The following is a 144,179-nucleotide window of genomic DNA, read 5'->3' as shown; positions in this document are numbered from 1 at the left end:
AAGACATTAGATTCCAGGGTCTGAAGCCCTCTCTCTAGATCTTGTGGTAGCCACAGAGCCTATTTAGGGAGTCTGGCATTAAAGGAAACCACCCCATCACAAAAGACTTAAAGGGAAAGTGAGGGTTAGGTTTGGGTAGGCTTAAGGGTAAGGAATGCAGGGTTTGTCTAGGACTAGAGAATTAACATGAGATTATTAGAGATTGAGTTACTGTTGGTGCCAGAGAGGGTAAAGCTCTATGTGTGGACAGTGGCAGTGTTAGAATTAGGGCTTGGGCTAAGGTATATGTTTGGGGAAAGTTTGGGGTAGATGATTCTATACACCACTAAACCACTGAGTGTTAACTTTACCCATAAGGTCCTTGGAGAGGAGCAGAACTTTTTCTGGGCCCCTGTCTCTGTAGAAGCTGCTGTAGCTCAGAACTGAGGTCAGCCTGAAACAAAGGAAGAAAGATGGAGAAAACAGCTGTGCAATCTGCCTGTGGGCAGAGAAGGAAGCTGGCAGTGTTTTAGACTGCCTTAGGTTATATTTTTGAAGGGCTTATTATTGAATCCCTAAGGTTCATTATCAGAGTATTTTGTTGTTGTTGATTGTGTGTTTCCAGAGAGAAATCCAGGAAATAGAAAGGGAAAACTCTGAGACACACTCTCAGAATGGTACAGAGAATGCCCCAGGGTTCCCAGGCCCTGAGCCACACTGGGTCATTAGGGGGAGGTCTAATGCCACCTTATCACTTGCGTTTATTCATGCTTCAGTTGCTTATTTTCTAAGTGTTAATATATTTAAACAGTATTGAGAACTGTATGTAGTAAACTCTTACATGACTCAGATGCAAATACGACATTTCTATAGAAGAGGAAACACAGGTGAGTACAGTGCAGTTTAAAATGTTTTATTCACCTCAACTGTTTTTCGTGTGCTGGTATTTATCTTATCTTAAAACCCATGGTCTTGAGACCATTCCCTGGATGTCACTCTACCTTAAAGATAATATTTACAGGAGGCTTTTGGTGGCTTCTGTTTTGACCTTTTGGCCCAAGGGCACATGTATGACCAGTCAAGTTCTCTGTGCAGGTGTAAATGGCCATCCAGGACCTGGTATTTTATGACTTTGCTGTTGTCTGTCCCTGGGCCACAGCAGTGCTTGGCCTGCTCAAGTATTAGCATCTTAAGAAGGACCCCAAACTCAAATTTTCTCCTGTCTTTAATTTACTCTCTTCTTTTTTTTCTGAATTTCCACTTTCAGTGATGTCAAAGATAAATAGCCAGACAAAAGATTATGGAGTGGGAAGAGATTTTGTTCAGTAACTATTTACACTAGAAGAAGGAGGTGAGCTTTCTTTTCACCTGTGAAGAGGTGATTTGGGATTTTTCAAAGGGAGAATTAGGAAGATCAAGCATATGACTTTGGAAGTCAGTGATGTGCAAAAAGATAAAATGATCATTGGTGTGGGTGTGTCCAGAACAGTGGTGCTGGTAGTAGGGTCTATGGCTCTGCCTGCATAGACTGCAGATGGTTTTTTCTTCTGTATGGTCGTATTTGAGAGGAGTTACTCTCAGCTCTGAGCAGGGCCTTCCTGAAGCACATATATTCCAGTCTGAGTCTTAAAAAGGGAGGTCAGAGGGTCATGGACAGGGGTGGGTTAGGGCATAGTTGGTTCTCTGTCAGCCCTTAGTTTTCCTCAGGCAGACTATAAGAGAAAGTGTGGAGGTAGTATCCTTCTGGGGTCACCCCAAGGATACAGCATCAAAGCTATGTTAGATTAGCTTGGTTGGGTTTATGGAGATGTGGAAGTGGGTAGATGGGATGCTGTTGGCATCAACCTAAGGACAGCTTCAAAGCTTGGCAAGATAAGATTGGTGGCCCCTCTTAGTGGAAAGGTTTAGATGAAAATATTATGACCAGAGTTCTGCATTTCTCAGTGAGTTTCTTTCTGACTGTGTGTTCATGTATTCAAGTGCATGTTCTTATTAATTTGTTTGTGTGACTGTGCATATTTCATATGAATGTATCCGTGTGTGTATGAATTTATATGATTGTGTTCAAATGTTCATATATCTGTGTTCATAAGTGTGTTTGTGAGTGTGCATGTTCATGACTGTGTGCATGGGTTGTGCATAAGTTCAAGAGTGTGTATGGTGGTGTGTGCATGTGTTCATGTGCCTGTGTTTATGAATGTGTGTGCTGCTTACTCAATACAAATTTTAGAAAGGACGCTAAATGTGCCTGAGTAGTATGGCACAGCTTTCTTTAATCATCTAAAACAATAAAATAATAATAATATTAAAAGACAGAAGTATAGTTCTTTGTTTTCAAATTTAAATGACACCTTTATAAAAAATGGAAAAAACTTAAATGCAAGTTATACTTATGATATCATACCATTAAAGAGTATAAACTTAAGTAAAAACTTGGGAAAAAATAATTTCCTCACATATGACAAAATGTATGCCTCACATATGAAAAAGGAGGAAAAGAAGCTAAGGCAAGAAGATTCCAAGTTTAAAGCTAGTCTTAGCAACTCATCCAGATGATAAGCAAATTAGAGACCCTGTCCCCCAAAAAAATAAAATATAAAGAGCAGGGAATGTTGCAGAGTAGTTAAGCATCCCTGATTTTAAAACTGGTCACCAAAAAAGTAGAAAAAATAAAAAGAATGTCAAAAACAGAAACTCCTAATAAAAAGAAGGTAAGGGCTATATATGGTGGCACAATCTTATATTCCAAGCAGCTCGGGATATTTGGGAAAGAGAATTGTGAGTCCGTACACAGTCACAGAAATTTAATGAGGCCATAAGCAATTAAGTGAAACCATGTATCAAAAGAAAATGTTAAAAAAAGAAGATGTAGTATGTTGTTCAGTAATTAAATGCCTCTGATTTTATTCTGCATACCAATAAAAGGGAGAAGACTTCAATAGCCACCTTTTAAAGGGAAACATAAGTCTTCAATAATTATAAAATATATCAAAAGCTTTAGAAATTGGAAAATGGTAAATAAAATTATATCTGTGAGACAGAATTAAAAAGTATCAGTAAACACATGAAGCAAATAAATTATCATGAACAAAACAGAGAGTAAAATTTGTTAATTCTATAAAGAAACTGGCTATCGAAAACATGCCTTCATTTCCCAGAAGAAGCATTTGCTTATGAAAATTACTGCATATCTGAAACATAATAACATAAAAGGATATGGCAGTATTTGTTCAAACAGATAAAATTCAGGACATGCAGAAAAGGCAAATTACATTGAGAAAGATATAAGGAGGATAGGTTGAGAAAGAAAAAAAGATTAGGGTGAGAAAAATAATTTCCAGATGCATTTTTATCATAATACATCCAGTTTGACAAATACGTAAGTCATCACATAAGTTTATGTAGATGTAACAAACATGTGATATTTTGTGTGCATGCATATTTAAGAATAGGTATTTTGATAAAATAAAAATTAAAAAAAGAACCTAAAAGACTTGACCAAACACATCATTGTTTAGATGATAACAGTCATCATTAACAAGATGCAAAATTTCCTCTAAATCTACAATATCACCTCATTTAAAGGGTAATATATTTTACTTTTAATGGAAGAAGTGGCCAGAGCAAAAATTTTAAAATTCATCTGGAATGTTATACATGAAATCATCCCCAAAATTTTAAAGTAAAAGAAAAACTTATTTTACAATAATAAAACCCAAGGAATCATAATACAAACCAAAGTCCATAGATTAATGTATAAGTATGTAAAACTTTATGTATATTTAATAGAAATTGAAAGGCCAAAATAAATTTAAACACCTCAAGAAAATATCACATGTGAATGGTTGACCGGGTCAAATCTAAAGAATGATCAACTAGGGGACAGAATTCACTGGAATATATTGTGTATACAACCTGCAAAGCACTGGGTTAAAATTTCAACCCAACTATAGAACGCATATCTTAAGTGAGGTCAATGTTTGGAATATAAATGAATAAGAGTTTCTGACTCTCCATTCATGGATACATTAAAAGCAAATATTGTTTTAAGTTCCTCAAAAGTAAAAAACAAATAGTTGAGAGATTTATATAAACTGCAAAGCTACGAAAATATCTGCCAATTGATGATTTTAAAAAGCTATGGTAGACTTGGGTCTCAGTCCAGCCTTAGGCAATGTGCTATGTAATTGGAAAATAATTACCAACAGCCAGTGTCACCCTGAGAAGGGGAAGATTGAGACTCACTCTCTCTCTCTCTCTCTCTCTCTCTCTCTCTCTCTCTATATATATATATATATATATATATATATATATATATATATATATATATATTACCCTACCTTTAAATAGTTTTCTCAGCTTTAGATCTTAATTTTGCTCATGCTGAAAAAGGATCTTCACATTCATAAATCCTAACAATACAAAAAATTTGATAGTTATCCATGAGCCTGCAAGGTCATCCTTGGTCTTAAAAACCTTGGGATAAGGACAGAGAAGTTAAATCACAAATAATTTGGTTTATGCATTTATGGGTGTTAAGCACACAAAGAGCTCCAGTCTCCCACTTGCCCTTCTAAAAATTCCATGACAGCCAATTTTGTCCCAGCAGGAAATTTTTTCTTTATTTACTGCTTTAATCACTTAACATCTTCTATTCAATGGAAGAAACTAATTACCTGAAATATATTAAAAAAAAGAAATGAAAAAAAAAACACTCTTTGAAAGAAAGATAGGAGGCTTAGGCAGGAGCACCCCAAAAAGAAAGTCATTACAAATGCTGAAGTTCTGGGAATAAAGATTTCTGATCTTAGAAAAATCTCCGCCAGATCACAAACTATTGGTTTTCAATTAGTTTGCAAATATCTCAATGGGCTGCTAAAATTCCAAGAAGTAGTTCATAGAAAAGGTTAGAAAGAACATATATTTTTTAATTCCCCAAAATAATTTCCACACATTCTCTCTGTGGCTACTTGACAGAATGGACTCTTTAAACTTCCATGACAGATTTTATGCACAACTCAAACAGTGGACACTTGTATACTGAGCACAGGTGTTACAGTGGCTTTTGTCACCAGGCATGGTTGCAATATGCCTATAATCCCAGCAGCTTGGAAAGTTGGGGCAGGAGAACCTTGAGAACTTTGAGCCTTAGAAAAAGCGAGGCATTAAGCAACTCTGTGAGACCTTGTCTCTAAATAAAATACAACATAGCACTGGGGATGTGGCTCAATGGTTGAGTGCCCCTGAGTTAAATCCCCAGTGACTACCCCCCAAAAGAGAGATAATAGTTTTGTCAATAATCTAATAAATGCTAACAACTTATTAGAATCAAGAAACCATGGGTATGAGAAAAATGAAACCCTTGCACACTATTAGTGAAAAATGTAAGTTTAGGAAAGTCATCTGGAAATTAATGTAAACTCCTTGAACTATTTGAAACAGAACTAACATATAACATGGTTAAATTAATTCTGGGTATATATTCAAGGAGTTCACATGAGTAAGTAAAAGAAATGACTGCATTCCCATTATCATGTAGCAGTATTGCAAATAGTAAAAAAAAAATAATGACTTAAATTTAGGGTGTCTCAGGAGATTTCTTTCAGCTCAGGGCATCCAACTACTCCCCAGATAATCTTTAATTATATTTTAGACTGCTTCATCTTGGGAAGAGAGGACAAAGAGATTCAAATGGGCTATACACTCCAAAACTATGAAGACATGATAGCTGTAGATACTTAAGAAACCACTGACCCAGGAGAAAGTATGTGACATGAGGACCTAACATCCTGTGAAGTTTCCAATGGGGAATCCCTGCTTAAATATATTCCAGTAAGGGATCTGTTTATATGGAAGAAAAAGAGAGAACAAGAATGAGCATATTAAAACAAAGTATCAAGTCATTCTGTCTCTGTCTCTGTCTCTGTCTCTGTCTCTCTCTCTCTCTCTCTCTCTCTCTCTCTCTCCTCTTCTCATATTAAATTCTCACAAATCAGATGATAAAAATCACATATACCATGCCACCTAAGACTTGGGTTATGGTTCAGAGGTAACATGTTCACCTAGTGTATGTGAGGCACAGGGATTGATCTTCAGCACCACATAAAAGTAAAATAGAGATATTGTGTCCACCTATAACTAAAAATTAAAATGAATATTATATAAACAGTGCCATATAGTGTTACAAAATAATAGTGATGAAATAATGAGTCTATTTGAAATATGAGAAACAGTTTATTATGTTTTGCCGTAATAAAGTTGTCATTGGGAATGTGAACAGAAAAATAAAAATAGAGGATTACATTGTAAGACCTTCAAAAGATATCACTAAAGAAATGTCCAGGGTTCTTAGCCACGTGGCTGCAGCCACCCGGCTTTACAAGCGGCCCCCGGCGGCCCCGCTCGGCGAGAAGGGTCCCCGCCCGGCCGGCAGACAGCTCCCGCCATTCCCCTCTGGCTCTGCAAACAGCCACCCCGCCCGCCTGGTTCTTAGCCACGTGGCTGCAGCCACCCGGCTTTACAAGCGGCCCCCGGCGGCCCCGCTTGGCGAGAAGGGTCCCCGCCCGGCCAGCAGACAGCTCCCACCATTCCCCTCTGGCTCTGCTAAGATAACAATGCAAAGATACAGCGCTACGGATTCTGCAGGCTCCCGCCAGCTGTGCAAATACTGAATTCAGAGCTGAATTCTGGGCTTGAGACGGGGAAGGAAGCCATCCAATTCGGTTCTCCACATCGGTCAGACCACAGAGGAAGCCAGCGGCCACCATCTTGGAGAGCTGACGTCATCATCTCTGTTTTTTTTTTTTGACTGATCACAGCTCTTTCAGCTATAGATCAGCGGGGAAAACTTAAGGGCCCCTCCCAGCTCTCCTGTGAGCGCAATAGCCAGACCGAGGGCGGCACGGGAGCCGGCGGCAGCCGCGGCTGCGGCAAGGGAGCTGGCGGCAGCCGGGGCAGCGGCACGGGAGCCGGCCGGAACCGGCGGGAGCCGGTGGGAGCCGCGGCGGCACTGGCACAGGAGCCGGCAGGAACCGCGCGGCGCGGGACTCCCAGCTACCGCTCCCACCAGTGCTGACAACTGAGGTCTCTTGCACCGACTCGCCTTGGCGTGGGACTCACGGCTACAGCTCCCACCAGTGCTGACAACTGAGGTCTCTTGCATCACATACGGGGGCGTGGCTACCAGAAGGTAAGCAAATTTGCTGGGGGTTCTCAGCCCCAAGCTCTACAAACTTAGGGCCTGAGGGAGGCAAACAAGGAGAGTGTGCCCAGGCACTAATGAAACAGCTGCTCCACGCGTGTGCAAGGTAGGCGGAACTGTGACCACCGACAAAACAGGCCCAGTGGACTGCCAGACACATCGCTCAGATTGGGGGAGGGGCAGAGCCGCCGGGCGCCTGCAAGTTACGCAGACCTGCGAATCACCAGCAGATCAGGACCAGCAACCGCGGAGGCCTGCAAGGTAGTCGCACTTGCCACACACCAGCAGGTCAGGCCCAACAAACTGCGGAGGGGCACAGCTGCCCCATGATCCTGCTAGGTAGGCAGTACCCTGACCACCAACAGAACAGGCCCAGAGGACGGCCAGACACATCGCCTGCCACGGTTGGGGGAGGGGCAGAGCCGCCAGGCGCCTGCAAGGTAGGCAAACCTGCGTCTCACCAGCATATCAGGCCCAGCAACCCGTGGAGCAGCAGAGCCACCCCCGGGCCTGCAAGGCAGGCGCACTTGCCACTCACCGGCAGGTTAGGCCCAGCAACTCTCGGAGGGACACAGGTGCTCCACGCACGTGCAAGGTAGGCGGAACCGTGACCACTGACAAAACAGGCCCAGTGGCCCACCAGATACATCGCCCCGGTTGGGGGAGGGGCAGAGCCGCCACCAGCGCCTTTTAGGTAGACAGACCTGCAACCGACAGACAGAACAGGCCTAGTGGCCAGCGGAGGGACAAAGCCGCTGCTCACGCCTGCAAGATAGGCGGACCTGTGACCACCGAAAGAACAGGCCCATCGAAAGTACAGGCACAGCGGCCTCCCGGCGTGGTAGACACATTGCCTCAATTGGAGGAGGGGCAGAACCACCGCCAAAGCCTGCGAGGGAGACTTTGCAGCTGTACAAGAGCAATATAAATATATAGGGGGAAAAATCAATAACACAACAGTTTCACCAAGCAGAAAGAAACGCGATCAATATGAAAAGACAAGGAAAGAAAGGACCACAAGCAATGCAGGTCAACTCAACTTTAGAAGAGGTAATATCTGCAGCAGATGGAATGTCAGATAAAGAATTCAGGATATACATGCTTCAGATGATCTGGAGTCTCAAGGAAGACATTAGACAGCAAAATTAGACAATGAAAGACCACTTCGACCACTTTGACAATAAATTACATAAACAAATCCAAGAAGCAAAAGATCAATTATACAGGGAGATAGAGGTTATAAAAAACAAACAAACAGAAATCCTGGAAATGCAGGAAACAATAAACCAACTTAAAAACTCAATTGAGAATACTACCAGCAGAGTAGAACACTTAGAAGATAGAACATCAGACAATGAAGACAAAGTATTTCAACTGGAGAAGAACATAGACAGCTCAGCAAAGCTGTTAAGAAACCATGAGCAGAACATTCAAGAAATATGGGATAACATAAAGAGACCAAACTTAAGAGTCATTGGGATACAGGAAGGTACTGAGGTCCAAACCAAAGGAATGAGCAATCTATTCAACGAAATAATACGAGAAAACTTCCCAGACTTGAAGAATGAGACAGAATCCCAAATCCTAGAAGCCTACAGGACGCCGAATGTGCAAAATCATAAGAGATCCACACCTAGACACATTATAATGAAGATGCCCAACATACAGAATAAGGAGAGAATTTTAAAAGCTACAAGAGAAAGGAAGCAGATTACATTTAGGGGTAAACCAATCAGGATAACAGCTGATCTTTCAACACAGACTCTCAAAGCTAGAAGATCCTGGAATAACATATTTCAAACACTGAAAGAAAATGGGTTCCAACCAAGAATCATGTATCCCGCGAAATTAAGCTTCAGGATGGAAGATGAAATTAAAACCTTCCATGATAAACAAAAGTTAAAAGAATTTGCAGCTAGAAAACCATCTCTTCAAAACATCCTCGGCAAAATATTACAGGAAGAAGAAATGGAAAATATCAATGAAAACCAACAGCGGGAGGTAGTACAGTAAAGGGGGGGGGGAATAATCAAAGAGGAAAACAAACCATGTTTAGTAACATAAATAAACAAATATGGCTGGAAGAACAACCCATATCTCAATAATAACCCTAAATGTTAATGGCTTAAACTCACCAATTAAGAGACACAGGCTAGTAGAATGGATCACAAAACAAGACCCAACAATATGCTGCCTTCAGGAGACGCATTTGATAGGAAAAGACATATATAGACTGAAGGTGAAAGGTTGGGAAAAATCATATCACTCATATGGACTTCGGAAACAAGCAGGAGTGTCCATACTCATATCAAATAAAATAGATTTCAAGCCAAAGTTAATCAAAAGGGATGAAGAGGGACACTACATACTTCTCAAGGGAACCATACACCAACAAGACATAACAATTATAAATATATATGCCCCAAACAATGGTGCAGCTATGTTCATCAAACAAACTCTTCTCAAGTTCAAGAGTCTAATAGACCACCATACAATAATCATGGGAGACTTCAACACACCTCTCTCACCACTGGACAGATCTTCCAAACAAAAGTTGAATAAGGAAACTATAGAGCTCAATAACACAATTAATAACCTAGACTTAATTGACATATATAGAATATACCACCCAACATCAAGCAGTTACACTTTTTTCTCAGCAGCACATGGATCCTTCTCAAAAATAGATCATATATTATGTCACAGGGCAACTCTTAGACAATACAAAGGAGTAGAGATAATACCATGTATCTTATCTGACCATAATGGAATGCAATTGAAAATTAACGATAAAAGAAGTAAGGAAAAATCATGCATCACTTGGAGAATGAAAAATAGGTTACTAAATGATCAATGGGTTATAGAAGACATCAAGGAGGAAATTAAAAAATTCTTAGAGATAAATGAAAACACAGACACAACATATCGGAATCTATGGGACACATTGAAAGCAGTTCTAAGAGGAAAATTTATTGCTTGGAGTTCATTCCTTAGAAAAAGAAAAAACCAACAAATAAATGATCTAATACTTCAACTCAAAATCCTAGAAAAAGAAGAGCAAAACAACAGCAAAAGAAGTAGAAGACAAGAAATAATTAAAATCAGAGCTGAAATTAATGAAATCAAAACGAAAGAAACAATTGAAAAAATTGACAAAACTAAAAGTTGGTTCTTTGAAAAAATAAATAAAATTGACAGACCCTTAGCCACGCTAACGAAGAGAAGAAGAGAGAGAACTCAAATTACCAGCATACGGGATGAAAAAGGCAATATCACAACAGACACTTCAGAAATACAGAAGATTATCAGAAACTATTTTGAATCCTTATACTCCAATAAAATAGAAGATAGTGAAGGCATCGATAAATTTCTTAAGTCATATGATTTGCCCAGATTGAGTCAGGAGGATATTGACAACCTAAACAGACCAATATCAATTGAGGAAATAGAAGATACCATCAAAAGATTACCAACTAAGAAAAGCCCAGGACCGGATGGGTATACAGCAGAGTTTTACAAAACCTTTAAAGAGGAACTAATACCAATACTTTTCAAGCTATTTCAGGAAATAGAAAAAGAGGGAGAACTTCCAAATTCATTCTATGAGGCCAACATCACCCTGATTCCTAAACCAGACAAAGACACTTCAAAGAAAGAAAACTACAGACCAATATCTCTAATGAACCTAGATGCAAAAATCCTCAATAAACTTCTGGCGAACCGGATACAAAAACATATCAAAAAAATTGTGCACCATGATCAGGTAGGATTTATCCCTGGGATGCAAGGCTGGTTCAATATACGGAAATCAATAAATGTTATTCACCACATCAATAGGCTTAAAAATAAGAACCATATGATCATCTCGATAGATGCGGAAAAAGCATTCGACAAAGTACAGCATCCCTTTATGTTCAAAACTCTAGAAAAAAATAGGGATAACAGGAACATACCTCAATATTGTAAAAGCAATCTATGCCAAGCCTCAGGCTAGCATCATTCTGAATGGAGAAAAACTGAAGGCATTCCCTCTAAAATCTGGAACAAGACAGGGATGCCCTCTCTCACCACTTCTGTTCAACATAGTTCTCGAATCACTGGCCAGAGCAATTAGACAGACGAAAGAAATTAAAGGCATAAAAATAGGAAAAGAAGAACTCAAATTATCACTATTTGCAGATGACATGATTCTATACCTAGCAGACCCAATAGGGTCTACAAAGAAACTATTAGAGCTAATAAATGAATTCAGCAAAGTGGCAGGCTATAAAATCAACACGCATAAATCAAAGGCATTCCTGTATATCAGCGACAAATCCTCTGAAATGGAAATGAGGACAACCACCCCATTCACAATATCCTCAAAAAAAAATAAAATACTTGGTAATCAACCTAACAAAAGAGGTGAAAGACTTATACAATGAAAACTACAGAACCCTAAAGAGAGAAATAGAAGAAGATCTTAGAATATGGAAAAATATACCCTGTTCATAGATAGGTAGAAGTAACATCATCAAAATGGCGATATTACCAAAAGTTCTCTATAGGTTTAATGCAATGCCAATCAAAATCCCAACGGCATTTCTTGTAGAAATAGAGAAAGCAATCATGAAATTCATATGGAAAAATAAAAGACCCAGAATAGCAAAAACAATGCTAAGCAGGAAGTGTGAATCAGGCGGTATAGCTATACCAGACTTCAAACTATACTACAGAGCAATAGTAACAAAAACAGCATGGTACTGGTACCAAAACAGGCGGGTGGACCAATGGTACAGAATAGAGGACACAGAAACCAATCCACAAAACTACAACTATCTTATATTTGATAAAGGGGCTAAAAGCATGCAATGGAAGAAGGATAGCATCTTCAACAAATGGTGTTGGGAAAACTGGAAATCCATTTGCAACAAAATGAAACTGAATCCCTTTCTCTCACTATGCACAAAAGTTAACTCAAAGTGGATCAAGGAACTTGATATCAAATCAGAGACATGGCGTCTGATAGAAGAAAAAGTTGGCTATGATCTACATACTGTGGGGTCGGGCTCCAAATTCCTCAATAGGACACCCATAGCACAACAGTTAATAACTAGAATCAACAAATGGGACTTACTCAAACTAAAAAGTTTTTTCTCAGCAAAAGAAACAATAAGAGAGGTAAATAGGGAGCCTACGTCCTGGGAACAAATCTTTACTCCTCACACTTCAGACAGAGCCCTAATATCCAGAATATACAAAGAACTAAAAAAATTAGACAATGAGATAATGAATAACCCAATCAACAAATGGGCCAAGGACCTGAACAGAAATTTCTCAGAGGAGGACATACAATCAATCAACAAGTATATGAAAAAATGCTCACCATCTCTAGCAGTCAGAGAAATGCAAATCAAAACCACCCTAAGATCCCATCTCACTCCTGTAAGATTGGCAGCCATTAGGAAGTCAAACAGCAACAAGTGCTGGCGAGGTTGTGGGGAAAAGGGTACTCTTGTACATTGCTGGTGGGAATGCAAATTGGTGCGGCCAATTTGGAAAGCAGTATGGAGATTTCTTGGAAAGCTCGGAATGGAACCACCATTTGATCCAGCTATTCCCCTACTCGGTCTATTCCCTAAAGACCTAAAAAGAGCACACTATAGGGACACTGCTACATCCATGTTCATAGCAGCACAATTCACAATAGCAAGACTGTGGAACCAACCTAGATGCCCTTCAATAGACGAATGGATAAAAAAAATGTGGCATTTATACACAATGGAGTATTACTCTGCATTAAGAAATGACAAAATCATAGAATTTGGAGGGAAATGGATGGTATTAGAGCAGATTATGCTAAGTGAAGCTAGCCAATCCCTTAAAAACAAATGCCAAATGTCTCCTTTGATATAAGGAGAGAAGCTAAGAACAGAGTAGGGACAAAGAGCATGAGAAGAAGATTAACATTAAACAGGGATGAGAGGTGGGAGGAAAAGGGAGAGAGAAGGGAAATTGCATGTAAATGGAAGGAGACCCTCAGGGGTATACAAAATTACATACAAGAGGAAGTGAGGGGAAAGGAGGAAAAATATAAGGGGGAGAAATGAATTACAGTAGAGGGGGTAGAGAGAGAAGAGGGGAGGGGAGGGGGGAGGGGGGATAGTAGAGGATAGGAAAGGCAGAAGAATACAACAGACACCAGAATGGCAATATGTAAATCAATGGTTGTGCAACTGATGTGATTCTGAAATCTGTATGTGGGGTAAAAATGGGAGCGCATATCCCACTTGAATCAAAGTGTGAAATATGATATATCAAGAACTATGTAATGTTTTGAATAACCTACAATAAAAATTAATAAAAAAAAAAGAAATGTCCAGCATTCTGAATTTAAGGTCCTGCTTCCCAGAAATGTAGAAAGCTCAAAAGAAAAAAGACATTCAGTCACCTATATGTCAGCAACACTTTAATGCAGAGAAAAAAAACATTACATCTGGATTTTGAATTCTCTCCTGAAGATCATGCCAATTAATACCACAAAGTCTGAGATGTCAGGCTTCCAGATCAAAGCTGTACACATATGCTTCAGGCCACACCTGAAGATGCCAGGATTGGATAGGACAGAATGTCTGGATTTACAGCTGCTGCTGTATTTCCCACTAAATTGGCCAGGGGAGACTTGAGAATGAACTTTTTCATAGAAGGATTTATTTTTGCATCTACAGGAGACTTTGCTCAGCTGTTCACATCTACCAAAACCACTCCCAGCCATAGAAATTGCTGTTTGAAATTATTTCAAATGGTCTTCCTTTCTAGTGTACAGATACAGTCTCAAAACCATGCACAGTCACTATTGTCTGGCTTTCAGGGTGCTTTGCATTCTCCCTATAGATTTTTAATTATCTGGGTGAAAGCAGAACCTGAGTTAACTGAGCATTGATTAGGAAGCCTAGAAATAGATCTGAAAGAACAGCAAGCTCTAGAAAACTCGATCAGATAGTTTAAGCCATACCTTTTATACTGATCATAGGTTATACTGAACAATTATCACCCATGAGCACCTGATTGGAAACCGCTGCCTTCATAGTCTGTATCCACTTAGCCTTCTATCCAAATGATAGTAGATGGTATCAACTTCAGGAATGAATGAGGCCATAATTAGTAAAGATAGGCAGGTTCTTGGGTGCATTTACTCTACATTTTTTTTTAGGTGATGACAATTGAATACAGAAGCAGCTTTTTTTAAAGTCAAGTTTTTCCTAAAGTGTTGGAGTCTAACCTGGCAGTAGGATCTTTAAATTTAGCCTTTTATATAGGATATTAACACTGTATGCATTACATGCATACATATTGTTCATTATTGGAAACCTTACAATGGGCATTTTTTGTTTTTATTTTAACTTTTCTGATCTATTTTCTAAAAAGGAAGTTTGAGCTCTCAACTAGGAAGCATTCACTTAATGTCCAATAAAAATAATATGTTAGCCACAGGGGTAGTTTTAACTATTTTAGTATATACAATAAAAAGGTAAAAGACATAGTTGAAATTTATTATAATCACAAAATTGAATATATCAAAAGTACTATTATTATGTGACAAATATAAAATTTCTGATGAAGAATATATAAGTATTTAGAAGTAGATCCTCACAACTCCTTCTATTTTAAGCCACCAGTACATCTTGGTTAATAGTGGTCACATTTCATTTTGAGAGCTATGGCTCCTCTAGCCTTTGGGAGTCAAAGCGCCTGGACACGTGCATCCCATATAAGAGGTGTGCAATAAACTTTTTAATCAATGCTTTTCAACAAAACAAAACAGCAAGAGTGGCACTTCCCTGAGAAAGAGAAGGAAGATCAAACAAGACAGGGTCCAAAATATAATGATTTTTTTCTATTAGGTGCTAGAAAGAGATTTATTCTGATTTCAGATGTAAGACAGCAGAAAAGGGAAGAAAGAATCTCAAAAGTTTGAGATCTCATTTCAGTATATCTTTCCATAGCCTTGATTCTAAAACTTAAATATATGAAAGACAAACATATTATTTTGAAACTTAGCCTTTGACCTAATGCCTTGGCTGTGATATTGTTTCATCACTTGATATGAGGTACTGTGACAGTTTTAGTTAATCTAATATATACATATCTCCATAAGTTAATAGCATCTCAATAAAAGTCCAAATTTAACTTAGGGGAAAATAGAAAAGAAAAAACAGTACCATAAGGCAACTGCTGTTTTCCACAGAATTTGATAAAAATATATGACAGAATCCTGATTTCCAATTATAATTGGTGGATGAGTCATTCTACATCTTATTAGATCATGATTGGGCAGGTTTAGTAATTCATGCTGGGCATATCTGGGTTTTCCTGCTATAAATAGTTTTAGGTGATGACTACTGAACTTTAGAGGGTTAGCTATCATCCTCACCAGGAACACCTTGATTCTCTGCTTTGATGACTTGTTCTCTAATGTGGGCTTGTTATTTCGTACATAGAAGGGTTTGAAAAGCAAAATCAAAATAAATCAAGACCTTTTTTGATTGTAGATACCATAGCATTCACTTTCATTTTTACAGGTTCATATGAGCCACAATAAATTTTAAAAAAATGCCAGGCACAGTGGTGCATGACTGTAATCCAAGTGGCTCAGGATTCTTAGGCAGAAGGATTGTTAAATATGAACCTCACCAATGTTGAGGAATTAAGAAACTCAGTGAGACCTTGTCTATAATGAAAGACAAAATAGGGCTGGGGATGTTGCTCAGTAGCCAAGTGCTACTGACTTCAATCCCTGGTACTCGAATGCCCCAAAGAAGGAAAGAAAGAAATATTAGATATAAGGACTTGGAAACTGATTCTGCATTTTAATAGGTAAAGATAAAAAATAAAATTTCTTGTTTATAAATACAGAAAAGAAGGAGGAATTGATGATATCATGCACTCTATATCATTCTATCTTATTTTATACAAGAAACATAAATAATGGTTTGAAAAAACAAAGTATGTTCAAATATCCACAGCTATTAACCAGACAAGGTAGAATTCAGAATCAATTATACATGATTCCAAATTCCAAATATTTCCACCAGACCACATACTACATGTAAATTTTCTTACTCTTTGAGGTTTTGAATAAAAACATACCAAAAAAGCAGGATCTGTGTCCATATTGTGTATATCACCAGTGGAAATATAATACTCAAGAGTGTACTTCTGAAGTTTTTAGAAAGGACTTGGGATAATTTTGAATAATGGCGGATGTCTCAATTTAGAAAACACTTAATCAACAATACAATTTTAATTTTTTGCCATGTGAGAATATGAAAATACTACAATGCATTCCAGAGGCATGGTGATAAAATATTCTATGAAAATGTTAGAAAGAAAACACTTCATCTGCATCCTAAAAGTCCTAAAAATGAAAACTCAAAAACCCATAATAGACAGTGTACTCTCACTTCTGTACAAACCACTTTTAAACAACATACCAAAAAATACATTAGAACTCTCTTATGAGGTTGTTATCTGGGCTTTTCTATATAAGAACATGAAGCTACATGGAATTTGTGTCAATACAAAATGATTTCTAATAGACATAAATGGAAAATATGTTCATGATTATGATATATATGCATTGATAAAGCACCATGTTACATTTAATTTTAAGAATTATTCTAAATATCTAATAGAGAGAAATCCAAATATGAGTTATAGTGAAAAAAACATGAATATAAAAGAATGGAAAACAAATAATAATTTAAATAAAAGTCAATTCTAAGAGCAACCTGATGTAATCCTAATGTATCCTGATTACTAACACTTATGTTAATAAGTGAGAATAATTACTAATAATGCAGGAGAACAATATTTCATCTTTATAAAATATTTAAACTAACCAAGCATGGTTACACAAACTTTAAATTATAGTGGCTCAAGAGGATAAGGAGAAAAATAATAAGTTCAAAAAAAGCATCAGCAACTAAGTGAGGTTGTAAACAATGTTGAGAAATTTTGTCTCTATATAATATAAAAAGATATGGGGATGTGGATCAGTAATGCCGTGCTCCTTGGTTCAATCTCAGGTACAAGAAAAAAAAAGGGGGGTTTGTTTCGTTTTGTTTTCTTTTTTGTTTTGTTTTATCTTATTTTCCTTAAAAATTTGTGCTTCAATTTTTCTCATTAGTTGTTCTTGTTCATGTCTCATAAAATTAAGTAAAAGTTTTCTGTTGGTACATAGTGTACCTTACTGAAATTGACAATCCTTGCAAACTAAGCATATTAATTATTTAAATATTTAGATAGTATGCATACACATAAAATCAGACAACATAATAATGAAAAAAATGGAAGTCTATAAGTAAACTCCACACCTCTGATAAATTTAATTTTGACAATATTTTCAGAAAAATTGAATAGAGAATAAGTAGTCTCTTCCTTAAGCAAGATTGATATAAATGCATATTTATATTTCAAGTAATGTTATTAGATTTTACATGAGATTATGTACAATATTTAACATAAAATGTATCCTTACACTAGAATATAAGAGTTAAAACTATAATAAATTAAGAAAAATTCAATTACATATTTATAAATCAAATTTAGCTGTGGAGTTTTAGTTATGCTTCCAAAAAAAAAAAAAAAAAGAAAAAAGAAATTGGACTTGAAAAAAACTTCTGTACAAAAAACAACCTCACCATGAAAGTGAAGATATAAAGTTTTCCCCCCAAAAAACTATCTGTCCCAGTTTTTACCTTGGCTAGAGCGCAGTTAATTCTCCTTATTGAGAAGCTGATTGAGACCACACCCCAAACAAGTTTCTTGTTTGGCTCTCTCACTCCAGTGCCAAAATGCACCATTCATAATTACTCTACAAAAGGAACTAAACCATTAAAAAATGTTTTACATCCAAGAGACCCCCAAATTTTTCAAGCTGTCAATGATAAGCTCTAAAATGTAAATGATTTCATAGTACTTGACATTTAAAAATTCCTGCCTCAGTTCTAAATTGTTTTTGTTATGCCTTTGAATAAACCATTATGTCTTTATTTTTGTCAGTATTCTTTTGTTCCATTTGCCTATCCAAATGCATCTCTCCTATATTATGTAAACATTTGCAAAAAATACCCTAAAATGAATGAACACAGAAAATAAAAAATATATCAAATATGAATAAAATTGAAAAATTCATGCCTCTTTGATACAAAAGTAAAGTTACCTTTGTGTTGTTTTTTTCTTTTGGTAAAAAAAAGAATTTCTAGATAAACAGTCACCTCTAAAATTTACGTAAAGTACCTGAAAATATGTTGAGACTGTAATTCATATAGGAATATTTACTACAGAACTATTCATAAAAACCAAAAAGTAAAATCAATGCAAGGTAAGTAGATAAATAAAAACCTGTAAAGCCCAAAAGTAGAATATTACTCAGCTTGGCTGGGGATGTTGCTCAAGAGGTAGCGCACTCGCCTGGCAAGTGTGCAGCCCGAGTTCGATCCTCAGCACCACATACAAAAAAAGATGTTGTGTCTGCCAAAAAATAATAAATAAATAAATATCAAAAGTTCTCTCTCTCTCTCTCTCACCTCTCTCTTTTTTTTAAAAAAAGAATATTACTCAGCAATATTATCTTTGTGTCTCACACATGCTAGGAGAGCACTCTACCTCTGAGTTATAATCCTAGCCATATTGAGAAAGTAATTTTATGAGAGCACTAAATGTTACAAACCATCAACTAAGTGAGAGTAAGAAGAAAAAATATAATATGTTTTAAAATTAATATTATATGAAATTTTCTGAACAAGTAGATTCATGAAGTGAAAAAACAGATTAATCATTACCAAAAGCTTTGTGAAAAAGAAACAAAGGAAAAACTGCTAGTGAGCACTAATTTCTTTCCTTATCAAATAGTTTCTGGAACTAAATTTTGGGGATTTAGTATATTCAAATAATAAATAATTACACCCTGAAAATATTTTTAAAGTTAATTTTAAGTTCACATGTGCTTTGCAGGAATGAATAGATAAGTAATTTAAACAATGCATAAAGCATCCAAAATCCCAGCCAGTAAAATAGGAAAATAAAAATGTCACTGCTTACTCTTCAAAAAAAATCACTGAGTTTTTGCTATGAGATCCACTTACATTTATGTGAATTTACTGTGGCTTTTTTGTTTTTTGTTTTTCCTTTTTGCTTTATAATTCCTGGAAAATATAAAAGAAAACTATGTCTATACATCAATGATTATTGTAAAGTTGTCAAGTTTTTAATATACTTATGTAAATAAATATGCCTTTTGTGTGTGTGTGTGTGTGTGTGTGTGTGTTCATTGATTGAGATCAAACCCAAGATTTTCACAAGCATGGCAATTATTTCACTGTTTTGCCAAAACCTATGTACAAAAGTGTATTTTTAATCTTGGTTCTCTCTCTCTCTCTCTCTCTCTCTCTCTCTCTCTCTCTCTCTCTCTCTCCCTCTCTCTCTCATTTCTTCTCTCTCTCCCTGTCTCTCTTTCTCTCTCTGTTTCTCTCTCTCTTTGTCCCTAACTCACTCTTTATCTTTCTCTCACTCTCTCTCTCTCTGTTTTGTAGTTTTGAAACACAGGTGAAACCCAGTTTTTTTTTTTGCCACTGAAGTACATCCCTAGTTCTTTTGATTTTTTTAATAGTTAAAGAGGGTTTTTTTAGTTGATTAGACTGCTCTCAAATTTAAGATCCTCCTGTCTCAGGCCCCTGTCCTGGTATTATAAGCATGACTTATCATATCTGTCTATTTATCTCTTTTTGGAAAGATATCTAATGCCAATTTTTAACTTTTTATTGTATATATTTTTATTGTTAAAATGAACTTTTATTATGTTCTAATTAACATTCTCTTACTAGTCTACTGCTTGCTGTTTCTGTTTTATGAGAGAACAAAAATTCCACATCATTAACCACTATCATCTATGACCTCACCATGTGATTTTTTGTATTACACATTTATTTTAGAGGGAGAGTCTGATCTATACCTTCTCCTACCTTCTGGTGGCTTGCTGCCAATCTTTGTTATTTCTTGACTTGTGGAATCACTATTCTTATTTCTGCCTCTGTCTTCAGATGGTATTTATCTTGTTGGAGTCTCTGTGTCCAAATTTTCCTTTTGTAAAAGAAAACAGTCATATTGGATAAATAGTCCACTCTAGTGTGTCCTTATCTCAACTGATGACATCTGCATCTACCCACTTCCCAGATAAATTTATATCTAGGTATGGACTTTAACACGTGAATTTTAAGGAAACAATATCTTGATGCATAACATCAAGAATGACATCTACCGCTTCTTATGAACAACCTGAAACAGGGCCTGGCACACAGTGCTTGGTACTTAATACAAATAAAGAAATAGATAAATGAATAACTCTTTGTGAGTTCCAACAAAGAAGTACATGGTTTGGGGTATTTTGGTTTTGATGGTCACTACTGAACATGAAACACTACTGAAAAGAAAAGTTGATGTTTTGAAAAGCTTTCTGAAGCTGTTTCCTGAAAGATCACGCCCCCCTTGCTTTCTGATCACAGCAGAAAGCTATGAATTTGAAGTTGAAATACTATAAATTGCATTTTGTTTCATCTTTCAAAATGTCACATGTACTTAAAAAAAAGATCTTAGTGTCATATAAGAGTCCCTGAGTAATTTGATTTATAGGAAAGGGAGACCAGAGAGAACCAACTATATTATAATTAATTACATATGCAATGGTAGAATAAATTTAGGTACACAATTACATGTCTAATCACACTCTGCAAAGGTTGTAAACTGTATGCCTGGACTGAGGAATGAGCCCTCTGCTCAGCTCAGGTGCTCAGATACTGTCAGTGGACTCCTCAAGACATCCAAGCCTTGCATGCAAAGAGAAAACCTCAGAACACTGTCCTAGAAGCATGCAGTATTCCTTCCCAGGAGCTAGGTTATGCCACTCAGCCTCTCCAGGACTCAGCCACCCTGCAGGGAGCATGAACATGACACCATAGGACAGCTGTGTGGAAAAGATGGGCAGCATGTGCAGAACCAGCAAGCACTTGCATCATGAAGCAGGGGACATAAAAACAACTTTGTTGTCACTTCAACAAGCCAAATGTAACTGTGTTGGGTTGTCATTGCTACTTAAATGTAAGTGAGGTCTGGAAATTAGTGGATTTTGGGAGCTTTCTATGTACTTGAGTCAAATAACAGATGCCGGGTTCTTTTGGCAGTTCTGAGACAATTAGCTCAATGAACATATGATGGATAGCCACTGCCCATTTTCTGTAGGACAATAAGGGAACTAGCTGAAGATAGGGATTGATATATAAATGATGATGGTAAAGATATAAAGATATTTAGATGAGCTATAGAGAGATATAGATATATATGATAAATATTTCACATATGCATATGTGTTTGCATATGTATATGGGTGTGTGTACGTGTCTCTATATAAATAGAATAACAGAAGCCACATTGCTTATATCTCCAATTCCCACTGGAATGCAACTTCCAAGTGTATGAAGCAGATTGCTGGGGTTGTTATGAAGTGTATATAGCAAAGTTCATCAACAGACACACACACACACACACACACACACACACACACACACATTGTATCATTTCCATTTTCAAAATGTATGCATGTGCCTGTGTGTGTGCACATGCACATACTACCTACAAAGCTATAGAGCAGTGCAAAGAATAATGGCTGGGGGGTTCATCAGAAGTCCTTGGTTTGAGATCTAGTCATGCCATTAATGAAAAATGGATGGAATAATTTCTACTACCCAAAGTTTGAGCACAAAATGAATGGGTTCATGGGGAAGCACCATATAAAACTATTAAAAAAATAGAATAAAACTCATGAACCTCACAGGTCAGCAAAGGTAATAAACAACTGAGGGGAAATGTTGCAGGCCACCTGTGTTCATCCAGGTGGAGATGTGACTGAGGCCCAGATCCTGCAGACACTCTGCACAGATCCTCAGTATACATTCAGCTGCTGCTGCTCTGCAGCTGTATTGAAATTGTGTTATTGGCTGTGATCTACAGCATTTTCCTACAGAAAATGTGACCAGATTAAGTTCCTCTTCAGTGCCTCACACTAAGTCTTTCTATACCATTTCCTCTTTATAGGACACTCATTCTCTCACACAATCTTCAAGGAAAGAAACTTGGTTTATTTATTCACAATTAGAGGTTGGAGAAAGACCAGAAAGTGCCTTTGTCAGGCACAATGATCTTCAAAATTAAATCTGCAAGTAAGAGTGCAAGGACTCTCTCACCAGCATCTTTTAAACACCCACTTGCCCCATGCTCATATAATCACATCTTTTCCCCTGAAATGGGACTAACAATGGTTCCTGTTGTATGGAAATCTGGAAAGCAGCAATTCACAATATGAAAAAAGGAACTTGGTGACTGCTCATCTTGAGACCTTTAAGGTGCAAGGCCTCCTCTCCTGTTCCCTTTGTCCACCCCTCCCCCACACACACAGTCACCTTTAGCACTAAATTCTTCACCAACACTACATGAAGTAGACTCCCCATGGAACCATTATGGCTACCTTGTAAAAAGTCTTTATAGAGCAGGGGCTCAATTTGTAATCTGGGTAGTTATAGAGAAACTGTAAGTCATTCAAAAATGTTAGCATTTCTGATTTCTGCTCCACACACTGTACACCTAGGGCCACATATTTTCCAACTTAGGAGATAAAACCACAGTCTCTCCTTGAGTGCCAAACAGCTCCATGGCTGTGGAAAAAACTCTTATTGGTGTGGATCACAGTTTCTTTTTTTTTCTTAGAGAGAGAGAGAGAGAGAGAGAGAGAGAGAGAGAGAGAGAGAGTTTTATATTTATTTCTTAGTTTTCGGTGGACACAACAGCTTTATTTGTATGTGGTGCTGAGGATTGAACCCAGGCTGCACGCATGCCAGGCAAGCACTTGAACCACATCTCCAGCCCCTCACAGTTTTTATCAATAAGTGACTGATTTGAAATATGTGTAGATATGTACATACATAAACATATATGAGAGGGAAAGAATATGGAATTTTGAGTTTTATATACAATGTTAATTCCATAGTATCAGATATATAAGGTGTATAGTTTTATGGCTAACACAGAATTACCATAGAACTACACATATTGTGCTACATATAATTATCTATTTTACAAGAATCATGTAAGAAAACCCAGATATTTAAAAATGCAAATACACAGAATGACATTTTAATGAATTTAAAATGCAATACCCCTCAAGGTCATTATAAACTAATTTTTAAAATTTATTAATGAATCTTAAAGTACCAGTAAGTGGAAATCTGAAACATTTTTGTTATTAGGCTTTTTGATACTTTTTAAAAAGTGTATGCATGCATGTGAGATTACAAATTCAGGCAGTTGAACATCTGAACATTGCCCAATTATGTTTACATTTCACTGATTTTGATTGGACCTTAACATGTCTTCTAAACTTTGGTAGGGCATATAAATGCCACAAAATTAAAGTCCACATCTGTTTCACAACTAGTAGCATTAAGTTTATAAGTATTCTTTAAATCTCCAGTGAATAGTCATTATAAAACTAATATAGAATTATGGTTCATCTGATTAATGGGTTCAGATTCATTACAGCCCCCCAATAACAACCTTATATTTTAATTGTTTTCAAACTCAAAATTTAAAAGTGACCTTTACATTTTTTCAGCCAAGACTTCTCAAGAAATAGGCCACATTTCCTATGGCAACCTAGGTAAGACTGGTCAAACCCAAACAGGTGTAAGGAGGACAGGACCACAGAGGTGCTCTCAAACATTAGAACACAACAGGATGGAAGCACCCTTCCATTAGCACACACTGGACTGAAGACCTCATGGGTTTGAGATGTGACTTATGGGAGAACTAAAAAGTACTTTATGAACACAGATATCCATTTCTCTGTAAAGGCCATGCCAAGATGTTCAGAGCATTGCCACAAACTCCTGGAGCAATTATTTCAGCAGCTTAATGCCTGCAACTTAGTGATGTTAATATTTCAATGTATTAAAAAATACTAAAAATTTTTGTTCCACATCAGTTTGAGACCATTTTAATTTCATTAGTCACAGATTTTCCTAAAAATACCTGGAAATCTGAGTCAAATTAAACCAAGATATTATATAGCTAAGAATTATAAGAACATATTTCCATATCCACTAACCCTTTTCTTTTGCTATCATGTTTTTGCTGTTGATGAATCAAGTAATTGGTATCCCAGGCCTGGGAATATAGGGTAAGCACCCCTAGGTTTGATCCCCAGCAAAAAATTGCTGCAATTTCAATTTGTAAATTTTTGTTAAAATTGCATGAAGGGGTTGGGATATAGCTCAATTGGTAGAGTGGTTTTTCACAGGCACAAGGCTCTGGGTTCAATCCTCAGCACCACAAAAAAATCTAATAAAACTTGCATTAACATTTGACATATTTCAAAATAATAAGAAATACTAAAAAAATGTTCCACATCAGTTTGAGACCATTTTAATTGCATTAGTCACAGATTTTCCTAAGAATACCTGGAAATTGGAGTCAAATTAAACCAAGATATTATGTAGCTAAGAAGTTTAAGAACATATTTCCATGTTCAATAACGCTTTTCTTTTGCTATCATGTTTTTTCTGTTGATAAATCAAGTAATTGTTATTACCAAAATCCTTTTTATTCATTTTGTTGTTATCCAACAAATAAATACATCAAAAGCTGGTTTCACCATGCAAAAGTCATTGACATGATATTATTAAGGTAATAAAAAAAGAGAGTCTAGATGAAATCATATCACTAATATATTAGTCAGATAAAATTTTCCAGGAGTCTTTTTTTTAAACCCTTTATTGACTTCTTTGTAAATAAAAACGATAATGTCTAAAAGGTTTTACTCTATTCTTTTTAACTTTTGAGCATCTAAAAAGATACATAATTTACAATTACAAATATTCTATCAATCAGGAAAAAAAATAAGCTCCTATGAGTAATAAGTTGCCATACCCTAGAGGGATTTGAACACTTGTTCTGAGATTAACTGGCTTTCCTCTCACTTGTTAGATAAACTAATGGAACTATATTTAGCTCAGATCACAAATTATTTCACTAAGCCTCAAACTGCTGCTTAATAGGATCCAAAGAAAGATAAAAATCAGATGCATCTTCTTAAGATCCCAGTGTGCAGCATGTATGTATGTATATGTGTGTCAATGTGCATTTGATATGAACTGGAGCATACACATATGCTTTATTTTTTGCTGTGTGTTCCCTTTTCTGATGTTGTGGGGAAAGATGAGACATGACAATGTTTTTCCAACCAGGGACAATAATAACAACATGAGACTTAAGTGTCCCTTCACTGTCAGACAAAAGTATAGAGAAAGAGCTATGAAAATGAGGAATGGAGGCAGGAGACCCTCTCTCTAGAACCTCCCCCACAACAGAGATAGCAGTCTTCCAGTGTGGAGATTAAGAGCCTTAGGGTAAGATTGTCTGGGTTCAATTCTACTCCACCATTTATTGGACACATCCCCTTGGGTCATTTATATATCTCACCAAGCCTGCATTTCTTCATCTGAAAAATGGGCATTTAAATCCACTCATTAAACAAATGTGCACTCAGTACCTAACACATTCTCAGCACTACACTCCATGCTAGCTTATGACTGTAAACCAAACTGAGATTCATTTCCCTGTAGGTGTTCAAGCAAGTGGTCCTTTTGAGGATCAGATCAGATGACGCTGGGTTTATGCCTCTGGCACAGAGGCTGGGACAGAACCAGCCCTCAAGCAATGTCAGACCATTGCTATTTCTGGATCTGGCACCATGAATAATGAATATTCACAGGACCTCCAATCCTCTGGACAACTGCATACACTAGCTGTCCACCCTGTGTTACCAGTGAGAAAGCTGAGGCTAACCTGGTATAAGCATCTCGCCCACTCATTCTCTATTAAAGACACATATTGCATTTTAATGTAAAGAACTATGTGTTCTAAGCACTGGACAAACATCAACACATTAAAATAATAACTCATTAAAACTCGTCCTCTTTTCATTTTATCATACCACTTGCCTAACCACTAACTGATATTTTTCACTTCTGTTGGTAACTACAGAAATGTTAAAGATGAATTTTTTTTGAAACTTTACTGTGATTCTCAATCTAGTATAGTAAACACAGAAACACAGAATAGCACAGTCATAAGACTAAAAAGTTATAAAAGGAAAACATTTTTGAAACTTCTTTGTATATCAAGGAGAAAATGCTCAAAGAAAATGAAAGAAATTTGAAAGTAGAAAATAGGGTCAGACCTCCACAAACAGCTACCAATCACTGCACAGGAGCAAGCAAAAAAGGACCCCAAGGAAAAATTAAAAATATTATACTGATTATAACCAACTCTGGAGGTACCTATATATATTCTTCTCTAATACACTCCTGTATTTTAGTTTTGTCTGTTTCCCCTTGTCTACCCAGATTGAATACTAACTCAATAAAGGTGTAGATTGTTTTGGTATTATTAATCTATTCATTGATGTAACCTGAGATATCAAGAATAGACTCATTGCTCTCTCTCTCTCTCTCTCTCTCTCTCTCTCTCACACACACACACACACACACACACACACACACACACACACACATACTTTAAAAACAACAGGTAGCATAAAGGGAATTGAAAAGATAAACCAAATTACTTAGAACAAATACTTGAATGTGATCTGACACTCTGTAGACCAAGGGGAGCTCCTCTTCACTACTGTGAAAAAAATGAAGAAAGAGAACTAAATTTTTTGAGTCTCTACTTTAATATGTTTAATAGGAGAAAAAGTGTTCTCCTATCCTCTGTTCTTACTTCTGGAATCAAAAGTAGTGAAGTTCAATTGTTCTTTTTTGTACTTAAATTTTAACATGAATAAAAATGTCTGCAATATAATCAATCCAGTTAATAATCTTGAAGATATAAGTATTTTATAGATGAATTTATTATTTGTTCATCCATCTATTTATTAATCAATTTTTAGGATATATTATGTATAAACTGTGTGCTAAGTGGCATATAACTTCCCAGAAATCCAATTCTTCACAGCTGACTGTAAAATTCTGTTAATTTTTTGGCTAAAATGTGCAAATTTTGTCCCCTTGATAGAATATTCTATCTACCATGTTGGAAGAAAACTAACCCCAGCTCCTCTATTCTTCTCCCTTACCCCCATCCCCAAAACCCCCAGGTCCTCAGTACTGTCTGTGAATAGACCATTCTTACTGCCTTAAAACCCATCACTGACCTGCCATTTATTGCAATTATAGTACCAATCACAGGCTTCTATTTTCCTTATAGGTATTTGTTGGTATGTTTCCCTACCCCTCTAGGCAATAAAATCCTTTAAACAAGGACTCTATCCATTTATGCACTCCCTTCTACTCCCTCATTCAAAGCACCAGTGTGCTGCCTGATACATTATTGATGCTCAGATGGTCTGCACAGTGTGATACATAAAGGTACAGCAATAACACACTGGTAAGAGGGGAAATCCCCAGTTCCATAGCTGAGCATTCTCATAAACAAAGGAGATGAGTTTCTAGGTAAAAATATCTTGTATAATTTAAGAAGTGACACTACTCACATTACAGGAGTCAGAAGAGTCTTGCAGATACCTTGGAATTCCTGGAGAAAGAGACACCATCATATGCAGGAAGGAAAATCTGGAAATCTCTATGCTCTTGAAAAAACTCCCACCCTCTTCTGCCCTCAGGACACCCAGCTTTACCACCACTCTCTGCCTGGAAATTTTTGACACTAAGCTTACTTACCATCTTTAAGAAGCCCTAGAGTTCCAATTCATTCCTTCTTTCTCAGATTATCAACCCACAAGTCTCCACACATCCTCTTCTTTGGCCCTGTCTCCATCACAGCCTAACCCTGCTGCTCCTACACTGTTTTCATCAAAGCTCAGGAGCTTCTTTCTCCAAGATTGAGACCTACATGGCTCTCCTTTGAGAACTCAGCCCTTCTTTACCCCAGGAGTGAAGGCTACTGTTTCTCCCTAGACTACACAAACTGCATCTTTCTCCCTGTCCAATGTCCTCCTCATTGCTCTGTACCAGACCATTCTCCCTTCTCCTTCAGGGAAGAACCCCTGCTGTCAGTACTGCCTATGAACCATACTCACAGGAGAAGATCATTCCTGTTCCTTTAAAACCCACCTCCAACTTGCTGCTCATTAAAATCCGCTCCTGATCCCTCCTCTCCCTCATGGAGCTTACTTAATTCACCATCACCCTCCACATGAGCACTCAAAATAATTTTTAATGACTTCCCTTTCCTATAAAAAGTGGCCTTTTAGCTCCAAGGCCCCTTCTTCTTGTCTTCTGTTTCTCCCATGTTCCAGAATACATAGTCCCTGAATTTCCTCATTATCAACCACCACCTTCTGGTTCTCACCTTGCTCTGTTCTTCTTGACTTTCCATGATTTATCATCTACTGATCTTGTCACTCTTTAAATTTTCTTCACCACACCTTTTTATATATGCACTTCCAAACTTCAGATCAAATTTCATAATTATCATCTCTTTATTATAGTCTTTCAGCCAAAGGTCAATTTTCCCCACCTATTTGCACACCCCAAGCTTGACATGAGAAATCAACTACAATAACACCAATAAAAAAAAATAAAAAACTTGAAAACACTGAAGTCTAAACAATTATAGGTAGAGATGACAGAAACAAACTATGGGATTGGACAAAACTTCCTTATTTGAACACATGACCCAAGTAACTGCATTATGTAGAACAACAAAAAGAATCCTAAATACAATGAGTTATACTCCATGTATTTATAATATGAGAAAACATAATTTATCATCATGCATATCTGAAAAACCAAACAAGACATAATGAAAGAAACTATAGAGTTATAGTCACCCACATGTACTCTGAATCACCAAACTAAAGCATGGATTGTAACACTGGATATCAGAAATCAAGAACCTTCTCTGTGTTTGGAAGTATTCTTGATTCATTATTTACTCTGTCCTTATCTTTACACTATCTTGAGTCTTGATTGGAAGATCTCTTATCTAACAGATGAGTACAGTAAGTTTGAGGGATTATTGATTGTTCCAAGGTCACCATCTATTCAGACTAAGGCTCTGAAAATTAATTTGTGTGATTTATAATCTACTGTATTATGTATCACAATACAAAGTCAGTCGGTGTTGTTGTTGTTTTGTTTTGTTTTGGTTTGGTTTGGATTGTTTTTTTCCCCTGGTGGGAGGAGAAAGCAAGATATAGAAATTACAACAGGGCACAAAGAACCATCTGCATAAACTATCAATGTAAATAACTTGATTGTGGTTATTGTTACACTGGTAAAAAGGTATATCCAACATGAAAAATTATGACATACATATGTATAGTTTATTGTATTTTAGTACTACCCTAATAAAATTGTCTTAAATTTGAATGAAAGAAATAAATATGTTGCTTCACACAACAATGTATATATTTGGAAAGCATAGAAAAAGATGCTGAATATTAATGTTATTTAAAAAATTACAAATTAAACTCACCTATAAAAATTTACAAAATTTCAAACATGACAATATGATGAGCTGACAAAGATGGGGAACAAAAAGAACTCTCATACATTGCTGTTGGGATAACAAAATTGGAAAGCCACTCTGGAAGAAAGTTTGGTGTACACTTAATAGGGCCCACTAATTGTATTTCTCAGTGTTAATTCAGTGGAATTGAAAGTTATGTTCACACAAAACCCACATACTTTGTATGTCCACAGCTTCCTCATTCATGATTGCCAAGAACAGGAAGCAGCTAAGAGAGAATTCAGTAGCTATTTACCTGTTATTAATGTAAACACTGTGATACATCTATACACTGGAGGGTTATTAAATTTTTTTAAAATAAAATATGATATCAAACATTAAAAAACATGGAGGCATCATAAATACATACTTCTATAAATGATATATTGTCTGAAATGTCATATTTGTACAATTCCAAATTTATGACATTCTGGAAAAGTCAAAACATTAAAAATGTTAAACATTGCCCAAAAATCAGGGGGAGAAGAAGATGTTAAAGTGGTGAAGAACAGGAATTTCTGGCATGGTGAATCCACTCTGTAAGATTCCATCATGGAGAAAATTGACATTACTCTTTGTCACTGCTTAAAAAACTGTAAAATTAGTGTTTTAATAAATAATTAAACTATTTATTGCTATTAATAATTACTTAATACCATCACTATTGGCAAAACATTTTGATTTTGTGCTTATGTAAAATGTTTCTCAGTAATGCACAAAGCAGAGAAACTAGTTAGACCATGCCCAGAGTCCTGATCCACAGAAATTGCATGATGATAAATGTGCATGCGCTTGCTCAATTTCTGGTAATATTGTTACAAAGCAATAAAGAAAATACAGATTTAATCATTAGGTCCTACTATTTACTAGTCAGAGCACATGTGGATTCTTGTGCCAGTACCAGGTGCTGCACATGAAAAGAGTCTAGTTAATAAGTCAGTGCTCTATGGAAGATACCCAGAAAGACCAGAGGGTTCTGGGCCATGAAGCTGACCAGTAATGTTCATTCTTGTTGAGAAAGAAATGTTTTAGAACAACACTTCAAATAGATGAATTACTGTACTGTCAGCTGGAGACTGACTTAATGCTGTGCGGAGTGACAGGAAAACAAGGACCCATGGGGTAAGATACTAGTATACAAGAAAGAAAGGCGTTCTAATGGCAATGGCTGTTTGAAATGGAATGAATGTGCTTATGAGACTCTGATTAAGCAAAGTCATGGGTTGGGCTGCACCACAGTTTGCTTTGTGATGAGGATTAAATTCTACCTCCAGAAACACAATGATCACATGCACTGATACAATAATTCTGATTATAATTCTGATGTAATACTACAATATATAATTTGAATGATATGATGAGGTCATGTATATAGGTTTACTTTTGTTTTTATTTGATTTCAATTACAACTAATGGCACAGGCATGGAGAAGTGAGTTGATTAGGAAATTAGATGAATTAGATGAGGGAAGGTAGAGAAAGTACACATGAAAACTTTCCTTCCCCATTTTCTATCCAGGGGCAATATTTTTGCAGGTACTAAAGGAAAGAATTGGAGTTTTATGACACTAATTTTTTGACAATGGCTTGAAAGTTTTATGTCGACTTAGAAAAACTGCTTTAAAATGCTACAATTCTGGGGATTCTGGGTTGCTTTGCAGAGAGCCCCAGAACCCACAGTGACATGATACAGCAGCGAGCACTACCTGAGAACGGCCAGCAGAGGGAGCTCCTGGACTGAGAAAGTGAAAGTGATTGGGGCTTCAGAAAAGGGCTTTAATATTGGCTCCTCAGCTGAAGGTACTGGATGGAAGGAGATGCTGTTTCCAAAATATTATGCAGTGTTTTTAACACAGTCAAGGTTTAGAGGAAGAAACCAAAATAAGTAAAGGACACATTTTATTATCTTGTTGAATGTAAGTTCAATTTACCAGCCAGACAGCAAAGGTCTGACTTAGTGGTGTTGGCCAGATATGGGAACTATCTAGGGATCATCAAAAAGTACTCATTAAAAAGAAAAAGGGAAAAAGAGACCCACCCCAAAGATTCTGCTCTAACTAGCCTAAGAAGCAGCCTAAATATGTGGAATTTTTTAAGCCACCCCGATGATTCTAATATCACTCTGGGTTAGACCACTGGCTGGCTCAGTGGTGATCTATCAGAGGCTGTTGTTTAAGAGGCTTTGGGATTTATCATTATTATTATTATTAATATTAATTAGTTTGTTTGTTTATTCATTCATTCATTCATTCATTCATTCATTCATTCCAGTTTCTGGCCTGGATCCAGAGAGCAACAAAAGATTTATAGGTGATGAATAAACAAAAGAAGCAGGTGATTGTTAGGGAAATTAGAAAAAGTAAATTTAAAATAATCCAGTGGGGCATGGTGATGCACACCTGCAATCCTAGGGTTAGGAGGATTAGGCAGGATTGCAAGTTCAAAGCCAGCCTCAGCAATTTAAGGAGACCCTGTCTCAAAATAAAATAAAAAAATATATATAAAGGGCTGGGAATATAGCTCAGTGGCTAAGCACCCTTGGTTCAATCCCTGGTACCAAAAAAAAACAAAACAAAAACAAAAACAAAAAACAAAAAAGGTGCAGAAAATGTTCTTAAAAGCACAGTAAAAGCAACTCATTTCAAATGTTTTTCCTTGACTACATTTTCTTTCTTTTTGCTCTCTCTTTTTCTCTTATTGTCTCTATCCCCTTTCTCCCTAAACTCTGATTCCCTCATCAATTTCACTCTCATCTCAATGACTGTTCTTTTCAGACTGAGTGAAGTTATTGTGACAGGGTCTCAGACTGTCGGTCTCCAGCTGTGCGCTGTAGAAGCTGCAGCCTTGTAATGTACAAACACTCAGCAGCCTGAGGGTGGAGACACAGAGGCTGGAGGGGGCGATGCTGCCAAGCAAGGGCAGAAGAACCAGACCAGCTGCCTGAGCAGCACCTCCCAACAGAAAAATAGGATCAGGGAGAGGGACCTGAGGCAGGAGCCAGAGCCCTGTTACCCAAAGTGTGGTCCCTCGACTAGAAGCATCAGCACCACCTGTGAAGCTGCCAAGCTTCTGGATCTGAAGCTACAGTGCAGCAAGAGCCCCAGGTGATTCAGAGCCCACTGAAGCATGGCTTTGCAAGATTCTGTCTAACTGGACTTTTCAACCTAAAAGCACAAGTGGTGGAGAGGAAGTCGTGAGGTCCACCTTCATTTGAGGACTTATGTAAAATGACTTGTTAAAACAGCATCTGGAAGGAGGGGCTGGGGGTCAGCTCAGTCCAGTGGTGTGGCACCTCAGATCAGGAGCTGCCTCACATGTCGGATGAAGAGAGACGCTCTGTGCTCTGTAGATCAGAGCTCAACATGCCTGTTCCCCTCCACTTACTTGGACAGTCTTGTAGCCTGTGTGTCTTTTATGGCAAATTATTTCTGGAAATGGTAGCAAACAAATAATAATAAAAGAGCATCATCCTCTAATGCTCCTTTCTTCAGCTGCAAGTGGAAGCCAACTGAAATTTTGATACAACATATGTATCATGTATAACATGTAAACATTCCAAATTGCTCATCATCTTATTTTTTTAATGAAAATAGTTGTCCTTAGTAATATCTGTGTACTGAATATCAGGAGACACAAAAGTGTTATATTTTTCCCTCAAAAATGTCACACTTAAGGGGCTGGGGATGTGGCTCAGCACTAGAACGCTGGCCTAGCATGTATGAGGTGCTGAGTTCGATCCTCAACATCATACAAAAAAATAAATAAAATAAAGGTATAAAAATGTCATACTTAAAATAAAGTATGACAAAGCCATCAAACTTTTGATCAAACTATGAAACCTTGATCTCCTCAAGTCTGATTTTTAAAATTATATTCAAAAACACATTTTGTGAATGTATTAGCTTCCTGTGACTGCTGTAACAACACAAACTTGTTAGCTTAAAACAAGAGAAATGCATTCTACTACAGTTCTGGTGTCAGAAGTCCAATATTGCTTTCAATGTGCTGAATCCAAGATGTCAGCAGGGCCTTGCTTCCTCTGAGGCTCTGTAGTGATTCCTGGATTCCTTGGTGTGGGGCCGCAGCACTCCAATCTCTGTCTCCATTTTCACAATACCTTCTCTTTTGTGTTAAATCTCCATCCCGTCCATCTTCTGAGGACACTGATAACTGAATTCATGGCCTTCCTGGACACTCAAAGATAATCTTCCCATCTCAAGATCCTTAATGTCATTTGCAACACCCATTTTCCAAATAAGGTAAAATAAGGTTCTGAGTATGAGAACATAATTTCTCTGGGGATCCAACATTTAGTCTATGAAGTAAATAAACATTTATAAGATGTTATGTAGAAATGATACTCAAAATGGGTAATTTATACATCTAAAACATATGAAGCAAACAGAAAAGGCTATGGAAGCATGTCTCCTTGCAGTGATAACTTCACATAAGCTACTTTACTGTTTGCAATTTTATTCTTACTATATCGTGAGTTGTGCATCATCCCAAAGAAATAGGACAATGATGGTGAGTGCAAAGAGGGGACCCTGCTTAAGTCCCGTAGAAGAGACGAACAGAACCAGAACATTGGGATTTATAATCCCTCATCTTGTGCCCTTCCCACCTCAGCACACAGACAGATCTGTGAGACATTATTAATAGGACTGTAATTCGTCTCAGTAGACTTGTACAACAGCTTATGTATGCAAGACCAGCACTCAGATGAAGCTCACTGGTCAGCCAGGTGACCTCACTAGCTAAGTGACTCTCTTCCTCCCAGCAGATGCTGCTGTGTTTCTGCTGACCTCCTGGACATTCCTTGTTTAGTTTCAAAGTCAAGGAGTGACACTATCATATGGCTATCTCCGATGAAAACCAGAATAATTCATTATTATTTGACCCTGGAAAAGTTAAGAGACTCTTAAAACAAAGAAAAAAAGAATGCATTTCATATTCTTTTCCTTCTTCAGACCTGGTGCACAGGATTCTATTTCAATTAGCACTCACGAGTTCACCATCCCAAACAAGGGCTAGGTCATCTGAGGACTTATATCCAATCTTACCCTCCCTAATTTGAAGTAAGTCCCATCTTGATTTACTTTTATTATTTTTGGCATCTTCTTTTTTATATAACTTTATTTGTCCTTATGAAGATCATCTAATATTTATATTAATTATAAAAAATTTTATGTTAATTATATGTTTCATTTACAACTTGATTATTCTATAAAATATATCACTTTGATGTTTGTGTACAGGATAAAAAATTATTTTAAATTTTATGTATTGGATATAATGATGTCATTAATCTTTTAAGGTTTTTAAAAATTTAACATTATACTGCTAAGATTCATCCAAATTCCTGTGCAACTATTATGTGAATAGAAAAGTTCATCTGCTTTCCTAATAATGGGCATTTGTATTTATAGTTTTATGCCCATGTTACAGGAAGGGGAAAAAAATGGCAATTTGAAAGCTCATCAGTGTTTTTATTAACCTATTACCATGATACAATTCCACAGTGTAAATATAAATTACTGGTGCTGAAAATGGAGTTGTGTTCCAACAGTTTGAGAGTTGTGTAAGACTCACAATATATTTCAAAGAAACAAAAACAATATAATTTTCTACTTCTCTACCAAGTAGTGAGTCTCCTGGTTGATGGACAAGAGACCAATTAATTCATAGTAAGTTGAAAAGAACAACAGAGACAAACCACCCTGGCATTTGTGATAAAATGCACTGACCTTGGAAATTACAACAGTCCCCAGATGGAGGCAGCCCAAAGAGCAGAACAGGGCTCCTGGTCTCTCTTCCCCATGTTGTGGCCTGGGGGAGCAACTCCAGCCAAAGAAGGAAAAACAGGCTGGCCTGAGGCTTCCAGGATGTAAATGCTAGGATGGAAACTTTAAGATCAAGACCAAAATGGGAACTGAGACTTGGGAGAAGGAGCAAGAACTATAGTGGAAGGGTAAAGGGTGGTCAAAAGTGAATAGTTTTTCTGCATTTTTAGCACTGGTTCACTGGGGAGCAACAGCAAGGTGGGACCAGAAAGCTACCGACAGGTGAAAGGCTTGGGTTTTCCTTTTCTTGTTCATCTTTCTTTACTCCTTCTTTTATGGAGGCATCTATTGCACATGGGTTGGGGCATTTGAAAGGCAGAATATGGTGCTCTTTGTAGAGGTGGACAGTATGGCAAGAGGGTGTTCCTCCCCTGTGCTGTTATGTCAGCAGGAGAGGGGAGGAAGGATAACTGAACAGAGCCCCCAGTACTATGCAGGAATAAGTATACAGTGGGACTATGTAGGTCAAGGCATGCCCATGGAAAGAAAATCTATACCTTTATCTGTTCTAAAAAAGATTGGGTTATTTTTTGAGCTTTGAATGGGATATGCAGGAATGTGAGTTACAACCAAATCTCTGATAAGTATACTGGCAGAAAATCTGTTAGGAATTTAGGTCAAAATAGTTTTACAAAAATGGACTGCATTGCAACATTTTGTCATAGCTTTTGCAACTGTATATATGTCATTTAGATATATACAATTTTAATATATGTAGCTATGGTTACATATTTATTCATAAAAAGTTATCAAGAGCCTATTTTTCCCAAGATTGTGCTAAAAGCTAGGATTCAATTATGGAAAATAAGAATTCATGACAAAGGATGATGTCCTTCATAGACTACACCACCCATAAGCTGACTCATGGACAAGAACTGACTCCCACCCCCAACACATGCTCTCTTTGCAACTGACTTGCTGTCCTGCAGCGCTACAAGGGGGATACCTTATTTCTAACAGCCTCAGTGGTCAGGGATTGTTATTCAGAATCCCAACACCAAAAATAGGGGTTTGTAACCTGAAATTAGTAAACTCGGAATTGAAAATAAAGCATTTTACCAAGAAGCAAGGCTGTGTGCCTGGCAACTTTTGAATGCTCCATACAACCACATAGAAAGAGCTGGATTTCCATAGTTCTCTGGGCATCACTGAGGTGTAGCTTCATCTTTAGTGTCACAGTGAATTTGTTGTGACCTTCAGCGCTGTTATACTTAGTTTAAAATTATAAATTATTTTGCATCCTCAGCACCAGTCTCAATTGTTGTGAGTTATCTGATTAACTTCAAATTATATTTTAATGCATTTCTGCATCAATAACATGTTTGGCCAATTGTCTTACAATGACTAGAAATTAGAACAGTTCTGCATTGTGGATTAAAGTAGAATCAGTAAAGAGACTATGTTAAAGCAAACACACATCTAATTCTTCCTTAATTCTTGATCAACTTTTTTAAGCACTGAGACCATAATCCACACAATTCAATGAGAGAGCAGGGGCAGGTAGGCCAATAGATCTTTTGCATATCTAAGTGTACCAAGGAAATGAAAGGGGGACCCTGTCCTGGAGCAGTTCCAGGTGACAAACGCACACAGCTTTATGTTATCCTTCATGGTGATTGTGATTGAAACAATAAACACTAACCCTGATTTACATGGAGATATACAAATGATGTCTGAGACAGAATAAGTCACATAGCTGGTGGTGACTGGGGGTGGGGAAAGGGAGAAGAGATTTTATGAATACTGCTATATTCCCATTAGATTAGACCATAAAAGTAATTTGAACACATGTATTGACTTTTGATAGAATTTCACCCTCATATGAAGGATGAAATGGAGATCAAAGAGTCTCAGATAAATCAAGAGCAGTACTTCTATCATACTTGTATAGGTCCATCCTGTCTGGTTATTTTTGCAAAAGTTGTTTGTTTTCACTCTGGATTATCAACACTCCCCAAAACATTACCAGGACGGTTTATTTTTTTCAGCAAAGGATAAAGTTTCCCCCCAAGTTAGGATCTAGACAGTTGACATGGCATGGCCTGCACACGGCTCAGCTGCTGGCAGCTGCTCTTCCTCTGATCTCTGTGGAAGGCAGGTAGCAGCTCATTGTTGACTCCACTGTGCCAAGTCTCCTGCTGACAGGCTCCAGGGAGAGAGGACTGCCTTACCTGACTACCTGTCAACATAGGGGAGGGAGCAAGCGCCAGTCCCACCAAGGCACAGTCTTCTGATGACTACATTCACTGAAAAGCCAGGAAACTCAGTCCTCTAGAGGTTCTCATCCAGATTTTTAATTTTCAGTCATTTCTGTTTTTCTGTTTCTTATGATTAAACTAATTGGCTCACAGTGCAACAAGCTGAGGAATAGCGACGGGTGGTGGAGAGGGATTTTTGAAAGACAAAACATCAGGATTTTTGACAATCATCCTGTTACCCAAGAGTCCTGGGGACTTGTTCTTTAGCACATACAAACTTAAATTCAAAAAGGGAGAAGACCCTCCCTGCTTCTCCTGTTTTCCACACTGCTTTGGAGACAGAGCACAGACAGCTGGCTCCGAGTATTCTTTTCTAGGGCTGTCTTTGGTAGATGCCTTCTCAGACTACACTGACATTCGCAAGCAGTGCCACTTGTGTCTTTCTTTCTCCTACTAGTCTTGTCACATGTAGGCAGCAACCATATGATCAAGGCCACCCACGGTCCCTTAAAATACCAGACTGGAGTCGAGCACAACCACCACCATTTTCCTCGCAAAGCACAAGCCAAACTTATTGACATGCTCTAGGAAACACTCTGTTCCTAAATTAAAAACGAATGCTCTGAAAATACAGACCCTCCCACTTCTTACCAGAAAAGATCTCACATGTTTTAGTGGGTGCCAGCAGTTCAAAGCAAACACAACACCTACAACATATACTGCTCTTTAGTTTCTACAGGATCAAGTTCAAACTCACTGACCTAATTTAAAATCTGGACCCTGTCTATCTATCTAGCTTCAGGTCTTGCTGTTCCCCCATCCCATCTCTTCATTTGATCTAATATTCAAGTTATTCCATGTACATGGTGCTTATTATATATACACATTCATTTATCTAGTACTTAATAGATGCAGGAATTTTGAGTCATTTAATCCTCATCAATTCTATGAAGTAGATACTATTATGAAGCTCACTTTATACTTAAGGAAACTCAGCTACATACAGGCTCATTGCCTTATTCAAGGTCAAGCAGCCCAGATGGGATTTGAACCTGGACGTTCTGTTCCTGAACCCATAGTATTCCTCACTACAAGACTACTGCCTGTGGATGACCTGTCCCTACAATTTTATCAGAAGAATTTCTCTTCCTCCTTCTAGACCTGGCTCAAATATCACCTCCCCTGGGAAGTTAGGAAAGTGGGTGACTTCTTTCTCTAGGACTGATGGCACTCTGAACATACATACAGTCATCCCTTGGTATTCATAGGGGATTATTTTTATGACACTCCCCTCGCATGGATAGCAAATTTCTTAGATGCTGAAGTCCCTCATATAGAATGGTGTCATGTCTGCATATATCCTACTATCTTCCCATATGCTGTAAATCATCTCTAGATACTTACAAAAGCTAACACAATGTAAATGCTATGCAAATGGTACTGGATGTATTGTTTAAGGAACAATGAGAATATCTTCAATCCACAGATACAGATAGTCACTGTATTTGGCAGGATACTTCATATTGTGGGTGGCAGGCTGCTGAGTCTGGCTCCCTACTAGAGTGTGAGGCCTCTGAACACAAGGCCAGGTCTTATTTATCTTGAAGTTCTTGGGTGCTCACTGCATGTATGATGAATGAGTGGACGGGTGGATAATTAGGTGCATTTCTCTCCATTTTTCATTTTCCTTTAATGAATTACAAAATCTTACCTTCCCTCAGAAGTTCCTTCAGGGTCTTACACAGCCACTGATAATCACTTGCATTTTTCTGTGTATCTCATCAGGCAAAAATTCCTGCTTTTGCTTTCCCAATATTAATTCATAGTATATAATGGGTAGGTATGAATTAAAAATATGATTTTTCATGTTTTCCAACTTGAAATGCCTCCCGGGAAGAATATGATAATCTCTGTCCCTCTTTGAGATTTATTGGCCAGGATAAGGGGGGAAAGTGGATTAAGATTTGCAGAATCAGGATATGTAGAAGCAAGAAAGAATGGGTGAATGGGTGGATGAATGAGAGGATGGAAAAAATGATGGGTGGTTATGTTGATGGATGGCAGATGAGTGGAGGAATTCATACATGGGTGGATGATGGAGAAGAGGATGGTGGAGGGATGCAATTTCATGAAGAAATGTGGAAAAAGATGTATGGAATGATAGATAAGTTGTATGGTGGATGAGTGGAAGAACTAGTGGTTGGATGGATGGTTGGATGTGTGGTTGATCTAGTGGATGTTGGGAAGACGGATGAACATGGGTGGATACTGGATGGGCAGAAGGATGGATGGGAGGATGTAAAGAAAGATGGTAGATTGGTGGATGGGTGGATGAAAAACTACTTGGGAGGATGAATGAGTGTGTAAGTGAGTGGAAGGACTGAGGTATCATCCTGGGACCTGAGGATGAACAACACATGGATTTGGGGAGGCAAATTCCAGCCCTGTGGCTGGCCATCAGTAGCTGCCCCTGACCCATCTGTGCACCACGGACTTCACTACTCTCTTAGGGGAAGAAGGACGAGCGCTCCCATAAGCTCTCCACCCCTCACTCTCCACTATGGCCCTGGAAGCGCCATCTGGGCAGGATTTCGCCATTGCCCCAGCTTCTCTCCCAGGATCTCCAGCCGTTCGCCGGGGAAAACCAGAGAATCCTTCCCAGCCTGACTCAGAGAAATTTAGCGGGAAAGGAGAGGCCAGAGGCAGAACTCAGCCGAGAGGTTTTAGGACTCAGTCATCCTCCGGCGGGGGGCGAACTGGCGGGAGAACCCGGCGGTGCATCTGGCGGGTGGGCGCCTCCAGGCGCTGCCACGGTCCGGCAGCTTGGATTTACAACTTCCATTAAGAACCTGGCGGGGGCGGTGGGCCAGGGCCGAGGAGGGCTGGTACGTCTTTAAACCGCTGCTGGCTGCTTAGTCACAGCCCCTCGCTTGGGTGTGTCCTTCACTCGCTCCCTCCCTCTTAGGTCACTCTCTCAACCCTGGAATAAAAACTACAGCCAACTTCCGAGGCGGCCTCATTGCCCAGCGGCCCCCAGCCTCTGACAGGTTCGGTCCGCCCTTGTCGCTGCGTCCTCGGCCCACACCCCACCCCGCGCCCCGGGACCCCCCAGCTCCACTTGCTTGCTCTCGCGGTTCGCGCACACACACCATGGACAAGCTCTGGTGGCGCAGCCTGGGGACTCTGCCTCGTGCAGCTGAGCCTGGCGCAGTTGCAGATCGGTGAGTGACCGCGGCCATCGGGGCCAGCGGAGTGGGAACCCAGGACGGCTCCGCGGGAGCTCCGCGGGCAGAGTGGCCCTGGGGGACTGTAGTCCAGCGGAAGGCGAGCGACTTGGGTTGGATTCTGGAAAGCAGGGCTGGGATTGGCGCTGAACTGCCGGTAGACTCTGCTGGTGGGAAGCATCCTTGTGTTGAGAAGAACCGGGAAAGAGAGAGGAGGCTTCGCTGGGCCGGCTGCCCACGAGCAGTTTTGGGTGAGGTCCTTAGGGCTGGAGCACATGGCCGCAAGTTAACTGTACTCCTGGATGCTTTGCAGGTGTCTGGACTAGCAGGCTCCTGCGCCCAAGGGCTCTCTGAGCCCCGCAGTCTGTGGTTGACAGGGCAGAGCTAGGCAGGGCACAGGCAAGAGGAGCTGAGGCAGGTACTGGCACTGGGACAGGAGGGGTAGGTGCCTGGGTAAGGTGGCCACGCACTTAGAAGCCTGAGAGCCCTTGGCAATGAGATTTCCAGAAAGACAACTGAGAAAGTAAGGGTGGCTCCCCCACTGAATCTGGTTTCCCAAGCCCTTATCGCCCCTCCAGTCACTGACCACCATAACTCTTGTGTAAACTTGAACCAGCTCTGAGGTCAGGTCTGGATGTCTATGAGGGACCAGCCCGGGCAGCTGGGCAGCAGCAGGGAGACTGTATAGGAGAGGCAATGACTGGGCCAGCTGCGACCTCCTGGTTCTGCCAATCAGTCAGGGAAAATCCAAACACTGATAGGGCTGCCTGGTAGCCTTGGAGCTGGAGGGAGCTTGAACATGACGGATTTGCTTATCACTAGCAAAATTAATTTTTCTTTCAAGTAGTGCCAGCTGGGTCACAGAGACAGCTCAGCCTACAGTTAATTCTACTCAGCAAATACTTATTAAACCCAGTTGTTAGGAATACCAGGAAAGCAAAAGACAACCCAACCTGTGGGAACTAGAATTTTGATTCCTGGAACAGAAGCAATGCAAATAATGATAACAACAATAACAACAATAATAGCGCTGTGATAGCACTAGTCACTGTTGTATACTTTCACTGTGTTAAATCCTTTACATATGTTATCTCATTTTACCCTTGCAATAGGAGGAAAACAGAGGCTCAGAGAGGTTAGGTGACTTGCTGAGGTTACACAGCCACAGGTGGTACTGAATATGAACTCAGGTTCATTGAGTTCTGAAGCCTAGGCTTAGAATATGTTAGAATGTACTCCAGGATGGGCGAAGTTGGATAGGATTTGGGGCAGGACTAGACCAGAGGCCACAGGGAACTGGAGCTCCAAGGGGCCTTTGAAAGGCAGAAATGCTCTTATTGGAGGGGAACTGGCAGGAGCCCTGGGCCCAGCCTTAAAGAACAGAGGCCGGGGAGCTTCCCTGAGGCTTCCAGGGAAGGTTGCTCGAATGTTACCCACCGGTGGTGTCTTCTGCTTTGTCTCTGAGTATCTTGATTCTTCTTAGCCTGTCTCCTTCTAAAGGGCCCCCATCCTCAAATACTCTTGACCCTTGGGGTTCTCCCAGAGACCAGCAGGCTCACTCCTGCCTCGGGTTTCCTGGTCTCTTTGGGTGCATCATTCACAGAAGGCACGAGAAGTGCCAGCTGCAGTGAGCACCTGGGTCCTGACTTCCGTGTGCTTGTGAAGTTGTTTAAAAGGAACTGAGACTTGAAAAGGAGACAGGACTTAACGGCAGACCCAGGGCTGGGTAGGCAGAGGTGGAAGAAGAAGGAAGGGAGAGGAATGGAAAGGCACCACCATGGTCCATTCTTGGGTGTGGAAGACTCTGGAAGACCATGAAAATGGAAAGGGGCAAGGCTTTGAGCAGAGGAAAGAAAGGTCCAAACTCTGTATCAGAAAGCATAGCAATAGTCAAAGCTCCTTTAAGCACCTTTGAACCTAGAAACTCAGAGTTGGAGAACAGGTACCTTGAATGAGGTGTGGGGAGAAGAATGTGGCCTTAGAGGCGGAGGAGTCCTCTGTACACCCAATGCCTTCCTCTGTGGTGAAAGGTCAGTGCTAGGGAACTGTACCCCTGGTTTTGAGAAAGAGGGGCGCCTCTGAGAACCCTTCTGCCTGGGGATGGCCGGTACCTTTCTGCTCCCACTGGGGCTTAGAGATGCCTCCATCTCTGGGAGCCAGGGCTTTGGCTGTGTTCCCATGAAAGGAAACCAGGAAGCAGAGCTGCATCCCCTCGGGGGTTAGCACTGATTAATTCAGTGATTCCCCTGGCACACACGGGGCATCCTGAACACGCTTGGTGTGAGTACGTGTGTTGGAGGCTGCAGCCGCAGGAGAAGGGTCTATTTTTTTCCAAATTTTCCCACGTGGGAGGGGATGCTGCACCACATGAAATTCCTAGTTTATGACACATCCCCTTCCATTCATTCAAGAAATATTCCCTGATTCATTGTCATAAACTCAGAGCGGGGGACTCTAAGCATCATTTAGGGAAACACATACATAACACACACACACACACACACGCACACACACACACACACACACACACACTCACATCAAAAAATCACTTCTTTTTCCCAAGGAGGAAGTAGACCATGAAAGAGAGGGACTAGTGACTTGCCCTCTGAGACTGATTAGGGCAGGATACCTTTCATACATTTGGTCTCTAAAATACCTCTATCTTGGAGGTCTGTAGGAGGCTGCCCCAACCCTGCCGAACGCTTGATTAACACTTTAAATACTGTCTTACCACTCATCCCAAGTCTGTAGTTTGCCCCCACAGTAGTTCTGTTTGAGCTTCATAAAGAATGATAATATGAAGGGAAGCTGGTGGAGGAGGAGGGAAACACTAAGGGAGAATAGTGACCAAATTTTATGGCCACAACATGTACATGTACAAATATGTAACAAAGAATTGAATCCATTATTATGTATGATCATAATGCACCAATAAAATAGGAATGAATATATATGTTCCTATTCCATAATATATGTATATAATATAGTCCATGATACACACACACACACACACACACACACATTATGGTAAAGCAAGTTCATGCTCAAGAACAATTCCACCTTGTCCTGGGGCTTCTGTTGCCTCCTGAGACATCTGTGGATGCCGGTTTTAAAATCTGGCACTTTGCTATTGTACCAGATGGTTCTATGCAAAGCAGGGTCCTAAGTTTCTAGGAAAATAGCACTCACTAAGCACCAATTCTATGCTAAACATTGAGCTGGGGGTTGCCATGAGTCCTTACATAAGCCTCACAGCAGCCCTATGCATGAGTGTGTTCTTCACTCCATTTTCTTGATAAAGAATTTGAGGCTCCAACTTCACCCATCCTGGAGTACATTCTAACATATCCTAATTTGACTTGCCCAAGGATACAGTGGTAGAGTTATGTTTTCCCCGTAGTCTCAAATCCCCCCAGGTTGAACCTCAGGGCCTCTGCTCCGTCCATTCATTACTTTCCTTTGGAGAACTTTGGGAACTGTGTGTGATCCTCCCATCCTCCTGTCTTCCGAGGCCAGCACAGCCTGGCATGAATGGCTTTGCCCTCCACCCTCGGGCTGGTTGTGGATTCTTGAATACCCTGCCCTGCCCTGCCCTGTCCTGACTCGTCATTCTGCAGGCCTGGCCGCAGCTGTCAGAGATGTCAACCTTCTTAGTTGTTGCTAAAATAAGTCAGTCGATTCCCTTATCAGAGTCCAGCTGCCCTTCTAGACATGCTCTCATTTGCAAACTTGGAAAAAATGGAGAGGTTGCTCCCTAAGAGAAAAGTCAGGGCAAAGGCCTCCCCTGAAATTGAGAAAGAGACCCTGAAGATGCTCTCACACTGACCTTGCAGGCGCTTCTTATGCAGCAACCTGCAGGGGCCCTTGGTCACAGGCTCATTAGCAGGTTATACCTGCCCCTGGTAAGGGGAAGTCTTGGTTCCCCCTTGGGCTGACATGGTTCTCTGCAAAAGTCAAGGATTTTGAGCCAAAACTAGTGTGGAATGCCAGGTGACATGGGGCCACCCAAGAGATGGTGAATCAGCTGGAGTCTGCTGATGGTCAGAAGGTTGCAGGAGGCGAGCGAGGCCTCCCCAGCAGCCCAGCCAGGGGCTGAGGGAGAGATTAGCTGTGGTTGTTTCCCCAACACCTCTGTTTTAGTCAACTCCACCCAGACCCTGAAAGGGAAGTGATTCTTGTGAAAGAAGGAGCTGAAGAAGGTGGCGGAGGCTGCCTCCCACAGCGTCGTTTTCAAAGGGGATCTTTTGGACCCCAGAGAGAAATTCTGGGGGTTTGCAAAGTGAGATGCCAATGACTCAATTTCCATTGTGTCTCCACTTAAAAGAGGACACAGGTGTTCTTTAGGGAGAACTGGTTCCTCCCATTTGAAATTTAAACCCTACTCTCCACTCATGGAGCAGATGAAATTTTTTTTTAAAACACTCCCCCAAACTGGGTCTGAGAAGCCAGCCCCATCCGCCAAGAGGAATAGAAGGGGTATTTCTCTTATCTGTCTTCTACAGCTCTGTGGAGCCCCCTGATATCAGGGATCATATTTTCTTCATTTTTTTGGAGTTCCAGACCCTAGAGCTGGTACACCTTTGTGACCAGAAACTATTTGTTGAACTGAGTTGAAGTTCTAGAATATAGACCTACTTCTCCATAGGAATGCTAGCTGGCTGGCTGGTCTGCTTAAGAGGCCAGTGCATTCATGTGCTGAATGTACGTGCCATCGGGGGCGCTGGCTGGCTTGGCTCTGGGCAGGGCTGAGGGGCAACTGCCTGCCACAGGGCTCATGTTTGGTCAGCCCGAGCAGAGAGCTCACTCATCTGCTTGTGGCTTTAGTGGCTGCTTGCTGTGGCCAGGGAGGGCAGGGTTGTATAGATGGTTAGGCCAAGAAGGGAAAGGGAGAGGATGACACCAATCCCAAACTGAAGCCTCAAAATATAACACTCCCCAGCAGTGCCCAGTGTGGAGGTCTGGCCATTTGGGAGCCTCCATGTTGAGGGTGGAATCCACAGGTGAGAGGCCAACCTAACCCCCACGCCTGCTTCTGAAAGGTGGTGGTGGCTGAGAGAGAAGCCGGAGGGCTTCACAGAAGCTTCTGGCTGTCTCCTGTGGGGCTCTCTGGGAGAGAGAGAATTATCAAGCTGCCTTCCAACATGATGGTGCTGCAGGAAAGATGCCCATGTGCAGGGAAGCCTGACCTCTGACAGAGAGCCACACTGACCTCCTCTTCCCAGTTTGCCAAGTGGGAAGTTGTCCACAACTGGGCCAAGTCCTGCCTTCCCGTGGGTCCCCTGCCCCATGAGACTCAGACGGGAATTCGGGCACAAAATGAGTGCATGGGTATTACAGGGGACAGAAACTCATGGAACCAGATCTCCCCGAGTTTGGGGTGCACTGGCAGCCTGGGTGTGTCCTCCTGAAGCAAGTGTCCTTCATAAGGGCAAGTGTGGGCAGATGGGTCTCAGGTGGGTGTGGAGGGACTGAGTCACCAACCGCTTTGCAAAACTCAGATCCCTAAAACCTGCCTTGGGTCTTCACCTTTTTAAAATTTTTCTTTCTTTCTTTCTTTTTTTTTTTTAACTAAAAATATTTTCCATTGGTTCTTTTTAGTTCTGCATGGCAGTAGAGTCCATTTTGACATAATTACACAAACATGGAATATATGTTGTTCTAATTCAGACCTCAGTAGGGTCTCGACCTTTTGAGAGTAAAAGTTAATTGCAAGACTTTGGTATGTGTGTGGGGGTGTGCTCATCACCAGTCATTTTGAGCATTTACTATGGTGTCACAGCAAGTCTTTTCTGGTGGTGGCTGAAATTTCATGTTGTTGTTTTAGAGTTCTTGTATCTTCTGCACTTGCTTTTTTGTGGCTTGTTCTATGTTTCTGAGATACCATCATCACCGTTGGTAATAATAGCAAACACGGGGTGCTGACGATGTGCTAGCACATACCAGTTGCTTCCTGTATGCTAACTCACCACACACCAGCCTCATGAAGGTGATGCTGTTGTTATTCTTCTTATACATATAAGGAAACTGAGCATGGGGAATTTAAGTAACTGGGCCAAGGTCACACAATTGGGATTTGATGGAGATGGGATTCAGACCCAGCAGGTCTGGCTACAGAGTTCATGCTCTCGGTCAAAATGATGGTGATTTTCCTGGTATATTAAGATTTCAGGGCATCCCCCAAACCTAGATGATTTTACCTGGGAGTATTCTGGTTGTTTTCAAAAACTATTTGGGAATCTGGTTGTGTGTGGGATCATAATGCCCACAGAGCTGGTTTTGCTTTTCCTTTTCAAACACAATGTCAGAGGAGAGAATTGGAATTGCAAAAATGAAGGGGGGAGAAGTCATCATGAAAACTCTTCCCATTCATACGATGAGTGGCTCATTCATTCCAATCCCTGCATGGAAGTTCTACACTCCTTTACTGATGGGATGTTGGGGAGGGTGTAGGACTGGAGAAGATGGTGAATTGAGTTCACTGTTACATCAGTATTTCTCACCAGGATGAAAAGTGAAGGCTCTTGATTGGTATTTCTCCATCAGCTAGGACCATGACTCAAGATTGGGCAAAATGGAAATGAACCAACTGAATAGCAGCAAAATGTTGGCCTGTTTAAAAGCCCCAGGTTCGAAGGTCTTCTTTCTATCACTTACAACTGTAGGGAGGGGCCTGTCAGGAGTCAGGCTTCCCACATCCAGGGCACAAAGAACTCAGCCCAAGCCAAGTTTGGCCCAGTAGGTGAACATCAGTCACATCATGGAGCAAGTGAATTTTCTCCGCATACCCCTGGATGAAAAACAAGCCACCCAGGAAGGCAGGAGGCAAAGCCCCTTGGGGACATCTGATTTAGTTTGCAAGACAGAGTCCAGGCAGTTAACCTGGGAACAGGGAAGTGTCCAAGGTTCCCCATCGGTTTTGGTTTGGGTGCACTCAAGCGGGTCTTTGTGCCTTCTGGGAGGACCCATGCACCAGTCAGAGAGTTAAGCAGCACCTTGTTGTACTTCATCTCCTTGAAGACATGGGTGATGACTGTAATGCCTCTTCACAGGTGTTCACACTATGCAAATTAAGGTGCCAGGGACTAATGAACAGTTCCATGCAGACTCTGACCTAGAGTGTTGTTTTCACCCATACCTCTCGCCCCACACTTTGTAAACTATGAAAGCATTAAATGAGTGTCTCCTCATTTAATGTTCTATGTCAGCCACAAATGTTGCCAATGCTGAACGTTCCCAGTTCAAAACCCAGAGTCCAGCAGGCCTGAGCACCCATCTGGCAGCCTTCAGATGACCAGCCCTGTAGCCACTAGGGAGCTGCAGGCTCCACACCTCGGAGGGAGGACAGGAGCCCCGAACATACAGATGCAGACAAGAGTTTGAAGAAGAAATCTCTTGCCCAGGAGACTGCCTTTGCACTGGATCCTCTGTGCTGGTACTAGCTGTTTTCATATGTCAGGTTCATACCTTTAGGCAACTTAAGTAACTTTCACTTTCCTTTATGATCTTCCAGTTGTTCCCCCTGTTAATTTATAAAGACTCTGTGGTATGCCTTCAGTTAAAAAGAGGTTCTAAGGATGTCCCTTAGCCTTGTAATGACTCTAAAGTCCCTTAGGGGAAAGCCCATGCCTCGGGTACATTTTTGTACAACTAGAGCTCCCAGCTGTTGGCATATCCCCCCAATTATAGTAAGGGCTAAATAAATACTTAGATGGTTGAATGAATAACATTTCTAGATTTGACTAGGAAAGCAATCCCCATCATTTACCATTTGTGATTTTTATAGGTTTGGTCTAATTCTTTTTCATGTTCTACAGGGGAAAAATATTTTTTCTAATGCCTCTTGTAATGACTCTTGAACCTTGAAATATCTTTTCTCAGCACTGTCTCAGGTTTTAGTGGATCCTTCTGGAGGTTTGACATATCAGGCAATATAGGAAAAGTTTAGAGCTCATTCTTTTCCTTTAAGTCTGGCTCCTTCTTTGCCTCAGTTTTTATTTTTTAATCTGGTTTCATGTATTATGAACTCTGACTCTCAGAATCATATTCTCAATATGCTCAGAGAGAGTATGTTGGCTTTTTGGTCACTACGTTAAAAGGAAAATATAAAAAGTGTTGGTTCTTTCAATCCATGATTTAAAAATCTTCCAAACCAAGGATCACCTCCATATAACCACATAGCCCAAAGGAGGAGGCCGGGCCTTGTGGGAGGGTGCATGGAGGTGTTAGGGTAATAAAAGAAGACAGACTTCAGTTTATTCCTCTCTCTCCTACGTGGAAGCAGTATGAGCTCAGGCAGTCGCACTGTTAAGCTTCAAGAAAGATATTTTGTTCATCATTTCTAAAGCTATGTGTCTAGTACATAGAAAGTACCCCAAGGGGCTGTGGTTTGGGCTCAATGGTAGAGTGCTTGCCTTGCACATGTGAGGCCCTGGGTTTGATCCTCAGCACCACATAAAAAAAATAAATAAACAAAATAAAGGTATTGTGTTCATTTACAACTAAAAATAAAAGAAATTACCCAAAGAATAGAAATGATTGTGCTATTTTAGTTCTGAGTACTGATTCATTATGTGATGTTCAGAAAATCTTTTTTAACCCAACTTTACCACCATTTTTCCATGTTTAAAATGAGAGGGCTGGATTCTAATGGATCTCTCAAGTTCTTTCCAGGCCTTTTGTTCTATAAATTCACCATTCTGTGGGCCCACTAATACCTCAGTTTCATAAAACTTAATGGAAAGAATAACACTATTATAATGCAGTACCAAAAAAATGTGGTGTCTGGTTTATATTAAGTGTCAGAAGTGAATTATTGGTCCATGCCAGAAACAAGCATATGGACCCAGTTACCCTATAAATGCCAATAAGCCAGAATGACTCCGAGGGAGAAGGCACGTTGCCCAGAGTCCTCCACTCTCATTGCCTGGGGAGTGGACAGCTGAAGAAGCTCAGGTCAGAAAAGTTGACATGTCCCACCCACACAGCTGACACTCCAGGAATCCAGGCCTAGAGTTACCTGTAGGTTCTAAATGCAAGGTCCTTTAAACTGTCCTTGCGAAACATTGCTCCAAGTCAGAACAGCCAGCTCATAAAGGAAAGAAAAGATGGTGTCTTCACTCTTAAAGCTCCAGGAACACCTTTGAATTCTCAGTTTCCCTAAAGGAACCTTGCAACATGAACCACAACACTCAGCCAAAGCTCAACTTAGAGGATGAGCTTTAGTATCTTATGGAAAAACATTATGAGAATCTTAAAGAAAAAACAGAAAAGAAAAACAAAAGTACAAACCCATGTATGTACATATATACTACCTACATATAAAATTTAGTCAAGGCTCTGAGTTAGACAGGTCTGTGTGTTGGTGAGCTGCTGCTTCTACGGAGAGTCTTCCAGACTCCCTCTAAGTTTGTTTGTTTTCCCAGGAAGCCAGAGAAACTCTTGCTCTAAGTGGGCAGAGGAAAAAAAAAGGAGCCTAAAGACTTTATTACTGAGGAGTTTGTCTAAATGGGTCAGAGGCTAAATCCTCTGTCTGGTTCCAGTCTTCTATCAGTCACTGAAAATCCTGGTCAGATTACAGCCTATTCTGATTGTTCCCAATTTACACCCATCACGAATCCTTTGACCATGGGTTTGGGTTGAAATTAAATTCCAGATGGGTTCAGGTCTCATGTCACATACAATGCCCTCAATTAGGGTTGAATGTGGTTCAGCCATCTGGATCTCCAGCTCATCATTCAGACACAAGTATTATTTTAGGAGAATTGAGAACCCACACATACCCAGCCAAGGTCTAGCATTTCTCCCTTAGACACAGGATGACAAGGGCAAGGTCCTTCCCTTATTGGTTGTTTCTCTTTCCCCAGTTTTAAAATGGTGACAAACAGACCCCTTTAGCTTATTAGAGTGTATGGTGTGATTGGTTCTGTGGAAAGAAGTGGGCGAGGTAGAAGAGCTAGTTTCCTCAGAATTTTACAGTTTAGTAGAATAGAAGTTTAGTAGGTGAAAGAGTTGTACCTAAGAGCAAATAACCAAGTGTTGGTAGATCAGAAAACAAACAAACAAACAAACAAAAAAACCAGACATCTTCCTGAGCTGGGACTATATGGGAAGGCTTCAAGAATTTGAGGATGACTTGAATGTGGAAAGAAGATGGATACAGAAGAGGAGAGAAACCCCAGGACAGGATAGAGAATGGACCAAAAGTTTAAAGCAGGAGAAATTAATATGACTGAATCAGGGACAGAAGAGGGGTCAGCCTGCCTGGATAAGAAAGTCCATGTTGGGGCTGGGGCTGGGGCTGGGGCTGGGGCTGAGTGGTAGAGCACTCACTTAGCATGTGTGAGGCATTGGGTTCGATCCTCAGCACTGCATAAAGATAAATACAATAAAGGTATTGTGTCCATCCACAACTAAAAATATTTTTAAAAAAAATAAAGTCCACGTTGAAGAACAGTGAGGGATAGCGTTGGACTGATTCTAGGTAATTGGTTAATAGTGGCACTGCATTACTAACTTCCCTAGCACAGAAGTCTGATGACTCATCTGTCAGTGCTAACAGAGTTTCAAAGCAAGACAGCTTCAGTATCGGTCGAGAGAGAACCCTGACAACTTGACCTGGGTTAGAAAGTGGCAGTTTAAGTGAATCCCAAACAGTCCTCAGCAGCCATAGCAAGTAGAAGTCAGCTCTTGTGACATTTCCTACTGACTCCCAGAGCTTTCTGAAGTGCTGTACTAAGAAGTCAAACCTTGACTCAGCTACAGAGAGTGCTGTGATCCATTAGTGATATCTGCCATGGACAAAAAAAAAAATGGAAGATTTGACCCCCAGGTGATATCACTGGGCTATCACCATAGTAGAGCAACAGCTTTCTCCAGCTTATGCTTCTGATCGTTAGTATAGAAGGTTCTGGGAGTTCAGTCATTCCTGAAGGTAGCCAAGTAGCCACACTGTCAGCTCCACCTCCTTTCAGAGTAGTCTAAAAACAGTCTTACTGAGAGTTGCTTGGGCCTTCTCTTATGATTCACCCCCATTCTGTTTTCCCGTCACCCCAAGTGCAGTTAGTTGCTGGGAGTCAGGAATCTCCTCTGAACAAGGGCCAGGCTTCCTGGCAAAGGGTGCCATCTCTGCATCGCCTTCTCCATCTGCAAACCGAGAATACAAAAAATGACGCCTCACCCATGGGGGTGATAGGAGGAATAACAAGCTAATGGGGAAAAAGCCTTTGAATATGAAAGGGTTGTACGTTGCATGTTAATTACGACTTTTATCAGCCCTAGAGCTTCTGCATTCTCAGCTGCCACGGGAGCTCTGCTGTGCCTCCCAAATGCAAAAAAATAGCAGCTTCCCGTGGACGGGCCCCACTGGGTCCTGCTTGTAGCATCCAAAGTCAAGAAATCTGGATTCTGAACTTAGGCTGGCCAGCCAGCTTTGGGCCACTCAAGTTTCCTACTACTCATCCCCAAGGGGAAAAAAAATAGTCTCCCTACCTGGACAGGTAAGATAAGATAGAACCAAGGTATAAACAAAAGGCTCCATCAAGAGTCTACTAGAAATAGCCCCTGGGTAAGTTTAGGACACTCTGCTCTAGTTCCCATCCTGTGAAAGCCTAATTGTGTGACCTTGGGCTATTGGCTCCAGTCTAATGCTTCAATATACTGTGTGAACCACCAGGGGATAATAATCCCTCTGCCTCCCCCAGACCTCTCCACCTTGGCCTCCTGGTGTGAAAGTGTTTTGTGCTGGTAGGCAGGAGCATGTGATGTAAAATTACAAGGTGCTATTATTACCTGAGGTGAATTTTGCCTTTATCTATGGCTCCTGTTGCTGGATGACCCCAATCATTGAAACTGTATTCTTCGGAATGCTCACCAACCTTCTGGGAGCTGCCTGCCATCCCCTGCTTATCTAGGAGGGCCCAGTCCTGGCTCAGACATCTTGGTTGTGGCCATTTCCTGAGGCATGAAAATTCATTCAGGCTGGCAGGGGACCAGGCACTCTGCCAAGATGAGTCTCAATGCATTTGCGGTGGTAACTCCATAGAAGCACAAGGTGGGATGCTTCTTAGATGCTTTGCTAGGGTTGATGGGTCAGCTCGGAGGCTCAGGTTGAATGGAGCCTACACAGTAGCACTCAGAAGTAGAGAAAGAGAGAAAGGGCTCTCTGTGCAAAGTTAGCCTGGCCTGGTGACCAAAAGTCAAAGATGATGGCATGTCAGAGTGGAAAGGGTGGTAAAAATAGTTTTATTGGACTAGACAAGGAAACAGAGCCTCGAGGACTTCAAGGGACTGGCTTGAGGTCATACAACTATTTAGTAGCAAAACAATCTGACTCCCGGACCTTTCCATTTTGTCCTCTGAAATGATAGAGGAGAAGGCATTGAGCAAGAGGACAATGGGCTGAAATTTCCCCAAGGAGACCTGAAGTTCAAAAACAGAGGAAGACTAAATAAACGGTGTTTTGGTGACACAATGGGAAACGGTGAGGTGATTCCCCTCTTCTGGAGCCCTCGCAGTGCTGGACCTGGTTTCCTGTGACTATCTTGCATGTCCTTATTTGGTATCTGTTTTGATCCTTTTTTGCCTTAATGAACCTTTGGATCCAAAGGGCCCAAGAGCAACCTGGCCTGGGTTCTGCTCAGCCTCTCTGAGCAGTTCTATGAGTTGGATCAACAAGCAGGGGTTTTCAAATGATTCTGTTTTTCACTCAGCATGTGTGCATGGAACACCAGTGTGTGTTCTGCTGTACTAGGCATTGGGGTACAACTTGAAACCAGAGAGGCACGGCCGCTTCCGTGATAAGCTTACAGTCCATCACCGAGACAGATGGTAAACAGCTAATAAGCCCCTATTTAATTATACCGTGTGAGTGTTATGAAGGAGAAGCCCAAGGTCTTGTGAAAGCGTGTAACAGGGAGCTCCCATCCGATCTAGGCCTCTTAGAACCTCCAGGTTGCCGGGTCCCCACAGTTCCTGGAGGACCCCGCTTGTTGGGTTTCTCAGAACCCTTCCTACTCTCAGTTTGAGGATGGGATCAAAGCTTCACACGGCAGCTCTAACTAGACTGTCCCCTCTCCTGACTGCCTCACAATTGGGTCCTCTGAGTAAGAAAGCAAGAAAAACATAGTTTCACTCCTCAAAAATTCTGAGAGCTACTGGTTTGCCCTACCTGCTCTGCCACAGACAACGATGGGTTGAGAACCATGGGACCCTCCAAGCTGACTCCGGATTTTAGAAGCAGATGGTGGAAGAGCATAGGAACCCAAATTCTAGAGAAAGAGAAAAAAAAGGGGGGCACCATGTGGCTTGGAGGTCATTTTAGGCAGGGAAAGGGGAGGGTGTTATAACTGACTTAGGATCTTGAGTGTTAAATTTTGGTTTAGGATTAAACCTCATCCATTTGCTTGACCCTTTCTTGGTCTTATAGCTGAAGCTTGGAACCAAGGTTTACTTAGCATATGTGTGCAGGCGGAGGGTGTTGCAGAATGACTTCTGGCTAAAAGGGCCTCCATGTTTTATCTCCTTTGCTTCTGGTGACTTCTTGGGAGATGACAAGGGCAGATTCTTTCAAAACAGTGATACGAATGTGGCATTATTTAAGATCCTGTCAAATGTATGCACAGTCAATGATAAAGATATGTAACAACTGGTGGAGTGTAGGCAACAACTAATCCAAATGATCAGTGGTCAACAGCTGTGTCTGGTAAATGAGAACAGATTCAAGGTTATCCCCCACTAACGGCACAAATATCTGTCTCACCACATTGAGTCAGATGTACTTTCTTGGATAGGAGAGTGAGGGTTATAACTCCCATGACTAAAGAGAAGCTGCAATCCATCTATGCATCAAACTATGAGATTGTTATCCATTGGGTCTTGGTTTGTAGCTATCAGTGCAGTGTAAGTAACAGAGCAATCAACTCTCCTAAAGTATTATCTTCCACAACAAGAAGTCTGGGATGAGACCATTCCAGGAGTTCAGTGATATTGATATTGATATTGGAGGAATGGTTTTTCCAGGAGTGCTTGATTGACTTCTATTTACTTCTCATTGGACAAGTGGGATCACATCCCTAACCAGTCCCTGATGAGGAGAAACTGGACCTTAATGCTTCACCAAGGTCAATCATAACCTGTCCACTGGAGCTAGGAGTCTGGGCTTCTGCCCCCACCCCAAAGCACAAGTTGAGGGTTTCCAGACAAAAGTTGGGTTAGTCAGAAGAAAACCATGTTGCAGTGATAACAATGTGCATTAGAGTCAGTAAGAGCCACTTGGTGGAGTTGTGGTTTGAAACTCTATCTGGGCCAAAGAAAAAAGGTACAACTAAGTTCTTGCTTTCCTGAGCCACATCCTCCACATTTTTTTTCTGAGAAGACTCACTTAATGGATAGAGTCCACATGGAGACACAATATAATTTGAGGTTTACATGGTCTTTGGCTTATTCTCAGTCATAGTAGTCACAACTTTATCCTTTCTTCTCTCCCATAAAAGGAAATAACTTCAGGGAATAACCTTAAGTTTGATATAATTCCAAAAAATAGTCTATCTTTTGCATACTTGAGAACTTTATTATTAGAAACTCAGTATTTAATAGGCCATTTCAGCACTGTTGGAATAACACCACACCCCAGGACTGCTATCATGATCCATTAACAACCAATCACCATGGCCTTGGATGAGCATCTCATCCTGTAAATTATGAAATGACGACCCCCAAGAGATATGGCTGGCTTCTTTTTTCTATTACACTTTTCTACTGGAGTGTTTTAATGGGTGTGAAGTGTTTTCATCTCCATTATCTAATCTGGTCTTTACATTAATTTTGTGGTTGGCATTATCATCCTTTTGTATGGGAGGGAAACTTAATGACTTTCCCAAGGTCATTACAAGTCAAGGTCATAGCTAATTAGGACAGGATGGAGATCTGAACGCCAGAGCTGATGTTCATGTCACCACACAACACTGGCTCCCCATGGATCTTACTTGGTTTTAGGAGTCTGGGATTGGCTATTGAATTTTGGATTAATTGGTCTTTCAAAGGCAGAATCCTTCCTAATAGTTTCTTTGAGTTCAAAACTCAAGGGCCCAACATCTTGGCCTTTTAACACACCCAAAAATGAACAGGAGGGTTTTCTGGGCCAGTTCCCTGCCTCTATACATTTAGCACATGAATGTAACATCCTGGGGGAGGCCTTCAGGAATTTTTTGTGTGATTTTCACTTTTTTTAACACTTAAACAAAGTTAAAGGATCTATGATGACTCTATTCACATGTGTTTATAGATGGTTCTCACAGATGTGGTTGTTTCTTGTACAGGAAGAAAGCCAGTTCTTCTTAGTATCTAACCATGAAGAGCTAGAAGAAATGGATTCTGTTAAGCCAAAATGACTTATGCTTTATTTTGAGGCTGAATTTCCAGACTGGGAGCCTTGTTGAGCATTAGCCTGGCCAGCTAGTTCTAAATCCACCCCTCAGTCCTAAGCTGTAGTGCATTTCCTAAGGAAGGCTTCCCATGGGGACAGCAAGGGCCCTGGAGAGGAAAGGCTTCCAATTATAAGAAGCTTTCTACTGCAGCAGGCATTTCTGCTAGAATACTCATCGTGCTATGGGGTTGAATTGTTTAACATCTGTCTTCCCCACTGAACTGTAACTTTATGTTACCGTGACATTGTCTGCCTTATCTGAAGCCGTGGTCCTACTAGCAATGTCTAGTATATGAAGGCACTGGACAGAATCTTGCTTGCTTGGTTGGAATTGGGGTTCTCTTTTGGAAGGCCTGTATCCACTTTAGTGTTGGGGAGGTTTGGATGAGATTGTGTTTTACCATGATGAATTCAGGATAGGATTTCCAAATTCAACTTTTAATAATAACTTTATCGGCCAGGTGCAGTGGCACTCACCTGTAATCCCAGCAGCTCGGGAGGCTGAGGCAGGAGGATCACGAGTTCAAAGCCAGCCTCAGCAACAACAAGGCACTAAACAACTCAGTGAGACCCTGTCTCTAAATAATACAAAGTAGGGCTGGGGATGTGGCTCAGTGGTTGAGTGCCCTGAGTTCAGTCCCTGGTACGCCCCCCCCCCCATAAATAACTTTATATCTATTAATTTCTATCATCTATTATCTATCTCTGTCTATCATCTCTATTACCCATTTCTCCATCATCTATCTTCTATTTATTCCTATTTCAATAAGAGACAAGTGTGTAAAGAGCGAGGGAGGGCCAGCCAGCAGGCCACCTCTCTCTCCTCCTTCATCCTCCGGGCTGTGTGCCTCCCCACTTCTCTCGCCAGCTTTGTTAAGTGGCACTGTCTAAGAGTAGCGTGGGAAGCCGAATAAATGCAACATCTCATCACGTAGGATGAATGTAAAGGACAAGGGGGAAAATCTCTTCCAAAAGGAGAAAGTTGGAACAAGGTTCGGGGACGCAAACCAGGCTCCTTCTTTACTGGGGGCTGAGAGAGGAGCTCCCTGCAGGTCCCTCCTGGGACATGTGGCAGCTCCTTCTCCCTTCCAACAAGTACCATCAGGTAGCTCACAGACTCCTCCATCCTTTTGAAGCCTATTGGAGCTTTCTGTTTTTATATTGTTTGGATGGTTAAAGTCAACAGCCACTTTTGTGTTCTGCATTGTTTGCATTGTTAAAAACTTTGAAAAACCCATCTGGTTTCTTCCCCAAAAGAGCTTCCCAGACCTCCTGGGATATGGTCAGAAACAGGCCCCTCTTTAAACAGGCACAGGAAACAGTGTTTCAAAACCAGGTCTCTATCTTCTTCTAAAGGCTAGACTGAGCACAATTACTCCAGCCTACATAGTTGAGTCTCTGGGCTATTGGGGATCCTCTGATGTCCTGGGTGCTCAGAAAGCACTGTGGACCCTGTAGTGACAGCCACATTCGAGTGCTGTCACTCAAAAATTACGTCTCTTTAAGCAATTCATTTACCTGCTCAGTGCCCTGATTTTCTCATCTTTAAAACAGAATTATAGTACCTATAGCTTAGGATCGTATTAGGACTGATGTGAGGGGGTCCATGAAGCCCTTTGATAGAATTTCTGGCATGGAGTAAGCACTCAACAGTAATAATTATGATGGTTGTTATGATCATAGCAATCATAGGCCTCTCCCTTCACCATTCACCCCTGACTGTGCTCCCGCCACACTCCAGAAGGCTTCCAGCTGCCTTTGACAGATTTCCGTTCCATTTGTGGGCATAACATTTGCTAATAAAATCTCCTTTAATTTGGTGGGGCGGGCACCCCAGCGTGATGACACACACATGTGCTTACTGGAACCGCTGCAGCAGAGCAGATAAGGTAGGCTGGGATGTTCCAGGAAGCTTTGCTGGAGCTGGTGAAGGCAGATGAAGGCGCACACTCCAGGTCCTGTCTTTACTTGCACAATTACAGTCAACTTCCCAGGCTGCTTGTCTCAGCAGGATCAAGCCTTTCCTGCCTTCTGTCTTGGCAGTTGGTGGTGGGGCTGAAGGAGGAGATAGCAGTTTCCTCCCTCTGGGGAGGAGGTGTTTCTTGACAGTGCTCTCCCTGGTCTCAGACGACAGAAGAGCCCTCAGAGGTGTTTTAACTTGGTAGCTTCCTTCTCATATGGGGAATTCTGGACTTTTCCAGAACCTACTTCCTCTCCTACAGCCCCAGCTTGGAATCTGTGGGTTGCCCACGGGGAGGGGGCAACTTCAGAGTACCTAAAAGTCCTGTCAATCATTAGGTTGTTCAGTTCTCTTATCTCCAAAAACACTTCATTTTTCTTTAACTGCTTAGTTCTGCTCCCCTCCAGAGGAAGGAGGGTCCGACCACTCTAGGCCACACCTCAGAAGTGAGTAAGACTTTTGCACTTTTTCATGGGAGTGTTTGCATCTAAGGCAGGTTCTCATCTTGCTTTTAATTTCATGAGTGTGGCTTTAGGCTGTTGCTTGGCACGAAACAGCAGATAATCAAAGTGTAAGTGATTTTTTGATGGCATAAATATATTATAAATTTAGAACCTATGGGTCCTCTCAGTATTTGAGAGAGCTAAGGCTGGTTGCTCAAAGTTTTATCTTCTGGGGGAAGAAGGAAAAGATTGATATCTATGGAGTACCTGTTAGGATACCTACTGCATACTGATTCTTAACATATATTATCTAACTCCCTTTCACTTGTTTTTTGAGCAAATATATCTGGAATGAATGAGTGACTGAATTTCATACAAACCACGTTTACAGGCTGAGCAACTTAGGCTCATAGAGGGGAAGTGCTTGCCTCAGATGGCTCAGCTCTTGTGTACAGGCCTGGAATTGAATTCAGAGTGACCTTCTCCTTGTTAACAATACACTACAAGTTCCTACTCAGCTTTATGGGGTTAAAACTCATCTTTCAATCCCAGAACTTGGAGGCCTTGAAAATTCAAGGATCTATTTTTCTAAGAATTTTGATTTCTTTTTTTTTTCTTGGCTCCTAGAGTATTAAGAGACTTGACGTAATGTAAACTGGCCAGCATCTTTGGGATAGGAGGTGATGGGAACTTCCCTCTCCAGACTCTTCCCAGGGCTGTGGGGCCTCCAAGACCACCAAAGATCAGGGAGTCATTGGAGGGGCCGTCTGCTCAGCAGCGCCGGAGGACTGTCTCAGGAAGGAAGAATGCTTTGAATTGGCCCAAAATGCTAAAATGCACCACAAGGAGCACTGGTGATATTTGCGGTAATTGAGAAAGAGCCTCTCTAAGGAGATCAGTCACTGTGTGCCCACCTCTTAATAGAAACCACTCATTCCCTCCAGCATCCAGGAGGCCAGCAGTAGGCCTCTGTGCTCAGAGGCTTTGTTTGGTCTCATCTGAGAGCAGGGTGCTGTCTCTCTCTCTCTCTCTCTCTCTCTCTAGTTTTGTCTATTCTTTCTTTTTACTGGCCAGAATACCCAGCCTGGCTATCCTATGCACCATAGCCACCTTGATACAGTGAAATGCCACTGTCCCACAGGTAAGAGGGAGCCATTTGGGTTCCTGTAGTATTTGGAGGGTAAGTTAGGAGGAAACACAGGCTTCTCTCAGAGGCAGGGAGGTAGGTTGAGACCTAGAGGCCATCAAATCCAACCGCTTGCTTGTCTGATGAAGAAACTGATTCCCAGGGAGGCGAAGTGACTTCTCCAAGTGCTTGAAGCTTCTCAGTAAGCGGCTTGACACCAAACCCCGTGTCACTGGAATTTCAAATTAATATTTTTCCCACTTTAAAAAAAAAGACATTTATTGGGTATCATACTGTGTGTGGGACTCTAGGATGTGAAGGTGAATAAGCCTTTGTCTCAAGGGGACCTGCTTTAGTTCCATGGGTTAATACCACTTGTGGCAGGTCTTTCCTTGAGTTTTATAGGTAGACTATTTATGCATCTCCCTCTAAATTGTCGTATTGTCTCTATCAATCTGTCTCTTTCACATACTATATAGACTGCATCTGGAAAATTAGGCTCCTGAATTGCCGCAGTCTCTGGCTGGGCACAAATCACGAGTCTCCACACAGCTTGTAGATTCAAACAGCAATTCTTTATTCCCGAACTCACACCGGCCGTCTACAAACACGTTCTGGGGGAATCCACGTTCTCTGCCCCAATCCACCACTCCTGGGCTTCTGTCTCCCAAATATACTGTCTGACCCTAAGAACTCAAGAGGAACTCAGCAGCAGGATACGCCCTATTCTAAAGGGGGAACACCCTAATCTCCTATTATGCTAAACCGCCCTATTCTAAAGGGGGAACACCCTAATCTCCTATTATGCTAAACCGGGGACACCCTAAACACGGATCTGCCCTGGTCCTTGAGCAAGGTCACCTTTCAAGAGTCCTTCCACTAGATAGCATGGGAGTAGCTGGCAAGGAAATTGTCACACCTACTTGGCTGATGGCTCCCAGCACTGAATCCCAATTAGCTGGAGTGCTGGAGGTCTCCAAGGGCTGTGACCAAGGATATAGTAAGCAACCGACCAGTTAATCAAGAATTAAGTTAGCCTGAGAGGCACTCCCCATCCAGGCTGCCTTGAGTACCCTTTAATCTTTGAGATGGTTGGCTAATAGCTATCAAGTACCAAGTGCTTTTCTAAGATTCAGATACTTTGCCAAGGGCTTTAGATGCATTTCTTCATGTAATCCTTAAAAGCAACCCATGAGAAAAGCATTACTTTCCCTTTCCTGATGAAGAAACTTAAAGACTAAGAAATCACAGCATGCTTAACATCCCAGAGCTGAGTCTAGGACACATCTTTCCAAAGACGACCTCAGCCGTTATGATCTTACAATAAATACCATGCGGATAACACTGCAGTCGCCAGTTACTGTGAAATAATGAATGGCACAGATGCCTAGGGCCCAGGAAGTCCTTGGAAGGCGTTAGAGGGCTTAGGAGTGACACATCACAGGTTCACCCTGTTGGGCTCTTTGGGAACTCTGTGCCTGAATGGAATAGCCTTGACTTTCAGGCTAAGACCAGAAGGGGCAGACACAGCCCTCCTTTCACTCACTGTACTCAGCATGTGATTCAAATGAAACTCTTGTCCCCAAGGTCAGTCCATTTAGTTGTCATAGCCTTTTCCTTCCAATTCTTGCTTGTGTATCCTGCTGAGTTCAAACTCCAAGGACATCTTTTTATGTGCAAGGTAAAGGTGACTTCCAAATCTCATTTGATCTGTGTATGGGGGCGGGGCTCCTTTTACCAGATATCTGATCCACCCCAAACCCTATAATAAATAAATTAAAATATGCCCACAATTTCCCAGAAGAGTGAGCATCAGACCACACTGACCACCTGTCCATGCAGTCCCTGTCATTCTCTGTTACATCAGTACCAGAAATGACCTCATTCACAGATTGGCCACTTGTCTGTTTACCGTCTATGTCATCACTCTTTGAGGGCAGGGATGGTATCTGTGTCCCCAGCATCTAGGGTCATAGCTGGCTCATAGCACACATATGGAAGATGGTGTGACTTGACACCTTATGTCACGCCTAGTGGGCTCCTGATGCTTCTAGAGGCACAGATTTCACAGGAAGAAGCCCATTTGTTCTCACCCAGAGATTTCTAGAACTCAGTTCCAGTGTGGTGAAAGAATGAGCCATTACTGGGTGTGGTCCCTTGTCATGTCCATGGCCATTTATTTAAAGGCAAATCAACACCTTATTTTCTTCAACAGCTTCACAGAAGTATCATTTGAAGTCATATTCCTTAAAATCAGGAAGTTATGTTTTGCCTACTCCAGCTGAGCATGCAATAAGCGGTAAAGACTTTGGTCCAAACCCCACAGCTAGAGCTGTATTTAAAAGCTTATCAGCAACAAGTTCTCTGAAGCTTGGCATTTGAGACTGGCATCTGCTGTTACAGATAGGATGTCCCAGATTGAAAGCTCAGGAAGAGGTATGAATTACATGCTCTTCATGCACAGGGCAATTGGAACTGTACTAATCCTGGAAATCTTTTGGCCCAGATTTTTGAACTATTCCCACAATACAGGCTCTCCTGCTTTGAAATGTTTGTGTATCTCTCAAAAGCATCTGAGCAATGAGCAACAGCAGAGTCATTGCACTGGGAATAGAGCTCTTGCTTCTCATGTGTGTGCACACATGTACACACGTGCTGCACACACACACACAAACACACACACACATCCCTGTTCACTGAAGCACTCGACAGAAAATGAGAAGAGAGAGATTGGGTTATTAAAATATCACCTGGCACTTTCTGAGCTTCCAAGTTCAGAATCAATGAAAATCTAGAACTCTACTTAGCCACTTGAAATGCTCTGTTGTTGCAAGTCAAGAAAATATTTTTGTAGACACATCACTTCCCCATTGACATAACTGAAGAGGAAAAGGGAAAACCCAAAAACATGAATTTTGTTCTTTTGTAACCCATCTGTAGCTCAGAATTGGTTATCAGTAAACTATAGATAAAGTCCTATTGGCAACCGAGTGTTAAGGTTTATGAATGACTTAGTTTTCTTATAACCTGAAACGAAATCATGGTTATTTCTATAAAAGTGTATCAACTCACTTGTGTTAGGATGAGCCTTTTTGAGTGACAGGCAAAGAGGCCACTTGGATGATAGGCATCTAGTACCCAATGGAGAATGACTGACATTGTCCTACCTATGAGTTGAAGTGATGGAAGTGGGGGGTAGAGGCTTAAAAAGCATCAGTCTGAGGAATATCTGAACTAGATCCCGTCTATCATGAGAAGAGCAGAGCCGTTGACTGGTCCACTACCCCAGCCAGACAGAAATCCAATCCATTCATCAAGCTCTTATCTAGGTCCCTAGAGAGTCAACCCTATTTGGGCACAGGCCTCAAGTCCCAATGCAGGGCTGACATTTTCTAGGAAAGTCTCCCTATCTCTTTTGGTCCCTTAGCTAACCACTGGAAGAAGAAGGTAGTAATCAGTTGTATTGTCTATTATTGGAATATTAACACTGTTCAAATTGCAGCAGTTAATAGAGGTGTTGACATGTGGTGGCTAAAAAGGAAGGGAGGAGTCTCCTGACCCCCTACAGTGCAACTGTGGACATTTTCTCAGCTTCTTTCAGCCTCAGTTTTGTGTGTTTACCTCATGCCACTATTATGGGATTTGAGTTAGATAATATGAGGTGTCCCTTGCCGAGAGCCTGATGTATAGTTGATGCTCCGTTAGTATGAACGTGACTGAGAAACCCAGCCAGGGGCTCACTGTAGGAGCTGTCAGGACCCCAGTGTCCCAACCATACCTTTTGCCCTGTAGTTCTCTTGGATTTCAAGTCCCTAGTGTGAGCTTCTGTGCTTGCCAAGCAGACAGCTGTGGCTTTGATAAACCAAGTCTTGACTGACTCCTGTCAGAGATCGTGTGTCGTTCTGGAGTCTGACTCCTGCCTTTGGCCACTTTCCTAGTGGGATCCTGGGCCAGTTGTGCTGTGAACCTCACTCAGTTCGTCTGTGAAGTGGGAATGATAATTGGCCCTCTCAAGGCTGCTCTGAGAATTATGTGGAATAACATCTGGTTAGCCGCCTGGACCACATTGCCACACAGGAGCAGCTCCATACATTTCAGAATCCTCTCTTTCTCACTGGAAAAGATACTAAAAGAAAGGCAAGAGGAAAGACAATCAAGATTGGAGATGCTGTGGACTGTGTGATAAAGCTAGGCCCCGTGGGAACTAGGGGTGGCCTTTCCCCCTCCACTGGCACGGCTCTGTCTTAAAGGACAAAATGGCTTAGTTTAGTTCCTGATTCTATAAATCTTGTCAAGCCCACTGTTCACCCAGGTCCAGCCCCCATAGAGTAGATTGGAAATTCAGACTTGGCTCTCTCCTTTCTGCCCAGTGAACGGAGGATAATCTTTATCTTTATAATTGTAAGTTGCAAAGTATTTTTATGCTGATATGGTGAGGAAAAATATAAAAATAATAATGCTAAGCCTACATCACCCCCACAGCATGTTTGCAGGATGCATTTCCTGTGAGCTGCTACCTTTGACCATAGAACCCTGTGCAAATTGCTTGACCATCTCTTTCATAGCCATGACATGGGTGACTGACCCTCCTGGTGCATTGCAGGACTTCCTGATAATCATCATCATGGCTATGGTTGGTCCCTACTGCACTGATTTCTAGATTGGTCCGTGTTGCATCCTAGGGAATAGCCAGACCTCGGTAGGTAATGTGGGCACTGGGGGAGAATGAGCAGCTGGTGGATCAGCCTGATACATCATGTAGTTCTGCCGGATACATCATGGTGGGGAGGGGAAGAAAGTCTGAAAACTGTCACTGTCCTCTCTAAGTGCAGTTACTGCTCCCTTTAGCCTGTGGACAAATCAAGGCAAAAGGGCAGTAGCCCCAGGAGGTAATGGGGAAACCCAGGGGACCTGGGGAATCTGCATTGACACCTGGGTTCTTCAAACTCTGTAAGATATTAAGTCTCCTAATCCTGTTTCTTCATTTGTAAAATGAGACCATTGCTTCTATTCTCTGGATTTTATAGGGCTTCTTTTGGGTATGAAAGTGCTTCATAATTGGCAAAGGAAACTCCAAAATGGCAAGACTATCTGCCACACTTTGATTCATTCCATTCAGCAGAGGGTGAGACTTTAATGGGTCTCAATTCATATGTGATTTTTGAGAGGTTTTCTGAGATTTTCATACTGTCCCAAGCATGCATAGTTACCCTCCCCATTTTTTCCTACAAGCTCCAAGGATTTCCTAACTTCTTATTTCATCCTGGGAGGCAGGAAGATTAGGTGTGCCCAGAGGAGCTACTGTGAGTTACTCGAGGTCATGTAGCTTATAATTAACAGGATTTAGGCTAGAATCAGTGCGTCCTACTTCCAGATAGAGCCCCTGGCTCATCAGCATGTTGGTGACCTATTAATCACCCCTGAAATGCAGTTATTACCTGTGAGTAATAGTTTCTCCTTTTTCTCGAATCTCACAAGGTACTTCTCTCCATCTAACTATTTCTTCAAAGTTCTGGCTGCAGACCTGAAAAGAAACTGGGTACAAATTAGATGATGTGGCAGTCACTGTAACTACCCAGAAAAAAATATATAATTATAAAAAAAGGGGAACGATCCTTTTTCTATGTAGAACAGGAAAACCCCTATGTGGTCCCTGAGATGCCTTCTGAGATTATTGACCACATCCTGGGTTTGTGCTAGTCAATTTGCTAAATCAATAAGATCCAAAAAAGAAGAAAACAAAGGTTTTGACAACAGTGGATTTCCTGATTGCCATGGAGACACACAAGGTACACACTGTGGTTTCTTTCCATCATCTGTCTTCCTGGAGCTTTGCTCTGTATGGACTACTTAGCCTTACAGAATTCTTATGCACGGAGGCAACCATTCAGGGCATGCAATATCCTTTGCCAGGAAGACTGTGGACTCAGGCTCAGGAGTGGGGGCCTCAGCAGGCTTTCAGTATCCAAGTCCCATAAATGCACTTGAGGCGAGGAAAGCAACCCAATATTTTTCTAGATTGTGTGTTAGGTTGGTTATGTGGAGGCCTTGGCTGAAGAGCTAGAGGAACACTAGGAAAACAGTTGAGAGAACCCTTTGGAAAGTTCTCTGATTGATAGAGTGGAGATATGGTGGGCTCTACTGGTTCAGATTTGGCTGCCAAGACAGTTTCCATGCTCCATAGACAAGAGACCAAGAGACCTGGGGCTTTAGCCAAGAAGTTGGGGCAACTTTCTTCTCTAAGTACCAGGAGATGAATGGATCAGTTGAAAGCAACCCAGAACACATTCTGGAGGAAATTCCCCTGGTATGATTGTGTATGACTGTTTTCTCTGCTCATTAAACCCTCATCCACCTCCAGGGCAATTCTGGGAGAGACTGAGTCACTCAAGAGTCATGGTCTGGACAGCCAAAGGTGACTCGGCCACCAAGTGTGATTTTGGCCTCATTTAAAAACAGATGCTGAACAATATCTCCTTTCACTAAGTGCCCATCACATGGGCGTCAGGAAATGGGAGCAAGTGACATGGGGGCAGCAGAAAGGCTGTCAGCCTCCTGGACTGGCAGGCCTGGGTGGCAGCAGGGGCTGTAATAGCTTGAAAGAGTCAAAAGATTCTCAGAGGGAGACTTCTGGACTTTGAAGACATCAAACAGATGAAGAACAGAAAGACTTCTTCATGTCCTGTTAAGACAGCAGGGCTGTGACTTTATTGGGATCAGCTTGCTCGAACCTCTTATAACAGAGATTTTGGTGGCAAGAGTCCTGGACGAGGAGTCAGGAATCTGCAGCTATGGTCCCCTGAGGTTCTGCTTTTCTCACAACTGTGTGGGAAACCATGCTCAGTCATTCTTGATTTAATTTTCTCTTGTCTCTCTATTGTTCTTCCTGGCTCTAAACATGGAAGATCTAAATAGCAACAATGCTTTAAAACATATTTGGCCCTTTCCCTCCCCACGTCCAGTCAGAATCAGCTCACTTAGGTTTCTGAGTTGCATCATCTTCCATTTTGGACACAAGCTCAACAAATCAGAAGACAGAAACAGAATCCTGGCTTTTTAATGATCACTCCTATAAAAGTGAAAAACGTGGTGAGCTCACCAGTGCCTTGGGCTGCCACTGCCCAAGAGGTTGGTGTGGCTTGACTCCCAGGAGTCCCATCAAGTTGGATGCAGTCAGCCTAAAGTTGGGTGCCAGGTTCCAGCTCGATCAGCCTGGAGCCTAAATTTGACCTGTCTAGACCTTTGGGTTGGGGAGTAGACATCTCAAAATGTCACAAGGGTAACATGGTGTGGCAACCCAGCCCTGGGCTCACTCTGAATCCCAGGGTCCTCTCCCCACTTAGGCTGTAAATGGCAAGTGGCTTGAGGGCTGTAGCTAGGATTGGACTCTCAATTCCCAAAGACAGCATGGGAAGGGCAAAGGGCAGGAACAGAGCAAGGTAGCTGACTTACTGTCGGAAAGCCAGTGAACATTAGGACTGTAGAACTTCTCCCCCTGGGAGAGAGTGGATGTTCCATTAATGAGGTTGTTTTCCACTGAAGCCTCACCAGGCCCTTGGGTGAGGGCCCTGCCCTTGAAGGCTTATGATCCAGAATCAAGGGAAGTCTGTTCTTAAATGATATTCAATAAGCTCAAGTTGTTCTCTCTTGAGCTCTCTTTTAATGATCACCTCCCAACACTTTAAAAACCACGTGGAGAATAGGTGGGGTTCTTCTAGTTTTAGAATCTGTCCCATGCATGAGCTGCCATTGAACACTGTGAAGGGATCAGCCAGATCAGCCTGGTCTGAAACCTGACTCACAGGGACCTAACTTGTGACTTCTCCATGAATAGGTTAACTCAAAAGAAAAATGGAGATAATAAAAGTGCCCATTGCGTCTTCACGGGAATAAAATGAGTTATTTAGTGTAAAATGTTGAAAACTTTCAAACCAGAATAGATAATGTCTACACCTGCCGATGTTATCACTCCTGGTCTGTGATAAGTGAGCGTGGGAATTAGACGAGTCATTGAGTCTCCAGAACGGGTCTGACTCTCACCTTCAAGATAAAGCACCACCTCATCTCCACACACATAGCTGATTCCACAACCAAATTAGGAGGAAGATACCTAATTCTACCTCATCCCTCCTGTGGAGATGACAGACAGGGACCAGGCCCATTTGGTTGACTCCTTAGAGAAAAAAAATTCTTCATTTAGGGCTACCAAGAGAGGTGAGGTTTGGAGAAGTCACCTTCTCTCTTTGGGCACAGTATGGTGGCATGTCTTCTTCCTGAGGTCTTCATAGGGCCTGCACTGTTGACATCCTCTTTTTTGGGAGGTCTGGCCTCAGCAACGGCCCTGTAATGGTACTTGAGCTGTACCCTTTGTGGAGAATATGGCTGGAAAGTTCAGACAGGTAAAGCCAGTTACAGAACTGAAAATGGGTGTTGGAAACATTTGCTTTCAAGGAAAAGAGCAAATGTTTCAGACTAAAGACATGTTTAGGGCCCAATAGGCAATTCTTATCAAAGCCCCACAAGTGAGTTTAGATATATGTGGGGAAGGGATCAGAGAGACAGCCTTCTTGTGCCTCCTGAGTCTGCTTGTCCTGTGTGTTTGTGGTGGGGGGGGCATTCATTCTTATCCATTCATTCACTCACTCATCTATTCATTTATTTGTTCTCATTTGCTTGCCCTAGACAGCTATATGGAGTACTGGGTAGATAACGGTAGGAAGAGAGAGATAGTCCTAGCTGTCATGAAGCCCACAGGGATTTGCAAAATTCCAGAATCCTTGAATTCCTGATGACCAAAGATAACAATTTGTTATACTCTTTACTGGGTTCTGTCACAGACTTTTTTGAGAAACTCCTGAGACCAAGGGTCAGTACGCCATCAAATCACCTGTGCCCATGAGTTCACACACACCCAGTCTTACACACAGTCCCACGGGTTCACAGAGTCCTTGAAGACCAGCCTCTGGATTCCTGGTGGAACACCTCTTGTCACCCAGCTCTGTCACTCTCCAGCTGTGTGAATACTTCCACTTGCCTCTTAAGCAAGTTTGGAAAGATGTAGATAACAGCAACCTGAGTGAAAATTACACAGTAATTTCCTCCTCGAAGATGTTGCTTGTGATTTTCTACCACTTGAAAAATGAATGGACGGGACCAAGAAGCTATTTCTCACAGGCTCCACAATGTAGGCAAAGTTTTGAAATGTGTGTGGGTGACTTTATTAGTGAGATTTATTTTTCTTGTTCTGAAGCTTAGGGGAAGCTATGGATAAGATTAGTGGTGTTACTGGTCTTCTGTGGCTTATCAAGTGATGATAAATTTAAACAGGAGCCAGGATAGAGATCCAGCTCTCCCACTTGGATGACTTTGGACGATTTACTTTACCACTTTGGGGCTCAATTTTCTCCTTTCCTAAAAACGGATTTGAGAGTAGTGCCTACCTCATAGAATTTTTATATTTGAGTTAGCTAAATTAATTAAGGCAGATAATAAGTTGCAATAACCATTGGCTCTGTTTATTAAGTGCCAAGCCCCATATCAAGTGTTTGACATGTGTCACAAAATAGTCCCTCAAACACTGAGAGGCTGGTATTGTCATCCCATCAAAGAGGAGGCTGAGTATCTGAGGCATTAAGTAATAAACTAGCTGCGAAGGAAAGATCTGAGCCCAAAGCAGCTTTGGCCAGGCCCCAAGTAAGCTGAACCATGAACCCTCAGTGGGTTCAGGGCTGGAATTGGGCTCTATAGGCTATGGAGTCTGGAAGAGCTCCTTCCCTTGGTCTTCCTGACAGGTCACAAGCCCACCTGGGTGAATGAGACTCCATGTAATGAGCATTCTGAAGGTTGGGTGACATCCTAGGGAGCCTTCCCCTCTGAATCTGAAAGTGGTCTCAAAGAGTCAATGTTTTCCACTGGGCCTATTCCATCTCTCAGAATGTGTGTGGGGGAAGGGGGGCTTGGGACAGTTTATTCCTTACATGATACAAGAGATTTATTGGAGACTCGAGGGTTCAATGGAAAACCTAACTTTATTTCCAGTTGCAGAGGCTTGTTGGAGAGATGCAATCAGCCACTTAACATTCACTTCTTGAGTCAGAGTGGATTCTGAATCCACTCTTGGTTTCCCAGAAGACACATGAAAATATCTCAGGAGTCCTTCCTGCCGTGTTGGTAGCATGGCCAGCACCATTGCCGTGGCCACTGCCACGCTATGCAGAGATATTCTGTGGTCCATGAGGCTCAAATGTTACCCTTACTTTAATGCTACTTAAGTCTTGGGACTATTGTCAGCTATGCCTTGATGAGGTTAGAAGTTAAAAAAAAAATGGCCTAGCTCAAGGTTAGAGGACTGGGCAGTGGCAAAGTTTGTGGGCACCTGGAGCTCAGGCTGGTTAGATTTGGTCTTGGCTCCACTCTTATTACCTCTGTGAACTTAAGGTTTTTTTTCTTTCTTTTTTAAAAAATAGCTTCCCTGCTCTGAGCCTTAGTTTCTGTATCTGAAAAGTGATGATGAAAATATCGACCACCTCATAGGGTTGTTTAAGGATAAAATGAATTAGTATTTGTAAAATGCTCACAAAAGTGCCTAGTATGTATGTAATAAGTGAATAATAAGTATTAGCTATGATTATTGCTGTTGGTATTGTGAACATCCTTTAGGGTGATAATTTGGGTTTTCATAAGTGTTAAAGAAGCCTGTTGGAACATCTTCATAAATTGTCAGGGCTTGGGTGATACACAGCCCCGAAGGCTTGGGCCCTTTTTAAGGCAAGAGGGACTTACAGGAAAGGGACTGTGAATGTTCATGACAGTTGACTTCATTTTTACAATTCCTAAATGTTTGAATGCCATCAGAGTTAGGAGTGGAAACTTGAATGCCATCAGAGTTAGGAGTGAGTTAATATAAATGCAAGCTGTGGGATTTTTACATTACCAAGAATTTCTTCCTCCATTCAGTAGCTCTCTATGGATACCTACAATGTATCAGGCCCTGTTTAAGCCTCATAGTCTTGCAGAATTGAAGGTTGAGATTCTCTGTTTCATCCTGTCTGGGCTGGCCACAAGCCTACATACTCACTTACACACATATCAGCATGCTCGCCCAATGCATGATGGTACTGTCTATAAAGTTACATTGGGTTCTGCACATGGAACTCAAGGGATTTTACTCAAAAATCTCAGCCTGCATTGATTTCTCTTACATTCACATCTTCTGTCTGCCAGGTGGCAAGCTAGAATTGATTTTGATAAGCAAGAAATTGCCATTCGGCTCGAAACCACTGTCTAGCCTCAGACTTTATTTTTAACCTGGGAGTGACAGCAGCCACCTGGGCCAGGAGCAGCTAGTTTGTCTCTCCTGGCATCTGAGGGAGGTCTCACCTGGCAGCCTCCCCTCCAAAAGCTGATTGGGATGTTTTGGTTTTCGTTTGCATGCTGGACAAGGAAAGGCCCCGGAAAGGTTACAGAGTGACAGGTTCCCTTTGTGAGATTGGCCAACTGAGACTCAAGGTGAAAATGTCAGTAAAAACAAATAGTATTTCAAAAGGGCCTGTGCATTTTCTTCCTCCTGATTCTCATTGCCTCATGAGCCAAGTGTTGCAGGAGTGGTCTGGGAGGACACATCAGACCTGATAAGGAACACTCTGCACAAGAGCATATTTTGTATTTCGCGGATTCTGATTTTTTTTTTAAATACTTATTTTTTAGTTGTAGTTGGACACAATATCTTTATTTTATTTATTCATTTATTTTTTTATGTGGTGCTAAGGATCGAACTCAGGGTCTCGCACCTGCTAGGTGAGCACTCTACCACTGAGCCACAACTCCAGCCCTGATGTTTTTTCCTTTAAGCACCCACTTCCTAATGACACAACCAAAAGAAAACACAGTTGACGTTGGCTTATGTCTTTTCAAGTGCCACTTCTTATTTCTTTTACTATTTTCAGAATAAGGGAAGATAAGGTAGAATTTTAATAGTTCTCCCGTTTTTCATTTGCTGAACACTGATTTCTAGAGTTTGGAACCTCCTTTAGGCTCTAGCAGGGGAGAGCTGTTGGTTGTCACCTGTGCACTCCATAAGAATGACCCTATCCTTCTCATCATGAAGCAACCATTCACATGTGCCTCTCCCTTTCCTATAGCTGGTCTAGTGACATAAAAGGACCCCCACAAAGCAGTTCAAAGCATGCCTTTGGTGCTAAACACACCTGGGATTGTTTTCTAACTCTAACATTTAGTAGCTGGGTGATTTGGGGGAAGCTGTTCAATTTTTCTGAGCTTTGGTTTCTTCACCTGTAAATAATACATAAAACTCACCCCTTGGAGTTCTGCTGAACTTGAGGCAACACAGCCCCAAAGGGACTGGGTACCTAGGGACACTGCTGTGAAAGATCTCTCCCACAGCTGTCAGCTCAGAAAGGCAGGATAAAGCAACTGGGATTCAGGAGAAGCCTATGATTCTAGATGGAAATATTCATTTTGTTAGGCAACTCATTTCTCTGAACCTCAATTTTCTTATTGATAAATAAGTAGAATTTTCCCAACTTTCTTTGGACTTGCCCAAGGGAAAAGCCTGGAGTCTGGCTTGAAGCCAACCTTGTCATTCTGTGTCTTAACTAACAGAATGCTGCCCCATGTGGCACCTGGGCGTTTGTCCATTGTCTCCTAGAGAACCACAGGCCCTGAGTCTCAAGAAAGCGCTCAGAAGGAATGGAACCTCACCAGGCCAATTCCAATTACTTCATTTATCTGGGCGGAGTTTACTCACGTGCAGACTGGGGATAATAGACTTCCAAAAGAGTAATGAGTTTTCAATTAAGGCCTTTGAAGTCTTTTGAGATTGTTACACACCGAATCATGCAGAACCAGGATGATTTCCAGCTCCTGAGATTTCAGAGTAATGTCTACAAAAACTCACAGAATTCTTCATGTTAAATAGTCATTTACCCAGCTTCCTTTTCAATGCCATTAATTCTTGGGAACAAATAGCAGGACATGGATCTGTCGCTATATAAAAATGTGTTTTTGAGGAAATTTCAAGGAGTCGTTCATTCATTTGACAGATAGCTGAGGAGCATCTGCTCTCTGTTGGGCACTGTTATAGATGCTAGAGTGAAAACAAGTGAAAGGCCTTTGCTTTTTAGACTGTCACTTCAGGCAGACAAAGAGCCAAATATCCAAATGGATGAACATGTTCTTACGCAGACCCCAAAAGCTGGCGGAAGTAGAGGGAAAAGCTGGGGGCTGGTAAGAGTGATCAGGGAAGGACTCCAAAGGAAGGGGTCATAAAGTTGAAATTCTGAATGATGAACATGAGCCACCCATGTGAATCACTGAGGATGGAACATTCCGGGCAGAGGGAAAGCAGGTGTCTGTTCTAAGGAGCCAAAGTACCTGAGGGAATTGATGGAAAGCTTTTTGCTTAGAGCAGAGCAAACCATGTTGAGGCTGGAGAAGGAGACAGGAGCCAGAGGGCTTTGGTCTTGCCATGATGAGGACATTTGTTCTGGGTACAGCCAGAAGGTATTGGAGGTTATGGGTGAGGAGGCAATCACACTCGAGTGTGGAATAATGCTGTGAAGGTTAAGGTGAAGCAAGATTCCCAAATATAGGACTGTGTATCTAGTACTATTTCCACTATGCAGCCCTATGTGTGTACATTTACATATGCATAGGTGTTCCATGTGGGGTGTGTATTCAGTAAACAAACTGGAAGAACATTCAGCAAAAGACTCTGGCTTTCTCAGTGGTACTCTTGTTTTTCTTCATTATTTTCCTCAATTTTGTAAGGTTTCCATGAGTTTGTGTTACTTTAAATCAGATGCTTAAAAAAAAAAAAAAAAAAAAAAAAAAAAACTCTTTTGTGTAGTAACCCATGGGGACCGTAAGCATGATGTGCTTTATTTACCATGTCTCATCTCAAATTTGAGCTTATGGAATGTTCCTTTGATGTGCCTGAGTGAATCTTGAAGGCTCTGATCAGTGGAGTTGTTTATTTGAATATTTCCTGAGTCTTCCCTAAAATGATGCAAAGTCTGTCTGCAAAAGAGCTGACGTTTCTGTTTCATCCTACAGATCTGAATATAACCTGCCGCTACGCAGGTGTATTCCATGTGGAGAAAAACGGTCGCTACAGCATCTCTCGGATGGAGGCGCCTGACCTCTGCAAGGCTTTCAACAGTACCCTGCCCACCATGGCCCAGATGCAACAGGCTCTAGCCAAGGGATTTGAGACCTGCAGGTAAGGTACCAGCACCCACCACTGGGAAAGCCAGTGGTCTGGGTCCAGGGGACCGGACTTAGAACTGAAGGCTCCTCCCTGGCAGTTGAATGGATTATTACCTAACCAGTCAGCCCCTATTAATTTGGCCAAGTCCATGTGAAACCAGCCTGACAACTGGAATTTCAAGTCAGCTAAAGACACTTTTGTGAGTCATAGAGAGGGAGGCCTGAGGAAGACGTAAAGGGTCATATTGGTTGGAATCCTCTTGGGTAATGTGCTTCCACAGTGCTCTCCTGGCTTTGAAGAAGCATGCAATATCATTGTCGGAACCACAAGAAAACGTAAACCAAATAACAGTGTTTAAAATAAATATGTGGCTGGTTGAGTCTTGGCCCTGCAGACTTGGCCCAAAGCATGTTTTGCAAACGTGTGTGTGTGTGTGTGTGTGTGTGTGTGTGTGTGTGTGTGTGTGTGTTTATGTTGCTTTGGTTTGAAGAAGTCAATAAATAGCCATGAAATAGTTTAGCATGTGTTCCATTAAGATACATCATTATATGCCTCAGGGACCCCAGTGCTCGGTAGAGCTTTCCTCAAATCAGTTTGTTTGTTTGTTCTAAGGTAATCACAATGGCCAGGGGCCTTATTTTTTAAATTATTATGGCAAGGTTGTACACAAAGAGCAAGCCATGGTGACAACCACTGCGGAGTGCCTGGTTTTGGTTTAATTTCACTACAAGAGGTCAGAGTAGTGTTAGTAAACCCTCTGAAGTTTCCACTCTAGCTTGTGGTTCTGGAAAAGTGGGTCTCCTTTCTCTTCAATGCACACACACACACACACACACACACACACACACACACAGGCTGCTTTTGCAAAGTCAAGCTGCAGGACTTTTTATGAAAACTACTAAGTGTAAGTTAAATGCTGCTGTCCCCTGCCCTTGGGTACAGTCATGCATTTACCTCATGAGAGGTAGCTGAGATTCTTTTCCTAAAATGGAAGGGGAAAATCTTTAGTCTATGATGGTTCTCATATGGTAGCCATTAACCACATGTGCTGATTTCTACTTATATTAATTAAAATTAAAAATAATGAAAACTTGAGTGACTCTGGCTACATTTCAAATGCTCAACTAGCCACAAACGGCAAGTGGTTGTTGTATTGAATGACACAAATTATATGCAGAACATTTGCATCAGGGAAGAAAGTACTCTCAAGCAGTAACACTCTGAAACAAAGAGCAGATGTATTTGACATCTCTGTGTCTATATAGAGCTAAGTCTGGAGAGTGTAAAAGGAGCAGAGGGAGGAAGATTTCTCCTGTACCTACAGAAACTGAGATGAAAGAAGACCCATTAGCAAATCAATTTATTGGATACCCAAGGTTAATTGTTTAAATTTGGCCTTGACTAGCCCACTAGGCTAAGAAAGTGGATTTAGTAAGTTGCATTTTGACTGTGAAATACAGACAAGTCTTTTGAGAGACGGAGAGGTGGTCTCATATGCTGAAAACAAGAGGAGATCTTGTTGTCAGGGCCATCAGGGAGTGCTGAGGTGCTGAGAGCCCTTCTGGCCCCTTAGCTGCATCTTCCACTTAGTCTTTAAACCATGCTGTGGATTGATTTTACTACCCTGCTTTATGAATAAAGAACTGAGGCTTAGGTAAATTCCTCAGCTTTTCCTGAATCACACAGCTTGCACAGGAGTCAGGATTTGGTCTGCTTAGTCTGAGTCCAGGACAAGATTTTAGTGATCAAGCTTTCCTGAGGGGAAGAGGGAAGTTAAGCATGCTGTACTGATTTGCTGAACATTTCTTTCCTCCTTGTGCATCTCTCTCTCTCTCTCTCTCTCTCTCTCTCTCTCTCTCTCTTCTCTCTCTCTCTCTCTCTCTCTCTCTCTCTCTCTCTCTCTCTCTCTCTCACACACACATACACACACACACACACACATCAATTTTAATATCCTCAGCTTGTATGTAGTGCACCACATAAAAATCACAGATAGCCAGGCATGGTGGTTCATGCCTGTAATCCCAGCAGCTCAGGAGGCTGAAGAAGGAGGATTGCAAGTTCAAAGTCAGCATCAGCAACTTAATCAATTTAGTGAGACCCTGTTTCTAAATAAAATACAAAAGGGGCTGGGGATGTGACTCAGTGGTTAAGCACCACTGAGTTCAATCCCCAATACCAAAAAAAAAATCACAGACAACATGATATGAGATAATATCAGTAATAATTTACAAAGCAAGTGTGTGTGTTCTAGAACATTAGCGTTGTACTTCCTTGTCAATGTGACATGATGTGGTAATGTAAGGTGGGGAGGTAGGTTCACCAAGGAGTATTATTTAGCAAAAAGAAAAAAGTAAAACCAAGCCAAAGAAATAGATCATTTCACCCGTCACTGGTATTAAGTGTTGCAAAACTCCTTTCCATAATTTCACTCAGATAGCTCTGAATCAGACACCTGCCACAGGATAGATAGCAGAATCTCACGGGTGAGAATAAAACCTCAGCAGCTACTCTTCTTTCACTTGCCCTGCCCTGATCAGTAGCAACACTCAAAAACATGAAAACCTATTAACATTTAATTGTGACACTCCCCCTTGCCAGCTAAGAAAACTTTGGGAAAATCAGTCTCTTGGTTCAGAGGAAGGATTAGTCATGCGAGCTATCGTTGCAACATAGACATAATGAGCTCTGTGTGCTTAGAAACTTCCAACTCACACACATTTCCATGGATCTTGCAGGGCCATGCACTCTGTGCTGTTGCCCCTGGCAGGAAAGATTAAAGGCTCTGCACAGAGCCTTTTTTAGTCAGCGCTGCATTTTCAGAAACCTGCTGGATTTAGCTTCTCCCTCTCTGCCCTCTCGCTGCCATCATCCCCTCCCTTGAAAATGGCATGTTCTCATTTTTTGAGTCATTTTCTAATTGGGGAAAAAAAAAAAAAAACTTCTGTCATGAGTATGTAGCCACTAGCATGTTGCTAGAAGAGGCTGGGCACTGCACGCTGTAATGAAAGGGCCTCCAGTGACACATAACATGCTTCCAGAGACACCTTGGAAGAGGGAGAAGGGCTAAACATCCCCTACCACCACCACCCCTTTGCTATGTCTGAAATGTTCTCTAACTAAATTAGCCATTGCTACCTACTTCCTTAATTGCTCGTTCTCTCATTTTAATGATGGTCAATTTATTTCCACTGGCAATGGAATTGTGCACAGGATCCTCAGGAGACCAAACATGCTATGCAACTGGCATATGAACAAGGGTTTATGTTCAGAATAATGGAGTGTGAAGTGAGGGACTCTCAGGATAAGGTCAAGCTGGGAAAGAAGAGTGGTGGAGAGGAAATAAGGCAGATATGAAATCTGTGCCCTGAAATGAAGAGCCAACCCTTCCTGTATCATAGGAGTAGTCTTTTTAGGTCTTTTCTGGAAAATATAATGGTCATCGAGTGCCAGAGTGAATCTCTCATCACTTTTCTGGGACTCAGTTTCCTTCTGCTTGTTCCAACCAACTTGACATGGTTGACTACAAGTTTTGTTTGGAACTACTGTTTTTTTTTTCTTTCATGAATTTTATTTATTTGGAAAGAAAAAATAGCTGGGGATGGCACACATGCCTGTAATCTCAGAGGCTCAGGAGGCTGAGGCAGAAGGATTATGAGTTCAAAGCCAGTGTCAGCAACTTAGCAAGGCCCTAAGCAACTCAGTGAGACCCTGTCTTTAAATAAAATTTATAGAAGGGCTGGGGATGTGGCTCAGTGGTAAAGCATCCCTGGGTTCAATCCCTGGTACCAAAAAAAAAATAAAGAAAGGAAGAAAACAGAAAAAGAAAAAGTAAAGGCTGTTCATGGATCTGTAAATAAGATAACTTTGTTTCTGTTAGTCTGGTTGATCTCTTTTACTCTCCTGTGATGTTATTATGGGATTTCACATAACTCAGTTGTTGAAACCTCTAACATCCCTAGGGTTGAAGTGAAAGAAATGCTACACTGCATTAAATGTCATTTGATGGGATATTATGAAATTTCCACGGCAGCCATGCAGGTCAGTAACCTCTTGCTTTTCCGTGGCAGGTACGGGTTCATACAAGGCCACGTGGTGATTCCCCGGATCCATCCCAATGCCATCTGTGCAGCAAACAACACAGGAGTGTACATCCTTACCTCCAACACCTCCCACTATGACACGTATTGCTTCAATGCTTCAGGTTGGTTCTACATGCACCGTCTCTGTGTGGCCTGTGGCAGCATGGTTGGATGACAGCAGTTCAGTGTCACCATCTGTGGGGATTTATGTAGCTTCTATCATATAGCAGGTGCTCACTGAGTGTCTCTACAGCAGAGAGAAGGTGTCTCTACAGCAGAGAGAAGGTGTTAACTCATAAATATTAAATACTTACTATGAACGCAGAATGCTGTAAGTGCTCAAAAACAAAACAAAGTAAAAGAAAAGGTTAAAAAGTGATAGGATTTTTTTTAACTGAGTAGGTGCATTTAGGATCCCTGATCAAAGTGATGCATGAAGCCATTAGCAGAAGTGGCAGCCAGTGCAAAGCCAGGAATGCAGGAGCATCTTGTCCTGTTCCAAGGACATTGAGGAGGCCAAGGTGGCTAAAGTCCAGTGATCGGAAGGGTGAATGCCAGGGAATACAGTCAGAGGGGTCGGCAGGGGCCAGCTCACGAAGGGTGATTCATTCAGTGTAAAGGGAAAGTCATTGATCTAATAGTGGGGTACAAGCCAAATGGTTTTGCTGAGAATATTTATTATATATGGGATTGAGAGGAAGCTAAGAGAGTGCATGATTGACCATCCACCTTCTTGAATGTCACTTACCAACAGTTGACACAACTACACAACTAGAGAATAAGAAAGTTAAATGAAGGTGTAGATGCTGGATGGCTCCCCACCTATGCAACTCTTCCAACTCCTAGCCCAGAAATTCGTGCTCACACATCTAATTCAAGCCCGAGAAAAATCAAACAATTCTATGTACTATGAGTCTTCAGGTTCTTTTGAGAAGGATCATTTCCATAAATGTCAAATATTTCAATGCCAACAATCAGAAGTCTGACTTCTCAAACTGAGCCTTCTGTTCCACCTGAAAGTTTGAAGCTGCATTAAAGGGAAAGGTGAAGCTTCGAGGTAAACATGACACATCTTCATGAAGTGTCAGTTTTCCTTAAAGGTGAGAAGGGGATGCTAAATTAGCTCTAAAGTGATATCATCTACGGTAGTAGAATATAAAATCTGGATGAAATTTTAAGGGACATTGCAGTCATTGTGGAGTTGCATCAGGGGCTGGAATCAGGCTGTGCCACCCACCCGTTATTGCAGGCCCTTGAAGGATCTGCATGAGAATTCAGAGAGGAAATCTAGAATTTAGGGGAAAGGAAAAAATACAGAGTTGTTAGTATAAACAGAGTATGTGAAGTTGGTGAATTCTGCCAATATAGGTTATTACAACTACAGTATAGGTTACTACAACTATGGAGAGACACTCAAAACAATGAGAAGAAAGCTGTAGAACATTGACTCCTCTCTGTTGCATGGATAGGGGACCCAAAAAGAATTTGATCAAAAGGGGGAAAGTCCAATGAAGGCTAGACAGTATGTAGCCCATGCCTGGAATGTTTAAGGCTATCCTAATGAACACAACCACATGGGGATAAACAGGAGCTCCATGCCCAGCCAACGTGGGGACTGCTTGATCCATCTTGGCATGAGAAGTAAGATAAAGGGACTAGTCAGGTGCAAGGGCTGGCATGGGTCTGCAGACTCCAAGCCTCTGGGCACTGCTTGCTGCTTCTCCTTGCTGTGACCAGGAAATATATTTAGTGAAGTATGTAGTTGTGTTCTCATTTTCTCTTGCCTCTTTTACAAGTCCATGTAGCCTTGTTAAGGTATTGAGACTCTTCATTCAAAAAGGCAAAAGCTCATGCTGTTTTCTGGGTCTGGAATCAAAGCCCTGTAGCCAGAGATGGATGAGGCTTTTCTCCTTGCCTTTAATTTTGCCCATGATGTTGGGTTCATTCTTAAAGCCAGGGTCAATATCATTGATTAACTTTTCTCTCCTTAGAGAGGGGGATGTTAATTCACTTGAAAAACTTTATACTAGAGATGTATTTCATACCCAAATGGCTCTATTAAAGGAGCAAAATTAGAAGTAATGGTTTTCTTTTTCTCTATTTTCCTAATTAACTCAATGTGGTTTTGCTTTTTGCAGTATTGGGGATTGAACCCAGGGCTTGGCTCATGCCAAGGAAACACTCAACCACTGAGCTACATCCACAGCCCAACTGACTCAGTGTTGATAGGCTTCTAAGTTTTAAGAGAATATTTATTTATCAGCTGTCTGTACTCAGTACTGCTTGAGAGAGTGGGGATAGGAAGAACCAGAGGCTGTATTTCTGTCATGTTTCTCTTGGCCCTTTTTATGCAATGGAGCTCAAGTTTCAGAAAACACAGCCAACCAGGAAGCCCACCTTAGTGTCTAACAAATCCCTGGGTTCAGGGACACCTCAGTGGCTAACTCTCCCAGCCAAGCAGAGCTCATTAACCAGAATTAAAAGCTGTCTAATGAGGTCCCATGATCTGACATGGGAGCATGAATATATTAATTGGATATTTGGGTCACCATCCATCGCATTATACTTGCTAGAGTTGATGTTCTTTATCAAAGTTTAAGTGAAATGGAGCATGAAGGGGGTCTATGTGAGCACACGCTGTCACCATTCACAGAATGGTTAGTGTTCTTGACATGCCCCATCCCATTTCAATGTATCTCTTGGAGATTCTCAGTGTGCTCTTCTCATCTGCCATTGTGTCTGAATTGAGGGGAGGATGCTGCATCCCTGGCATAAAACATCCATAATCCAAAACCCATTTCTGGGCACCTGCAGCATATAAATACCAATATCATACCAAAGATGGAACCATTCTCTAGCAGCATCTCCAAGATAAACAGGATGGAAGCCCCACAAATCGCCCAAGTTGGCTACATGATTGTATTTTCAAATAAGAAAATTTTTGAGGATTTTTTTTAATATTGTAAAGAGCTAAAGAAATAGTACTATCTTCCCCTATAACCTTGTGAATTGATCAGGAAAAGGGACAGAAATGTGTTTGTTCTTTTATCTCCATATTTATTTAAATGACTTGGCATAGAAGTGTCAAGCAAATACTGACAAATAATTATTGAACACCTGTACCTGTAATTTCCTTTAACATTTCTTATGGCATGCCATTCAGAGTATATCTACATGCTTCTTGACCTGCTCATATTTGCAAACCATTTGGGGGAGTTACAATCTTTGGTATGCTTCCTGGGAGAATGGACCTTTGGGAAATTATATTGGTGTTTTTTGCCTTTTTTATTAATTGATCAAAAATTTATTAAGTGCTTTTCTGTTCCCATCACACATAACTATTTTGGCGAAGACACTCCTCAGGATGGGAGTGTGGCTCAGTAGTAAAGTACTTACCTAACATGTACGAGACCCTGGGTTCCATCTGCAGTGACGCTCCCCCCACCCCCACACTTACTAGTCATCTTTTGGAGCTTATAAATTGCTATGGGCAGTGGTAGAAGGAGATGGGGTCATGGTAAGATCTACCATGGACTGCCATCAGGTAAAATGAGAGAGATAATTTTAGACAATGGTGAACAAGAAGAATAAATTAAAGCAAGATGATACACATTGGGGTGTGTGGAAGTGACAAAAGGCTGGTTTAGATTAGTTGGTAGGGAATGACCCTACCAAGGAGGTGACCTTTCCCTTTGAAGAATTTGCTAGTTATTTTCACGATGAGACCAAAGATATGGTCAGGTAAAAGATATTCCCTTTTCTTGTGGGAAAAAAGATGTGGGAGGTACTGGGAAGCAACCAACTCCTGTATAGTCCAACTCTTGTTTTGCCTAATGCTGAGTATCCAACAACTTATGGCAAGATACTTACAATGCTTGTGATAGCAGCTCTCCTTGTGACAGCAGTCAGTCTACCTCCATTCCTCCATGCACAAATGCATGCATGCATGCATGCATCCCTCCCTCTCTCCCTTTTACTTCTTGTTTGTCAAGAAGCAACTCCGGAAGAAACCAACCATACAGATATACTGCCATATTACATTTAAGCAAATGCATGTATGCTCAAACACACACACACACACACACACACACACACACACACACACACACACACATTATGAAAACTGTAATGCACAAGTAAATCCAAGCTTCCTTTAACAGCAAAACCAGTTCAAAGCTCTCTGAATTTTTAGGGCCCAATACAAGGTATGGCATGTCTGAGTGGGATGGTGGGTTAGGCTCTCTGCAGCCTGCTTATAGGACTCCAGGGAAGGCATGCAGGCAGAACTTCAATGCCTGTTTTCCAAAGGTTTCAGACAGTGCTGTTCAGGGGGTTTCCCAGCAACATCTGTGGATGATCAGACAGCCCAGAAATCTTGAAGAAGGGTTGGGAAAGGAGAAGATAAATGGAGAACAAAAGAAAAAGAATCCAGGGTTGCCCATGATGAGCTATGCCAAGACAATGTTCATAAGAGTTGTTCTGGGTGCCTATGTCCAAGATGGCCGACCTCAGCTGAGACACAGTCTATACCGATTAGGTACTTAGGAAGACCAGTTAAATTAATGAAGTAATAAAGTACTTAATTAATAAAGTAATTAGTATATTAATAACAATGAATACCATGACTATAAATTAATTGGTTTTAAGATATTTTGATCAGGCATTTTCCTTAGTGACTATTTTAATCTACAGATCAACGTGGTGTTCATGCTAACCGTGTGTCTGCCATGTTTTTCCATCATTTTTATTGGTGCCTGGGATTACAAATAATTTTCTCACGATACTTTGTATGTTTCTTTGTTTTTTAAATTTTTTTTTACAGGATCCTAAATTACTTTTACAGTAGAAAAAAATTAAAAATCTTCTTTAGTGTATATATCACTAGAGAAGGACCCATATCTATCTTGTTGACAATTAAACCCTCAGCCTTCCATAGTGGCTGATACAGAAAACACAGATTTTTTAATAAATAAAATTGTTGGAGAGAGGTAATAAGTATCCAGGACCTTATGAAATTAAACAAAAATGGAAAGTGCACCACAAAGGGCAGAGAACTTTCTAGCAAAATACCAAGTTTCATGAAAAGAAAATTACTTGGGATAAATTTAATAAAAATCCCATCCTTACTAACTTATAGAAATGGAGTCAATTTTGCTAGTGACTTTTTAGAATTTTCATGCTTTTTTCCCCCCCACCTCCCAGCTCCACTCGACGAAGAAGATTGTACATCAGTCACAGACCTGCCCAATTCCTTTGATGGCATAGTTACCATAAGTAAGTCTCTCTCTTCTCATCTTGAGTTTTCTCTTTCTTGGGAAGGGCATCCGGTGTGTTCTCTATGGTTTATATTTGAATAGAATATTAGTCATTTCCCTAGGGCTGGGGAAGGTTGGCTCTGATTCAGGGTTCCTTCCCCTTTTGATTTATTCTGAAGCAGTGTTCCTCAATCTTCAGTCATTTGGAAACCACTTTCACATTCTGGACGCATATCTCTAAATACTACACAGCACTATCACTTTATCTGGTATATTTTTTTTTTATTTTTTTCACCTATTCTCTTCTATTTAAAATATATTTGTATTTATTTATTTAAAAATAAATTTACTTATTGAAAAAGAATAAAAGCTAGATAGCAAATGGAAAACCCACACTACTTGTCATAAATAGAAGATAACCTTAAAAATAAATTTAAACATAAGTAACATTAAATAATATTTTAAAGTTCCTGCTGCTTACACCCGAATCCTTCTCTTATAAAGAAGGATTAAGAAGTGTCAGGGACAGGAGCATTCGGGCTTCAAATGGAAATTTTATGTTTGCTATCGCTTAAGTTTTGAAAGATAAGTATAAAGGGTTAAAACTTCCTGATATGTGTTATGGCATTATTTATACCATGCCCACTCCCAATCATCTTGATTATCTGCAGAATTATGTATATGGGACTTTTAAAAGCAAAAAAAATCTTAAGCAGAACTTTTTAATATCTCAGCCTATTAACCCTGATCATACTGTACCTGGGATTCATTTCTTTGGTAAGTAGCACAGTGTTGAGGAAATCTGCTTTCTGCTTGCTCAGAACCACGGTGCTTGGGCTTGGTGGTAGTAGTGGTGGGTGATGGGCATCTTCCTGGACCATACAAATTCAGTCTCCCCTGTTATGTAAAGAATCTGTCCTTGGCCTGTGCCTAGCTGCAGGAAGGGTGACCTCACACAGAAATAGTACAATGTGAGATGTGTTAGATCAGTTGGGCCAGTTTGACATCTTACTTCCTTAACCACCTGGCTGACAATAGAGGAATGCCTTACTTTTTCTGAGCCTCAATTTTCTCTTATGTATAATCAAATGACATGTAAGAATTGTCATAAAACTTAAGAAATACATTTATTGTGTGCCTGGTCCATGGTAAATGCTCAATAAATGCCTTGATTCGCACAGATCCCTTTCAAAGCCCAGATTTGTACACGTTTGATCAGTGGTATATTTGAATATGTCAAAAGTTTACATGGGGGAAACAACCCCCAAATTTGTATTTTAATGGTTTTTGGAGATAGGGTCTTTGAGAAATAATTAGGATTAGATGGAGGGGGTCAAGAGAAGGAGGCCCCCATGAAGGTGAGGCCTCAATAGTTTTATAAGAACAGGAAGAGAGACCTAAGCTAGCACACTTGCTCTGAATCATTACTGGGTAATACTCTCTGCCATATTAGGATACAAGAAGAAGCCCCTCACAAGATACTGTGACCCATGTTCATATTCATGAACATGGACTTCCTAGCCTCTAGAACTGTGAGTGAAATAATCTTCTATTCTTTACAAATTACCTGTTCTGAAGTATCTTGTTACAGTAACAAAAAATGGCCTTAGATGGTCTCCATATTTCCTCAGATCATCAACAGAGATTATCAAGGAGACTGAGATTTGGGAATTTTTTTTTTCATTTTTGTTTTTTTTCATAGTTCCACTTGAGCAAGCTAGATAGTGGACAAAAGGAAACTTCAGTCTCACTGATGCAATTCAGCAGAAAATAATTTCTGCTAAATGCACATGCGTGTAGTGAGTGGCCCAGACTTGAAGGCAGCAAATATTTTAAGCAAGAACAATGAATAAATTCATCTGAACTTTTCCCCCCTCTAGTCCATTCTAGCCATTTACTTGTTTAAACCAAAGATTTAGATCTCTATGTACATCCGTGTTTCTTAACATCAAGGTAAAATTTCACAGAGGATGGCAGAGCCTCTGTCAATATTTAGACACACTGATTTCCTAGCTTAGAGTGGAGGTTTGCTTCAACTGACAAAATTTGCCCTTTAGAAAGAAAATCTTTTCCTTCATGGGTTTGCAACCATGCCTTCCTTGTGGAGGTCTGCTATTTCAAATCTTTTCTGGAAATGGATGGAGTTAATAACAACACACTTTACACATCCTTCAGAAGGCAGAGTCAGAAACCAGGTAGGGAATTATCATTTATAGAGCATTCATTTATTTTGAATACTGTGCTGAATGCTTTACTCACAATGTCATAAGGCTCGTCATTATTCTATCCAGAAGTTGACATGGCGCTTGCTTTTGAAATGAGGACTTAAGCTCACAATTGTGCCTCATCCAGAGCTACATGAAGCTGAGGGTTCCTGAGAACCTCTTCTTTCTCCTGCTCATTTCCAGGCTGTGTGGGATGGGGTGCAGGGAGAGCAGAGAAGAATGTACTTTCTGGGTGCCACCCCCCATGTCTCCTCACTAGATAGAAAGGTATCCTTCCTACTAAAGAAGAGTTTCAAAGCCACTGTGCTATATGACAATTCAGTCTTTCTTCAAGACTCAAAAAATATCAGCTGTGAAGTTCTCAAAGTGTCCTTCTCTCTCCCAAGCCATTGTCAACTGCGACGGGACCCGCTGCAGCAAGAAAGGCAAATACAGGACGCACGAGGAAGACATCAACCCGAGCCAACCTATGGACGAGGACATGAGCAGCGGCTCCTCCAGCGAAAGGAGCACTTCAGGGGGCTACACCATCTTCCACACCCACCTGCCCACTTCACAGCCGTCCACAGACCAAGAGGACGCTGGGGTCTCTGAGAACAACCCCACCACCAGTAAGGAGAAGGAGCCCTTCTGCTTCCCAGTAGCAATTCCTTGGCCACATGCCTGGGATCTCCTGAGCCACATTCCCTTGAGTTTTGATTTTCTTTTGTCTCAGGCATGGAGGCAGTGGTGACGTCATTGGGGCGGTGGGTGGCCGTGCTGGTCCGTGCTCTATATGCCTCGACCACCACAGCCTGCAATTGTCTGTCTGTCTACAACTATGTGTTTCTTACCTTGGAGTAAGAAGTGCCCCGGGAAGTGTTTTAGAAGACACCCCCACACCACCCATCCTGATGCTCTGATCCCTGGGGATATAGTTAGGGTTCAAACCTGATACAGAAACAATTTTTGGTTTTGCTTCTTTATTCTTCTTACTCACTGTAGATACAATTGTTTCCACAAAGGTGGGAGTGCAGAATACGAATACCATTCCATAGGCTCCTTTATCAACCTAAATGTATATTTTTATATATTGTAATTGGGTTTAAGGAAGAGTTTTATGATCAAATTATATCAGCTTCAGAGTTTAGATGCCAGCCTGCGGGGAAGGTCCTTAATGCTTAGCTGGTGTGTGGTTCGTTCATTACTTAAGACTGTAAGAGAGGACAGATGCAAATGCTGCATTTGGTGGCTCTGGTCTCATGCCACTGGCTGCACTTCTATTGCATGTCCTCCCTCTCCTTTGTCATCTTCCTCTGTCCCCCTGTGGTTTGTTTTCAACAGGTATCCAGATGGGCTCTGCTCCTGTGGGGATTATTCATATTGAAGTAGTGCACCTGGGTCCTGGGTAGATTTCTTAATATGGTGCCGATTTCTCTTTTCCTGGCTTCAGTTCTTGAGGGTTGACACTCCAGCCTCCAGACAGTGTGGCAGAAATATACTTGTTGGTCAATACTCGAGATGAGGTCCTTTCTATCCCTTATCACCCCGAGGCCAGGGAAGTTTTCACATGGCTCTGGTTTAATTGAAGGTTATTTGCTCAATGGCATTTTAAATTTATGTTAGAAACTTGCTGAGAGAGTGATGCAAGTAGGTTTGGGGTTCTGGTAATTCCCGGCAGATTCTTTGAAGCATCTCAAAAAGTGCATCTATTCAAACTGCCCATGTGTTCCTGGGCCTGGGCTCTCTAAAGATGGCACCCCCGTTTTGTTTGTGGTTCCATGGGAAACACTTCTCAGGACAGACATCTGGAAACCATAGTGCCATGGGCTGCCTGCTGCTTCCTGGGTGCCTTGCCTTTATTTTAATATTTTTTTAGCACTGGAGATTGAACCCACGGACACTACACCAACCAAGCTACACCCCCACCTCTTTTAATTTTTTTTTCTTTTGAGACAGGATCTTGTTAAGTTGCTGAGGCTGGCCTTGAACTTGCGATCCTCCTGCTCCAGCTTCTGGAGTAGCTGGGATCACAGGCACATGCCCAGCACCAGGCTGGTTGCCGGCCTTTTAAACATAACTTTGTTGTTAAGGTGCACAGTTCTGTTAGACACTGGCAAATACAATAATTAGGGGTGTCAGCAGGAAGTAGAACAGTTCTAAAGTCTTATTTCCCACCAAAGAAGAAAATCCTGACAAAATACATCTTGTGGGGATGAGATGAGCCCCCCACCCCCTTGAGCTTTAGAAAAGGCAATTATCACATTTTTATTAGCATCTTTTCTAAGTTAGTCAGTCAGCAAATGTGTTTTGAGGACCTACTATGTGCAGTGTCTATTCTAATGCTTGGGATCCAATGGTAAAAACCCTAGAAAGTAATATTGAAAAGAATAAGTTTGAGTGAGATTTTCATTTATTCAACCAAGATTTGGAGTCTGTGCCAGACACTGCTTTGGTTACTGGGGCTCAATGTTAGTCCTTCCTTGATGGATGCAACATGCTAGTTCAGATATTAAGCAAAAGAAAAACATACTTAAGAGAATAATTATGTTTTCCTCCTTACAGAGCACTTAGCTGTTTCTTTTAATAGTTAAGGACAGAAGAGAAAAACTAATTTGTCCATATGGGTGAGTCCAGAGCTAAGTGGAGAATTATTGAAGTGTTCTAGGATTCACTAAGGCCAACGGCAGCTCCAAGAGATTAATCCATGCAAAGAAGGATATCAAAACAAAGACAAGAAAACAGAACAAACACAAGCCGGGTGGAAACTTGAATGCAGCCTGTGGCATACTGGGAAGAGTTAGCAATGCTGAGCTCCTAAGTAGAATCAGATTTTCTGAGTCCAGGAAGGAGATTCCCTGGCCTTATCACGGTTGGACTGAGCTGGGCCATCGCCAGAGGCTGTGTCTGCAGATCCTCCCTAATGCATGCAGGGAGGCAGAGGTCAAGAAGAGGACTGGCTGGGGACATGGAAGCTGCCTGTCTTTGGCTTGACTGCTTCATTCCTTCTTAAGGGTCCTTAGTGGGTGGCAAAGGGAAAGCTAACAAGACCAACCATCAATTTAAAAAAAAAAGACCAACCATTTACATGGCTCTGGACTTCCCCTGGGCTGTTTATCATAATTGTTATTTTTGGAAGAGCCCTCCTGGAGGTGTTAGTTCTGTTCTGAACTAATATGTCCTTTATAGCATGGACCATGTGGTGCCTGTTATAGGAATTTGGCATGTACAACGCCAAAGTTCATAATGAGAAACAATGCAGGAAGAGTCCATAAGTTGTATCACATTTTCACAGGAATGTATGTCTTCATAATCTCAGCTGGTTTATGTATTTGTCCTGATGATTTTTACCTTTCTGTTTTTATTGAGAAACATTTTGGACTCAAGTCCAAGTTGAGAGTCAAGTGAGAGATTTTTAAATTACAAAATGCTACTGTTGTCCTCTTTCTAATTTGAGTAGAGTTCAAAATCTTTAACTTTGACATTTTTGCTTCTTGTCTGGAAACACGGACTGAATTGAATCCAAAGTGACGAGTGGAACTTGAGAAAGTTTGATCTGATTTCAATACTTAGAACACACACCCTTCATGAAATTCTTGCTCAGGTATGAAGTGTGGTCTGAGTTTAATGTGTATGAGTAGAACTTTGAAGTCCCAGTTGTTATTACAAGCTGGGTGTGTTGCTAGATAGATCCAAATGATATATGCAAGCATCTCCAAAGATACTCCAAAGGTGAATGAATGAAAGCAACTTTATGTCATGCTGCATATTGCATGGTCCAGTCACCCAGTCAAGAAAAAAACAAATCTCCTTCCATTGCAGTATTAAGCTGTGGCTTAATTTTTGCTCTAATCATTATTTTAGGAGGTTCAATTGGGAGATTTAGAAGCACTGGATTTGTACCCATACAAATTTGCATTTCTGATGTTGTTCTAAGATGTTGGGAGATGTTAGAATGAAGGGTGGAAATATTAAAAATAAAAATTAAAAAACACACCTCAATATCTCTTCTTTAATCTTCATTCTATAAGAGATACAAATGTTTGACATAGAATGGAGAGCCAACTCTGACAGAGAGAATCTCACTCAACAATGTTTTCATAATCGATCCAGTTACCTCCACTGTGCACTCAAACAGCCGTGCATCAGCTCAGAAGAGAAGTAATTGGATATGGTCCTGGTTTGGTAATTCACAGCCTAAGACTCAGGATCTCACAACAACAGCAGCCACAGGTATATCGCTATGTCTTTTGCTCATCGATAGTCTTGAATGCCAGGTCTTTTAATGATAAGAAAAAGAATATCCATTATCACACCCAAGTGTCCCACTGAGGGTCCCTCAGCATCGCTAGTGAGAGCAGGATCTGCTGCTGTTTCCCTTGTCACAGAAGCCAATAGCTCTGGGGATATGACAAGATCCCCTAAATACCTAATTTGTTCTTTTTATGGCAACAGGTATGTAGAATCAAAATTATTTTTCCTTCAGATGCTTTGATTATGCGATTCATTGAGAAAAATATCTTCTAGGAAAAAAGTCTATTGGAAGATGCACACCTTTATTTCCTGCTGACCCAGTTATCACAGTTAGTAGTAAAAGAGGGAACCATGATTTACACCTGGAAAGGGCAGGCCCTGGACACTTGTTTGGATACTTCAAACCTTTACTGTAAGGTAGAAAATGATGTGGTTCTACATCAGAGTCTAGGTCGCCTACAGGTTCCTGGAGGTTTGCCTATGATTTCTAAATTCCTGCAAAGTATTTTAAAGTGGGAGCTTCAGGGAGAAAGGTTTTGTCTATAACAATGGCAGGGGTTTAGAAGCATATCTCCATTTATTAGCTTTTGCTGATGGAGAATATGATCATATTTCAAAATAAGCAGGCATCCTTTCTGCAAAAGGAAAGAAATAAAAATAGAAAGTTGATACTTCACATTTGCTTTTAAGACAGAATAAACTATATTCTTTACTTCTATAAATAATCACATATGACAACAGTGCTATGTTATGTTATGGTTCTATGTCGCACTGATTAGGATATGTTGGGGTCAGGTGGGAGAGAGATTGCAGCACACTGAAAGGCCATTTTTAAATGTTTACAGTGTTGACCATTGCAGAAAAAAAATAGTGTGAAGGAAAAGGTCTTCTTTGGCTGTGTTTCTTTTGGGATCATTTCTGGGCTTTCTTGAAATCTGAAAAAAGAAATCTCACTTGTCTTTTGTAATTGGGATTTTAATGATGGTTTCAGCCTCTCTGCTTGAACTTGTTCTCAATTTTTTGTTGCCTCTTATCCGATATTCTTTCGTTGCACGTCATGGTGGCAGAAATGTCAGTCTTTGGAAATTTTCAAGTCAAGATTCTTGCTTCTGGTTTTATCAGTGGGTCACTTTGTCTCTTTTCCTGTGTTGCTATACTATTTTCAACTCAAACGGGATTAAAAATGGACTATTCTGCTTTGTGAAATAATAGTGTTGATATAAAATAAATGACTCTGGGCAAGGTTCCCAGGGGATTTGGAGTCTCCATGGAGAAAGTGGAAAGACATCTTCTTTAGTCTCCTACTTTACATGTTCTCTTTTCCTGTGTTTTGGATTCCTGGGATTATATCTGGCAGAAATATCATACCCTAAATTCTTGGAGAATGATATTGGTTAGCCAAGATAGAGTGTATGGAAGATTAAGGGGCTAGGACTCTAAAGACCTGGGGTGTAGAATCATAAATGCTCAGATTTGGAGAGGATCTTAAATAGTCTGGTTCAATCAGCATTTCTAATCATTTAATTACTTACACAACTTTCCTGCCAAGTGATCTTCCTTATCATGGGAAACAAAGCTCTCCTTGACGAAGTTCAATGTTGGATAGTTCAGATTATTCCATTAAATCTAAAGGAAGCTGTAGCATGGGTGTTGGAAGAACACCCATCTCCCTGAAATTCTTACCACTGGTCCTAGTTTGGCATCATGGCAGAGGAGACAAAATTTCCCTCCCCATTTCACATTGTAAACTTTTAGAATTCAGAGCTCTCATGCTCTGAGGTGTCTCTGTTGCTAATTAGCTTTCTGACTTCACACAAGTCGGCAAATTTTTCCAGCACTTTTATTTTTTCATCTTTAAGATGAAGAGCTTGAGCCAGATTATATTCAAGATCCTTCCATTTCTGACATTCTATGAATTCTAGTCTGGGCCTCTGAAAGAAATGGAATTGCTTGGCCTTTTCCCCCTTTCTTTCCACCTTTCCATCTATTGAGTATAGATGATTCTCTTGACTAGGGGAAAAAAATTAGTGAAAGCATACACAATGCTATTTCTTTGGAACTCACAATTCACTTTTCAACAATCCGTTCAGTCATGGTTACCACAGTTTTGATGAGCACTAGTGCTACGGCTCCTGAAACAGCAACCAAGAAGCAAGAGGCCCAGGACTGGCTTTCATGGTTGTTTCAACCATCAGAGTCCAGGAATCATCTTCTTACGACAACAATGTCTGGTAATGAGTTATGGTTATCTTATGCATTTTCTTGACCATCTTTAATGATTTTCATTGCCATATGGGATAATGTTCAAGTCTAAAGTCCATTCTGGTCACACAAATATTTGTGATGATTTTGGAAGGACTATGAGTTCTTAGATCAGTATCTTTGATTACATGGAACTAATATGCAGTTTTCTTTTTTTCTACTCTGTGGGATTTCTAACTCCTCGGAGGAGGATAGTAGAGGAGCTATGAACAGGGTCAGGTTTGTCTTGAGGATAGAACAAAATTATAACTTTGAAAGAATGCTTATGCCTACTCCAAAATTATTGAAGTCATAAAAAGCTTGTAACTTTTTTTATGAGAAAATGAAATAACCTAGCTGAGATAGGAAAATATAGAAAACCTCCATCAATTGCGTTATTGGGGTGGACACTAATGGTATGCAAAGCAAATGGTCATTTCATAAGACAGCCTGAGCCTCATTCAGAATGCAGAAAACCTCTTTTTAATAAAAAAGAGGTCTGCTGCAGTAACCACTGAGAAGCTGAAAGTTTCCATCTATTTTCTATGATTAATTCCAAAAGAAAAGAAGGAAAAGTTCTAAGAATTTAGACTGGAATCCACTTTCATCGTCTCTTCTGGTTGACTAATAAAATGCCAGACATTATTTCTCTGACTTTTTTTTTCCCCTCTCTGTCTGCCAAAGTACTGTTGGGAATTACAGCATTACTTCCATTTGCATTTAGAGAGATACCATAATCTGATGCTAAAGATTAAAAAAAAATAAATTAGAAAATTATGAATGCCACTCTACCATTTTAGAAATGATTGACATGATTTCAAAGTTTTCTTGAAGGTGTCTTGATAAAGCAAATAGGCATATATGAAACCTTTCCACTCTTTTCTTGGAACTCAAACTTTTAAAGAATGTGAATAGTGAGTTATTAAGAACTGCATCTGAAAGCACAGGGGAGTTTTGACTATCCTTTCGATGTTTTTAGTTTGCTGTGTTCTGTTTTTACTTCTTTAGTGGAGCGGTGTCCATATTTATTCTTCCTTAAAGTGAAGGTTCTGATGTAAGGATCATAGCAATTGCTTTGAGATCTATAGATTAGATCCAGATGCAAGTCTGCAAGAACCCTCTCCCTTTCCTCTTGAAATCTTGGGAAATCCATTCCACCTGCTGTGCCTGACTTTCTTCCTCTGTGGAATGGGTTACTTGGCATCCAGCTCCACCACTAATGCAAGTCACCATAACAGGTATGGATTCAAATACCATCTCAACAGGCTGGGAGCCAAATGAAGAGAACGAAGATGAAAGAGACAAACACGTCAGTTTTTCTGGATCAGGCATTGATGATGATGAAGACTTTGTCTCCAGCACCAGTAAGAATGATCAATTCCAGTAGAACCACTTTTGCAAGTTTTACTAATTAACCTAAGTGACACCTGATAGTATTTCTCTTGGAAAACAGTCAATGTAAAAAATGGGTGGACTTATGATGATCCCTTAGTTATATCCCCATATGATTGTGGAGGAGGAAATAAGATGCAATTTCTTTTTTTTTTTAATGACAACCTAAACATATTTGGAGAAGTGAACCAAATGCCTTAGGTTCTTCCTATTTTGTTTATCGGTGAGATTGGCTACTATAGATTCTCTTTGAGTTATCGAGGTTTGTCAGAGAATGACATGTGAAAACAACACAACAAATGCTCATTGTGTACCTGCTCTGCTGGGTGCTGGGAGCACACGGATGAAAAAAGCCCTTGCATTTGAAGAGTGATTAAGAGAGTATTAATTCAAAATTGCCAATGACCCTGAATTGAAGGCTTTTAGAAGGGCCTAGAAAGGCTTAAAACAGGGGAGTGAGAACTCAAGAGTTGTCTTAATCAAAACCTGGTTGAAGTCAAAGGAACAAATCCAGAATTTTAACAAACATGTAAGTAAAAGATGTTGAAAAGAAGGGTAAATATTAGCTCACTTAAACAAGGCAGTGCTAGTTATTTAAAGCAAATAGTGAAACTGCTTAATAGTATACAAATTTGTGACCATTATAAAACTTTTTGAGAACTATGACATGAAATTTTTTTTCAATTGAGTTGAAAAAAAAATATTCTTTTAAAATTAAAATATACCAAGTTTGGTCAAATATTCTGCCAGATGACTGAGTTTCTCACATGAACCTGTAATGACCTATGGTTTTGCTGGACAGAATGAGAATCTTGAAATTAACTCCATATAAGCTTTGCTTTTCCTTAGAGATAAGGCTCTTGGGGTGTTACATGGGCTCTCCCAGGTCACTGAATTTCTGTCTGTCCTGTTGAAACATGAGAGTTTCATCCCCAAATGAATACCACCCAGGGAGGAGGGGATCTAAAAGAATAGCCCAGATTTTGAAAGCACCTGAGCATATGGCAGCCACACAACAAATACTCAAAATGAACTCCATTCTTTATTTTACAGCTTTAAAATATATATTCTTTAGCCTGGACATCTCTACAGAGCTTAGTCTATACTCTTTCTTTTTTAATTTTTTAAAACTGTTTTTTGTAGTTGTAGATGGATACAATACCTTTATATAATTTATTTATCTTTATGTGGTGCTGAGGATCGAACCCAGGGCCTCACACATGCTAAGCAAGCGCTCTACCACTGAGCTACAACCCCAGCCCCTCTATGCTCTTTTTAATACCTTCAGAAAGAAAACCAAGTAACCAAAATCACTGGAGCTTTATGAGTACACTGTCTCCTGGGTTCAGGACGTGGCCCAGTCTTGGGTAGGTCCATCTGTAAAAAATATGATTTTGATACTTGAGAAACCAAAATCCCTTGGATGGTGACCCCAAAAGATCAACCTGCAAATAAACTGTATGATCAGGCTCCAGGGGAAAACTTCCTCCACTATTTCTTCATCTCTAGAGCATATTTTTAAATTTCCATTCACTTTTTTGTTGAGTGTCTATGCCTGTGATTCAACAGGATACCCTTTTCCTTTTGGAGGGGAAGGATAGCTACCATTTTTCATGCCTATTGAGAATGTGTTTCATGATTCTAGACATTATTCTCTTAACTTGTGAAATAGTTTTGGGTTATTTGGGTATCAAAAATAAGCTTTGAAAGAAGATGGATTTGCAAATATCCTTTTCATAAAAGACATTCTAATTTTATCATGATCCTTCTGTTGGATGTTTATGCTATTCTAACCCAAATATTTTTGTATGACAATATCAGGGAACTGTTATATGGATATATACCTCTTTTTTTTTTTTTTTTTCAACGCACTTTTCTGATGGTGATGGGTTACTTCTGGACTTTTTCTATTGACTGTAATGCATCTTGTTTTTCTTTCATTGGCTATGAATGGCTTGCTCATGATATTTGTATTTGATGAGAATTACCATGCGTGTCTGAGAAACATTCAGAGTTATGTGGCTAAACCATATTGCTATTCTAGGTAGATGTTCTTTCTCAGAACCATCTACAGGAAAGTTCTGGATGCTCAGGGTATTTGTTTCTCCAGTAAAATTAACTAACAAAATAGTGATCATTGTGGTATAATTTTCAGACACCCGCCTCTTCCATCTGAGGTAGCAAACATGCCAGCGATACCAATTCTTTGGCCTTTCAAGTGCAGAGGGCCACCTACAAATCTGCATGGATGGGCAAAGCTCTGTCATCTCTGGTGATCCTCGGTGGAGGGCTGGTGTATTCCAAGCTGTTCTTCCTGCTACCACAGTTTCTTTGGCTGCTTTCTCCAAGAAGATCTCATGTTCTGAACCCCAACGTATTCTATGACAGAATGCAAAGGATATTGAGATGCTTCACAATATGGTGGATCAAGCTGAAGACTCTCTCCACTTTCTCTCTGTTTCCATGCAACCATCTATACAACCTGGTATAGATGCCTCATTGTATAGACTACAGAAGGAGTAAATGTGCAGTACAATTTGTGAAGGCTCAAGAAATAACATTTTCCTAATTGCTTCAATCATCATTATCACAGTTTCAACCACGCCACGGGTTTCTGACCACACAGAACAGAACCAGCACTGGAACCAATGGAGGCCAAGCCATTCAAACCCAGAAGCACCACTTGAGACAACCACAAGAATAACTGGTAATGGGTTATATGTAATTAACGAAAGATATTTTTCCTTCAAAGTCTATGATGCTGCAATCGTCAACCCTTAGGACACAGTGGAAAATTTAGTTAATGTCGCATTATAAATTCTCAGTGAACTTTCATAAGGATGCTCAATTCCATTTAGGAGTCAGATATCAGTCATATCATCTGGGCACAAAGTATTTTGGGGGGGGGCTTATTATAAAATGAATACATTTGAATGGTTTATGGCACCATCTCTGACAAAGTGTTTATAGTGGAATACCAAGTAATCGTGAAGAAATTTCATGCCCATTCATTTTTTTCTTGGGACATATTAGTGAAATCATTCAAATTTTTGAGAGTGGTTGCTCCGAAGTAGTGTTCAGACATAACACCTTTAGATAGCATGTACATAAATGGAAGAAGAAAACCAATAAAAGTTGATTGATAAAAAAAAAAAAATCACAGCATGTATAACCTCACCATAACAGATGTAGACAGAAATGGCCCCAGTGTTCATGGAGAAAACCGGACCCAGGAACCACAGCCTCCTCTCATTCACCATGAGCATCAGGATGTAGAGGAGGCCCCACATTCAACAAGCACAAGTAAGGATGGCGGTCGGCAGCTCTTGGTTACGGGAGTGAGTAAAGACATTCCGGGGGCTAGGGAAGACAATTTTTAGACACTGGCCACACTCTGTGTCTATGAACAGTCCTAATCTCTGCAGAGGCTGAAAAGGGGCCAAATCTGCACACAATTTTTAGAAACTGGAAGAAAAATGCTAACTTGTCAGGTTGCACGAAAGGCCAAAACGTTTATCTGAGATAAATTCTATATCTGAGAGAATTCTGTGTTAAAGATTCCCAGAGGTCCCATATGGGTGATTTGTGTGGGTTTATGGAAATGTATGCTGAAGAGTGCGTTCTTTGAGTGCTTAGTGGAGGATCTGGAAGGAAAGTTTGACAAACAGAAGGATCTTTGGAATTCTTCTTTCTGTGAGGATGTATGATAAACCCACTTTCTGTTTCATGTTCTCTTCCTCTGTTATAAAATGGCATCCCTTGAACTCTTGGAGAAAAGTCAGTAATATACATGGTCTGCATTTGAATTCTACAACTGCTCTTTTTCTGTTTCCAAACCCAGGGGAACTTGAGGGACACTTTGATACTGTCACTGTCATTCTCCTTATGCACAAACACCTCAGGTTTTCTAAAATAATCTCCAGGCTCACCGCTTGACTATCAAAATAGGATGAAAACAAAAAGAGAAAAAGTAAAAAAAGTATGTTCTCTTCTTTCAGATTTGTAGCTCTGAGAGATGCCTACCTTATTTGGAATAAAGTAAGCTTTTTTTTTTAGATAACAGTTTGTAGCATTTTTGAAACTGTGGTTCAACTATCACTCTCACAACCTTGAATACCCCTGTAGGGAACAGGTACTAAACAGTGACTTAGAAGCTAAAGGAGCTTTTGGGAATCACTCATCTGAGGGATCCCAGACAACCAAAGAAAAATTTAGGACACTGTTCAATAAGTCCTGCACATTGTACTGAATATGTCCAACAGGCAGGCCCACATGTGATTTCTTAGCCCAATATATTTGATATAAACATAATGATTGTGAGCTGGGTTAACAAAGAAGTGTTCTAATAGGAAAAGGAAGAGAGAGGAAGTCTATAGTCCCCTTTGGGCTCTAATAGTGTATCTTAGAAATTATTCTAAACATTTTGTACTGAAGCAGAGCACATCCTAAGAGACCTGAAATTAATGAGCCTAATGTCAGAAGGTAGTGGTTTGGGGACATTGCCATAGGGTTGTAACCATGTTATAGGTCAGTGTTGTAACACCCTAGACATTGTAACAGCTTTCACAATGGGTAAAGCCATTGCTGGTACATTTTTGTTGAGTGTGCTATAGGGAACGTGACCCATGTGAGTTGTCCGACTATACTTATGTCACAAGTTGTTATACTCTTCCTCCAAAGTCAGCAAAGAGTTTATTCTTTGAACAGTTCTCTTAGGCAGGATATGTGAGGCCACTCACCACAGTAAGATAAGAATAGTACTGGAAATTCACAGGCTATGGCCTGGTCTTAACTTTGCACCAATCCAGCCACATGATTTTGAACCAATTAAAATTTCTTTGGTTCCTAGTTTTCTCAGCTGAAGAATTAAAGGATGGGGCCATTTCATTTCTAATATTCCTTTCTGAATATTAGTGGTGTATCTCCTCATTGTCTTCCTTTTCTACTGTCTCTCCTCATGAGTCTGTGCCCTTAAAGTATAAGAGCTATTGATGAGGAAATGGGACCACAACGGCTCACAATTGACATCTTCTCACAGCCTGGGAAACTTCTAGTAGTACAACAGAAGAAACAGCCACCCAGAGAGAACAGTGGTTTGGGAATGGATGGCATGGTGGATATCACCAAACATCAAGAGAAGAATCTCATTCAACAGCAGGGACAATTGGTAATGGATGGTTTAATAAGCAACCTTGAGTGGGAACTTCCTTTTGAATTAAATACTGAGCACTGAGGACATGGGACAAAAGAATAATGAAGAAAAGGTCCTGTTAGGTTTCTGAAAAAGTCATGTTGTGGTGAACACAGAGGCAAACCCTAAAGGCTCCTAAAAATCACCTGAACAGGAATAGCTACGAGCACACAAAGGAAACACAGGGAATATTTCCTCGAGAATGTCACTTTCAGATCTTGCTTTGGGCATCCCCTAGTGAGATTATAAGAGAGACACTAAGCTTATAAAATGCTTCCTTTTGTAAAAAAATCTACTCTCTAATGTGGGCCCATCTTTATAATATGGCCGTGTGAAATACTAGGCTTCTGAGAAAGAATGTTGTTAGAACTCTAGAGTAAAAAGAAGCAGAACCTGATATTATGAGAAAAATGACACCTACCTGACATCATCTGGGCTTTTGTGCATATCTGTTTGGTGATTTCTCCTTGAGTGTACAATTGCTTTCCTCATATTTATAACCAAGTCACCTCCTCTAATTCTTGAATCGTGGGACTGTAGAAATTGGACTCAAGTCATTTCATTCTCTCTAAGTGATGCCAAATCACTTAGTTCTGCAAGCTCTTGTGCATGACTCTTTGGTCTGTGTGACTGAAGTATTGAAATACATCCTGCTTTGTAAAGAATGTGAATTTCACATTCTTACTTGCTACCAGTGGGAAATAGTCCCATGTTTCCATTTGCAATATAGAATATAATGCAAAATATCTTTCCAGTGCATGGCAACTTTTGAATGAATTCCTAGTAGAGCAAGGGATTCAGTGACTGGCTATGTGGTTAGGTTGTTGCTGGGGAGATACTGTTGTGAGCTTTTTTTAATCTGTCCTTCTCCATAGGTGAAGAATGAGGCAGAGGCATAAGGCACATTTTTATATGTCATTTGTGCCATGAGTCCCATTATTAAAAGGTTGTTTCTAATAGATTCCATTCATGCTTTGGTGATGAATGGTATTGACTTTCATGCTTAGCCCGTGGCAATCTGTTATCTACCTGATTCCTTCTCTAGATCACTAACAATCTTTTGTGTATTTCACTGGAATGTGGTTTTCTCTGCATGACATCATGCACTTGGGTACTTGTACTTTCCCCTTAAGGGGATTGACACAGCACAGATCAAGAGCTGTTTCTTCATCTTCCCTTGATGCCTATAACTCATTCTGTATCCACTTCCACTGCAGAAATTTTTAATACTTTGTGTCCTCTAGTTCACATGCCAGTTGCCAAGAAAATGAGCATGAATGAACCCAAACCTGCTAAAACATTCTGTATATGAAATCTCTTTGCCCTGTGTACTAGAAAGAGAGTTGTAATGTTTGGTCTAGAGAATCTTTTGAAAAATATCAGTGTGTCCCTGGACAAATGTCAATTAACACTTTGACAATTGCTTGAACTGCATGGTCATAGAAGCTTCAGCCCACGACGGCCATCCAGATCAAAGAATGACAACACAGGGTCAAGAGGACGATTTCTGGACTGATTATTTGACCCAATCTCACATCCAATGGGATGAGGTCATCAGACAGAAAGAACCACGGGTAATAGTCTCTGAATATTTGAAATTTATATATATATATATATATATATATATATATATATATATATATATATATATATGTAGCAGCAGAGTGCATTACAATTCTTGTTACACAAATAGAGCACAATTTTTCGTATCTCTGGTTGTATACATAGTATATTCACACCAATTCATGTCTTCAAACCTGTACTTTAGATAATAATGATCGTCACATTCCACCATCATTAATGAATATATTATGTTTTTAAAATCATGCAGTTATTTCTCTTAGCAATGTGTCCTGGTTTTTAGGCCAATCTACTTTCCCTGGGAACTTGAAATTTCTTCAGAACTCAGTTTTCTTGGTAGGAGAAATAGACACATTCATCCAAATATGAAGTCCTGATATTAGAATAAATAATTTTGCAAGAGCATTAAAAGATTATTACTTATATATTGTGAAAATGGAAGTCTTTTCCCATGTGGAGGGGTTAGTTCCAAGATTGCTCTTCCATTTACTTTTTTTTTTAAGTTTTAGTTGTAGTTGGATACAATACTTTTATTTATTTATTTAAAATAGTGGTGCTGAGGATCGAACCCAGGGCCCCGCACGGGTTAGGCGAGCACTCTACCGCTGAGCCACAATCCCAGCCCTCTTCTATTTACTTCTAACCCAAGGTTTTCAAATGAACAAGGTTATGGAGTCAGTGACTATTTCCATTGCAGTCTAAGAAATAACTTGTCTTTGGCAGAAAAATCAGAGAGGTTAAAGAGTTGATGAGTAGTTATACCAAAAAAGTAACTAAAAGGCTCAGAAAACTTGATTATTCTTGTCACATTTAGAGATAATATGGTATTTTGTGATTTGAAATTTAGACTCTTCTTGGCTTTTGGTGAAAGTTCATGAATTTAATGGGTGAACAACTTTTAAATGAGATGGAATTCCTGACTTCTTAGATACCCTTCTTTCTTATTTACCTATGAGCAATTCAAAAAGAGAGAGAAAAAGACAGTAGTTATCGTTCTGCAAGATTAGAATATTGTGAATTGATCCTATCAACTTGTATAAAGGAATTTCTCTTCATCATAACAGGTGACAGTTTGCTTTGGAGAAACTTCAAGAATCGATAGTATGTAGTGCTCCTCTTTTATCAATAGTAAATAAGTTGAATAATCCATAGCCCATGCTCTTTAAGAAACAAAATTAGCTGGCAAAAGAAAGCATTTAGCATCAAAATAGACCTAGCAATGTGAAGCAGAAAGAGATGTGAAATCACTATTGCCAACAGTAATTGCTCAATAAATTCAGAGCATCCCACACACTCCAGAGAGCATTAGAGGAAGATGGATAGGATCTGTTTTGGGGGAAATGGGAAAAAAAAACTTGGGTAGTTAGAGAAAGGAAGTAAAATATTTTCTTTTAACAAAAGGAGATTCACATAAGGAAGACCACAAAGGAAGAAAAACCAAGAAACAACTATGTCAGATTGGTGGATCCCTTGTCATAGGGAAGAAGAGTTGAATGGCTAGGTTGGGGCCATTGCGTTGAATTCCTGTAGTGCCTCATGCAGCCTCTGCACACATTTTAGTTCAACATGGCTCCTGGGGGCTCTGATGACATCCAACAGAAAACAAAGGAAGTAAGAGATCCTCAGAATCAAACTAAAGGGTCTTCAAACTGAGGCAGAGAAAGGGATCCCATTACATGGTGAGCAGGTAAGGACAATACAGCTGGCTTCAACTGAGGAGTAGCATACTACCTCTTGAAGGAGTCTATGAATAAAATGAAAATGAACAAGAGTGGCTTTTTTCTGGCAGAATATCTACTAGTAATTTTAATTTGAGTTAGTTGGCCTTTCCTCTTCTTTGAAATCTGAGAGAGTAGAGTCCGCCATACATTTCTATCCTGCAAAGATCTCGATGATCTTTTCTTTTAGATTGTGAAGACTTCCCTGCAGATGTGGGAGCCCAGTATTTCAGCACTCTCCTCTGGAGCTATTTGGAACTGATTACATTTCCCCAGAGGCAATAGTGTGGGTGGATTGACTCAACCTTTGGCCTCTCTTTCACTCAGGATTTGTTTCTTCAGCAGAATAGACCTGTGATAACTATTAAAAATAGGATCTCAAACACTTTAGTGCTAAGTCTCTGCACCACTCATCACTATAGAGAGTAAACTTCAAAGATACCTCGTATTTGTGCTTCTTGGGGAGGGACTCGGTGACATACACTGCTTCTTGTTTCTTGTCCCTGCTACTTTCTGTGGCCTCTGCCTAGGTAGTATTATATAATGATTGTTTTGTTTTGTTTTTTTCAGTTTTATTTACATGTTCACTATGTGAAACAAAAAAGGACTCAATGAGGGAAGAAGGGTGTTAAAAAGTCATTTTGCCTACTAGGTGGGAGGTGATTCTGCATGTCTAAGAAAGGCCATGGGCACGGAATGGGACTAACATGGGTTATGTTTCTGCCTCTGCAAGGCTTGGGAGTCCCGTCCTGTGCTCATGTAGCATCTTTCTAGACTCAGCAAAAACAAATCAAAATCACGATTTTGAGACCACCCCACCCTCCAGTGAAAGCTGGTTACTTCTTGTGACATTCTGAGAAACAATTGTCTCCACTCTGGAGCTCTGAAATCAGTTATGTGCTTTCTTTCCTCCAACCGGTTTCAAATATAAAACGAACTTGGCTACAGAACATAAATGACCCTTAAGCGGTGGTTTAGGAAATAAAGCAAGAACACTGATTTAATTCCTTCAGATGTGGACTCCAGTCATAGTACAATGCTTCAGCCTCCTGCCGATCCAAACACAGATTTGGTGGAAGACGTCAACGGGACAGGACCTATTTCAGTGACAACTCGTAAGGATGATGACACTCAGCCTTGTTGGTTGACCTCTCTTCCTGCTTCGGCTCTTTCCCATGTTGGTCAAGATGCAGTGTTTGGTGGTGGAATCGTGCATTTTTTGTTTTTTTGTTTTTGCTACGTGGCTCTGCTCACCCCGGGGTGTTATGCTATTTTCATTGTCTATATTTCTTGTGGGTCGTTGAAACCTGGCGTTACCTTCATTCTTGGTGACTTCCAGATTCAATGACTTTCTGAAGGCAGGGGGGAATAAAGGAAGGAAGGAAAAGAGGAAGAAAGAGGGAAAATAAGAAGGAAGGAGAGAAAGGGAGGAAGAAAGAACAAAGGAGAAAGGAAAGATCAGAAAGGAAGGAAGAAGATAAAAATGGATGTCCAAATGCATTCTAAGTACTCATATTAGGGACACCCAAGACCTCAGAGAGGACAGAGGTTTCTCTTTGTTTTAACTGACCACCTCCTTGAACTCCCAGCCTTGCTTCAGTAGAGGCAGACAGATTGCTTTCATGGTTGTGAAAAGACATTTTGGGGAACCAGATCGTCAGAGAGAGGCGGGGAATCACTTTAATCCACAGAGGAGGGCAAGGCACATTGTGGACAATTGACAAAGGTGGCAGGGTCCCCCGAGGACCTGGACAAAAGAAAGGAACATTTGCCAATTGCCCCCTTTTTTATCACTAAGCATTCGGTAGGAAGCAGCACTAAACTTCAAGTAGCCTTATTTTTCACCATATGTACAGGCAAATCCTAGAGATCAGGCTGAAGTCATTCATAATTTCTTGGCAGAATATGAAGGAAATCCAGAATTGAGAGGGTCTCATTTTACTGCTTGCTACTCATAATGGGGAGAGTCTTTTATATGAGCCCTTGAGACCCAGCAGAAGATCCGCAAGCATGTGTTTGATTGTCGGCTATATAAATAGCACAGTGTGAAGCATCAAAGGAGCTGGTAAATAAGCCTATGAACTGGCTTCTGCCAATGAAGAGCTTGTATTTCCATTTTATGTTTCTTCTGGCTTTTGTTCTGATGTTGGGTTTGGGATTTATTGGATGTCTGTCTTTTGGTAATGTTTATTTGGTGGTGGTCACGGCTGATGGGTGTGTTTTATGGAGTGCTTGCACCTGCAACTCAAAGGTCAGTACCTTTCCTAGAAGAATGCAAATGAAATAAATTCAAAACACTCAAAGTGATTTCAGTTATGGGCAATGGTTCAACCTCAGAACACTGAGGGTCCTGTGTTTGCCCAGGGAACCATTTTCTTGGTGCAGTGATGAGAATCCCTGTCCACAGACGAGATCAAAAAAACAATAATAGAATGAAATGGTATCTTTCACTTAATGGTTTTTAGAAGGGAGTTATGTATTTCCTTGTATAAATTTGATTTGAGTTACTCAAGCAGGTCATCCTAAATGGGATCTTTTCTCTTCTGTGGTTACAGGTATCCTACACAGTGTTATTTTTTTCCTACAGTCATGTTTGTTGACCCTCAATTAGATGCTTTTGACTACTGATAGAAACACTAAAATTTAAATATTCCTTTTCCATGTCTCTGTGTTCTCTGGTTTTCTTGAGGGTCTGGGTGCCATGCTGTAGTGGGAACTGGGCTGATCCATGGTGGGTGGAGAGTTCTGGTTCAGGCTTCACCTTGGCACTTGACCTTGATGGACTGTACCCAGAGACAAAGGGGAAGAAGGTAGAGACAAAATGGAATTCTTCTGCATATTTCTCCATGCGGTGTGGCACATCTCGTCCTCATACCTGTGCATAGATTCTTCCTGTTAGCAGATCTCAGAGGGCTTGTATTACGGTTCAAAATAACACTGGCTTCATCCCTCATTGAAACAGCACAGTCATTCCCAGAGCTTCTCTACGTCACATGGAGAACTGGAAGAAGATATAGAGCAAACAACCGTTTCTACTATCACATCTAGCAGTAAGGATTATAAAGCTCAGCTGGCTTCAGCTATTGATATAAATCACTATTTTAAGGGTGCTTTTTTCAATGTCTTTGGTGGAGGGACCTCAGCTGGCTGTTGCTACACTGCTTCTTTTGATCAAAAGGTGCATCTGGTGGTGGTCTCTGCATTTTCTGCTCTGTAGACCTCTTAGAAGCCATTGTACATTAAATGTAAACTGTGTTGCTTAATCTCTAAGGCCATACTTCTCAAGCTCTAGAGTTGGTGACTTGGTTTAAAAACAATGTATTGCTTCCTTACTATTTGCGATTGCTGTAAAAGTCTGATTCTATCACTTTACGTTCTTTACATTAACAACATTATTTTGCCATTTGACCTCTGGAATGCAACTCTGTGGTGCTGGTGACCAAGAAGCAGTGCCCTCCTGGAAAGGGAAGGAAGAGTTAAGTTAGTAGCCTTAGGTCTTTGAAACCTTGCATTTTCTATTTCACTTGCAGGCAGCATAATTTTATCTTTCACACTTTGCTTTTCAATGCGGTGTTCCTTCTAGATCTTTGAAGGTGGATTCCACTGAGAAAGAGCGCAAAATTGTCTAGTACCTGAGCTGACTTCAAGGCCACAGCTGTCTCGGCCTAAGCCTTACCTTAACAGCTCAGGCAGATGTTTCAACAAATGCTTCTTCTGGGTATTAGAATCACTTCTGTTGAGTGCCTTCCAGGTGGCATCTATTGAGAAATATCAGTTTTGTTCAAGAGTGTGACCAACTTCCCTGTCTTTTGCTTTTGTTCTTGGATAACAAGAGGAAGGCTTTTGTAGCAATCGCATGCTCTGAAAAGAAGCACGTGGAGGGTGGTGATCTTACCCATGTGGGGTTTTCATCGATTCCACCTCCACACAGATAGGAATGATGGCAGAGGTGGAAGAAGAGGTGGAAATCCTCCTGAAGACTCAACTACCTAATTGGAAGGTAAAACCTCCCACTACCCAGACACAAGGGAAAACAGGACCCGCATCCCAGTGACCCCTGCTCAGCCTGGGGTCTTTGGAGTTACTGAAGTTCCTGTTGGAGATTTCACCTCTAATGTTGATGGCTCTTTACCAGGTAATTTGGCCACTTGTTATCTGGTTTGCTTTCTTTACAGAGAGAAATCACATGCACTTTTTTCCTATTAAAGGGCTATTTTCTGCATAGGCTGTGATTAGGCAACTTTGTAACTTTCATCCTGGAACATCAACTCTACCATCAGTAAACTCAGGTTTATTTAGGATAAAAATAATGCTTCCATTTGCCAGTGCACTTTCCATTTTTTTTTTTGTGTGTGTGTGTGTGACTTGGTTGTTATGGTGAGATTTCTTTCTTTGTCTTCTTCTTCATCTGGTGATCTATCAAGTTGAACCATATGAAATTAATGGTTTTGTGGAAATAATTGAATATTGGCAATTTCATTTGATTCAACTAATATATGCTGCCTATTTAGTATAGTTTACCCAAACGTGTGAGTAATTTCCTTTATTATCTTTTATTGGTGATGGATTGATCAATTTTACCTTTGGTGATGGGCTGGTGGCTAATCTCTTCTAGTTATGATGCACTAAAAGCTTCATGATCCAATATACTATTAATGAATAGAAACCACTTCTTTTATTGTAATGGCATAGAAATGACTTATTCAATTAAGTCTGATATGCACTTGGAATGAGACTCTTCTTCTCAAATAAGCAGTTCTCTAATTATTCTTTTGTTTGTTTCTCACTGTGCATTAAGAAATTCACAGTAAAAAGGGGGGAACTAGAAAACATTCACTCTAGCTAGGAAACTAAAAACAAATTCCCTCTTCCTAGTATCAGCCATTTGAGTACTTCTTACGGCTCATTAACACATTAAAAATTAGTGAATTTAAATATACTTTTTTTTAATAACAGAGACCCTCCCTCCACAACCCTTCCTCCCAAAAGAAGAAAAAAAATATGAAACCTAATACATAAAACAGGTGGCTGTGTGATGCTATGCCTGATGTAGGAAAAGAAATTCTAGAAGGTCACTTGTTTGGCCTGTCTTTTGGGCTGCCCACGCCAGGATTTCAAAGAAAATAGTTTAAAAAATACTGACCTCAGCAATATTGGCAGGACAGAGCCCCCTCACATTTCTTGTTTTTTTTTGTTTTTCCATTTAGCATGGTTCTATTCTTTCTTGCTAAAAACTCCAAGAACCATTGTTGGATTTCTTCTGGAGACGTGAATGTTATGAGTACTGCCAGCGGGGAGTACCCCTGTAATCTCAGCAGCTCTGGAGGCCGAAATAGGAGGATCATGAATTCAAAGTCAGCCTTGGCAAAAGCGAGGCACTAAGCAACTCAGTGAGACCCTGTCTCTAAATAAAATACAAAATAGGGCTGGGGATGTGGCTCAGTGGTTGAGTGCCCCTGAGTATAATCCCTAGTACAAAAAAAAATAGTACTGCTTAGTTTCTCTTGGCAAAATAAGACCTGTTGTGCAACCTAATGGATTTAAATTTTAAACAGCAATTTTAATAGTTACAGTATCTTATAAGGTTTACAAAACCTTGGTGATAAAAGGCCTTCTATACAATCTGTATTTCCAGGTACTAATCCCTTCTGTGGAGTGTACAAGTGTAACCATAAGGACAGACTTTTCATGGTTCCCCGTGGAGTAAATGATTAGTGAATAGTCTGATTCCCATCCTTGGTTTTCATTCAAACACTCATCCAAGTGTATTTCTGCCCATACATTTTTCTCAGTCTCTATGTTTATGGCTAGGAACTAACACATTCAAAACCGTGGTGGCAGTGCTGGTGATGGTTTTGGTGATAGTGGTGGTGCTTTTGGTATCTGGGATTACAATGGGGCATTTCAGCAAGTGCTGCCGTCTGTTATTCTAACCATCAACCAAGGAGCAAAGCAATCTCTCTAATATAATTATGAGGGTGATCACCTTTCCTCATCAGGGAAATGAAGATGATCAGGTTACTGTTTTCTTTCCAGGTACCTTCTCAATGGATGACTACAGCCACTTTATGAAACCATGTTGTGATTTTTTAAAAAACAAGATTCTAGTATGATTAGTATTTTTTTTTTGAAATGTGGTGTTGTTGTGGGGTGGAGAAGACAGTGAATTACCATAGGCTAAATCCGGGATTCGACCTGTAGATACAGATTTTAACAATTCTTGAGTTGGTCTAAGATTAAGCTTCATAGTAATGGATGTTTGAGAAGATGGGATTATATCAACTATTGGTATTGAAAATATAGACTTGATTTTTGGAAAATCATTAAGAAATAATTCTAATACCTGGATACACATTGTTCACATGTTATCATCTCACAATTTCTTTTTTCACTTTTTTTTACCCCCTTTCCCCTAAATAGGTGGTTGACTTTTCTTTTTGAATCTTTAAATCATTCCATCACAAGATTTTTTAATTTTAACTCATTTCCTGCCTTCAAGAAATCTCTTTAAGTGTTCCATGCCCTGATCCAGAGTACACAGTGATCAGAAGTCTCATAATCCAATTTTTACTGTCTTTATTTAAAATACACAATGTCCAGTTCCAACCTCAGACCTGTGAGGGCATCGTATTTTTGTGGGAGAGTTCTTTGCCACCATTCTTGGATTTCTACCAAAAGCACATCTCCTAGGGTCATCCATGAGGACCTATGCTACATCAGCTCCCTTAATTCTGGGATTTGCAATGTTGGGGCAAGGATCGCCTACAGATTTAAAGCCAAAAAGTGACGGGTTGTATGAAAATGCAAGTACTCCATACTGACCTTCCATCATTGCCCATGACAGGAGACCAAGACGCAGGTGGGAGGTCCCATACCACACATGGATCTGGATCGGCTGGTGAGTTTGAAACTGCTGTAGTCATTTACTGTTATAATCATTGAACCTGAAGATTACCAATGAAGTGTGAGTCAGTGTCTCCAGAGAAGTTGTTCACACATTTTTAGCATGCATTACAATCGTGGGGAGGGTGAATGAAGTCACATTGCTCGGGCCCCACCCTGAAAGTTTCTGATTCAGTAGGTCTGGGATGCAGCCCAAGTATTTGTACTTCTAATAAATTCCCTGGTAATGCTGATGCTTCTGGGACAGGGACCACACTTTGAGAACTACTGCTCTGGAGGCAAGTCTTCCATCTGAAAGGATCAGAGAGAATTCAACCAGGGCTGCTTGTTAACATTTGCCATCTGCCAGAATGACTAAGAGTGTGAGTCTGAAAGAGGAATATCCTGATCCCAGTTCCTCTACACATTAACCAAGAAAGATACACAAAGGGTTGGAGATTCAGTTTCCTAACTAATAAATTTTCGATAATTTGTCACAGGGCATTGATTTAAAGTCACATGATACAATGGCTAGCATTTAAGAGTTTACTGAGTGTTAGCAGCGTTGTTCAAAACACTTCAGAGATTATACCATATGCGACTGCTATTTCTTCAATTTCTATAGGGCAATAATTATCAGTAATTATCAAATTCAAAGTTCATCTAATATTGATTCATTTAATTAGACTGCAAACCCTGTCGTATATAAGGACCATTTTTTATTCCCATGTTCCAGATGAGGAAACGAAGGTAAGTAAGTAACCTGGCCAAATTGGCATGTCCATTGAGTGACAGAGTCAGGTGTAAAACCCAGAGATGCACTGCCTCTCATAAGCACAATCTAGAGAAAGCAATCCATTACGACCATAGTTACTGCCAGGCACACATTATTAAATAGATTCCTGTTTGCTCTCAGATCTCATCCCTGAAAACAGTACTTCCGGCAGCAAAAGTTTGACATGGGGCAGCTGATCTCTCATGCTGGGGCTAGTGAGAGGCTCTGCCATTGCTGCCTACTGTGGTTCCCCGTTAGCACTGCAAATCCAGGTGACCTCACACAAACCAGTTAATCCATGTAAATTATCATCCTCCCCTTCATGCCCAAGTTGGGGCAAGGATTGCCTACAGATTTAAAGCCAATCTGAAAATGGATAGTTACATGGTGGCTTTGATGATAACCCTTTATGGAAGAGCATGGGAATGTAGGGCTCATTTGAAATACTTCTGAAGTAGAGACAGAAGTTGAAGGTTTCTTGGGTAGGGCCCTTGACCTTTCCCAGCCTCAGATCCTTATTAGTAAAGAGCAGAGCAGACCAACCAGCCTCGGTTACCCCCTAGAGTTTTTATGAGGAGCACAAGGTGTCAGGAATGTGCAAGTATTTTGGAAACAGTAGGGAGTTATTATTAAAAGTCCTGCTCTTTGAAACCAAAAGACTCCAGCTACTCTGAAATGTGGTCCTTGGACCCGCAGCAGAGACACCACTGAGGAGCTGGCTAGAAATGCAGCATCTCTGGCCAATGCAGACAGATTGGATTAGCATTTGCATTTTAACACCCTCCAGGTGGTTTGTGTAGAAGTCAAAGTTTGAGAATCTCTCTCCTCCACTGCCTTTCTCACAGCTGAAGCCAAATGAAGGCTCTCTGCCCATGTCTCAGGTTGGGTCTCACCTCCCAACAAGGGTGCCCGGTGCCCCTCTTTGCAGAACTTGCTCTCCCTGCCAGTCCCAACCTTGATGGATTTGTGGACCTCTCTAGCTCAGGAGAGCCTGCTGTCTCTTGTCCATCCTCTTCAGCTTTTGCCTAAAGTGAGAATCTGGTGGGCGGGAGCTGGTCTTTTTTTTTTGGCTCCTGTGCAGGTGTCTATTGTTCAAACAGGAGGTTTCATGTTGTTGTGTACACACCCAGATCTTTCCTTGCTGGGAGCACTTTTTGGAAAATCAAAATAAAGAGATTATCATCTATTAATGGTCTCCCTTTCAAATATCAAAGGCTGCTGTGAGTCAGAAAAAAAAAATGACCAGAGAGAGTGACTGTACCTTAGGTGGTTTCCAAGGCCAAAGATCTCCAACTTAGATGGCCACTATCCCACGACTTGTGCAGGTGAAGACCTGCCAATGACCAAGGACCCTGGCAGGCACTTAGGGTAAGTGCTTTGGACACTTTTGAGGTTTGTGGAGTAAAAGGCCATTGTCAAAAATGGGCTGGAGTATGTTGAAACAGTAAGACATCTGGTAAGAATTTGCTCTATTATGAGTTTTAACAAAAACATCGAATTATATAAACAGGAGTCTTCCTACCCCAAATAATCATTGTAATCAAGATTTCAGGGTCTGTTCTGCAGATTCCAAAGTCTGGCTCTCTAAGAAAAGCTAAGACAGCAGTCCCCTGCTGTCTAAATCTGCTGACTGGCTAAACATCTGAGTTTTCTCTCCCCAGTGGCCTTCGGTAGACTATGGCAGGTTCCCATTTGCTAGAGAAAAAAGCTCATTGTAGTAGGACATTTCAAGTTTTGCTCTCAGGTAGTTTAGGAAGCATCAAAAGGCAAAAACAAACACACAAAATTCATGAAGCTTTAATTTAGGTAAGTCTCTTAGCAAGGTGTCTTACAGGGGTTTGGTTGTTGTTGTTGTTTTAATTTTAATATGATACAGTTCTCATTTTGATAAGCCACCTATTGTTTTGACTTGTGGATTGTATGTCTTGCAAATGCTTCCCTCCCATTTGGGACTTTGGGATCATTTCCTTATTATTACAATATTTAGTAGTAGAAAATGTTCATTTTTTCCAACAAAGGTATGTTCCACCAATACATGGGTAAGGAATCTACTAGGGTGATTTTTCATTGACAGAAAAGGTCATTGCTCCCAAATCCTTATTATTTGGTGTTTGTTTTGGCTTCTGTGATGATATTAGAGGTGATCTTTAGATTCAGTTTGGACATTACATGTGTAAGCAGTGAGAGGGGTGGACATCTGACTTTTAAGAGTGTCAAGATTTGAGACATCTGAAGCCAATTCTTTATTTGGCTCAGGACCAGAACTGACCATTGCATCCCCTAGAGATCTTGTTAAAATGAAGACTCTGCTTCGGTAGGTTTGTAGGAAGGCCTGACATTCTGCATTCCTGGTGAGCTCCCAAGTGATGGCTATGCTGCCAGCCTAGGGGCCAAACTTGGAGGAGCAAGGTCCTAAATTAAACATAGAGATTAATAATTACACACAACTACCATGACTGCATAGTTCTTTAAGTCTCTGTGAAATGATGATTAAGTAGATTCTATTATTATCATGCCCATTTCATAAGTGAGAAAACCAAGACTTAAGGAGGGTAATTTGACCCAGCCCACATTGTTAGCAAGAGGCAGATGTAGGACTGGAATCCAAGGCTGCCCAGCTAGATCCCAAAGCCTTAACCACTGCACCACACAGCTTCTAAGAATTTTCACGTTCCTTGACACAAAATAACGTTTCTGAGCCTTCCCCTTAATTGCATGGAACTCTTGAGGGGGGTGGATTGTCTTGCAATGTTTTTTATATAACACCATAAATGTCTGTGGCTTCAATCTATAAATAGTTTCTTAGTGATGCAGACCTTGGAACTTGGCCCCACGTGTTGCTCTGGAAAGAACTCCTGGTTGTGCATTCCAAACTTGAGCTAAGAGATCTTGTTGCTTTTCCCCATAGGACATTCAAGTGGGAGTCAAGAAGGTGGGGCAACCATGACTTGTGGGCCTATAAGGAAACCCCACATTCCAGGTGAGTTTCAAACTGTGAAGCAAAAAAAAAATTCAAAGAAAGTTTCTCAGAATGTTCCAGGAAGAAGAAGAAACCCAATCAAATGCCCATTCTCCTAAATTAAGGTCCCCTGAACCTGATGGCTTCTCTTTGAAAGTTTAAGAATGAATGAGAGTACCATGCTTCTTGGAAGAAAAGGATGGAACACTCTTGTTTCCTTGGTCCCCTGGGTCACCTAGGTGGGCTGAGCTCACATTCAGATCCCCTGGCCTGTCTCAGAGAAGTGCTATGTTATTTACTAAAGTTTTCTTCACAAATGAGTGATTACCTGAGCTCTCCTAGGACCTTCCTATTACCACCCACTGTCCCCTTTATTTCTTGGGCTGGATTTTTTTTGCATTGCAAATAAGGAGGAGACATAAAGACCATCTGTGTTGAGTGGAGAAAAAATATCTTTTCCCTTCATTACTTTTTTCATGAGGGTCAATCCACTGATCCAGTCCAAAAAAAAAAAAAAAACTTTTCAGAAAATATTCCATGTGCAAGTAGTGAGGGGGGTGAACACTGACTTTTAAGAATGTCAAGATTTGAGACATCTGAAGCCAGTTCTTTATTTGGCTCAGGATCAGAACTGACCATTGGTAAAGGGTGATTACAGAAAGGAAGGGCTCTCCCAGCATAGTAAATTACCCTTTTAATTCTCCCCTCTTTGGAGGGCTCCAAACTGAGCCACTCATGGGGAAAGAGAAGAATGTGGTGTATGCCTGGCTCCTCTGCCTCAGCTTGTCTGAGCACACTTGAAGGCAGAGCCTCTGGAGAGAGGGGATGGGCTGCCAGGGAGGAAAGGGAAGGAGAAGGGAAATGCAGGAACTGTGATTGGCAGTAGGCATCTTCCCAGCTCAAGTGAGAGTGAATGTGGAACATCTCAGGACTGGAGACCAGGGCCAAGGTGCAGGGTAGGCTGGAGAAATAGTACACTCCCGTCAGCCTCCCCACTGCTTAAGATGAGCCAAAGGTGATACCCAGCAGGAAATAGGAGGAAACCAAGACTTCTCAAGAAAGTGGACAATGAATGACTTTACATCTTTCTTCTTTCTCAAACCCTGGTTCATTGCAAACATATAAAACTTCCACTTTCCAAGTCCTATCTTAATCCTATCAAAGACTGATCTTAAAACAAGTGTATAGTATTTCAATAGGGCACAGTCATACATAGTATCAAAGAGGTTTTCAAAAATATAACTTAACAAATGGATGAAAATATCTCACCATTCAGAAGCTCCATGGTTACTATTTTCATCTGTATTCTTCCTGTTGTCTTTCAATGTAATTTATGTACAAAAATAGAACTGTATGGTATGTGCAGTCTGGTCAACCATTCCTGGTGGTTGACCACAGCTTTTTCACATAGTTTACTATTTTCTTTTTAGATATATACAATGGATATATCCTAATTTATTTAACCAATCCCCTACCATTGGATATTGGGTTGTTCCCAACTTTTAATATTAGAAACAGCACAGTAAAGTGCATCTTTACAGCTAATTTTGAGATTCTATAAGTTCCAGGAAGTATAACTATGGGATTGAAAGCATGAATATTTTGAAAACTCTTGCAAATGGAGCCAAATGACCTTCATTACGTGTACACAGATTCACCCACTTTCTACCTCCTTAGCAGGGTCCTTTGCCACACTCACTAGAATGTGATCTTCATTTTGTTTAGAATGTTTCTTTCAAAAGAAGCATAAATTTCCTTTAACCTATTTAATAATACTGCACCAAAGGCATCTACAAGTCTCAACAAGTCACCCTAGGTGTTTTTTGGAAAGAGATTTCTCATGGTAGGACTTGAAAATGCTGACTGATGATTAAAGATTCATTCAGGAGGCCTGTTGGACAGCAGTACAAAAAAATTCTTATTTTACAATGACGTGCCTGGTGGCTGGACCTTTTGGTTGGAGGGCTCTCGGTGCTGACTGTGGTTCTTACTTGAAACAGGTTGATTTTTAAACTGGATTTTTGGTTTTACAAAGTACATTTCCAAAGCTCACGCGTGTCCTTTGGTTCCTTCACACCAGAGTGGCTCATCATCTTTGCCTCCCTCTTGGCCCTGGCTTTGATTCTTGTAGTCTGCATTGCTGTCAACAGTCGGAGAAGTTAAGAGGCTGCTCCTTGGGGCCTGCGACTTGGGGGAGGCATCATTTAAACTGAGGCTTTATGTCCTTGCTGCTTGGAGTGTAGTTCCTGTGACCAGCAGCCTTGGCTTCCTGGGAGCTTGTTAGAAATGCAGAATCTCAATCCCACCTGTTTTACAGTTTGGGCTTTAACAAGATCCCAGGGCTTGGTGGGCATGGCACAGTTTAAGAAACCCTCCTGTCCCATTCTTTAGAGAAAGGAGGCATTTGTGATTAGTTGGACCCCCACTTTTAAATGGTGGTTGAATCTCATGGTTCTTAATTTTTGCAGAGTTAAACCCAATGAAGACTCTCTCTCATAAAAGTTATGAAATAGCTCATAGGGAATGCACAACGAAGTATAGATTCACTCATTGATTTGTTAAATAAACATTTATTAAGTGCTTTGAGGAGCCATAAAATATGGAAAGATTTAGGGATCTTTAGCCTGAGGCCCATGGAACCTTCCAGAACCCTTGCCTGAAGGGTTTTGTGTGGATTGTGTTTTTTTTTTTTTTTTTGTAATAATGTTTTCTATTTTCTGGAAGCTGCAGTTACAAGAATTCAGGTTATAGCCTAGGAAAACTTGCTAACATTGAGATCTATGGAACAATAAAGAACTTTCCTTAGGAGAGTGGGTAAAGACAGAGCACTCCAGTGGATAAAGATAGAGAAGACCTAGAGAGAATGGACAAGTGTTCTCTTTGCCTGTCCTTAGAGGCCCCCCTGTCTTCTTACCTCAACCAGGGCTTAGCAGTTTGAAGATTATTTGCATGGCACATACACATAGTTAAGCCACAAGCTGGACCAGAAACAACGCTACCCAGGGTGAACAGAATGACAGTAATAATTCTCGCAACAGAGGAAATGAGCATTAACCAGACAGACTTTAAAATAAAGTTGTACTTTTATATAAGTGGAAATTTTCTGCCCAAGACTCTTTAAAGACTCATTATGAAACCTTTGTAACATTAAACCGTTCGTAGATGTCCCCCGGGATTGCTTCTAAAGTAAGAGAATCTTATTTTCATGTAGGGCTGCCTGTATTGTGCCTCTGAATCATCTCACAGGCCAGAAAATGCCCCTTAGTTTGGGAGAAGCCCTAGAGAGGAATTATAGACTCTTGGTTGTTCACTTTTAGAAAACAATAAACAACTAATATCATGTTGTGCATAACCTTTGTAGTCTCCAATTATCTGAGGAAATCAATAGTACCAAATTTATACTGGTACAAGTTAATAAAAGTAGTATATTTTGGTGCCCCTGGGTTCAATCCACAGCACCAAAAAGAAAAAAAAAAGTACTATATTAAAGTCAATAGCTGTGTTGCTCGCTATACCTTTGAGAGCATAAAAAAAAAAAATTGTCACACAAAGAACAAGAACCAGGGGTCTAAAAAACCTATGTGCTCCTATTAATAAAAAGGGATTTTTTAAAAAGATGAATCTAAATAATGTGACTTGGGGAAACCATTAAAAAAAAATCTTTATACTTCCCCCCCAGCTTCCTTGTCTTCCCTTGGATTACTGTTGCTCAATTAAATATGAATTTCCCATTGTTTGAAAATAGTCCTTTTGTCCCAGGCCCTAGAATGTACCCCTAATGCTCACATATACAGTCCATAAGTTTTGCACATGTCACCAAGGAGACCTTGGCCTGCATGCTGTCGACGTGGGGAGCCCTCCGAGAAGCAGCTCAGCTGTCCCCAAGAGCAGCTGGGTCTGTACATCTTGGAGAGTTAGCTCCCTGTCTTGTCAGCAGCAACAGAGAGGACAGGGCCTCATGGTCCTGGGTCCCCTCCTCCCAAGACCAGCAGTCACCATAGCAACAGGCAAACAGGGACACACAGAACCCAGCAGAGCAAGTATCTCACTGGGAAAGTAGCTGCGTGGATGCCATAAATTACTGTGTCCCGATTTGATAATTGAAAACAGATTTGCCACTCAGCTAAAGGATGGTTAACGGCTGCACAGGCCCCGAATGTTTACTGCATTCCTAAAGCCAACAGCCCATTTCTAATCCTGTTAGAAGGCTGGGGCCTTTCTGCTTTGGGTGTTAACACTGAAGAGTGATGCAGAATTCTATTTTCATCAAAGAAAGTTTGGTTGAAAATAGGACCTCAAAACAGACTTATTCATTCAGCAAGCATCTTTTTTAATTTTATTTTGGTACCGGGCATTGAACCCAGGGGCACTTTCTCACTGAGCTACACATCCCCAGCCCTTTTTTATATTTTATTTAGAGACAAAGTTTCGCTGAGTTGCTTAGGGCCTTGCTAAGTTGCTGAGTCTGGCTTTGAACTCTCGATCCTCCTGCCCAGCATCCTGAGCTGCTGAGATTACAGGTGTGTGCCACCGTGACCAGCTCAGCAAATATCTTTTGGGTGGCTCCCGTGACCATCAGCACTGGTGAGAAGGAAGAGAAAAAATGAAGAGTGCTGTTCCTTCCATAGAAGAATCTTGAGTTTTAGTGGCTGTATAAGCCTGTCAGATTTGAGTCACTTCTTATTTGTGGAGAACACCATCAGTGCCAGCCATTGTATAGGGATTATGGTTGAAAGAGGAAAGATGCTAGTGGCTGATGTTAACGTGCAGGATTGACCATGACAAAGTACTCTGTTTGACACTGACATAGGGTGTTCCATGACTTCTTCAATTTTCCCCACTCCCCGCCATCTTCCAAAATTGCTTTCATTGATGTTCTTTAGGAGACCAGCCTCGATGAATGACAGCTCCCCAAGGGGAAATGGACTTGATTCACCCCCACTAAGAGCACACCATTTCAGGAGTCAATTGGGGTGGGAGATATTGGATGAAGTCCAAGAGAAGCAGCCTGCAGGCATCTTTCCCTTAAAGAATTTTTCCAATGTGTCTGAAGAGGGGAAAAAGACCGAGGACATTGTCAGAGAAGACTTTCCAAGACAGGAGGGATTTAAGGACATTTCTAGGCTGATTGTGCAGAAAAGACCTCCGCAGGTCTCTGCTCTTATGGGAATAATCATATTTTCTGTGAACCCAGAAGGCAGTTACCCACCCTCTTCTTGGTAGGTCCCCTCCATAAATCTCTGTGATTTAGAAATGTCTTCCCGGTCTGTTTCCACTGTCTAGCTTGCTGGGATCCTGCTGTCTACAACAGTGCTGTTCAATAACACTTTCTGAGTGATGGACACGTGCTGCATCTGTACTGTTTGTCCATAGCCACTAGCCACCTGTGGCTCATGAGCACTTAAAACATGGCTAGTTCCACCAAAGTAGTGAATTTTAATCCCAGTGGCTCAGGCGACTGAGGCAGGAGGATCGTGAGTTCAAAGCCAGCCTCAGCAAAAGCCAGGTGCTAAGCAACTCAGTGAGACCCTGTCGAGTGCCCCTGAGTTCAATCCTCAGTACCTCCCAAAAATAAAATAATAATTTTAAACTTTACTCATTTTCATTTAAATTCAGTTGACACTTACATAGCCACCTGTGACTGGTGGCTACTGTGTTAGATAGTACAGTTCTTAAACAACGCGAAATAAATTCCTAAATATCTTTTAAAGATTTTCAGGTAGAAGAGATGTGAATCAGTTAAGTTAGTTGCCGAAGAACTCTTTTGAGATAAATTCCACCATGTCCTAAAAGTTTGTTACCTGGATTTTAAAGCCCATCCAGCCTGCCCTGCCCCCTCCTGGTGAGCCCTTCATCTGGTGGTCACTGTGCTCGGTCACAGCGGGACATTTCCATGAGAGAAGACAAAGGCAAAACACAAGTCAGCAAGGATCCCCAGCCTTGGGAGTCATAAGGTCTAAGCTGTGACTCTGGCAATGTGACTCTAGACAATACCCGTGACCTCTAGACTCAGTGTCCAGTTTACATAAAAAGGAGTTGAGCTGGATGATTCCTAAGGTCTCTTCAGCTGCTGTTCTTCCTTCATTCCTATAACTAAGGAAAATGGAAAATTTAGCCCTTATCTTTTGAAACTATTTATTAAGCACCTAGATCACTCAATATTGGACTGAGTTATTAACAAGAATCATCTTACCCTCCTCCAAGAGCTCAGACAGATAGTGGAGTTATATAAATCCAAAGAGGAGAGGAGCCAGCCAGAGGTCAAGTGTAGTATTCCTGTGTTCTAAGGTCAAGTGCTATTTACTTCCAATATCAGCTTCATTTAGATTAATAACGTTGGTCCCCTCCCCTGCGTGCAGAGACAGATTTTTGGTTTTTATGCTTACAAAGCACTTTGCCACTTCATTTCCCTGCTCACCCATCCACCGGCAGGCAAATAGAAATTACTTTAATTAGGCAACTTTCCTCCAAAGAACACCTGAGAATTTAGAATCATGCAAGTGGCAGTCTAGTTGTAGCCCTTTAAACCCTTTTAATAGTACACAAAACATGGTAGGAGGAGGCAGCCAGAGGAAATCAGTCTAGTCCATTTCACATGGCTCTCATTATGCCAGCAATTACAGCCAGCCACTTCTTGATCGCTTCCTGTATTCCGGATACCCGTCTAAGTGCTTAGTGTCCTCAACCCACATTGTTCATAAAAGCAATAAATAATATCCATAATAGACTCTTTTATTGAGTACCAGGATCTATGTCAAGGTCTCTCCATTCTCATGTGAGGCTGATAACTCTCAATTGCCTCATTTCACAAGTACCCAAAACTGAAGCTCAGAGAGGTTGAATAGCCCCAGGTCACACAGGTGCATGGTCTCACAGCCCAGCCTCCCAAACCCTGCTCTTGACCATGCACCCTACTCTGTGGGCTTTATCCACATTTCCTGTCCTCGTAAATGTGCTCCGTAGTTAAAGCATCTTTCCCTCCACCCTTCACCAAGCCTCATGCCAGAGGATATAAGATCCACCTCCTGTGGAGGAGGTATAATTTCTATTTCCCCAAACAAGAGATTAAAGTTTATAGCCTTGGCAGTCCTACAGGGAATGGCCTGTGATCATGAATAATAGAGGCTTTGTCTCTATAACTCAAATATCCAGCGGCAAAGAGAACAATTCCGACTTCATACTGTTTCCAAATATACAGATGGTTGGCAGCACTGATAAGAGCCAAGCAGGGCTGGGCTTTTGGTCATAAAAGTCTAGATCTGAATATTGACTTTGTCAGTCTTATCCCTTAGGTGACCTCAAGAAAGTTATTAAACTTCTCTGGGCCCCAGTTTCCACTGCTGTGTAATGGGGACGATTGCTGCTTTGTGGGACTATTATAAGGGTCATGGATAATTATTTGCAAAGAGTCTGGAGTTCAGAAAGTATTTAACAAATGCTAGTCCTTCTCTCCTCTTCCCCGCCCTCCTGGTAGTTGTGAAACTGTGCAACTTTGCTTCCGTTAATCACCATTTTCTAACTGCTCTGTGTGTAGCTGTGATCACGTTACAGGAAAGAGGAAGCCCTGCACCAGGTCGGGAGGGTGAGGCAACGCTATGACAATAGCAGGACAGTCTCATGCTCATTTGTAGAAAACCTTCTTCTGCATTTGAGTCTTAAGTAAGGTTATGAAGAAACCTTAAAGTAACAGCGAATAATTTATCTTCTACTCAGGGTTATACGTGAGTGAACCAATGTTAGGAAAATCAAAAATATGGCCTCTATTTCTAGAACAATGTTGTTTTATTCTTCTCTGTGCAAGCAGTAATAACACTGACAAAGCCAACGAAATGTTGATGGGGAGAGGAAGTGGTGCAACTTTCTTGAATACACAAATCAGAGTGATTTACAATCGTCATGTTGACAGTTCACCTGAGTCTTCAGGAACTGCTGCAGTGTCCCATTGCATGGTGTGGTGGGAGAAGAATTAGAGCTTGGGAGTCAGACCGACCAGGGTTTGAATCCTGACTCTTTTACCGCTTGTTGAATATTTTGGGAAAAATACTAAATATTCAGATCTCCAATTCTTTCTGTGACAGGATGATAATAATAGCACTGGGTTCCCAGAGTGGTGATCATGGATTCTCCAATGTGAATCCTTCTGTGCATCAGAAGCCCCCACAGACTGTTATACCTCAGGTCCTGGGCCCCAATCCTAGAGTTCTCTGATTCACTGAGAATTTCCATTTCTAACAAGTTCCAAAATGATGCTTTTGCTGTTGGTCCAGGGACCTCACTTTGAGAAATGCTGGTTGTTAAGAATTGATAAGATAAAGTAGATAAGGTATCAAGCTCAGTGCTTTTAGATCATTATAAACTGTGATGATGGTCATGGTCATGACTGAACAGTGATGATGGTCATGAAGATGGTGATTGAGTCATTTGACCCTGTCTCCACTTTATCTTAGTCAAAAGGCCAGGAACCCATGCTCATTTTACCCTTTCTCTCGATGTTTTTTACAAATGATTAGGTTTGGGCAGAAGAAAAAGCTGGTGATCAACAATGGCAATGGGACCATGGATGACAGAAAGCCAAGTGGACTCAACGGGGAAGCCAGCAAGTCTCAGAAAATGGTGCTTTTGTTGAACAAGGAGTCATCGGAGACCCCAGACCAATTTATGACAGCCGATGAGACACAGAACCTGCAGAATGTGGACATGAAGATGGGGGTGTAACATCTACACCATTAACTTGAAAAGAAACCACAGTTTGAAATATAACCATTACAGGGAGCTGGGACACTTCACAGATGCAATGTGCTACTGATTGTTTTATTGGGGACTTTTTTTAGCATAAAATTTTCTACTTTTTTGTGTTTTTTTGTGTTTTTTTTTTGTTGTTGTTGTTTTGTTTTGTTTTTAAAAGTCAGGTTCAAAATTTATAAAAACAGCATTGCTTTCTGACATTAGGACTCAGTTAATAATCCACAAGAATCTGACAGTTCCAGTTCCCCGCTAGAGGCCTTCAACCCTGCAGGGGTGTGCTAAAGATGGCTTCTAACAAAGACCACAAATACATGTGTCTGATTCCCAACCTTCTCCATACCCTATCTCCCAGCTAACAGTCACCAGCTAAGGACATTCCCAGGGGTTAAGAGGGATTGGTCCCTGGGAGAAAATCTGAATGGGCCCATATTGTCCCTCCGGCAGCCCTTCCCTGGGCATTGTTCTCCAGTGAGGTTAGGGGTTTGGGGTATACTAGTTATACATCCCTTTTAACAAACAGACCCCCCTGGAAATTTTTCAGATGCTTCTGGGAGACACCCAAAGGGTGAAGCTATTTATCTGTAGTAAGCTATTTATCTGTGTTTTTGAAATATTAAAGCCTGGCAGTCCTTTGATCAGTATGATTTTTTTTAGGTTACTTTGTCAGAGGCATAAAAGGGTTTCAGCTGATACATAATAAATATCTGTACTTCTTCCATTTTAACCCTTTGTGCTGTGATCCTTCTGTCTCTAAAACCAGCAACACCTGGGTCTCTAGAGCTCATTGGGATAGTCTGAGAATGGTCCTCCTTAAACTCATCACAGAGTCCCTGGACTCCCACTCAGGATCCCTCAGCCAAACCTCACAGATCAAGGAAGGCAGCACTGTTTGATTTCTGGGGCTGTTCAGAAGCTTTGTCTCAGATTCTGGAGTCAGAATTGTGAGCAGAAGAGCTTCAGCCGCTTTTGGGTTTTAATGGCCACTTTTCTGTACCCTTGAAGGGCTTTAAGAAATCATATTCCATTTTATCATCTGCCATTTGTGGGGTCCCATTTCATAGTGGTGATTTCCAAAAAAACATATCATAATGCCTTTTGACCTCTCATGATTATAAACGAAAAAGTATGGTCAGTGGCCAACTGATTGGCATAGGTTGGTGAGGGGGATATGTGGTATAGATCTTATTCCACTATTTTATGGCATGTTTGTTTGTCTGCCCCTCCATGCATTTTCTGACTAGGATGAGTTAAGTTCCTGGGGAATCCCTCAAAAGTTTATAGGGTTTCCCACGACTGGAATCTTATCACCAGAAAAGCAGGTTTATGGCTAAACAAGAGAATAATGGCTTTATCCTCTGTCCTGTGTTTTTCAAACTTGGCAAGTCCTTTGGGGCACTTCTTCATCATTCAGTATGTGCCATTGGTCCTGGAACTTCCAAGGGCTACTCATAACCGATAAGGTTGATGCTCTCAAGTAAGGGTTCTCCTTTTTTAGGCTTCCAGAAAAGTCGCTCATTGCCTGAACTGCTGTGCTTCACAGGCAATGTTTTTCAAGTCAAAAATAGGAGAAGAAGAGGGAAAAAAATTCCCTACATAAAAATGAGGACTGGTTTGTACAAAGAGTTGACAGGAAGGATGTATTTAAAGGAGAGATGCAAACTTTCCACTCCTTCCCGACCGTTGCTCTTCCTACCCGCTCTGACCTTCTCCCTCTGCTCTGGCTACAATCTTAAAAATGAAAACTCCTTTCTCTCCTTCTGTGAATGTTTTTGGCTACTTGCATGTTCAGATGCCTGGTTTTCTTTTTTTATTTTCCTTTTCAAGTTGAAAGCAAATCGACATAAGGTTTCTCTGGGTTGTTATTTCCACTAGTATTAAAAATTCCCCTTTTTTCTAAAGGATTTCTTGGCTCTTCCACACACCCAGACAGGCTCCCTCAGGCTCTTTAACAAGCCACTCTGGGATCAGCTTTAAGAGGGCCCTGCCAGGCTCCACCTGTCCCCCAGATTCTTTTGGGGGCACATTGGAGAGTCAAGTCTCACAGCTACAGATGATTTCCTGCCCATTCTAGACATTTTCCAACAAATAGGTGGGGTAGGAAATGATTTGACATAATGGCCATGACTCTGAAAGCATAATTTGACCACATGTCATTCCTACCAATGACATGCCAGGTGGCCTGGACTAAGTCATTAAACTGGGCCCTTGTTACAAAAGTAAGGGGCTACCATTTAACTATATCACAAAGCAACCCAAGAACTTAAGGCATAATTTTCCCTGCAATTGTCAATCTTTTATGTCTCCTAAGGGCTTTCCTTAAATTAGCTCTGGGTGAAAAATCAAATGAGGCAAAAGACACCTCCAAGTCCACATTTTGCAGGTTCTAGCCTGTCAACTTGTATTCTTCCAGCAGAACCTCTCAAAAGGTTTTGCATTGAAACCCATAACATCAAGAATCAGTTTTGTGTTGACATTCACTCAATGATGTCACAGCAGAGCAGTAGAAGAGAGGAAATATCCAACTTCTCTGGAAGAATGAAATATCCTTAAGAACAAGAATAACAGGTTCATTTGATTTTGTCCTAGGTGTGTCTTGTTGTAAGTCCTCGGTGTGGATTTAGCAAAGACTGGCCCATTGTTCATGTTGGTACAATGATCATTGCTGTTGCTACTTGGATTTTTCAGAGCATATCCTTCCTCTGGTTTTTGTATATTTATTGATGGACCAATAATAATGAAGAAAGCATGACATGTATTCTGCCCAGTTGAAAGCACTTATTGGAAAATATTAAAAGGCTAAAATTAAAAGGCAAAAGGAAATGGACTCAGAAGTCTCTAATTCAAGGGAAATGGGAGGCTGGGAGGGACGAGCTGTGGTTGTCTCTCTGGGTAAAATGGAAGCACAAAGTCAAAGGTTTCTGAGGTGGTTGAAGCCTCACACTCATCTTGTGTTTTTTTCTAAAAGGAAAAACTACATCGTTTCCAACACTCAAGAGTCTTTTATTGAAGAAAGTTTGATTTTTTTCATAGGAGGTGTTTAGCCTACATTTTTCAAACTAAGTGAGATTCTGTGACGTATTCATTCTTTAAAATCAAATAGCTATTCTTGGACTCCGCACTGAAGAGAGGAAGGTGAACATATCCTCTTTGCCATTGACTATTGCTTTCACCTCCATGCCCTTAAGCAGGCCTCTAAATAAAGACAATGAAGAGATACTGACTAAAAGATAAAACAAATCAGAGATTGGAAGGAAGAAGAGACGAAAGCAACAAAAATTTGAAACTAGATCAGAGAAAAATATTCAGCCTTTGGTTTTTGAGGATTGGCTTATTTTACTTAGCGTGATATTCTCCAGCTCCATCCATTTACCTTCAAATGCCATAATTTCATTCTTATTTAAGGCCGAGTGATATTCCATTGTGTATATATTTTATCTACTCATCTGTTGAAGGGCACTTAGGTTGGTCCCATAGTTTAGCTATTGTGAGTTGAGCTCTATAAACTTTGGTGTGGCTGCGTCACTGTAGTATGCTGATTTTAAGTCCTTTGGGAAAAAAACGAGGAGTGGGAGAGCTGGGTCCAACAGTAGTTCCATTCCATGTTTTCTGAGGAATCTCCATACTGCTTTCCATAGTGGTTGCACCAATTTGCAGTAGGGACAATTAAACACATATCATTTTCATAGGCATCATTTGCTACTGGTACAAAAGAAGCATTTTATTTTGTTTTCAAATGAGGCTGCACCAGGGAGGAAACATCTAAGCTGAAAAGTCCCCACAGAAGATAAATTTGCCAGGCAATTGTTTGCACTTCACACAACTGCAGCCTCCCGGTGGCCTGGAACACAAGGTTTATTGCTCATTGGTGCTGAATGCTCATCACAGGTCCCAGGCCGGCTCTGTCTTCTTAGTTGCTCAGAGACACTGACTAATGGCACAGTTTTCATCTCCAATGTTTCTATTACCTTCTAGAGGGAAAAGGAGATTCTACAAGTGCAAAAACACAGAATTGGAAGACGCTACTGCTTCTCAATCTCAAACAGCCCGAGATAAGATAGATGCTTCTTGCAATAAAACCACTTTAGCTTCATGGGCAAAAGCAATTCCAGGGCCTGATCATCCTCTCTATTGCTGAATCCCCTGCATGGATTCATGTGGCATCCAGTTTATTCTTTCATTTAAAAAATAGCTTAGGAAAAACAAATGCAAGGATGTGGTTCTCTGCCATAAGCCTGGGCTCAAAGTTCCCACAGTAATGAGACAGGGGCTTGCTTCTGAAGTGCTGAGGTGATGGCTGTTGGAATATGAGGCTGCTGGCATTAGACTATCACTAGCAGAGATTTTTAAGAGATGTAATATCAAGGAAACCACAGACTTTACTTATGAAATTCTTAACTGTTCAGATTTCCACCCCTGAACCCAATTCCAGGGATCAAACCCAGGACCTTGAGTATGTTAGGCAAGAATTCGATCACAGAGCTATACCCTCAGTCCTGTTCAAGACTTAAAAGAAACCCTAAACTCTAACTTTTGGTGAGCAGAAAATAGAGGGTGTTGCTAAAGGAGCAACAGCAAGTTGGTACGGTGGAAAATGACTTTCTAGAAAGTAGAATGAAGGGCTCTGGGGTGGGTGGTGGGGAACGGACTGGAGAAGCCCTCTCAAGGAGCCAGATCAGGATCTAATCAAGGAAATGTCCTTATCTATAGTGCAGGGGCCCTCTAATGTCTGCCCATCAGGATTTCTGAAAAGGGATGGCTCAGCCCAGGAGTTTAAGTCCAAACTGGGTAAAGAGAACTCCCCGCATCTGAAAAGAAAAGAACACGGTGACTTGTAAGTCTTCCAGTGGTCCATTTACAGATGGGAGTGTCTGCAGGGCCTGATCTATCTCTGTTCCAAATGGCAGTGTGTGGGCTTAGGATGGAGCGGACGGGAAGAGCTGCAGAACATGTGTATGATTCCACTGTCATTGGGATCTATATCTGGACAATACCTAGGAACTTCTGCACAGCACACTGAGATCCTGGATTCTGAACCTGATGCCATGACTGGATGAGACTTTTGTGTATCTCCCTTCAGAAAGAGCTGAGTGTATTTTGTATGTGGGGAACAGAGTGTATCAAATATGAGGTGACCAGAGAAGTGGAACAGGGTTATGTATTTATGCTGTTTACCAAATGTTTCTGGATCTCCCCTCCCCTTCCTGTTCTGAAAATATGGTGGTATGACATTTCATTCTCTCTTGTAGCCAGATGGGAGTACGTGGCTAGTTTGGGCCAATAGGTTATGAGATGGGGTGACATTTAACCTCCATGTGAGGATCTCCCTAGAGCTCTTTTCCCTACTGGTGTGGCAACAAAAGCCTGCTTAAGATAGTGACTGGTCAAAAAAGCAACCCTAGAGACATTACCTGACTTCAAATTATACTACAGAGCTATAGTAACAAAAACTGCATGGTGCTGGCCTAAAAACAGACACATAAACTAATGATACAGAGTAGAAGACACAGAGACAAACACACAGAGATAGTCACCTGGTCCTCGACAAAGGAGTCAAAAACATACATTGGAGAAAGTGTCCTTTTTAACAAATGGAGCTGGAAAAACTGTTTATCTGTATGTAGACAATGAGACTAGACCCTTATTTCTCACCCTGCATGAAAATCAACTCAAAACAAATCAAAGACGTAGGAATTAGATAAGAAATTATGTAACTCCTAGAAGAAAACATAGGGTCAATACGCCAACACACAGGCACCGGAAACAACTCTCTCAATAGGATCCCCAAAGCTCAGGAAATTATGTCAAGAGTTAATAAATGGAATGGCATCAAATATAAAAGCTTCTGCACAGCAAAGGAAACAATTAAGAATGTGAAGAGAGAATCTCCAGAATGGGAAAAAAAATCTTTGCCAACTACTCTTCTGACAGAGGATTAATATCTAGAATATATAAAAACTAAAATACTTTAACCCAATTAATAGGTGGCAACTGAAATAAACAGATACTTTTCAAAAGAAGAAATACAAATAGTCAACAAATATATGAAAAAATGTTCACCATCATTAGCAATTAGAAACATGCAAATCAAAACTACCCTGAGATTTCATCTCACACCCATCAGAATGGCAGCCATCAGGAATACAAACAAATAAATGCTAGAGAGGTTGTGGAGAAAAACGAACACTTCTCCACTCTTGATGGGATTGTAAATTAGTACAACCTCTATGGAAATCAGTATGGAGGTTCCTCAAAAGATGGGTCATGGAACCACCATATGATCCAGCCATACCACTCCTCAGGATTTATCCTAAAGAATGAAACTCATTCTACTATAGTGGTACATGCATACCCATGTTTATAGTAGCATGGTTCAAAATAGACAAACTACGGAACAAGTCCAGGTGCCCATCAATGAGTGAATGGCTAAAGAAAATGTGGTATATATGCACAGTGGAGTTTTATTCAATCATAAAGAAAAATGATATATCATTTATAGAAAAATGGATGAAACTCAAGAACATCAGGTTAAGCAAAATAAGCCAAACTCTTCTGAGGTCAAGTGTCATATGTTTTCTCTCAAATGTGGAAGGTAGACAGGAAAAAGGAAAAGAAAAGTGAGGGGGATATCTCATGAAATTTGAAGGGAGAGCAATAGAGTCAAGGGACGGAGGGAGGGAGAAGAGGGAAAAGGGAAATACTGGGGAATGATATTGGACAAATTATGTTATATGTTCTATGAATAGTTAACAACAAATCCCACCATTATATACAATTATTATGCACCAATCAAAACATGGAAGAACAAAACACAAAAATGCAAATGGCTAAATAAGCAAGTTCAAATTATTTTTCTTTGCTAATAAAAAATAAATACTAATAAAAAATAAGAGGCATTAAAAGAAAAGAGAGTGGCTAGTTTGTCACATAAAGTCTCTGAACAACGACAGTGAGTGGAACCATCTACAGACCTGCAGTGGAACCATGGTGTGAGCCGATAATAAACTTATCTTGTCGCCGTCACTGAGATTTCTGTATCATTCACCAACAGCACGACTCAGCCCATCCTGATACCATGAAATATGGCAGATGTAAGACAAATGTCAATCATTCCTCTTTCCTTCTTCCTTTGCAGTCAATGATAATCAATTTAGATTCTTTCCTGGACATCCTGGAGAGTGACTGAGAATCCTCCTCACTCTCAGTAGATGAGAGTTGACATTCAAGATTTACACTCTTTGGCCCATTGACTTTCAGAGGTTTAGGGAAGAGAACTATTTGCTTGAATTAGTGGAGGCAACTATTACAGGTGCACCTAGAGACTCCAGGTTCCTTTGAGACAACGTCTTTACCAACCCTGGGTTTCATGATTCCGGAAGGCAATTGTATAGGTGATATATGACCCTATGGCATGACCAGCAAGACCAGTCCTCCTTGAGTGTCCTGAAGTCATGTGTAACTGGACTTCAAATTAGACACCAAAGTGGGTTGCACTCGGCACAGAGGTCCATACACTATAAGGAATGGGTAGCATCGGCACTATACTCACCAGGTTGTTTGGGGAAACAGAACAAATCCCAGGAAGCATTGAATCTAGAAAGACCTCTGAGCCAGCTTCTTTCTAGGTGTGCACATTTCCCCCTTTGAGTCTCAATTTCCTTATGAATAAAATAGGGAAAGTGATAGCATCTACCTTACAGAGTTGTGGTCATAACCAAATGACTGAGGTACATGAGAGTGAGCCTGCCACGTGGAAGGCACGTAGGGGATGAAGCATCAGGAGATGCCATTGGTGCTCGGCCTGGGTCCCCTTTCCAGGCTGGAGCGCTCCTCCCTTAACTGCTGTGTTGACAGTTAATCACTAACAGCTGTTCCCTCCCATTGGTAGCCCATGTCTGACTGATAATGGTGCTCAGAGAAAAGCTTTGTTTCCTTGAGAGGAGAAATGCACAGACTTCTTCTAAAGCTGATTGCTTGCTCAATGTTCTCCATTCCATGCACGGATTCCCCATACCTTCACAAGTCTTCCTAAAAAATACACTCTCAAAAAAATTATTTGAACTGGAATCCTGCCTCAGACTATGCTTCTAGGAATCCCAACTTAAGACAATTAATAACTATGTTATTATTATTAATATGGTGATCAATTGATACTTTACTATTAATAAAAAGTAGCAGACCCTTAAGACTGTGAGGGTGACATGAAGTTGCTAAAAAACATTGAGGGCTGTCATTTTTAGAAGATCCTGGCATAGCTGTGGATGAACTCCCCCAATCAAAAAGTCTCAAAAGTTTCCTCTCAATCTCTGCCTGGAACTATTGGGGAGAAAGCAAACATAATGTGTGGGTGACACACATTATGATGGGTAAGGCAGCTGCTGGGAATAGACCCGGCCAAGGGAGTTCTGGATGGTTCTGCTAGGTTGGGCACATTCCACAGAAATGGCCTTTCTCATGACATTGGTCTCTACGAGTACATGCAACTCTGGGAACTAAGGACTCCCCAAGGGACTTTTCCAGTGAGGAAAAGACTTACTTCATTTCTGAATGTCCTGTTTCCTGTTGGTAGGGCCAGCTCAAGCTCCCGTCTCAGTGAGAGGGCACTTTGGCCAGGCTGAGACTGACTTCTCCCTGAAGGAATTCTGGGCTTCTTGTGGCCAAGCATCAGAGCAAGAGCAATAACACAACTTCATCATGACCAAGGAGCTTCCCTGGAGTAGAGGGTGGGTATCCCTTGCTCAGTCAGAAGAGACAAGGATCCGTCACTAAGGCTCAGATTTGGGGGGAGGGCAGTTGAAATGTAGGTTACATGCACATGTACAAATATGACATAATGCATCCCACTTTTATGTACAATTATAATGCACCAATAAAATTAATTTTTAAAAAAAAATTATTTTCATTTTCTCTCCACCCACTTCTGAATCTATACCAACATGGTGACAGAAGCCATCGGTTTTGCTGACCCTGCTCTGAGAAAGGCCAATAATTGCCTTAAAATTGATGAATCCAATGATCATTTTGCAACAGGGACATTTTTTACTCTCTCTATATCATGTGGTACTGGCAGCCACTCCAGGACACCTGCTCTGTTCTGACTCTCCTCCTTATGTCTCCGCATGCTACACATCCTGACTCACCTCCCTCTGCTCATCTTCATGGCCACAGAGCTCCCCTGGAACCTTCCCTCAGCCCAGTTCTTTCTTCCAGCCTTCATGATTTGTCTGAGTGAGCTCATTTACTTCTACAATTATAACTGCCATTCTACCAACATTCCAGCCTCTCACATGAACATCTCCACCTCCTATCCCACATACACAAAAATCCCAACCCAGCCTACTGGACCAAATCCATTATCTCTTTCTTCTTCAAAGGTGCCATTTTGCTCCTGAATTAGTTTTCTGCACTCACCTCACCCCCTATTTACTTGAGCCAGCAACCTGTGAGATGGTGCTACTCCCTCCCTCTTCCTCACCCCACATGCTCTTGGGCCCTGAGTCCTTCTAATACCCCTGATATCTGGTAATGCATGTTGGTCACTGTCTCTAGTTCATACCACTAATTTGCAGTTAAATTATTGCTGCTATCTTTGGAACATATGCACCCCACCCCCTCTCCATCCATATTCTACCCAACATCATTATAATAATGAAGACTCAGTGATAACTTAAATCAAGGACTAATTAAGTCAATCACGAACTCTTTGAATCAATTATAATATACCCATACATATATGTTTTAGGTGTTACAAGTTCTACATATAAAATATATATGTTTAAATATTTATGCACATATTTATGCCACATGCTTATATACATAAAAGCATTAAGTGAAAGGCAAATTGTTAGGGTAGTCTATTGGAAGATGCAATTTGCATATTGAGATTACAATGTTTACATGTGCATAGCAAAATGTTTCACAGTGCAGACAAAACAAGAACAGGATTTCAGAAGAGGATCTGGTAGGAGACTGTGTGTGTGCATGGTACCTGTGATACTGGGGATGGAACTCAGGCACATTCTACCACTGATTTACACTTCCAGCCTATGTTTTTATTTTTTATTTTGAGACAGGGTCTTGCTTAGTTGCCAGAGTTGACCTTGAGCTGGCAATCCTCCCACCTCCACTTCCACAGTCACTGGAATTACAAGTGTGCACTACTACGTATGGCAGGAGACAGTCTTTTACTTCTTTCTGCCATTCCATAATGTAATAGGTTTATATTTTTATTTTTAAAAATGCCATGTTTTGTGTTATGGGAAGAGTCACTGGTCTAAAAGACATAAGGTTAAAACTTTTGTTAACAATTTTTTTCCAGTGAATAACAAATCCTTTAGAGTTTTTTAGTTGGCTGACAGTTATATTCTACGTGCAAAATGTATTTTCTAAATACAATTGAAAATAATCAGTAATATCATTATACAAATACTGGAAATAAGCACAATATTCATCTGCCAAAACAATAACAGATTTCAATTATTAAAAACTGGTAAAGAAAGGAAATAAAAGAAATTTTAATGAAACTTTGGTTGGCTTGCTTTATCTTCTATTTCTCTACCTGAGCCTCTTGAATTATATTGTGCTAATAAAAACACAAACAACGGTAACTAGTGACCTGGTCTCAGAAAGCAGACTAAAGTGACAAGAGAAAATGAGGTGAAAGAACGTATAGAAGTATGATCTACAAGGCCTTGGATTAGGTACAAAAGTGTTCTTTCATCTCTGAACATACCTTAATATTTACCAATGAAATAGAGCAGAGAAATGTCAACATGCGAGAGCGCTGTTGGCCAGAGGCTGACAGAATGCCTGACTTCTCGAATCATAGAACAATACAATGGATATTCCAGAAAGGGCCATCCAGTCATTGCCCACATTTCTCCCAGGTAAGGACTCCACAGAAAATAATAGTGGAATATAAATACAGCTGGAATACAAAAACAGGTGCTTTGGACACCAGAAATATCAATAATAGCTATGGTCTGATTTCCTCGTATTTATCTCCTGGACTTTCTCACCCCTCCCATTAATTTCACCACACCAGATAGAAATCAAGAGTTGACTTTACTCACTAAGGTTAAAACCATCTTCTCTTTTAGACCAGGCATCCTCAGAAGGACTGAAGCAGAAAGAAGTGCTTCTGTCACCTGTCCTTATTTGCTCTTTGAGTCACAACTAAACTGGAGGAAGATGGTAATCCCTAATTCTTCCCCTCTTGCCTACAAGAATCTTACTTCCCTTTTTATTTTTTTCATACAACACCATTATTTTAAGGTATAGCCTTATTTATTATTAATGTATAGAACTATGTATTTTTGATATACAACACAATGTTTCAATATATGTATACAGTGGAATAGCCAAATCAAGATAATTAATATATTTATTACCTTGAATACTGTGTGTGTGTGTGTGTGTAAACAACACTTAAAATGTACTCTCTAGCATGTTCAAATATATAACATGTTATTATTAACTATAATCCCTGGTTGTACAATAGGCCATCTAACTGAAATTTTGTATCCTCTAAATCATAAGGTATAGTACTTGTTACAGATGGTAACTTTGTGGCGGCCTCCTATTCATATGGAAGGCAACTGTATTCCTTATTTTGTTGTCTTGCAAACATTGAATTTGGAGTCTGTGGATGGTGTGGTAGGCTGCCTAGAACCACAAACCTCCACACTTATGACAGAAAGAATCACTGGCTTCATGGCTGGGAGTGTTAGTAAGTGACAGCTCTTAAGAACACTCTCTCCAAATCCTTGCCTTATACTCACTTGGGCCATGGTCCCTGACTGAGCAGAGCTGCATCCAATGGCTGGTAAACACAAGGGTAGAAAGGCCACACACTTTTCCTCTACCAGGCACCATCTGAAGAACCATCCTTGCTCCAGGTCCTACTGTGGGTAGATTGTGACCTTTGCTGCGACTGTCCACCACTGCTTCCTTCCCTCCTTCGCAGCACTTTATGCCGAGTGCATAAACTGTCAAGATACTTCATACACACAAGTCTCCATTTCAGAATCAAGTTTCCTGGGACCAACCAGCCATAATGCCCCAAGCCCAATGTATTAATGTCTACAAAAAAGGATCCAAATCTGAGTGTTCTCAGATGGATAAACTCCTACAAACGATTAGCTCTTCATTTGAAATGTTAGCAATTAATCATGATCTAAAACACAATGATTCTTTCAGTGCTATAATTCCATAATGATTTTACAAATCTGTGCTGATTGATGACTCTGATTTCCAGAAAGACACTGGGGAAATAGATTCCATCTATGATTGCATTACTCTCTAATCCATTCTTAGAAATTAGACCAATATTTATTTTTGACCTTTTTCTAGGCCATATGGGTTGCATATAAGTATAAAAAAATAACAGCTAAACCAATCCCCTGGGGACCATCAGTCCCTTTGGGGTGTGAAGGTGAGTGCTGTCAGTCAATGCCCATCCATTTCACAGGTATATCCAGCTGTGCAAGTTCATGTTAAGTTCCATCTGCTCTCTCAATGAAGCTGGCCGTCAGATTCCAACTGTCCTTTTAAGTCAAGACCAAGGTGAAAACAAAAAAAACAGGTTGGTCTGTAACAGTGGGTTTTCCCTGACACTAATAGAGAAGAATGCATCTCTTGTTTTATCTGTCCTCTTTTTCCTTGTTCTCCTTCATGCACAGCTGACCCTTCCATCTGAAGTTCTCTGATTTGAAGTCAACAAACTGAGCGATGACAATCCCTCTCAGCTGCCTAAATTTACTCCACCTTTTTTTCTTTTCTTTTATTTTCTTTTTGGTGGTATTTTCTTTTCAATGGCCCATCTCTGTTCAAAGATTAACTTCCTTCTGTAGCCATTGCTTTCCATCTTATATGCCACCTCTTCAATTCCTCATACCCTTTTCTCACCAAGGACAGGCTACCTTGCCTTCTCTGATCAAAATGATTGGAGGCACTCACTGGAGCAAAGACAACAAAAATAAAAGAAAGGTCTGTGAGAGTTTCAGGAAATGAGGATAAATTGCAAAATTTACACAATATGAATGAAGGACCACAGGATTAGATGGCACAGAAAAGTAAAGAACCCAGTGATGGCACAAAATCAAACATAGACTCTAAGTTTCAGTCTCTCCATCTATAAAATGAGCATAATATCCCCTAGGAGTTTTCCAAGAATTGAGTGATGTCACATATGTATTGTCACATATCCTTGGCATAAGTTCAAATAAATGGTCCTATTTATATCTGTGCATGGTGATATTAATGAATGCTGTTGATGTACTGCAATTATCTTACTATTTCCAAATTACATATTTGGTGAAAAAACAAAAAAAAATTATTTAAAAAAATGCTGTGGAACCTGGGATTCCCTAAAAATGTCAGACCACCAGTGCCCACCTTTACTGCCCCCTGTTGGGTGGTCAGCAAACTGTGCTACTCTTCAATAGACAAATATGGCCTCTGAAAGATTTCTTCCTCCATTCAAAAGGTATCCTTAGGTCATCACTGTTTGCATCTGTTACAAAACAAACAATATCAGCCCAACTCCCAGAAGGAGTAGCTGTTTCAGAAGGATGGGTAAGTTAAATCACAACCCTAAAGAACTGCACTTGAAGACTGCAAAAGCATAAGTTCCAGGGGTGGCTGTATTCCCAGCCACATATGCCACCAAGAACACATACCCACAAGTCAATATTCCAAAGACTGGCCCATGTGGTCAGGCCCTGGCCTGTTTAAAAACACTACATCAAGATGAGACAATGCTATTAGCTTCCTGACAATCAATAATTATGAAAGAACTCTCTATTAAGAACAACCCACAGCAAAGATAAAGGAAACAACAAGAAGTGGTTACAAGGATACAAAGAAACAGTTGCAATGAATTACCTTTCATTACATAGAAATGGGGTTTTGAATAAGTCTTCAATCTAAAACCACCAGGCAGTGGCATACCCTAAGCATGGAATCCAAGCTCTCAGAACATCTGCCTTGGAGAAATAGTGGGTTAAATAAATAACACAACTGGAATGGTCCCAATGACAGTGCCCAACCTGGAAAGTATGTGCCCTGCCCCCAGACACAGCCATTCCTTAGCCTCAGCTACATGCTGCCCCATGGAACTAAAAGGCACAGCCAGTGGTTAGAAGCATAACCCCAACAGTCAGCATCCAGAATTAAAGGCCAGACTTTGCCACTCACTGGCTGTGAAATCTTGGGTAAGCTACTTAATCAGTCTGTGCCTTGGTTTCTATTCCTGTAAATGGGACTAATAATAGCACTTAGTGTTTCACACTGTTTCTGGGACTAAATAAATTAATGCATGCAGTGTACTTTTAAAGATCCTGGGCTGTGTAATTACTCAATAAATGGTACTAAGACAAAAAGGCAGGTTCTTGGTCATCAATTGTCTCAATTTTTAAGAAAATTCAGAATCAGAATTTCTTTTTAGGTAAAATATTTTTAAGTTAGTAAAAAATCTGAACATTTCAAAATCCTCTGAAAGCCAAAAAAATAAATTAAATTAAAATGTTTAAAAAATAATGTTTCTGTGCCCCCCCCCCCCCCGGCTTCCAACTCTGTCTCTAGCAATGGGATCCCTAGAGCACAGTGACTGAGAATTAGGAGTAGCAGTAGAACCTGATGGAAATGCCAAATTGCAAACAGCCAGTGACAGATGGCCCTCCTGGCCAAATGTAACAGAAGAGAGCACTCTCCACAATTTAAATGAAGTCCGTAATATACAGTGGAGTATGGGAACAATGTCTCCATCTCTGTCCCCATGGACTTCATTCAAGGTCTTTAACATTTGCCTTCATCCATCCTAGACAGGAACCATATTGACACAGATCAAGTCTATATGCCAAAATGGCATTCATTTCCTTCCTTCCATTTTCGAAGGACAGTTCTTGCTCAACAAGTCTATAATCCACAGCAGCTGGCAAGGTTACCGAGACACCAGACACTGGATCAGCAGGCACCAGTCACAGCTGCCCATCTAAGTGAGACTTTAAATAAAAAAATGAAAGAAAAAATGAGTAAATATCAACATTGTTGAAAAACACCTTGAAAACGCACCCCCCCACACACACACAGAGCATTAAGAAAACGAGTTCTTCTCTTTAAAAGACTAAATGTCTACCCTTCGTTCTCCATTAATACTGTTGATCCATTGTCTTTTCTGCCATTACTTAAAGTCAAACAGACAGGTTTATAATGCAATGCCAGTTCTTTTCTATTCTACTAGTGAATATGCAGCCATCTGCCTCCAATCAATGATGGGGCACATGGAGATGGAGCAATGAGATATTTTTAAATTAGAATTAATTAATATTTTTAAATTAATTAATTCATGCCAAGGACTTGGCATTTGGAGTATTGCAGGGTGAGGGGAGGACAGAGGGAGGGGAGAGCAAGCTTACAATCCTGGTAAATAAAGAGATTTGCCATAATCTGGATTCTAAAACGCTTTCTATGAAGCATCCTGTCTGCCCCCAACAAGCTGTTAAGGGCATGAAAGCAAAAATTGCAAGGAAGATGATGTCTGGCTTTTGTTAATTATTTTTCCAGACTGTGAGGACATGTTCTTAAAATGCAAACAAAACTAAAATTTTACCTTGAGAATGATGTCTACAATTGCTAGAGGATTTTAAATTATTAGTGCTTTATTAGATTAAAATAATTATAGCAGGTTACTGAAATAAAGAGGAGATTTGGTTCATTCTGAGAGGCAAGCCAGTCCATTGGGGAAGAAAATTTGATATGGAGAACAATTTAGTTTTCCTGTAAAAGGAGGAAAACAGACATGTGGGCATTGTATGGGTACAGCCATGAGGGAAATGTCAGAAGGGAATTTTCATTGAAATCAACCTGTGTTGAGCTTCAGACTGTGAAAGAGATTTGCAATTCTGGAACTGTAGGATTAATGGCATACTGACCCAGAAATCTCACACTTAGATGTTAAATGTTGCTTATTTTTGCAGCCAAAGTGTCATCTCTAGAGGACTTCTCCTTGTCTTACACATCCCTCAAAGCTAAAGCCAAAAGGAAGACATCTAATTGTGTTGCATAAAAGAGGAAAAGAAGCAACCATTGATATTAATGTGCAGACATGTGTTTTGGTTTTTAATAACCTGGTGTTTACACTTTGCAAGTTTCATTTGGATTTAGAAATTATTTCTTGATAATTAAGCTTTCGATTGCTCACAAGAGACTGTCTTGGTAAACATGAAATGGCTTTCTTATAGCTCTACTAATATCTGTTTTACTTAAGGAGACCAATTTCTATATTTCTAAAATGAGAAATGAAATCGCAGTGCAGCCTGAGACATACAATATGGAAACCCGCTAGAACTGAAGCCCCATGTCCTCTACTCACCCCCGAAATAAGCCCACTCCATGGGCTCTTCCCCCAGCTGACCTCAACTTCATTCCCCAAGGAAAAAGGGAGAAAGCAACTGTTACATTTTGTTTTCTTTTGCTCCAAATAACAAATTCAGGGGTCTCTTCCACCAGGGTCTTTGCTATCAGCAGTTTTCTGTTTCACTCGCTCTCTGAGTCAAACTGAAACCCAAGCCCTCGTGACTGACTGTCTTTCGCCCTGACCCCTTGGCTCCTGGGAGCTGATCAGAAGACAGATCGCGTTGAGTCTCTGATATATGTAGTGACCTAGCTGTCCCCCACTCCTAGGAATGTATTTCTAAAATGCCTTTCTCTTCAGCATCTGAACACTCCACCATGACCCAGTCAATAAAGGACTTGAGCCTGTCTGCCACCAACTACTTGTAATCTCTTTGCAATTTGGGTCAGGGACCTAAAAGCCATCTCAGTAATTCTAACCATGACAGGGGACCCAGGGAGAAAAAAAAAGTTAAACTATCAAATTAGACCATGCTATGTAGGAAAGTACTTCTTAGTGCCATCAAAGAGTCACTGTTAGTTTTTATAGACACTAGATGCTAAAAAAAATCTCAATTCCAAATAATCAGAAAACTTGAATTACCAGACAGTGGTGAGGATGTTCCCCAAAAGACAAGTGCAAGTTATAAAAAGAACATTCTAAAAGTCAACTCACAGGACATGCATGCCAAAGATTTGATAGAAAGCCAATAATAAGCACAGCCATGCCTACACACTCCTTAAGGAAAACATTTTAAGATAATATTCCAGATGATAACTCCAAAGCTCTGCCACATCCTAGAATCTTCCTGGAAAGATAGCATTATATTCCTTATACTTTTATTCTATTTTCTTTGGACTACCTACTTCATAGAATTATTAGAGGAATCAAACCCAATGATGTACAAGAATGATCTTTGAAAGTGGAGTGACAAACATTAGATGTCACTGGTTCTAATAAGTCTTTAAAATTTAGTAATCAACATATGTTGTTGATGGCAACTACATCAACGCCTAAGCATTAACCAGAAACGTCGGCTTACCATATTGCCCCATTCCCTAGGCATTCCGGGTTAGAGTTGAACTGAAAATACATACATTGAAAGCGTATAATTATATCGCTATTTTCGCATCCTTCTCAGCAATGTGTGTTTCAAGGAAACAGCTTTAATATTGTTAGGGTGCAAAAGCTAACAAAGGAGACCAGCCCAGGGATTCTTCCTGAATTTTCCTTTACAAATACATTAACCAAATGTATCAGGAGGAGGAAAGAATTGCATCACTCCTCATGAACAATTTAGTACTGAAAGTTCTCTGCTGGAACCAACCTTCTATAAGCCAGCTCCCAGTCTGTTTATGTCTGTGTCCCCCTCCCCCACTCCCAGAGATCCTAGGGTGTATGTTCTAACATGAAGGACTCAGGAAATGCTCCTAGAGTAAAGCAGAAGGACTTTGAGAATGTCTCCTGCCCATCAGTTACTGCTCTTAAATAACAAAAATGGGAGCGCATATCCCACTTGAATCAAAGTGTGAAATATGATATATCAAGAACTATGTAATGTTCTGAATAACCTACAATAAAAATTAATTTAAAAAAAAACTGAAAAAAAAAATAAAATGAGCTAACTGTGGAAAAAAAAAAGAAATAGAACATTAATGATGCTACAGAGAACAGCTTCGTGTCCTCTTGCTTTCAGTATACACTCCAGTCACCCTAGTGGTAACTTCCACATTTTGTTTCAACTAGTTATTTTAAAGTATTATTCTTTAAACAAACAAATAAACAAACAAACAAACAAACAAAAAAATAACAATGGATCATAGATCTTTCTACATTTGTTTCCCAGCCTTTCCGTTTTTATTTCAATTCTTTCACTTCTTACATACAAGTACTTTTAGCGAATCTTTTCTTAAATATATACAACACATAAAGATAACATTTGTTAGATATCATTTTTAAGGCTAAAAATCTCTTCTGCTCTATATTTAATGTACAATCATTTGACAGCTCTCATTTAAGACATAGGTGAGATAATCACCCTTAGTTTGGGGAGTTTTGTTGTTATCTTAACCTCTATCTCTTCTATCTGGCCATCAAAACCAGAAGAGAGCAGGATTCAGAAGACTACCATCACCCACCTACTACCAATATCATTCCAGGTATTTTCCAACCTCACCTTTAGAAGCAGGGGTAAGTCTAGAGGGGCCCTGGAGGCAGCCAGAAATGCCTTCACAGCTTTTCTAATATGAAAACCTTTTAAATTAAACATGGGGAGGCACTGATGTTGAATGATACAGGCTCTTAATATTTAATTCTAGAAAAATGTTTTAGCACAAGATCCACCCTTCTTGTACACAGGTGTCTTTCCAAAGCATCTTTTTAGCAAAATAATAATGATGATGATGATGAAAACAATAATAATAATAATGAGGAGGAGGAGGAGGAGAAGGAGAAGGAGAAATCATCCATGCTGTTAAACCTTTAGATAAAAAAGAAAGAAAAAAATGCCATGCCATGCAAGATGCCAGACCCCTTTGGAAGAACTCCAAAGGACTGAAAAAGGGTGAATTCCTTCCCCTGGACACCGACTGACAGTTTTAGAAATATTTTCTCTTCATTGGAGTCTAGAGATCTGTCTTCAGACACCAGCTTTTCACTTCTGCTCAGAGATCCATTGCCCAAAATAAGATTGTCAAGTTGGTTAGATTTATTACAGAAACTCTGAAAAGGACCAGCACCAATGTCTTTTCTACTTGGGTCCAAAGGAGCCCCTGATATTTTCTTTTTACATAATATGGAATCAGTGATCTCTTGCAAGTGGCTGGTACCATTTTTTTTAATTAATCCAAGGGCTGAGTTCCCCAACTAGTCTGTTTATTCCCACTTGGACTCCAGCAAACCTCAAAAGTTTCCTGGGAGATAAAGATTCAAGACCCTTCCTTTGACGTGTAGTTAACAGGCCCTTCTGTCCCTTGCAGCCCCATCTATCTCACAGGAAAGACAACTGCCCTTATTTATCATTGGAAGCTTCCTCCAGGCACATGTAGCCTCAGGAGACAAGGGGAGACTCCAGGGCTGCAGGCAGAATAGAATAACCAACATTGATCCGGAGAGAGTCTGGGGACTCCTGCTCTGCCCCAAACCACAGGTTTTCCCGCCTTCCCTGGGAATCACCCAAATCTTTCCACTCTTCCTTAGAGCTGGCCAGGGAGATTCCAGTATCCAGAGACAAGGAGTGATCCGAGGGGTCCCAGCACCTCCACCGAGACTGCAAATCTGGAGTTCAAGGCCGCGCGCTGATCCTCGCCCCACCCTGGTCCCAGTCCAGCTCATTCATTCCGGCAGGTCCCCACCTTCCAGCCCCTGTGGCGCTCCCCAGTGGCGTTCGTCCGCTGCCTGTCCAGCCAGTGTCTGCTCACACCGAGGCCGACCACTCATTGTTTTTAAATCTCAAAAGTAACCCCAAGAGATTTTTTTCTTCTTACTTTTTCACACTCCATCATATCTTATCCCTGTTAATTAAAACAACCCTCTGTCCCCTGCTTCCTCAAAGCGTTATTAAGCAGCAAGCTCCACGAAAGAAAATCAACCCCCTCCCCATCATCCCACCTACAGCCAAGCCACGGCTCAGCCACCATCTCAGAGGCCCGGCGCTGATATCTCTCGGTCCCCAACCCTGATAGGGGGGCACCACCCCGCTAGCGGCTCCCACTTCCCTTCCAGGATAAAGGCCCTCTCACCCTTCAGTGGATGCCTTGGTCTGGAAAACGCCCCCTCCTCTTCAGCACAGTCGGCAGCAGCTAGCGAGGGAGCGAGCCGGCGCTGGGGTGAGCTCGTGTGTGCGGGGGAGCGGTATTTAAGGGGGAGCCTCTCTCCGCCCTTCCAGCCCCCTCCCTGGTAAGCCCTTTAGCGCCTCAACGCGCGCTGGAGGCTCCTGCGGGCGCTAATCCACGTCCTAGCTCTCCACTGCGCGCCTCCCGCGCTCCCCTCCGCAGGTTGCAGTAGCGTTTGGCTGGGTGCTGGGGTGTTTGGAGGGTTCGGAGAATGGTTTCCCAAAGACAGCGCTGTCCCGGGGGCTACTGGAGCGCGCACAACAACGCTGCGCCCCCGCCGCCGCCGCCGCTGCCACCTGTGCTTTGCTGCAGGGCAGGCTGGCGTGCCGAGTGGCGGGCACCGAGAGTGGTGGCAGGGGGGAGAACAGTGAATGTCTGTGCGGGGGAGTGTGTGCGTGCGTGAGCGCGTGTGCCGGTGTGTGCGTGCCAGTGGAGGTGGTGGAGGCCTCTGCGCCCTGGCTCGGTGCCTGCCGGGGAGGGATTGCAAGGTTTAGCCCCGCCGGAGCTGAGGATTTACAGGCGATCCCTCTCTATTTTCGTCTAGAGCTGACATCACGGCGCCGCAGCCTCAAGCGACTCCTTTAACCGCCATCCCCAGCCCCCATCTCGAGAAGCGGTCCCCTCCTCTGCCATTCTGCCCCTTAGCCTCTGGTCATAAATTAGCCAAATAAGAAAAGAAGCCCGCCGGTCATCCAGAAGGCTTGGGCAGCCCATGGCAGGAGCCCAGAATCTAAGGAGTAGCTATTGTTTCCCCTCAAGTCCTCGTGGCCCCAAGTCACCCCAAGCTGGGCAAAGCGCAGGTGGCAGCACAGAGACCCGCGATGCCCCTCCGTCCCCAATCCCTGGAGCAGCCTCGATGCTCACCTTCACTCCCTGATACATCTCTGTTCCAGCTCACGCTCAACCCCAAATCACCCGCCACCTGCGAGCACACCCACCCTCATGCTCCCACGTCTGCGGTATGGAGCCTCACAGAACTCCAACTGCCCAAACTCGCACGCTGCACAACCGAAACACTGCCCCGCTTCGCGCCCTCCAGGGCTAGGGCCCGCATAAATCTCTGGGCTTTAATTATTCATCAAGATTAATATTAATGCAGCTCCCTGGGGGCGAAGGGCGGGGTGAACGGAAAGCTGTAGGGTTTCTGTTGTTGTTTGTTTGTTTTAACCGAAAGAGGTCGGCCTCGGGGGCGCAGGCTAGAAAGGCGCGGAGAGATTGTCATGGCTAGTTGTTGGGGACGTGCCTCCACCCCCTCGACTCTGCACTCAGTCGGCTTCTGAGCCCGGGGGAGGCGCGCAGAGACAGATGGGCTCGCTCAAGGGAGGGTCCAAGACTCCTGGCCAGCTTTGCATAATAATGAGGAGACCCGTGCAGTCTCTGGGACAGGGACACAGCACATGTCTACAACTCTGCCACCTGGTGACCTGCGGGAAGGCAAAGGCTCAATTTCCTCAGCTGGACAATGGGAATCAAAATAACCCCTTTTGCAGGGCCACGATGAGAATTAAACAGACTGTGAAAAAAGAGATTTGCAACGTGTAAACGCGTTTGGAAGATGTGAGCGGAGTAAGCCTGTCGCTTGGGACCTGCCAGCCTCCTCCAGAAGAGACCTCAAAACTCTACCGCCCTGGTGGCGGTCCTCTGCACCCGTCACTTTTAATCTTCTTGCAGGTAGGAGGCACTCCTTGGTGCCCCATTGTGCTGAACCCATTATAAAATGGACTGCCGAGGACCACGTGGAAACTTGCAGAGCGGGCCCTGGAGATGGTGTTTGGGAAGACAGGGTCCCTGCACTACCGTTTGGTGGTTAACTGTCAGGCGCTGGTATCTGAGAGCTTGAGTTCTTCACCATCTCCCAGTAATCTTCATCTTCCCCGAGTAATCTGGGAAAAAATTCCTGATCTCACTTCTGCCTTTCTGCAAAATAGGGAGATCATCCCCAGCCTAGCAGTGAGCAGGAGAACTAACCAAATGAAATGTAGGCGACACGAAAATCTCTTTAAACTAGAACCTGGCGCCCAGTAAACGTCAAAAAAAAAAATGTTCAGTGAATTCTAAGGGTCCTTGGAGAATCATTTTCTTGGGCAAAACATCCAAGGATGAATAGACAAGTGAGGGAAATAACAAGAAAAGGAGGGGGAGAAGCTTTACAGAAGTTAAAAATAAATCTCTCTCTCCATGTACCTCTTTTCTTCACCTCCCTTCCCATAATCTGGGTCCAAAAATCTTCCTCCATCTTTCCTCCCCTCTTCTCTTTTCTTTCTGCATCACATTCACTCTCAGACTTTTCAGAATTCTTCAAACTCTGCATTGTCTTTCAAGGGGGAAAAGAGTGCTTTAACCACGTCTTTATCCTTTATCCTGGAGCATTTAATTTTGGGTACTTTCCTCTCCCAAAGAATTTAGGTATTGTTTAGTCAATGTGTTTCTTAA

At 41.1% G+C, this 144,179-nt stretch overlaps 1 protein-coding gene across 1 annotated transcript; it reads left to right on the top strand.

Annotated features, from left to right (window-relative positions):
- The first annotated feature begins 40,051 nt into the window (after window positions 1–40,051).
- On the top strand, window positions 40,052–121,493 carry LOC143387993 (CD44 antigen-like). The gene is given in 22 exon segments (XM_076842044.2): window positions 40,052–40,141; window positions 40,354–40,728; window positions 40,842–41,064; window positions 74,091–74,256; window positions 78,315–78,448; window positions 83,529–83,600; window positions 86,193–86,417; window positions 92,145–92,270; window positions 93,519–93,644; window positions 96,266–96,379; window positions 96,859–96,975; window positions 98,711–98,839; window positions 100,307–100,378; window positions 100,381–100,437; window positions 103,176–103,277; window positions 103,704–103,710; window positions 105,130–105,212; window positions 106,094–106,297; window positions 109,007–109,060; window positions 112,728–112,799; window positions 114,859–114,935; window positions 121,287–121,493. Coding segments are annotated over 22 exon segments (2,832 nt in total).
- Window positions 121,494–144,179: the final 22,686 nt, after the last annotated feature.

Source organism: Callospermophilus lateralis, unplaced genomic scaffold, assembly GCF_048772815.1.
Source record: "Callospermophilus lateralis isolate mCalLat2 unplaced genomic scaffold, mCalLat2.hap1 Scaffold_183, whole genome shotgun sequence".
Lineage (NCBI taxonomy): Eukaryota > Metazoa > Chordata > Mammalia > Rodentia > Sciuridae > Callospermophilus > Callospermophilus lateralis.
This window is presented reverse-complemented; position numbering and strand designations above follow the sequence as displayed.